The following is a 133,690-nucleotide window of genomic DNA, read 5'->3' as shown; positions in this document are numbered from 1 at the left end:
TTTCTTTTTTGTTTCATATTTTAGTCTTCATTTTATCACTGTAAATTTTATTTATTTTATTTTATTTTTCAACAGACTAGACTAGCTCAGCTGGAAGGCACCTACAACAATCACCTAGCCCAACCGCCAACCGCCTTATGATTTTATTATTTCATTTTTCTAAACCGTTATGTATTTCCTACAGGACGCCCCCCAGGGTCCCACTCCCCACTTTCTCCCACCGCTATGGGGGCCGGCGCACCCGGGCGCCCTGCGCGGCCCCGGCGGCCGCGGCCCACCTCCCCGGGCCCGGCCCAGGCCCTCGCGTTCGCCCCAAATTGAAATAATTTCGGGGTCTCGCCCGAGCCGGCGGACGCCATTACGGGGCGGCTCCGACACCGGGCTTTGCAAATGCTCCGTTACCCCTTTCAGTAAAAGACGGTTTTACCCTTTGTTCGGAATATTCATTAAAAAAAACCCAAACCAAACCGAGGGAGCTGGAGATTTTCACGTTCCAAACCAACCTGTCCCGCTCACCCATCCTGCCGCTCGGCACCCGGCGCCGATGCCAAAACTCGGAGGCGGCAAACGGCACGCGCCGGGGGGGCTGCGCCGGGTCCCAGACCCCCCCCACCCCGGGCTCGCTCCCGCCATTCCGCTCGCCGGCTCCCAGCCCTCATCCGACACCGGGACCACGGGATCTCGGGACGGCGAGGGCTCTCTCGTGGCGTCGCCGCCAACGCCGCGCAGGCGGTGCCGCTCGGCGATGGGGCTGCTCCGCGGGCGACGCCACCGGGCTCTGAGCTCCGGCGTTCCCTTTGGAGGAGAAATCCTGCGGGATTCGCTTCATGATGGCGCTGGGGAAAGGTCCGGGGGGGGTCCCAGCCCCCCCAGCCGAGCGAGCGGGGGTTTTCAGCCCTTTATCTGTTTTATTTCTGTTATTATTTGAGATCTCGCCACCTACGCCCCCTCGCTTCCACGTGCCATCGCGGCGCTCCCTCCTGCCAACGGTTGCTCCTTTGGGCCCGGATTTTACGAACGGCGGCGCGTTACGCCGAACTTGGCGCGTCACCGCGTCCCGCTGGCTGCATCCCGAGGGATTCGGCATCCCGAGGGATTCTGCTCGGAATCGGCGCGTGCGGGAGCTGCGCTGCTCGGGGAGGGACCGAGCGAGCTGCGGGGTGGGCCGGGGCGACGGGTGCCGTTTGGGAGGTTTAAACCCCCGAAGCTGATCAGGAGAAGAGGGTCGTGGTCTGGCCGTGGGGAAGCCCGTGGGGGCACAGAGCTCCCACCCCCCAGTAAAAGCCAGGAGACTTTGGGGGGTTTGATGGTCTCGCGACCCAGATTTTCACGTCGGAGGACGACGTCCAAACCGAGAGCCGTGCTGACCCACGGCTCCACAGACCCCTGCCACGCTCCTGGGCTGCCCCCAGCTCCGCTCGCCCCTTCCAGACCCTTCTCCTGCGGTAAAAACCCTTTTAAGCGTTAGAGACAACGGCAGAGTTATCGGAGGTGGGACTGCTTGAGACTCGGGGGCGAATTTCCGTTCCGAATTTCCATTCCAAATTTCATCCTATAGCCTAAAAAAAAAAAAAAAAAAAGTCATTTTGCTTTGTTGCTTCTCTAAGCCCAAAATATTAAAATCAGCAAACCCATTTGCATGATTAAAGCGCGCAGTGTTAGCCCTACGTCTCCTAAATAAATTTCAAAGGAATAACAAAAACCTCTTTAAAGCACGAGCCTCTTTCTGTCTGTTTTGCATGCGAGATTGTGTCAGAACTTCTTTGAATCTGGAAGTTTCTTTTCTCTCACACTCTCGAACATTTATCATCTCGAGGCTGCCTTAAAATCTGCAGCAAAATATCCCCATATTTTAAAAATCAACATCGGATGCCTAGAACTGCTCAAGGCTGAGGAATTTCATTAGCACTTGACACTTTAAAAAACAGTGTCAGGTCAGGACAAACACATTTCCTTTGCTGCGCAAGATAAAGTCGGCGGTTTTTTTTAGAAATGATGCATGAGAAATATGTCCCCAAACCGCGTTCTGAGGTAGAGCAATCGTACAACCCTCAAAGCGTGACGTTCCCCGCTCCCCTCCCTTGCCTTCCATCGAAGCATCTCAACGTGATGCTCCAAACGCTCCAGCACCGCCACGGCCACCCCCTTCCCATTTCACAGCGGAGGGAATTGGGCAACGCCGGCCCGCCCGGCCGCCTGCCGAACAGAGCGGAGCCGCTGGAGTTTCATCCCAGTTACAAACTGGTGAAAAACCTCCGGCCAGAGCCCTCCGTGGCGCCGGACCACCACGTCCAACCTCCTGGGGCTGCGGCATCGCGCCCTGGGGTGAACATCCCTGGGGGGGACACGGCCGGCACCGTCCCCTCGTCCCTCCTGGAGGGACCCCAGCTCGCGTCGGAGCATCCCCGCGCTGCAGAGGACAGGGGGAAGCGGTTCGAGTCGTTCGTATCGCCCCGAGACCTTTCGTTTAGTGGCCGCGGTCGCCAGCAGAGCTCAGGCTCAGGGCGGTGGTGTGGATTTTGGAAGTGTCCCCCCCCAACCCCCCGCGCCCCTCCAAGCTTTGTGGGAAATCCAGCCGCATCCACGGGGGACTGCGAGATGCTGCATGGTTGGAAAAGTCCCATTCTTCCCCGAGTGTTTAAGCAGGAGAGAAAATCCGAGCTCCGTGACTTGCCCAGGGCCTCCCCCAGCTTTGAGAGAGCGAAAAGCCTGCTAATGCTTCAGCCAAGAGAGCATCTTCCCTCCCTTCGGCCATGGACATTTTAAAAATGTTCTGTGATGGAGAAAGAAACATTTCTTAAGTACCATTTGATGTCTCGGAATGGCTCCAGGGCTAGAGAAAACATGTTTATTTACTACTGTGCTGATTTTAATGCGAAAGATTGGTTCAGCGACTAAAGGAAACAAAATAGGCAACATTTTACATAATGTCTGCAAAGTGTTCTTGGGCTGAGGAAAATATTTTCTTTCTTTCTCTCTCTTTCCTGCATTTTTTTTTTAATCTAGCATTTCAAATTGAAGAATGGCTTGAGGGCTGAAGAAATCACTTGATAAAATACCCAAATTTACATTCTTGCAGGAGAAAAGCTAACTTTTCTTTTTTTTCCTTTCATCTGAACAGTAGTTTAGTGAAGCAGAAGAAACAATCCTGCAGCATCCCCCGTCCGTTTAACCCTTCCTGGCTGCAGCTCTTCAATTTAACGTCAGCTGTTCACCGCAAGGCTTTAGGGATTTTGTCCCTTCTCCAAATTCCGGGCTCTAAGGACACTGAAGCTGGTTAAAATACACTTCGCGTCTTGCTCTCCAGGCCTATTTCTGCACGCCCGTGTGCGGGACCCGGCCTGGCTGGGTACCAGCCTCACCGCTCTCGGGGACCCCACGGCAAAGGACGGCCGCACCAGTCCGGGGTGAAACCGGGGAGCAGAGGACAAATTTCTTTTCTGCGGAGGCGTGACTTTCCAGCAAATTCGGTAATGAACAAGACCTGCAAGATCTTTCTGGTCTTCCTACCTCCGGCCACGCTTCGCAGCTGTGGGAATCACCACGTACGCCCAGCGGAGCGGCTCCGGGCTGGAAGAGGATGCTGGAAGAAATGCAGAAAATTAAGAAGTCTGCCTGAGAGAGTCCTTTTTCTGAAGCAATCCTTCAGAGGACTTTGCAAAGCAGATCAATTGTCATATCAGGATGAATTTTTGTAACTGGGACAGAAGCTTTCTTTGTAGGTAGAAACAGTATTATCTACCCAGTCCGACGTACGCAACCGGCATTTGCACTGTGCTGTGAGCTACAAGGCAATCTGGTAGGGAGGGAAAATTACCTGCTACCAGAAACCTTTACTTTGATGCTAATTTAGCGAACGCTTCGGTGTAATTGGTATTCATAGGAGAGAGGAGAGGACACAGCAGGTATATTACAGCCATATAAAGTTCATTGAGATTAACAAACCATCATGAATAGCAGCAAATGACAAAACAAAATGTATCAGAAACCCTCATTTATTTATGTACAGCAGAGGCATATGCCTTCTCCTCTCCCCATCGTACCGGCCAAGTGAATTTGCCGAACGATGAGTTTTGCTGCTTGTGCTCCCGCCTGCAAGAACGGAGACAATCTTTAACGTCCTTGTACAAAACTAAAACACTGTAAGTGAGGAAAGAGTTGGTTCCTTGGGGGATTTGTCGCCGTCGGTGTGGTGGAGCTGGGCGGTGCGGGAGGATGCACAGTCCTGGCCGTGTAGAGCAGTAACTACCTAGGTACACAGCCCTCGGCCACGAAGCTCGAAACGGGTCTGAAGGTAGGTATTACGTCTGCCTTTCCCTTTGGAAAATGGAGATAAAGAGGTTAAATGACAACCTCTGACCATCCCAGGAATTTATCTGCTGCCTCTGCCTCGTTAGTCTCTCGCTCCTCTGCTCCTTGACCGCTTCGTGGTGTCTTCATTTCACTTCCCACTCCGGAATTACACTCTGCTCCCATTAGGGAGCCTTGCTGGCGTGTATTTCACTGGGAAAGCTTTAACCCTGCTGCAGTAAATCTCTCCTGGGTCACGGGGGGTCTCATTCCAGCCCAGCAATGTTTTCATGTCAGCCCCGCAGAGATCCCCCGGGACGCCGAGGGCTCAGAATTGGCATTTTGACGGTGTCTGAGCTCTCTGAACCAGACCATGACCCTGGGAGATAACTGTCAGTGCAGGCCTCTTGTAACATTAGTAATTGCGATTGCCAGGCGCGATCGGCCGTGATGGGACGATGAACGGCGTAGTCGCCGCGCCTCGCTGTTACCCATCACGCCTGAGGAGGGACGGGGCTCTAACGCTGCGTTTTGGGGACAGGCCCCTGAAATCTTTGCTGAGCCAAAGCTGCAGGACCCAGGGAGACAATTTCTTGCCCAAGAAAGCCTTTCGTTTGTTGTCTTTGGTGGCTGTTCAGCTCAGTTATTTTTTTCTCCCCCGAGTATTCTCCTTTCCAGCTTTGAACGTGATGTGACAGCCCCAGCTATCCCAACCCTCCGTCTGCTCCAGCTCATGTAGTGCCGACCAGAAAATGGGAAAAGCCGCTAGCAGGCTCGGCCACCTCACTCCTCTGGGCAGGGCTTTCCCACATCAGCATCCCCAGTAACAGGATGAAGTCACTCATGGGATAAGATGCTGCTCGGAGTGAGCCCATGCGATGGAATCGGATGTTAGAGTTGTTATTTTTTATAAATAAAGTAAAGAAAGTTCTGAGTTCTTTGCATTAAGCATCTGCTCAAGGCTCAGGCATCACCCTACGCACCACAGCTGACACGGTGCAAACGGTGCTTATTTTTGACTATAGCCAGGCTTATTTCGTTTACATGAAAATGATTAGGAATAAGTTAAAACAAACAGAAATGAGAGTGTCTCCAAGGTGGCCGCGTTGTCCTAACTAAACTGGTACAAGGTTGTGTGTAAAAAAGGCTTTACTTGTTTGTAAATAGAGAAATCCTTCAGATCCTGCTGTGAGAATTGCTCCAGAAGCGCAAGGCACCGCTTGTTTCCAGCCGGGGCTCCCACGTGGTGAGAGTAGGACAATAACAAAAATAATAATTTATCGCTGACCTGCTTTAATTGTTATTTGTTACATAACGGTATGGTGACTGTGCAAACGGGAGAGGAGAAAACCCAGTCCCGGGAGGCATTTTCCCTCTGGCTGTTAATTCACGTGCAGGGACTAAACGCCCCGGCTCAGCCGAAGTTGCCGGGCTCTGATGCTGGAAGGCTCCTGACCACCCTAGACACGGACTGCAGACTTTTTTCAGAATTCCAGAAATTTTCAGAAATTTCCAGAAATACTTTCAACTTAAAGACTCAACCTGTCGGTGGATACCTCTTCAGAAATTGTATTTAACCTGAACTGGCACAATTCACAGGATTTTACAAGTCCTTCTCTGGCTGACTGCTTTCTCTTTAAGGCTTGACCAGGATTTCTGCTCCCAGATGCATCACCTTTCGCTTGGCTGTGTGAGAATACGACTCGTTAGCGCAGGAACTACTGTACCAAGCAACTTGGGCGACCGCGACGCTCCCATCGGAACCCGGTCCCGCTGCAGCGCGTTGCGGCTGAGGTCACCTGTTTGCTTGAAAGAGCTTGAAACTCGGGCACGGAGCGATCCTTTCTGGTTTAGCGGAGAGGGTGAAGCTGGGCTCTGTGTGCCCCTGGTAACGTGGAGGGGTGTCTGCAGCCAGCCCGGAGGTTTTGGGGACACCGAGCATCGCCCTGCGATGTATCTCAACCCAAAACTCCCTGCGGACTGTCTCAGGCTTCTCGCGTGGTAGAGCTCGTTTCTTTGATACAGCCATCGCTTTTTCAAAGCCTTTCTTGGATAATAATTTTAATGAATTTAAAGTTGACTGCTCAGTTGACTGCTGAGCAAATAAACGCTTCCCTCTCAGCCTCTCCCTACAGATTCCCTTACACCCCTCACCATTTTGGGACTTGGATGCACAGAAACACAAGCAAGGTGCCTTAAACCAAGCAGCTCAGGTCACCCTTGGAGGGGCAAATAACTCTGGCCAGCTGGAAAGGGGACGAGGTGGCCACATGTCTGCCCTGCGGGAGACGATGACGCCCTCAACGAGAGTGTGGAACTGCCTGAGATGAAGTCAGGCATTTAATTTTTCTAAGATAAGCATGTAAATTAGACTAGCATAATCAGTCTGTGTTTCCCCTTCCTTTCTGTAGAAGAACATTTTGGGTTGAAGTGTCTGTGCTGTGACTGATAGAGCAAGTCACTGTTGTCAGAGCCATGATTCACGAGTTGATGCCGCGGTGCTGGAGGTGGAAGCGGGTAACCTTGGCTCCCTGCTCCTCCCCTGCCAGGCACCCAGGATCCAGTGCCACCAGTGGGTGCTGCTGGGCAGCGGCTCTTTCACCACTGGAAATGGGCTAAAGCTAATACCGACACCCACTGAAGATTTTATCTGTTAACGTTAGCACGTGGCCAGCTAAACCAGCTTCGCTGGGCTCCTGTCTCCTCCAGTGACGGCCAGTGACGATGGGCCGGGCAGGGGGATGGAGCAGCCCCGCCGCCCTGCAGCTCTGGGCTTGGCCCAGGTGTCTCCTGAAATCCTGCTGCTGGACATGAGAGAGTCCGGAATTTTACTTGGAGCGACTGAGGCGATCTTCTGAATGCTTAAGCGATAACTTAATTCATGGTAAGAATTTTAATGTCTTACGACTGTGAAATTTCCTAAATATTGTACTGCGGGAATGTCCTGAGAAAACAGCGCCCGACTGCCAGCTCCTCTCCCACCTCCTCCGCCGGCTGAGCCCAGCCTCTCCCGCGAGAAGAGAGGATGGGAATTGGGAAGTGCTCAGCAAATTACCAGATCAAACATCTGCCTTTCAGCAGCGTGACACGTGGGGCAAGGAAATGCCGAGTGGGAAAACCACCCTGCATCGTGGGGAGCCTTTCACACCTGCATATTGATACAGGTAGAGGATGCTCTGCAGGGCCTGGCCGCGTGTAAATAACAATAACATGTGGCACAACCCCCCAGATACCCAGAAAAATGAGAGGAGCTCTTCCAGAGCTCCTTAGTGCTCTGGTTACTGCCGGGGCTGAACTCCTGCGAGGAAATCAGCTGAATACACGCAGGAGCCCCTGAAGCACCGTGGATGCGGCCAGGATGCGCGCTGCTCTCGGCAGAACAGAACTGATGGTCGCCTGTCAGTGCCGAACAAGGTTTTGCTCATTTTTTAAACTCGGGCTATTTTAGTATCTCTTTTGGCAGAAGTCAGGAGGGGAAAAAAAAGGAAAAGAAAAAGAATTTATTGCGCTTTGATGCCTCCCTCTCGTACCTCAGTGAAATACAAAGGAAAAATGTAAACTTCTTCGGGTGACCATCTCGCCTGTTAAAGTTATCTTTGAAAATATGTTTAGTTACAATCACACCAATTTCTCCCCTGGACAAATGTTCCATATAATTTGTTCTGCAGACCTGCTGGAGGATTTTAATATGGCAGCTACGGCAAAAAGCAGATCCTGCAGATGACCTCTCTTATAAGGTTAGTGCGTTGCACACAAAAGATTTCCAAAGTGACTCTTGGTGCTGAAGTCAAGCCAAAACTCTTAATATTTCCCACACAACCAGAGTGCGATCTTATCACAGGAGCCGCAGTCAGAGCCCGTGCATTGGCACAGCTCCTTTGCTATTGTTGAGAAAGAGTTGATTTGAGAAAATTTAGAGTAGTAACGATCCCTCCCAAAGCGTACTGTTACTCTTTGTTCTGCATCTGCCCTTGTGGCTCCACCGTTAAAAAACGGAGAGCACAACCCAAGAGAAGCCATCGCTTCAACTCCCTCAGGACACTGCTCTAAGCGCTGAGAAAGAGCTTCCCCAGCCAAAGATCTATTGGAAAGAAGACTTCAGCCTATTAATTCTCCAGGTTTCCCACCACGGTTTTGAGAGCTTTTGTTTCCCATTGTTCTAAGACAAATTTCTAATCCACTCTTCATTAGGAGCTCTGCAGCGATGCGACGGCCCGCCCTGCCCCCAGACTCATCCATCGTTGCAGGATGTCTCGTACCTGCTCCGAGGTGCTCCCCGCTCCCGGCCAGGCTGGGCTGGGCTCGCTGGCGCCAGGCAGAAGGAGGAACTGGAGCACCAGTTAATGCACACAAAAGCATGGGAAAAAACCTGCTGTGATTTACCCACACGGAGTTCAATAAACATTAGATCTGATGGCATTCATCGTTTTTTCATAGCATGCTCGATTACTGCTTCAGTTATTGCTCAAATGACATCATTCCTGGCAGAGGAATTGATTGATTTTTTAATGAATATTCATATGGCATTTCAGCCAGGAGTAGGCATTAATATTCTAAGAAAGAAGAATGAAACGTACATCCTAATTTAATGAATGATTGTAAATATGTATCTGATGGATAATGTGACGATGAGCATTTAAAAAGGCATCCATAGTCACCTCGGATGCTTTTCTTGGGAACAAAGGGGCAACCAGGATGCAGGCAGGGCGAACGGGGCGAGGGGAGAGCTGGGACCGGGCCACCCTGCCAGGGTGCTTCTGCCCAGCTGGTCACGACACAGGGTCGGGATTCCGCACCCAGCCCAGCCTGCACCTTAAACGCCCCCAAATAAATCATTTAATTATTAGTGTTAAATCGATAACGCTTCCTGACCCCAGGTGATACTGGGGCTGCGATGTGGGAAGCACTGGAAAACGCTGGTGAGAGCGCGCTGTGAAGCTCTCCACGAAGAGACAGGAGAAGAACAAGGGAGACAGGAGGGAGCACCCATCCCCTCCATGCCCGCTGGGTGCTGGGCACCTGTCCCGTCCCCCCGCCAGCAGCTGCCATCCCACCCCGGAGACCCCGGGGGCTTGTTCGAGCCGGCCCTGCGGCGGCAGGCAGGTAGAGCGCAGCTCTCCCCTCCGTGGAGCTCTGTCATGTTCAATACCCTTCACCATATTACGAATTCAAGGCTCGCGGTCCCCGAATGTACATACATTTGTCAGACACTCTTAAGATGTCTCCCTGTTCTGAGCACTGATCCTTTGTGAAAGCAACAGTTGTAGTGCTTAAACAGCGACAACGGGCTCAGTTCTCCCCCCGCCCTGCGCCGGTCCCAGCTCTGGAAAGCACTAAAACACGGACTTAGTGCGTCGCTGCTTAGAGCCTCTTAGACAGGCATTTAATTTAAATGTGTGTTCAGTCCCGTGGGGAGAGCACACACCTGAAGCATCTTCTGGAAGCAGGGCTTAAATCAGGGCATTGCCATTAAAGTCACCGAGGTGACAGGCATGAAAGGCTATTTATACCCAGCAGCTTTCTATTGTGCAAGGGAGAGAACAGGCCCTTCTGCTGACAAAGCAGAAATGCGCCTCATCCCCACATGAAAGGCAAAAAGTCATACCCTAAATTCACTGCAACCTTTGCAGACCTGCAGGCAGGACCACACCGAAATCTCCCCTGTATTGAGACCGAGGAGCAGGGACCCCAAGGGGTACAGAACTCGTTTTTCTTTCCCTCGCCAGTCAAATCAACCACTTGCTATTCCTCTTAGCAGCTGGCAGGGAAAAAAAAATACGTTTGCAGGCCAGCTCCTGAAACTCTGACTTAAGAGCCAAGGAAAACGGCTCTGTTCTCTCCAGCGCCCTGGAAGAGCAGCCCTGCAGCCAGGGCTGTTGCTTGCGCATCGAGATGCGTGGGACCGAGTTTGCCGATAAAAATATATACAAAGTTATGCTTGGTATGGAACAAGCAGGCAGTAGCTGCTGAAGACTTCCCAACATCCTGCTTTTGGCTCGCCTCCAAAATACCAAAACAAAACAAAATTCAGTTGGCATCTCTGCAGATTGAAGCAAGTTTTCTTTTTGCAGCAATTGCTGAACAAACGTTTCAATACTGTGCCACCGCCTCCGCCCCTGCTTTCTCCCCCGAATCATGTGCTGGAAGGATGTAAAAGATATTCAAGGTCACAGGCAGGCTGTGAACAAACCTGGCCATTGCCCATCTCTGTCCTCTCTGGCTTCGCTGCACCACGTCAACCAACACGGAGCGCAAGCCGAGGGCGACGGGTGCGTTTGCCCGGCGGGACCTGCAGCAGTGGGGTGGTTTCTCCAAAGGGGCCGGGCCGCAGGGGTCGGCCCCGCTCGCTTCTTATTACACCGGCGGTTTTTGGAACCCCTCCCCGGCACCTTGCACGCCTGGGCCCAATTCATCCCTTTGTGCTTGCCGTTCACATCGGAAAAGTAAAACCACCTTCCTCCTGGTGGTCCCATCCAGGCGCTGCCCTCAAAGGCAGCGGGGTCTTTCTGTGCAAGCCACGGCAGCAGCGCGGGAGCTACAAGGGCAGCAAAGTCAGCCTGGAAAAAACCCCACAGCAGTGGCCTGAAATGAGGGACTTCAGGATTTGGCCTCATATTTCTTGTACTACACACCGACACAAAGCAACGTACATCTTCTGTACGTACGCGCGTTGCAACTTGACCTTATGAGAATCGCTGTCAAATGTTTTATTTATTTCCCCAGGAACAGGCAGTTTTGTTTGAGAAGAACACAAGGTGAAATCCTGACCTCGCTGAAAGCACTGAGAGTTTGCCATTGACTCCAGCAGAACTAGAAGTTTATCCAGTGTTACAACCAGGTTTCAGGTCTTGGTTCTTGCTTCAGTTCTTTGTTGGTGCTTGACCCTTTAAAGGAAAGAGACCAAAAATCCTATAGCCCTTTCATGCATGCCCACCATTCCCAAAGAACGGGAAAAAGCAGCATCAGTCCCCTCCTGCCCTCTCTGGTAAGCAGTTACAGTCCTTGAAGCGTGAAATTTGCTTGCCCTTATTGTAGCACATCGCTATCATGTCGTTACTGATCATAAAAATTACCCTGTGTTTTCTCAAAACGAGGCACCGCATTCATCCCTTTCTGAAGGCGTTCACGGTGTGTGAATATAGGCATAATTTAAACAAACAATCTCTGTGGAAACCACCCCCCTGCTATTGCAAAGAGAAGTGCACTCCCCTGGCTTTGGACAGCCCAATTTCAGAAATACACGTATTTCTGCGATTCTGACCTGGCTAGCGCCGCAAAGCCCTACCGCCAGCTCCCTTCGGCACGGCTATAGCTACCTTGCAACCAAGCCTTCCCATGTACCCAGAGGAGCTCTCTTTGTAGAGCGTCTTAATCAGTACATAAAATGCTTTCAGTGAAATGCTGCCTTCTTCTGTTTATTTGTCACAACTGATGCTCTGGTGAACAGTAAATAGGAAATTTGTTGGCAAATCAGCACTACCAGCTTGGTTCATTAGGAAAAGCTGGAGTACAAGAGAACTGTGGGCAAGTCCCTGTCGTGACTCGTGCTGGACCCTCAGTCCTCGAAGCTCGGCAAGTTGTACAAATCCTGAAGGCACATAAATCGCTCCTAAACTCGACTTGGCAAAACCGAGACAGCATGTGTTTATGTAATTCTTAGCAATAAGGACTGGGTTATTAACAGGATGTGGGCTGATTAAATCAATGTATGCACAAGAAGAATCCACCATCGGTTTTGCTAAGAAAACGTCACGTTTAAAATTCAGTCCATTTTTGCCACGCACGCTGCTCCCCACTCGCCTGCCTCGCCCCCAGCCCCGCTGCATTGCACAACGCCAGGTTTCATGTTTGCCACCAGACAGTTTGCAGTCAGCCTCACATGGTAAAGAAGGAAGTAACAGTGCCTACATTGCACATAACTGCAAGCAAATGTGTTTCCAAGAAACTATTAAGCAGTGTTCATTTGAAGTTTAAAATAAAAAAAAAAAAAAAAAAAGAAAACCTTGGAAGAATTTTTCTTGGCTTGCAGCTTTTTATGAAATTTGGATTTTAAGTGAAATGTGTCCAAGCAACATCAGTAATGCAGCGAAGCCAGGCTGCACACAGCGACAGGGTGTCTCAAGCTCCGACAGATGAAGCAGGGACCCAAATCCTCCCCAGTGCCAGCCACCCACCGGTGTCGTCCCCCCCCCGCCCAGGCCATCGTCCCCTTCCAGCCAGGCTGGCAGGAAGGGGCAGCGACCTGCAGCCCCCAGAACGCAGCCCGGCACCTCAACGCGCTCCCACCCCGGGCAACGATTGGGAAGGGGCCGGTGGCCGCGTGGGCACACGTTCCCTTCTGCTGAGCCTGCAACGAGGCGGCACCGTCCATCCCGGGGACGTGCAGGCAGCTCCCGCCCGGGACCGCCGCCGCACTCTGCCAACGCCTGCCCCAGCCCAAACGCCTTTGCCCGGCCAAAGGCTGCTCCGTCATCGTCGTCGTCGTCGTCCCCCCCCAAGCCCTCTCCCCTGCCCGGGGTTGGCTTTGGCCCCAAATCGCAGACGGCATTCGGGTCAGCCCTGCGCTCCCCCGACGGGGCTGGCCGGGGGACCGGGGTCCCGTGGGTCCCCAGGCAGAGGGACGGTGGCAGGAGACTCGCCAGGACACGGCGGCTCTGTATGAAACGGCTCCTTTGTGCCGGGAGGGTACACAAAGCCGGGCGTAGCACACAGCGGCGATTGTTCCTTCGGAGGTTTGCGTGGACGAGGCCGCTGTCCCTCGGCAGCTTCAGACAGCCTGGACGTCGGAATAAATGAACGGGCATCATTGAAGTAACGCGTGAGGCTTTTCAAATATACATCGCTGCAATTTATTTTTTTAAATCATTGCTCATTTTTAGAGGCAGGGAGATAAGGCTCCTCTGAAAAAAAAAGCTCTTTGCCCATCTAAATTCTCCCCATTACTGAGCAAATGGTTTGCAACAACAAATTTATTCCGCAGCATCTCCTGTGCTCTTTTTTGTTTGAAAAAGCCACAAACAGATTGTGATTTTCTCTAACAGATTCACCATCTGGGAAATTTTTCATGCAACTCCTTTCCTCACTGGGAGCAAGTTACTCAGAGGGGAATTCCCAGCAGAGAGCAGACTCTGAAGGGATGGGTGGTTCATTTAATTAGCATGCATAATCTTGACATCCTTACTCAGGCAAAACTCTCACCAGGGCCAATGGGAGATTTTTTTTAATTTTTTTTTTTTTTTTTTAAAAGAACCAGCTAAGGACTTTGGTATTTGTCTCTTGGTGTTACAGACAGTGTTTTCCATGCAGGGGAAAGTTGGCTTCTGGATGTATTAGAGACTCTGATTTACTACAGTCTTGTGCATCCAAGGTCAGGATGCGGCCCTTCCAGCCTCCGTCACAAGGCTGAGCGCTGGCAGGAGGAGAGCTAGTGGCAGAGGAACAGCTCCCTTTCGCACACTTACCCCGTTGGGGAAACAGCACGCATTTTTGGAGCACGCTCTCTGCAGCCAGCGGAGTGTGGGCTGGAGGTCAGCGGGGGAAGAGGCTCTCCAAAACCCAACAAGCATCAGCTCGGAGAAGTGTTGTGTTTATACAGCCCTTGTGCAAGTTACGTGGTCTTTTTTTTTTTTTCCCCCAGTAGATTAATTTATCGCTCCAGAAAGATGCGGGAGATGCAGGGATGCTCCTTTCATCTACGGTACCTTAAAGCTACTCCTCTGGTAAATCAGCACGCAGACAAGCCTTGAAGCGCAGCACACACGCAGTCTTGATTTCAAGCCACCCGAGCTGAGAGCTCAGAGCAGACCCCGACAGCCCAGCTCTGCTCTCACCTAAGCACAGTTTTGATAGCTGCACAAGAAGATCTTACACTAAACAATTTTCACTGGCTCATTACCGGACAAAACTTCGCTTTGAACTGACATTTTCTGGGCACGATGACTGCTTTGAAGCAGGAAGACAAAATTAGTGCAGAGAGTTGGCAGGTGAAGAAATGAGAAGGTTTGGGTTTTTTTTTCTCCCCAGCAGCAGAGCTGTCCAGAAGCTATGGAAACCTTGTTTGGCTAAATAAAAACGCAGAAAGATAACAAGCCTTCATATTTTCCAGCAACGCCTTCACTGGAACAGCATGCTATCTGCGTGTGCTAGAGGCTCCAGAATAGCCAAAGCCGTTCCCGAAAATGCATGTGCCGTGTTATTTTCCACAACTAGTAGTAAATGCTGTCTCCTACCTCCCCAGGAGGGAAAGAAACAAAATCGGTGACTTATGAGAACCTGGGAAGAATGATAATGAGCCTTCAGCCAGGTAAAGCCCTTTTGGATAAGGGGTTGGTCTCTCCTCCAGTCTGCTCCCAGTGCCTTTTCGAGACTTACGCCTATAGATTGGGTCAGAACCTGCCCCCAGCTTGCTTTTATGGCAAACGGCAATCCTGATCCTAAAGCTGTACAGAGAGAAACAAAAGGCTCAGCTTTTGGAGCACACTCTGGGAGTCAGCTGAGTTTGCTGGCACGGCACGGCGCCTGCCTTTGAGGAACCCCGAGGCCGTTCCCCGGGCTGCGCCACCGGGTCATTCGGCTTCCCAGCCCGGGCCACTTACACTGGCACCCTGAGGTGCCCAGGGTAGAAGCTCACTCCGGGAACTGGGCAAACAAGTCCTTCCCTAGGAGACGGCAAAGGCTCAAGAGATGTATTCAAAAGTAACATTAATAAGAGAAAATGCACATTTATATTGTACATTCCTGAGCCTTTTACTGTCATTGAGTCCACTACTCCACAGCACTCGGCCGACTTTGCCATCTGCCATTGTGCTAATAGCACCAGCCACATTTCTGAGCGTTGCTTACGGTTTCCTATGTAATAGTGAAAGTGAAAATATATCCACCCTTGCCCAAATCATTCTCACTTTTGGAAACCTCCTTCCCCTTTCTTTCAAGTCCTCCACTGTGACTCTTCAGCCGTTAAGTTGGGATATCGGACAGGAACATCTCACACACACACGGGGATGCAGGCTGCTCTATCCACACAGATATTCCTCCACTTCACCTCCAGCTTTGTCCGCAACGGTCCTCTCCGTGCTGGTTCTCTGAAGCCTGCACCTCCACTGGCTCCAACCTCGCTAGTCACTGGAGAACAAGTCCTGTCCAGCATCTGTTTTGGGGTTTTATGCTGCTGCACATCACTGTAGTACTTTCCACGTAACAATAGGAAGTCCATCATAGAAGGAATATTCCTCTTCATTCCCATGGGAAGCATCACAACCGTGTCCTGAAACAATACAGCTCTGCACTGCAAGCTCAGCTCCGTGCAAGGAAAGGAGGAAAGACAGCACCTTCTCGTCATTAATTGACGCGCGCCTCGACGCGAAGTGACGGTTCCTTCCCGTCACTCAAACGCCCGTGGTGGGCACTTCAGCCTGCTTACTAGAGCCAAAGCCTAGGAGCTCAAAGGCTGTGCCGTACGCCCGGCTCTCCTCCTGAGTCATTGCTGAATGACCTTCGAGGCAGTAAAAAAAGGCGTTTTACTGAACCCTCAGCGATGCTTCTGAGGCGTAACCACAGAGGGCCTGATTCTCCTCCACCACGCGCTTACCCGGATTATTTGCACCAGTGCAAACAGAGGAAGAGGATCAAGGAGATCCCCGCATCAGAACGATACTAGCATCATAAGACAAAATTCTTCCTTTTTCTTCCCAAGCAATCAATCCATCAACATGTTAAAAAAATAAGTTTAATGTAGGTGGCATGTTTCATACAGAATTTAACAGGCACCCAAAACACCAGCTGGTGTCATGTTCTGAAGAGTTAACAAGGTGAAACTCCAGCACGTCAGTCTCATTCATACATTCACAGGGTAAACAACAGGCCAAGGCAGCTTTGCCACCGCACGTACCGTCATTGTTGGTCTTAAGTCTGCACAACGCAGCCGGAGCCTCTTTGTTGCCCAAATACCTGGAAAGCTCTGGAGTGAGCAGAACTCACGGGGGAAGTTCTCTGAAAAGGTTGACATGGGTCTGGGATGGACACACTCTCCCAAATCAGTATTTCCAGTATTTTTCCTGATTGTTCTTGAGGGTATTTTTAACCTAGTAAGTATAATAGCAATATTTAAAGGCCAAACATGGAAAGAAAGAAAAAAAAAAAAGACAGGGAACAAACCAGGTGCTCTCACTGTTCAGGATGGAATCGGCATGAAGGAATGCAGAGATGAAAATTTACTTACGGCCATCTATATCATAAGAAGGGAAAACTTAACTCATTTTGGAGCCTGATCCATCCCTCCCATCACCAATGAATTTGGATAGAGTAAAAAATCCAAAAGAATATGAATTTCCCCAGTGGGGCACAGTTTGCAAGTACCTGCTCAACATGAAATATTTCTGGCAAATATCATTATAAGCCACTTGTTTGACTCTTGAAAAGCAGGAAGTTCAGCTTCCTTTGTTTTCTTTCTTGTCTTCCATGAAGTTCTGTTCCCTCCCCCTTTATTAAAAATGCCAGTTTTTTCTATTAAACTAAATAGGGACCCACGCCAGCTTATTCTTTGCATATACTTAATACAACATTTATTCTGCCTCTTTCTCCCTTCCCTCAGTTTTGGCTTGGCTCCCCTCGAGCTTGTAAGAAACTTTTAGAATCTCAGCTCCTTGAGGAAAAAATATTTTGGCAAAGTAATCCTAAAAGCTTTAAAAAAAATTCTCAAATTTAAAACCACTGAATTTAAATTCTGAACCATTACCAAGATCTTACTTATTCTGCAATCTCCTGGGGATGTTGTGAGGTTTAATTAGCTCTAGCTGGAAAAGGCTTTGAAGAGGAAAGTGCCATAAAGGTGCCAAATAGTGCTCCACTTGTGTAGATCTAAAATGTTCAAATTATTACACCATAAAACAAATAGTTTGAAAATTAATTCCTCTTCCTTGCCAGCATGACTTCAAAGGGACCTCACTTCCCCCACTACGCTGGTAGGATTGCACCACCTGAGCACTGCAAGCCATCCAAGTGCTGGTAATGACCAAGAATGGGAGTATTTTGAACTTCATAGCACCTTTGAGGTCTCCTTCTCAATTATTTAATCTTGGGGTTGTCTATCTTTGCGTGCAATTGCAGACTTGAGATTCAGGGCATGCTGACAGCAGGTACTTGGCTACCTTTGTAAAAGAAGACTGGGGAATCACTGCCCACTGTCTTCTAAGCAACTTAGCCCCAAGGTCTCTCTCGAGGAACATTTGGGTATTTGGCAAACATTACTTTTTGGGGATTTGATAAGGACATGTACTTTTTCCTCAGTATGCACCATTGAATCTGGCTGCGGAGGGCTGATGGGAAGTCTGTGCAGTAAAGCAATGAACCGCTACACAGAAGCCCTTTTTTGTTCAATTGCCGCTGCAGGAGTGTCGTGGAGCAGATCTGGACTGCTTAAAGAACCACCGCCAAAGGGAGCAGCAAAAGTGGCTTTATTGAAGTATGATCTTGTAGAAGTGAGGCTTAACAAAGTTTGATGGCAAGGTTCAATCTATTACTTACTGCACAGAGGACAGAATAATGATTCAAAGTTACCAATGCAAAATTTTAATGCCCTGTGATACAAGGTTATGTGCAGGATCGGTCACTTACCAAAGATCTGCAGCTGGTAACGGGTCTCTCGCCCTCGAGGAGTAACCTTGAGAGGCATCCCAACTCAAGGGGAGATCACCGCTATGTAGCCAGCTGCTTCGCAAGAAGAGCTCAAAAAAAAAGCTCACGCAGGCTGTCATATTTATGAAATAAAGTGGTTGGCTCATAGTCAAATTACACGCGATGGAAAAGGTAAGTGTGAGACTCCCTGTACCCACAAGCTCCTTTGTTCCTTGACCAAATTAGTCTTGGAAGAACCACCTGCTATTCATGTGTTAATCGCATGATTGGTGTTCCGGTTTCCAAGCTCATATACATCAAAGCTCGCCGTGTCACCCTGCTCCTGCGTGGGTTTTCAAAGAACAGGTTGGAACTAGAGAAGTTCATGACCCAGTCACAGCCTAGACCTTTACCTCCTTCAGAGCCTGAACCAAACTACCACTGGCTTGGTCAAGCGGTCGAGTGTTTCTCTCGCAAAGAGCACCCACGAGCTGAAGCAGGCACGGGTGGGCAGCGCAGCAGCGCCTGTTTGTACCACAAATCGCCCTTTTACTCATCTTTATAAGGAGTACCGCAATACGGCCATTCCAAGGTGAAACAAGGCCCTACCATCAACCAGTCTCCACGCTGTGCCTCCTGCGAAACGTGACGGAGAGCTGCTCTCGGCTGTGCCTCGCCGGGGTCCCGGCTAGTCTCTCAGCTCACACCAGGGCTGTCTGCTGGCCATCTGTAATGTTTCCTGCAGAAATTCTTGAGCACAGCCATCCCAGGAGTCCCACAGTCTGTATGCCAGAGCTGCAATGCCCCAGGCTGACAGCTGTACTGGGGAGAAAAGCACTGGGCTGGGAATTACTGGGAATTCCCTCTGCCTACAGCGCAAGCTGTAGCTCGGACCTGCAGGACACTGAGGACCTGCAGTCCAGAGAGCGATCCCAGAACAAGGCTCTGGGGAGCTCTACAGTTAGGAGGAAACTTCCAGACACCAGTTTGTGACATATGCTGATACTACATCTTTCCTGCAGAAACAGCCTTTGGCTCTCACGGGGCTAATCTAAAGTTCACACCACCACGGCCCATTATTTATTCAGCTCTGCGTGTTCAGTCTGCATTATCTGCAACACTTGATAATGAGATAATTTCTGGGTTTGCTTTAGCTTTGAGCTTCAGACAGAAGCTTCTCTTATTTTGCATCCATAAGCCTACAAATCAAAGTATGTCAGCAAAAGACTGCAATACACACAAGCTGAAATATGAAGCATCCTTCCCTGTGTGCAAACTGGCTTTGTTCTCGACCACATTCATATCTCAGACTGAAGAGATCATAAAAAACCAGTCACGTATCTCCAGTCTTGCTTATTCCGTTATGATTGACTCCACTGATTTCACGGGGAGGAGGGGGAAGGGTCTCCATCATTTTTACCAACTTCTTTTTAAACAGTTCTTTAAAGAACACAAGAGCAATATTCCATTATAAGGAAAAACAAACAAACAAAAATAGAATAAAAATAAACCTTAGGCCAGCTTCTGGACTCCATAAATAAAGAGTTACTTGACTGACTGCGGAAGAACAGTCTGACATCTTAGATCAAGACCAGTACAACTGAGCTTAATGCTTAACTCCTTGAGCTGTCAAGTAAAGCTCTCCAGTGACCCCACTCTCACTGCTGCAAAGGTAGGAGAGAATGTTTTCTGTAATCACAGAGAACAATTATTGCCATTTCGGATTGCACTCTGTTTTCAATCTCTCCTAGGTCAGACAGTCTCATCTCACCATACTCTGTAAGACAGAGTACCTCTGTGAGAAAACTGGGACTAAGCAATTCAGGGAAAAGTAGAACCAAACATCAACATCTAAACACTACGGACCATTGCAATGGGTTCCCCTTAATCGCTGCAAAATGATAACATATTTGCCGTGACTGGGAATTTCAAGAGCACATGATACCAAACTCTGCTCCCATCACTCCAGTGGATTTGTTCCATTAGGGTAAGACTCAATTACTCAGCATTAACTGCCTGAAAAGCACAAAGCCATTCAAAGCTCTACAATTATGTTAAAGTGAACGGAACAGTACAGTGGGTCAAAAGCACATCTTGCAAAAATCTAAAAACAAAACAGGAAAAAAACCAAAACACCCCAAACCCCCTACACTCTGTAGAATTTGGCCCCATATCCTTAGCGGGGAATATGCAAAATGCAAACTACATAGAGAAAGGATAACACTGGTCAAGTGGGATACGTATTACATGCCTGAGACATTAAGGAACATTTTTAGAAAAAGGGTGAAGATGGATTAAGAGCGTAGGGTGCAAAGTTATCTGGCTTCTGTCCTCCAGATAAATCACTGCCTTTTTCATGTCCACAGGAATACAGGAACAGCAGAAAGGTAGGCTCCTATGGACTAGAAGAAACTTATATTAACTTGCGCTGTGCAAAGAAAAAACACCCAATCAAGCATTGCACTTTGATAATCAAAATGGCACCTCAACCTTCAAAAAAATACAAATTCCACGGACAAGTACGTTAATTTATCAATACAAAGTAGCACTGATAAATAAATTAATTTATATAAAAAAAGAAAAGAAGATATCGACACATTTTGGGGTAGAAGAAAAGTCACCTTCTCAGCCCACATGCGCTTGTTTTATTTACATATCCACAAATACCATGAAACACCATCCCAGCCCCCCCACTAGCAGCATGGTCACATGAATTCCATAGATGAGCAGTTCATTCATGAGGCTGAAGTCTACCCGCCTTCGCCCCAGTAAGAGGAGGATGATGGAGAGTTTGTACTGGAAACGCAGAAAGATCCGGATGCCAAGGTACTGAAGGCAAAACAAGATAGAGAGTGCCACCCAGAGGATGGAGGTAAACAGGCTGCAGCTGAAGTACAGCAGGAAACGGATGAATCCATACATCCATCGGGATTTGAGATAGATGTCGAAATTGTTGTACTTGGTACGCACCAAGTGAGTGGTCCTTACCGGGCCACAGGCCGAATGCAGGCAGGTCGTGTGGGGGCCGTGGAATGAACGGACCCGGCGGGGAATGGGGATTACAGGCATCAGGCACCCCACCGGTCACAGAGTCCCAGGGCAGGATTTACAGGGCACATATCAAATGTTATCCATTAACATGGAAGAGATCCAACAGCCTGGGAATGCTAACTCTTTGCTGAATTTCCAGGAAGGAAGAGACCTGCAGGAAGGCAGAGAAGGAAAACACATTTAAGTAGCCCCAGCAGGAAGAGGGGCAGCACGGCAGATATTCTCTGGCTTGGCGGTTACTCACAACTGCTTTGCAAATCTCAACTTCTTTGCTTATTGTTTACCAGGCAGACGTATAGAAATACAGTTCTGTTTCCATCATCACCAAGTCGGATTCCAAACAGCTCCCCAGTAGCACGCCATGTCAGCGCTAGTCGTAATCTGTTATAAGCTTTACAGTGTTAATGCAGGAAAGCTAGGAACTTTGTTCTGTAATTATCCTGGCTAATTCACAGATCCTTCTTAATCAAACAGCCATCCTGCAACAGTCCACCCATGCAAGTAGTAATATTAGTGTTATGTGCTTGCATCGGATCATACTTCTTTTTAAGGAAAAAACCCAAAAGTTCTCCAAGTACTTTCGCAAGTGAATTCTACAGCCCAGACTCAGTGGTGATTCTAGATTTCTGCTCATTTCAAAACTTGGCAAAGCTTCACCAAATAAACAAACTGAAAATAATGGAAGGTCTTGCAAGAACAATGAGGCAATCATGTTTTTCACACTCTACAGGATGTACCTCCCCTTGCTCGGCCGAGCCTTGCGGTCTCACTGTCATTGCATCCAATGGCAAGGCAGCCTTTCAAAGACATCTACTAGTTTATTTCTCCCTTCGGGACCCGCAGAGATAAGTGAAACATCTTGATCTTCTGGAGTGTTTAGGATTTATAATCTTAACATCCTTCCACACACCCATTGTTGTTGTGTGAGTGATGAGCAGTAGCCTGTTAGCTGCTCTCTGCTTCACCCCAGGCTTATGATGTGCCAAATTCCGGGAATTATGAAATGACAATGCACTCATCAGATAATGCTAGAGAACAACAGGGACTTCCCCAGCCTCCTCACCCACCCAAGCGTTCAGACCCAGGCATTCAAATCTGGGCAGATCTTTCCTTTGTTGAACCAGAAATCCTACTACTCTTAAAATTAAAACTGAAGTAATTTAAAAGTTACTTCAAGAATATTTTACTTTGTTACTAACAAAACTAATCACGGAGTAAATTATCAGGCTGCAGGAAACTGTACTTGGATATCAAAAACCTTCTCTGATGCAATGTGCATCACTGGGTAAGTCTCTTCACTGCTTCCTGCCTCAAATTACACGTAAATGGAAATTGCAGTTCTGATCTCTTCTGCTTGGCCCCAGGTTCCAATTCCTTCTTGCCGTTTGCAGGCAATCTGTTGGCTCCACATGAATCAAGGACTAATAAAAAGGAGCATGGGTTAACTTACGATTAAGGAATTTAGGAAATTGAGGTCTATTCTCAATTATCAAGGACAGCCTCATAATTTTAAGTGCCTCTTTGCCATAATTTCCTGTCTGTAGAAAGGAAATACTAAGCAGCTTGGAAGTGTGTTACAAGAATGTATTTTGCAAGACAAATGAACTGGTCAGATACTAAACCAACACTACTTAAAAAACAACATAGTTTTTTGCCTGGAGCACGCAACCAAACATGCTTCCCACATGCTGCATATCTACTGCTCAGTGTTCGTTTTCAGAGATATTTCTGAAGGACTAAGTTAGCAAGACAGGTTAAAATTCACATGCTCTGGATTCAGAGCATTCAATTTCCAAAAATGCAGCCTCTCCTTACAACCTCTTTCACCGGGACACAAAAGACAGCTTATCATTCTCCGGCAAACTCTTACATAGCTACTTAATCTGAGTCCCTGAGCAGCCACAGGGAAATTGGCACGCGTGCGCTATTAGAGCGCTCAGCAAGACCATGCCTGAGTGACAGAGCACAAACCTCGCCTGCATAAGCTGTAGTTTGTGGGGGCAAACTCAACACACCGGCTTAAAGTCTGAGCCCTGTTTTAGAAGGGGAGTTTCGATTCTGACAGAACCTTCAATAGATTAATCCAAGAGAACCACTCAAATGGCTCAGCTGCAAAGACCTACTCTCAGTGAACAGCAGCAGCTTGTTCTCATTTATTAAGTGTGCCCATCACATAAACAAATAGCCTTTGGTAGGTTCATGCTCTTTATATAAACTCAAATATCAACACCGGAACAGCCACGAGCAGAGGGACATTGTGAGAATAAAATAAACTTTCTGAAATATTACATTTTTAACGGTGCTGCCATCCACTCAGCAGAAGGTCGGTAATCCGCTGCCGTTTCTGGATGCCACTTAATTCTTGTAACAAAAAAGTGAAGTTTTCCTGTGGCACCTGGCCTTCTAGGAAGAGTGAAAGAAACTGCTAAGGTGCTTCATAGACTCACAACACTCTACATACGAGTTGATCTAAAAGATAAAATGAGAGAGTAAGTTTCAGTTTGCTTATTTTGTGTGTTAAGAAGCTCAGAATTACAAGGCCCCTCCCCAAGCATGAGTTTTTAATCCTGTAAAGATTCTAAAAAGAATCACACACTCAATAATACATGTATCACAGCTTACTGATACATGCTGGAAGGAATCAGCTAGCTTGTATTCAATGCCATACACAAGGACAGGAAAGAGAAAATCACAGACAAAGAACTTGTCAGTAACCTTCTCCTGTCACAGAGCCATCACCGTTCATCCAGGGCATACAAAACACAATGCAGAGAGCATGCACGGCCAATGTTTTCCGAACAGGATATGGAAGAGCAGGCTCCCAAACCTCTACGTTGGCACATGATGCCTAGAAACAGATTTGGACACCCGCTCCTCAAGATCATTTGTTTGGGCCTTTCTATTTTAAAGCACATTGCCGCGAGGCTGGAAAGCCGAGTCGGTCTCTTCTGGGTATCGACCTACAGCTCAAAGGATTTCAACCCTCAGGCCTTGGCAACTCGGTGTCAGCCATGCTGCCGTTACCCCAAGCATCACATTAATGATAGCCTCATCAGGAAGTTAAAAATCTGAATAACCATTCACTTTGGTGAGCTTTCACTCCCTCTTCTTTAAAAACAGGGCGTCTGATGGGAAAGCTACCGAAATAGAGTGCTACTTCTCTTCATCTATCACACATTCCAGGCAAGGTCTGCTGTTGCTCAGGGTACTCATAATTCGTGGAGGAGGAGGGATGACAGAAAAGACCGCAACGTTCACAGATGACAGGACCATCAGTCAGGACCAGCGGGACCAAAGCGTTCCAGAAGGAGCCAAACAAGGTTAGGGACAATGACAAATAAAGGTTAGTGCTGATAAATGAAAGCAGGGAGTACCGGAAGGAGGGGAAATTCGAACTCCTCCTACATCCTACCAGATCCTAAATTAAACCGCATCGTCTTGGGAAAGGAACTGAAGGCAGGAAGCTCAGCCCGGACCTCCCCGTGCCCTGAGAGCTCGACAGGCCAACCCAGACAACGCGGAGCCCCCGCCGACCGACCGACCGGGCGGGCGGGCAGGGACAGCCCCGCACGGCCACCGGGGCACGGCCGCCACTCGCCTCAGGGAACGCAGACCCCCGCCGGGGTTGCGGGGGACGGGGCGGCCGGGGGCAGGGACCCACGGGCCGGGCCCGCACCCACGGGCCGAGCAGCCACGCCACGGGCCGGGCCCGCACCCACGCCAGCCCCAGACCGGCAGGCGCGGCCCCGCGGCCGGTGACCGACCGCTCTCGCTCCCACCGGACCCCAGCGCACAAGAGGCCTGAGGCGGAGGCGACGGCCGCCGCCGCAGACGCGGCGAGGCCCGGGCCGCCGCCGCCTCCCAGCCCCGGGAGCGTCGCCCCGCACTCACCGTCCTGCCCATGGCTTCTCGCCGGGCGGCGGCCCCCGCCGCCGAGGCCAAACGCGCCGGGCCCGGGCTGATGGAAGGCCCGGGCCTACGGGCGAGCGCCGCAATGCGCATGTGCAGAGGGCAGCGGCGCCCCGGTTCCGGCCGGTGGCGGCGACGGCGACGACGGGCAGGGAGCGGCCGGGGAGGCGCGCGGCGATGGCGTCATCGCGCCGCGCCCGCCCCCCGGAAGCGGGAGGGCGCCGCGTTGCCCGGGCAACGGGGGCGGGGGGGGGGGGGCGACGACGAGGAGAGCGGCCTGAGGCCGGGGCCACCGGGCCTGCGGCGGAGACCGGGGGGGGGGTGGTCCCCACCGCCGGTGTGTGGGGTCAGGCAAGGTGGGGGGGTGGCAGATGGAGCCTGGAAGGTCGTTTCCGACGTAAACCGGACCGGCAGCCAACGCCGCTGAGGGGATGGTGGGGCCCGGCTGGCTTCGGCCCCACACGGAGGGGTTTCAGCTGCCCGGCCCCCCGTGGCCTTAGGGCTGGAGCCAGTCCTGAGGGTGCCGGGACAGCCCCGGTCACAGAATCGGCTGCAGAACGTAATCACCGTTGCCTGGAACAAGAGCGTGGCAAAGATTTCTCCGAGTCCCTCGTCGCTTGGAGCTTTTCTGACTCTGAGCGCGGTTTGGTGGCCTGGCGCGTACCGCCTGTGGGCTCAAGGGTCAGGTCCAGGCTTGCTGAGCGGCTGGGGCAGCGCCGGCAGTTAGGCTTTGGGAGTCCGTGTCCCGGGAGAGCCTGCGGAACTCCTGGCCCTGCTCCCGGAGCCTTTGCCCAGGCCCTTGCCCCGCTGAAGGAGCTCAAGCACTGCCAGAAAAGCAAGGCGGTAAATCGGCAAATGGAGGAGACCTGGTCTTCTGGAGAGGCCAGAAAGATCCAAAAAGCTCCTGAAAAACAAACAGGTGGAGGAAAATTCGAAAGCGTTATATAAAAATAAGGAAAAGAAACTTCCTCCCTGCTGTTTTTCCTTAGATTTAATTAGGAATTACTTTCCGTAATGGATAGAATACAGAACTTTTTCACTGGCTCCCTGCCCCGCTCGCCGTCTAGGCACTACCACGGTGGAAAAACATTAAATAATAATAACTCAAGCCATCTGCCAACACTAAGACCTGCCACGCCGCACAGGCAGTTGAGGCACCAGGCCAAATACCTCCCAGCGTCCCAGCTGTCTCACTGATGTTCACACTCGGTTTTGGTTCCTCCCCGTTCGCCTGCGGTAGTGCCTGCCCTGCAGAGCAGTTTTATTCTGCAAATACAATGAAGGGCCCGAGGTGCAGGACGTACATCGAGGGGAAATTATAGGCAAGGTAATAAGTGGCAGTGTACTCCTAGCAAATTGCCGTTTCTGTGTCTCCCACGTACCTTCTGGTGGGAGGGAGAAGGGGAGGTGCGAAGCCGATGCATTTTCCCAATAGCATGAAACTGGGAACATCTGTTCGGTGACTAAGGTAAGCAGGAGAGCCATGTTCCATTTATTTCCCTCTGCCATTGCCTGGGACTGGAGCCACAGCCCAGAGATGGGAATTTCAGCCCCAGCAACAAAATTATGAGGGTAGTTTGGCTTTCCAGCTTTGCCTTGGAGAATTACGGGGATGCTGCTGAATGCAAGTGCTGCAAAGGGAGGCTCCTGGCATCCTGCAGGAACTCCTCAGGGTGGGAAAGGAGGTCTGGAGGTCTTTCCTAGCCTCCAGAAAAACCCAGGCAGCTCCACTGAGCGACCCCACAACCTAAACACGTGTGTGCAAGGGTGCAACGCAGCAGCATCGGTGCCGAGACCGACCCTTTTAATTTCTTAGGTCAGGATGACAAAAAAGCAAGATGGCCCTATTCAGTTTTCTGCCTGAAATATTTTGACCCCTTTGCTGCTTAAATGGATGTGTATCTTCATAAAAAATAAACTGTCCTCGGGTCAGGCATGAATTGAAGCTTTGACATTCAAAGAGATAAGATCCTGAAGGAGTGCTTGTAGTTCAGCCCGAAGGGAACCCGCCCACAACACTCCGGCAGCGCTCGGGGTTGTATTTCTTTCCTGTGCTAATTTTACTAAAGACACAACTCATATTCCTGTTGATTGAACAGTTTTGTGGTGACAGCGTTGAAGATTTGTGATGAAACTTATCATCAGCCCAGAGAGCGGGCCATTAGTACTAGTCACAGCGGCCAGCTAGTGCTGATATATTTTATGGCACGCATTGAAGAAAAACATACACATTTATATGTCACTTGTTGCAATATAAATGCTAACTTGTACTTCTTTCAAAACTTTTAATGAATTGTATACATTTCACAAGATTTATAGCATGAACCGAATGGCTCAAAATATTACTTTAAACAGATTTGTCACTTTGGCAACAGAACAAAAAAAAATCTGGAAGATACTGTGTTTAGAAATAAATCATAAATATATGCATCTTAAAAGAGTTTATTTCGGTCATTAATAGTTGATGGGCCCCCCCAGTGCAGGATTTAAAGTTAAATTATGCAAAATCAGAAACAAACCTTATAATACTTAATCAAACATGCATAAAACTGTCAGGGCCAAATAAATTCTCTCAATTAACTTGCTTCAGATTGTGATTGCATTTACTAATTTAATCAACACTAGAATAATTTGGAGACTGGGTAATGATAAATTACTATGGTGCTGCACATGAAGGGCTGCTAAGGTAGTGTGCCGAGACAAGAATGCAAGAAATGCTTTCTAGGCTGAGGGCAAAAAAAAGTAACAGCTGAGTCGTCGCAATCATTTTGTAATGGAAACATCTTCTTATTCCCATTTGGGTGGGGGGGGGGGGATTTTTTTCCAGTAAAGACTTTAAATGCTCGTCATGGATAGACCTTGTCTGGTTGAATGACTTCAATGTTAGCCCACGGAGTCAATCTCATTTCAATCTGAGATGAGTGAAGAAGTCAAACCTAGGCAGGTGCTCCCTCCACATTTTTTACTCTTTTTGTGAATGTGATATTTTCTCTGAACAAGAGCAAGACTAGGAACTGTGACTTCCAGCCCTGCTTTCTGGCACCGATTCATACTTTGGCCTAGGTCAAGTCATTTAGCCTGGAGCTGGTGTAACAACCCTGTCACACTGAGATGTCCTTTAGCTCAATCCTTCTGCACTTTGAATGGATCTGCACTTACAGTAAAATGGGTCTGACCCCTGTCCAGAAAAAGCTTTCAAGGCCATTACTTGTGGAGAGCTAAACATCTCATTTTTGCAAGCGTAAGCAAGGTTTTATGGAGAGGTGCTCGTTTACAGGTTCCTGTGAAGGAGGCTGTAAGGTATTCAACCCTGTAAAATACCTGGACCTCTGGAAATCGGACCCTTATTTGGTCTTTAACCTTTCCACACTTGTTTTACAAAAAATAACAATGTCCATATAGCTGCTGTAGGAGTGAACTCATCACTGCAAAATTCTGCCTCTCTCTTTCTCTTTTTCTTTTTTTTTTTCTCTCTCTCTCTGCAAAACATACTTTCCAGGGGCTGACTGACCACTTTTGTCACCTTTTATTTGAAATGGGGATTGTGCTTTATAAATGTATAGCACCTAGCACTATTTGGTCACCAGTAGAAATCAGTAAATAAAAATCTGTGTGCTGAAAAGCATATCTGAAAGATAGCTAATAAGTTTCCTTTGGTGACTGAGAAACAACTACTTCCACAGTAATTCTATACAGATAGGCATAATTCTTAAGGTCTTAAAGACAATAAATGTGTTAACATGATATTTTTCAAACTAGCATTCACTGCTGCCTTCCAGTTGTATCCAAAACCACCGTTCAAAACCAATGGCGTCTTGTGCAAACTCCCTTGGGTTTTGCTGAGCCAGCCTGTAAAGCTGAAATATAACAAATTAAGGAATTAATTCTTTCCTTTTCCTTAAAGGAGATTTAGGGTCAAGTCTGGGCCTTAAATTTTAAGTGTAATCGATCCTCCCTGCAAACCTAAAGTGCAAAAGCTTGTGAAATAATTTTTCCTTATTACTTCTTTCCAGATCTCATCTCTTAGCTGAAATGTCAGCTTGAATAAGTTTGAAGAGATTTGCATGTGGTAAATAATAATGCAGTATATTAGACTAATCAAATAAAAATATATGTAGCAGAAAGTGGATCTAATTCCCACTAATTCTGCAGCACCGCAATACCTGTGTGCAGCCCCCAAGCAGTGCTCAGAGCCCCGGGAAATCAGCGGGGCTGCAAAGCGGCAGCCTCGGCTTTTGGTGTTATTTGGGGTTTCAGTAGCATTGGAAACCGAGGGATTGAGTGATGTACACGCATCACCACACCCCCAACTAAAATACACCCTGCAAACTGGAAAGCAGCAGTGCCAGGTACAAATGGAAATCCCAGCGCAGATGGTAACGTTGCAGAGCACAACGAGGGCAGGCTGCCCTGTCCCTGCAGGAATCCTAGCTCCTGTAATACTTTTATAGATAGATATTTTACAGGTGACTTGCAAAATATAAAACTAGACCAGTCTGCAGTTTCTAAAGAAATAAATGGTTCGTGCGAGGCACGGTGAGACAGTAATGTTTGATGTATTCAATATACGTGAGACATCAGCATGCTTTCTGGCATAATAATCTGCCCAGTGCTGCCGCCAGCCTTCGCTGCGCTCAAAAGCAGCCAAGGTTTGCTCGGTGGGGCTGGGGCAGCCTGCCTCCCCTCTGCTCCCTCCCCGCCGCATGAAACAGGACAGAAAGACCAGCACCAGTGTGGGTGGGATCCCAGTGAACCCACAAAAGGTTGATGTAGATAAAAAAATGTGTGTCATCCTATAGTGGGGACACTTCGCTGTTCGGATAACATAGCGAAAGACAGAGCCTCGCTAGCTCGGCTATCCCCCCCGCCTCTGGAGAACGGGAGGGTAGTTATTTAGAGATGCTGGAGTCATGGAAAGATTCCTGCTGACCTCCGGGGGCTGGAGCAGGAGCCAGCTGCACACATATGGTGGGTGAGAAACTGTCTCTAAAACAAATGAAAATAGAATTGGATGCTTTGCCAGGGACAGGACTCCTGCCAAAGCTTGTTGCTGCATCATGTTGGCTAGCCCCGATCTGGCTGATGTCAGAAACTGCCTATTATGCAGAAAACTCTCATGGAGAAGTGTCATTATTGCCTTCTGTTCATTTGTAGGCTAGGTCTAATGTAAGCACGAAGCATTAAAACAGACCCAATCCGTATCTGCCTTGTGAAGCTGGGGTTTGGCGGGCAGGAAGCTCAGGAAGCCTTCCAGCTCCTCTGGCTCTGCCAAGCGCTTCCCAGAGGGTAAGATCTCAGGGGAAAGTAACACCTTTTCTCTGGGAATCTTAGTTCCCTGATTTTTCCCATTCATTAATAATGTATCTCAAGTCGTATCATGGTAGGAGCAGACAGGTCCTCTTAAACTCATTGCGTAGATCCATCAGGTCTGCGCAGAGGAGGTCTGTCTGCTCTAAGGTCATTTTAGCAACAGCAAACTGTCCCCTGGGTCAGCAGCAGAGCCGGGGCATGTCTCGTCTCTAGCATTTCCAGTGCCCCCCCTCTCTAATTTCAGACCCAGGAGGGTGCTCAGCACCAAACCAGCACTTAGAGCAGAAAAGCTTTGGGGCAGGGAGTTTGCACGATGGCTCTGCACATAAATAGCAGCACCGGCAGCAGCTGAACGCAAACAACCGCCCTGGGAGCCCTGCACTGGGCAACACGGGAAGACTCAGACTGAGCTCTTCAGCGAGGAAATACAGACCCGGTCTCACTCCATTATTGCCCAACAATTTCCTGGAGAAAAAAAAAGACGACGAGGAAAAAGCACGAACACCACCAAGATATCCAGGCAGACTTGAACTTTTACTCCAGCCAGTTCTCCTTCCATCCCTTTTCCGATGCTTAAGCCTCAGTTATCCAACACCTGCATTCAGGGAAAGGGCAGGCGCTCGGGGAAGATGGAGAGTGACAGGAGAGAGCAGAGACAAACCTTCGCTCGGCAAAGGTGTATTTCCCTGAGCTCCCCCCTCGCCCCCGTCCCTCCGATGTGAATCAATGAAGCCATCTACTCTGGGCATCGGCTAAATGTCAAATTTAGAGACAGCATTCATTTTTCTGAGATCAATGGAAAGCAGAGTTTGCCTATATTTCTTAAACCTCATTACAGAGCATCAGTCAGTGCCCAAGCCCCCCACTCGCTGGGATTAGCTGTGATGGCACCGTTTTCAGCACTAGAGGGTTCACTGGGCCACGAATCCTCCAGTGCTTTCCGTTAGGGCGCACAAAACACAGCCACGGCGTTTTAAGGTAAATTACCGTAAGAGTTCTTTTTCCCCAATTATCATTCTTTTTTTTGAAACCAGCCTGGAAGAGCAGGTGAGTGACTCCCACAGCAAAACCCCAAGGGCAGCACCTCCCATCTCGGGAAGCACATTGCGAAGATCAGCCCCGGGTCCCCACGGTGTGTCACCCGTGGGCAGGGTACCGCGGGGGGTGTCCCACGGCGTGGCCGAGCCCCGGGCTGTGCCTGCGGCCACGTCCCGCGTGGCGGTGCTCCTGCCCCAGGGATGCGGCTGCTGCTGCTGCGCCGGCATCGGCGAGGCAGAAGCAGGGAGCTGGCGGGGGGATGTGGAAAAGCAATATCCGAAAATTCAAAGCTATGACTTCAGCGTGTTACGCAGCATGAAGCCTCTTCTCTACAGCTTTGCAAAGCCTCTCTGCAGAGAAGAGGTGTTAAGCAGACACGCTCCCCCTCTCCTTGCTCCCAGGGTGGTGGGTGTCCTGTCCCGTCCCTCCTGATGTACCAAAAATGCCAGATGGGAACGGGGTGCACACGGGAAGGACCCTCAGTGGGAACCTCCTGCATCGTCCGTGGCCCTGCAGGCCCCTGAGCCATCTCCGCCTCTGGCTCCTGGGGCATAAACCAAACTCTCCGATTTGCGTTGGGCAAACCTCACCCTTTGTCCCTTTTGCTAAGCTGAATTTTGCCCCTGCGTTCACAGGGGAATCGGCACTGGCTGCCCAAGGTGCCTGAGGAGGAGTTTGGCCTTAATATAGAAAAATGTTTTGCTGACAGTTGGAGAGAAATTTCTGGTACTTAATACATTTCAGGAGTCTTTTTGACATTGCTTATGCTTAGACTGTGTAGTGCAAAGAGGAAAATTACTTTCCAGCATCATAACAGCAGCAACACCCATATCAATAAAAATGATCAAGAAAAAAAGGAACAAAGGCTATATAAGACAAAACTACCTTTAAATATATCCACAGTGAATAGCAGTGTCTTTTCAAAGCCCCTGCGACCGGCTGGCAGGCGCGCCTGCAGCACCCTGCTCAGGGAGCACAGCAGGATGAATCGTGCTCCTTTCTCCCTAACTTTCCTGAATTTGTTGCTGGCAGATCAGCCTGTAACTTAATGGTGCAACGTTTTGCAAGCAAGAACATGGAGGAGACAAAAACCCAAAGCCCTCATCAATCACAGCCTGGCTCCTGGTACAATTAGCAAGTTCTATTATCTTAAGAATGACACTTGTAGCACAGAGCAAAGCGAGGCACACCTAATATTATAATACTGCATGTAAAAAAGGGAAGGCTTGAATTGCATTAGCATTGCATTAGATTCCCATGACTTTTTATATCAGCACTTGTGAGTTATTTATGAATTCATTTATTTACAAGGACAGCCCTTTCTGCATTCAGTTGCCATGGTTGCTTTAACGCCTGTATCCTATTAATTCTGGATGTTATGAAATAAATATAGATCAGACAATCATTGTGTGGTGGTGGGTTTTTTTATTATTCTTATTTTACAGTTTGATTCCCTGTGTCCTGGCCAGAAAGGCTTTAACACCAGGCATCTCTCTGGAGCATCCATCCACTGCCAGATGGCTGGGGAGGCGATGGTGGGGCAATTCACAGAGCTCTTCTCCCTGCCAGTCCTTTCTGCCACAGAAATACAGCCTGGGCTGGGGCGAAATGTGGCAGCTGATTCCTAGCACCGAGTCACCCGCTTTAGTTTAAGGCAGCAAGCGGAGAGCAGAGCTGGGAGCAAAAAGGGAATTTAGCAAGGCCAAGAGTCAGCGTGCCAGCCCGTCTGGGTAGCACAACGAGGCATCGGGCATCCTTCAGGAACTGCCGCGAAATCTTTCATGATGTGGATTAGGTATTCCTACCTTCACCCTGCAAATAGTCTGTTTGCAAAAACACATGGTTATCCAAGAGTGCCAAAGCAGGCACAGCCCTAGAGAGAACCTAGAGGGTTTCTCATGTCATCTCAGAGAGATCAGAGTGTGTTTGAGCAAACGAATCTCGCATGCCAGCTATTGCCCTGGCTCCTTTTTTTGAAGGAGATCAGTTTGGCTGCTCTGTTAGCTGAGAGACAGGGAGTGACTTAATTTTACAAGGGTGAGAGCTTTGAGGCTGCTGCCTGTTACAGCCAGGAACAACCGTCAGCCCCCCACTGAGTGGGAATGCCCCACGAGGCTCCGGGATTTGGCTGGCAGAGAAGGAGCTTGTGTTTTGCCCCTTGGAGAGGGCAAAGGTGCCATTCGGGGAGGAAGATGGTCCTGGAGCCAGGATCCCAAAGCCAACGTGCTGGCGGTGTTTTGTAATAGAATTCCACAAGAAAATTAAATCAATTACTGAGTCTAATAAAGCTCTCAAGGTTTTTAATTAAACTAAGTTTTAATTAAAGCAGCATGAGCCCATGCTCTTTTGATATTCTGCCTCAGACCCCAGAGGACTGCAACTCCTTTTTGTAATTTACATGGGCTGGATCAATCACTGGAGTCACGAAAACGTAAGAACTTTGTCAATTTTAGGGGATAAAATACTGTATGTCAGCCTGGAAAGTCCGGCAGCTCAGGGCTGGGAGAGGCGTATAGCTTAGGGTGACCTTTCCTGCCCTCGGCAGGGAGCAACGAGCATCAGCTCGAGCTGGTACCGTCCTGGGAAAAAAGTCCTCTCCCAAGCAAAACTCCTGCCGTCTAATCCAGGAGGCTGCTGTTAGCGGGACGTTAGAAGGGCTCAATAATTCCCCTGTGCCATGTCAGAGCTGGTACTTTTGCCTCCTACAAAACCATGGCCCCCTCTTCCCCCAGCAGTGCGTATGTGCCCCAGGCTGCTGCTCGATGCTGCTCTGCCGTGGGGCACCCAGCAGCACTGGTCCAGGCGACAAGCGGGAAAACTGCAGGCGAACCAGACCCACATCCTCCAACCTGGACATCTGGTAAGTGGCCCCAGAATGTTCTGCCTCTATTTTAGTCTTGTTTTGTACACAATATGCCCAAAACATACTTTATTTCTTAAGGAGATAAGGATCTTTATGTAACCCATTTTTCCTTAACGCTAAGTCCTTTGTCAGGATTAAAGAATCCTAAAACATCTGTACGGGCTTGGGCGGCAGATGTATAGAGAAAGCAGCCTAAAATAACACGGAATATTAACCTACTAAATGAGGTATTAAAAAAACAAAATAAAAGGACCCTCTTGCATTCTTAGTTACAGCCAATTCCTGACTCTGTCTACCACGATGCAGGCAGATGACAACAGTGTGCCCTCTGCAGGGATTTCCATCTGAATGGTCCAAGAATTTTTATCTGACACCAGAACTCACTTTGCCGGCGTCTCGGCCATGCCAGAGGAGCAGAGCTGCCCCAGCGAGGTGTGTTGGGTCCTTCCGAGCCGCCACGGGGCTGCTTCCATCCATCAGGAGAATCGGAGCAGCCGGCTCAAGGCACAGTGCGAAACGCCTCTGGACAGCAGCAACTTCATTTAAATTTATTCACTACTACTTAAAAATCAGTCCTTTGTATTAAGCAGATTGATGGACAGACACTTCTGATGGGTGGGAAGTTTGAGTGAACAGGAGGAAGGGAGAAACTCTTCTCTTGGCCCCATCATTGTGGAAACACAGCGCCCCGGCCCCCAGGTCGCCCTTGCCGGGCAGCTGGTGAGAGCCTCCCCCCCATCTGATTCCCAAACCATTTCCTCTCTTTTTAGTGGGAATAGCATCACTTTTCCCGCCCAGACCTGTGGCACCTTGCTCAGGGAGATCTCACAGATCTTCTGTTTGCACCCAGAAAAATAAGGAGCACGGGGAAGTTAACCCAAAGGTGCATTCGTCACCTCCGGATCTGCCTGTGCCCAGCCCACACGCTCCCGCGAGCACATTCCGCATAAAACCCCTCGGCTGGGCAAAGCGGCTGTTCTGTACCACCTCTCCCATCACCTCCCCGAAACGTGGCACTGCCGCACACCGGGGCTGCTGCGGAGACATCAACGAACACCAGCGCCCGCCCGGATTTCCCTCGATGACGGCAGCGTCCAGAAGAGGCGAGAGCTTTACTGGTCACCAGCTCCCGGGGCAGCCCATGATGGATTGCAGCTGAAGAATAATACATTTTAAAGTCTTCCAATTTTACAACCCATGGACAAGCTATAAAATGGAGCGGTTTCAGAGGGATGAGGCTTTTCCTATGGCAGTGTCTCAGCCTGAGTGCCCCGTCCTCACCTTGAAGTCTTTTGAATGAGGGCTGAGCAGCGGGAAGGCTGGCAGGCTCTGCGGGCAGGACCTTGGCAGCTGCTGCCTGCTGCAGAGGGTCGCACTGGAGTTTCTTCTGTGCACGTGTGTGTGAGAGAGATGTTTACATGAGTTTTCTAAAATCAGCAACGAAGAAAAAACATAGCAGGGACAAGACAAGAGCCTCCCGTGTTGCCAGGGAAAATACACCGAAGGTCTGAAAATAAGCTATAATAATGTCTGCAACACCTTGCAGGGCGGGAAGCGCTAAGTGCTGAGCAATATTAATTCAACTTGTTCAGCCTGGAAGTTAATGTGACCTGGCTGGGGCTGCTCAGGGCTTGGTCAGTCAGGTTTACGGTCTCGACTCCGGTGTATTGTGTTTCTTCCCCCTTCATTTTTGCAGATTACTGCAGGGAGCAACTCTTTTGACTAAACAATTTGTCCTTCCATTAAGAAGAGTTCATGAAAAGTGCATTTGCTTAAAGTAATCAGTGAAGAGGAGAGGCAGGAGCACCTCCACCCACAGTGTGTCTGCAGAGGGACCAAAAGGAAAGCTGCCTCCAGCTTTGCCCTGGCAGGGGCTGTCCCTGCAATACCGGGGCAATGGGAACCAGCATCCTCCTGCTGCTCCCCACCACCCCCGTGCACAGCCGGGCTCGGACCCTGGGGCCGAGGGGGCTGGCAGGGAGCCCCTCTCCAGCCTCACCCAGCGTTGCTGGCCCTCGAGGCACATCGGCAGTGTCCAAGGAAGGCTGGGAGCCGTGGTCTGCTCTCCAGTGAGTGCAGGTCAGGAACTGCCCCCAGCTAACCCCGCTCCTGACACCGTCGCTGCTAATCAGACAGCAATATGGGTGCTCGTTAGCTTTAACAGCTCGGCGCGGATGGATGGAGGCACGGGTGCGTGGATGGATGGCCGAGAGCACTCAGTGACTGCTTTCCCAATGTCTTTGCCAATACCCGTGATCAAACCTGCTGCGGTTGAAAGTCTCTAGAGTGGATCAGAAATAACCTGCGGTGCCTTGGCCAGTTAGAGCCCACCGTTAGCAGCCTCTCCTGTCCTCATCTCCCGGCCCATTTCCAGCGATCCATACAGGTTCCATCAGTCCTGGCCACAGCCAGCTCCCTCCCAGTCAGCCAGCTAAGGCCATTAGTGTGATTACTGGAGGTCGTGAAGTTCAAACCAAAATGTCAATTTTCATTTGGAAGAATGGTCCTGGTTTAGGAGCAAAGGGATTTTTTTTCTCTCTCAAAGAGACCCCGACTGTGAAATCATTGCTCCCCAAAGACTTGCAAATTTCTGGCCAGCGAAAGGTGCCAATAGCTGCTGGAGCCAATAAAAAGATTAACAAGGGTCACCGGTGCTTTCCTCTTTCCCCGCACTCAAAGGCTCTGGGGCCTATTTTGAAGATATTAACCATTGCCTTTACCTTCTGCACGTTCATCACCGGGTTTGGGGTCTTTATGGATTTATTGACAAGACACTGCCATTAATCTTACCCGCAGAATGCCAGCCTGGGAGTCACTTAGGTTACATCACCCCTTCAGACAGGAGCATTTAGCCAGACAAGTTTTAAAAGGAAGATTGAAATAAGACAAAGTAGCTGGTGGGTGAAACGGAGTGCTGCTCTGCAAGGCCCTGGGGCAGGGGGAGTGTCTGCCAAGCAGCCTCTGCGAGTTTGTGAAGGCAAAGACCTGGCCTTGGGGAGGCATCTGGGTTCTGCTCATTGATTCAGCCGGGTCAGGATGCCACCCCATGCTCCAGGGATAATGATCCACATCTGGGTCGGGATTCGGGAGGGCAGAGAGCCAGCGAAAAGACCCATGCTGACCCCACTGAAGGTGTCGCAGGCAGGGGTGGTATGGTGCGGTTATAGGAAATTTCAGATATCTCCATTCTGGAGGAACTCAAAATAGCTCCAAAAGACCTTGCTCACATTGGGCTGCTGCTGGGAATCCTGGCTGGGCTGCTGGCACCGCGGGGTGGCACATGGCAAGGTGGGGTGGCACATGCCAAAGCTAGGTGGGCTTCTGCCCACCTAGGAGGTGTCATGCTTTTAAAGTGGTTTTTTTCTTCTATGTCATTGTATTAAATAATTAAGTCTGTTCCATCTTTACCTACTGACAATGTGGCACTTAATTAAGTGGTTTAATTAGAAGCTGGCAGCTTTAATTAAGTTTAGGACTGTAGAGGTGACTGGGAGCCTCCAGCTGAGTCGCAGAGCCTTTCCCTGGGGGGTCACGGGAGCCGCTGGCGACAGAGAAACCTTTGCTCCCTTGTCCATCGTCCTTAGCCGCACCAGGGAGAGAACCACCATCCCGCTGTGTCCCCCCACCATCTCCTTGCTGCTGAGGGTGCGGGTGGTTTGGGCACCCTTTGCTCGGACATTTAGGAAAGCAGAGGTCTTCACTGGGACCATGGAGTAGGAAGCAGATGCGAGGGGTATGGCCAGGGAGATGGGTGGGCTCAGCAGGAGGTGGGTGTTGGGACCCACAGGCTCTGCCCACTGGGTGCCCACGTCTCCTCACGGTGGCTAAACCTGCTGAACACCCAGGATGGGTGGCTGTGAGCAGGACGGGTATTGCAGGGTGAAGGGTGCAGTGGGCTTAGGAACAGCATCTGCAATTCTAGACCACGCACGGGGTTGTCTAAAAGATGTATTGCTTTTTAATAATGTAAATATGTAAATATTACTGAGGTGCCATTAATCCTCATTGCCTCAACATGATACCACTCTTAAGAACAAATGTAATAAGATATTACTAATATGCAAAGTAATAGTACATTAACCTGACTAACACCAATAAATTGCAGAGCTTAGCGCAAAGCCAGAAGTTGCTCCCGGGGCAGCCTGCGCCCTGCTCACCTTGGGGCCGCCGCCAGCAGCACCCCAGGCTCTGCAGCACAGAGGAACCCTGGCTTGCCCTGGAGAACCCCTTGCCCTGGGGAAAGCAAGCAGCTGGGGGGCAGCAAGGATGCCCTGGGAGAGGAGGTGGGTAGGAGCAGGCTGGGCTAGGCAGACCCTGCTCCTAGCATCCTTATTTTGGAGCAAGAGCCCTTAGCCGCTGAGGCTCCTTTTTCAAAGCCTCACATGTTTTTCTGAGGGATTTCTTGATCCCTCCCATAACAGATTTGTTTTAAATCCTGTTGCAAGTGTGTATTAGGAGGGAGAGACTTGTTGGTCCCAGAAGCATGGAAGTTAACCCAGGCTTTGTGCCAGCTTTCCTGGCTGGCATTGCTAAGAGGTGGCCAAGCCTTCACCACATCAGTTATTGGATTTTTCTCCCAAGAAGCTGTGTCTCTATTCACAGACCCAAAGTCCAGCTCTGTTAAAAGCTTCAAGCCCCCCAGCTCTCCCTGCCTGCCTTTGGTGGTGTATTTCCTCTTGAAATACAAGCACATACAGGGATTATAACCCGGAATGAGTGTCCTGATTTACATTTGCCAGGCTGCGAGTGCAGGCTATTGCCACCTCTCCTCAGACCTAGCTTCAAGCTGTGCGAATGGCAAGTGGGAACTGGGGGAAGAACACACGTCAGACCAAAAGGAGCAGGGGAAGCCATAAAGTCTGAATTTAGGGCTTGAAAGGAAATTATTCTGTGCAAATGGCTGCTTCAGTTCAAATCAGCCCTGCCTTGTAAATCCTGCTCATCCTTCTCACGAGGGAAACCCGGTGAAGTAACCAATATTTCAGCAGCACACAGACTTCTGGAGACCTTCACCTCTCAGCGTCCTCTGAGCCCTGCACCTGGGCGTGGGACTGGAGAGCAATTCAGGCACGAACACGGCCATAGTTTATGCAAAAATTAACCTGTTGCCCTTACTTCGGTCAAAGTAATTCCATTTAATTTGGTAATCTGGGCCCTTTATCATTAATGAGTCCTTGGGGGGTGGGGGTCAGAGCATCTCTTTTGGCTGAAGAGAGCAGCAGAGATTATTGTTAATATTCAGGCTGTTCGATAGAGCAGAAAGACCCTTCGCTATTGACAGCACTGCTGATTTTCACCTCATTGGTGAACGGAAATTGCCAAATTAATCTCTCATTAGATCTGAAATTAATCCTCAATTTCATGATTAATGAACCTCAGAACCACACATTTACCTGGGTAGAGTGTATTGAGAAATTGTATACAGCAGATGTCTGCAAATAATCAAGATTGTCTCTAAGAAAAGGAGTAAAAAGTAAATATTCTCAGTTCTTCTCTGTAAAAGAATTAAGTGGCACACAGTAAAATTGTCAGGCAATAGGCTGATTTCCACCCCCCCCCAAGAGCATTAATGAACTGTGGAACTCACTGCTGGAGGATGTTGTGTAAGTTATCACGATGAAGAAGCTAGAAAAAGACTATGAAAATCTGTGCATTATATGTCCATCTACTGCTTTCAACTCAGGAGGTCTCTAGTCAGTGGATTGCTGAAGGCTGGAGGGGCAGCAATGAACAGCAGCGGAATTGCCCTTTTTTCGAACTCTTCCCCTATGCATTTGCTGCTGCCTCATTAGAGATGGCTCCTGGGCCAGAGGGACCACCGTGGATGCTCGTGTGCGTCTGACCCACAGGACAGGTTGCAATACCTTGCAGGGATATCAATTAAAGCACTCCAAGCTCATGTAGATAAGGCTTTAGGCCAACCAAAAGAGCTCCAGTTCCTTTGCCTGAGCTGTTTCTGTCTCTGTCTCTCACCAGTGCACTCCTTGCGTGCTCTGCCAAAGCTCCTCTTTCTCCTCTTGCTCAGCTAATTGGAGCAGCCGGTTGGAGCTCACTGTGTACAAACTGCATTTCCCTTTCCAGAATTTGAACATTCCCTTTCCTTCCAGGGTTTCTTTTATGCATCATCATTTTAGGAGGCCCTATTGTACTGGAAATCTGTTTGCCACATGTTAGCTGGAACTCATCTGCTAAGATCCTTGGTTAAATATTCATGGAGAGGTAGCTATTAACTAGGGGCGAGAACTCAGGTTACACAGCGGAGATGAGAAAGGTGTGCTGGCAGAGAAGACTGACTCAATATCAAGTTAAAAACCCTTGTGGAAATGACTTACCCTACATAAGGCCTGGGCATGGAGAGGTAGGGAAAAATCCTGATCACATTGTGCTGCTGAAGTATATTAATTACCTCAATGTGATCAGTAAAGTGGTGTATTGGGCAGCCTGGAGCCCCTAAAGCACACATCTGGCAGCAGGTGAAGTCCTGCATGAGCTTGTGGCCATTAAAGAAGCAAGAGGGAACTGCCAAACTGGTTGAGCTTTTAACGGGGGGACGAAAAATGAAGTGTCCTTGCACGGCACGTGTCCATGCCCACGCTCACAGGGCAAGGAGATGGGTCGAATAATGAATAGCATCAAACCTGCTATGGGGCCCCAAAAGAGCGACGGTTGGGGACAGGACAGTGCCCTGTGCCTTTGCAGGAGGTGGCCGGGGACAGACCACCCAGCGGGCTCCTCTCCACCACCTCCTCCCTGGCTATTAACTCCCACAACCCGGAGGCAGGAACAATAAGGGCAAAAGGACAAGAGAGCAGAAGTCAGTCTGGGGTGTCGGGTAACCGGTTACCTGAGCTCTGCCTAAAGGTAACTTCCACATGAATAGCCCACAAGCGTTCATCCGAACACCGACATGCGAAGCTGGTGAATTATGCAGGGCAGCGGGCCATGCTGAGCAGATGGCATCGCTGCTGTAACGTGAGCAGCCACACTACACAAAATGCAAAGCCCAGCAATTAACCTTTTCGAAGGTTTCCTCTTGTCTTGGGGATTAAGCCTCCTCCAACCCCCCTGCGCTCCACTCCTACCCAAGAGAAAAGAGTAATCCCCCAAATAAATAAGGGAAATAGACTTCGATACCTCCAGCAGCCCTGTGAGATTGTCACACGGGCTCCCAGCCCTCCACCCAAATACCAGCAGGTCTGAAGAGAGCGCAGGAGGAGCAAGAACGCTGTGCTGCCTGCAGCACTTGCCCTTCCCGGCTGCGGCAGCCTCTGGTTTGGTACTGGCCCCAGGATTGCTCCCCATTCCCACACTTCCCTGCATCTCAGGCACGTGCAGCTCCTACCAAATCAGCGAGTCCTGGGACTGCTTTTGTGCAGCTGGCGTCTGTGTAATTCCGTGTGTCTATCTGCCCAAGCAAACGGATCTCCCTGGGTAAAGCAGGGCTTGCCCTGGCTCACGCCCAGCAGTGCCTGCAGGGCAGCTGCTGGCTGCGGTGGCATGGTCTGGGGGGCAGTGGGGTCCACAGCGCTGCTCTCTCACACCGAGAGTCGTTTTCTGTCTCCCTCATACCTGCTGGCTGGGGACAGCAGGGTCACCAGACTGACTGATAGCAGGATCAGCACAGAGCCGGTGCAGCTGTAGACTGCTCACGCAAGCAATGCAACATCATGGCTTGGGAGCTTATCGCTGCCCTGAGCCCGTGCCACCCTGTTCTTTTTCTTTTTCTCTCCAGAGGATGCCTGGAATCTGTTTGGGGTTCAGTGTTTATTTACATCCCCAAGCTTCAGCATTTTATTCTCTCCAGAGTGTGTCCTCCTGGAGCCTGGGCCAGAGTTGATTTACGAGACGAAAATAAAAGGGAAATAAATCATTTTTTAAATGAAGAGAGCAAATTGATCTTTTCCTCTTAGAGTGAAAAAGATCCCACTATTCCCAATTAAAAAGGTCTATGGCCATGATTACTGGCTTAGGAGGGTGGGCAAAAGAGAAGGGGCCAGGGAAAGAGCAGTCCTCCACACTACTGTGCAGGTGAGGGGTTTTGTTCATGTTCTCCCCCGGTCCCAGAGTTACATTCACCTCACTGGAATGGGCAACACAGTTAGAAACCTTTGAGCCTTCAGCCTGCTCTCAGAAAACAGGCAGCGTGGATTTCATCCTTTGAAAAGCAACGCCAAAGAGGGTTTGGGTGGGCTAAAAACTGGAGCACATTCCCTTTCACTCTCCCTGTGCTCCAACTTGGCAGCAGCTTGGTGACCACACAGTGTGGCGAGGAAGGAAAACATGAACATGGGCAATGATTTACTATTTAGAGGAAAAAAATATGTATCACATGCCAGGCGTTCACCTTGGTGTATGACAAAGGCTATTATTTTAACTATGATACTTAATCCTCTTCATAATTAAACTGATTAATTCACAACAATGGAGTCTATATTGCCTAATACTTTTAATTAACAAAGTGTTGTACATATACTGGCAAAGCATTACTGGCATGCTTCCTATGCAATACACTTAATTCTGTGATAAATTAGTAGTATAAATGACTAAGATACATTGCACCCTGGAAGAGACTGTCAAGAGAGAAGGACTTCAGACTCTTGGTCACTGGTTGGACCATCACGGAGCAGAAGAGATGCCAGATCCTCTCCTTGTTTACTGTGCTGCTCTGCAATCAGGACAGTGTCTGTCCTGCTGGGGACATTGGTGCCTTTGCAAATGGTAATTCTGCTCCAGACCTCAGAGAAAGTCAAGCCAGTTTCTCCATTACTTTCCAGGGATCCTGCCTAGAGAAATGCCAGGATGACATTTCTTTACCTCAGCGCATCCCTAAAAGGTGAATACTTGGTACAACTTGACCTGGAGGCTTTGCTTGTTTTCTGGCTGGCATCCTAATCTGATCCATGTATGAGGATTTTGCCTGCACCAGTTTTTAAGATCTGGACTGCTGCTGCTAAACAGGGTGCTCTTCATTCAGGATCTGCTTCAGAGGAGCACTGCAAGGTACAAAAACAAGCCTGTGAAATCAGTGCACCAAAGCCAGAGAGGGATGAAATTTAGTTTTACAGTTAGCACAAAGTTTAATGCAAAACAATCACTTAGCTCCTTAAGGTACCTGGGGAAGACTACAGGAGGGTAAACTTTGTGTGCAAGTACAGCAGTGCTGACAGCTATAGCACCTCCAGAAAGAGCTGACTACAGAGCCAGTTCCCCTCCTGCTAGTCCCAGTGTACATCAGTGACATCAGTAGACATCAGTGTCTCAAGCTTGGGGTCAACCGTCAATGCAGAGAGACCCCAGGAAGGAAAAGAGTGGGATTACCAGGGGAAGAAAGTACCCAAAATGGAACCAGCCACCAGAGCAGCAAGGACTTGGCCCTTGGGGCATGCTGGACTTCAGGGATACATCTCTGGCAGTGGTTGTCCCTATAAAAAGTCAATTTAGATCCTCTGGAGGAGTTTTCTCTGGGTGGGCATGCTGGACCATCTGTCATGTCCACGTGGCCCTCACAGAGCAGAGCAGCCCGTGCCTGCGCACGTGTCTTGCTGCCGAGCTGTGAGGTTAGAGGTGACAGATGTTTTTATGAATGGTCATTAGGTCTGAGAAGGAAACTGTGTCTTGTAAAGTAAGGATATGAAGGTTAATGGAAGGATTCTATGTTTTCCCAGGTTTCTTACAAATTAGTTAAGAGACAAATACCCTGGGGCCACATGCAAAGCAAAATTCATTCCTGCAACTTTTATTGGATCACAGTTGAAGAACCTCACGGTCAGAGGTCATCAGTGTTACTTTAAGACACAATCACTGGGGTCAAGCTAATTAGCACCAGGGGATCACATTGCAGGCTTTTCCCTTTTCTCTTTGTTTCTGAGTCCTCTCTGACCCCTGATCAGAGCCTCCCAGTCACCACTTGTCTGCAGTTATCTGGCTGACAGACCCCTGGCTTAGCTCAAACACTCAACTGAAGAAACCTCCAGGTTTCTTCCTCTTTCAGTTCAATTTGCAACCAGACAGGAGACAACCTATGGCAAACACAGCCATATCCCTCTCTCCAAATGGTGCGAGCTATGCCTGTAGCTCAGCACAACAGGAGGAGAAAGGGACGTGGAGAGCTGGCAAGGAAATAAGATCCCCCCCCAAATCAGAGTTTCAGCGTGGCATGCCATTTTTTCATGGCAGTCCTCATACACACTTGTATCCAAAAATTATCTGCATGGAGTTGACATTAAAGGATTGTTCTGTTGAACGTTTAGAGATCAAGAAACTAGGACCTCAGTGTTATGGCACATCGCCTTGTGTTTTTTCTGGCCGTGCTCACTCCCTTGTGAGGACACCAGACGGGCCACTCAACCCCTCTCTGCCATCTGATGGGGCTGATGTTGGTCACCTACCCAGGACAGCAGAGCCACAGGGACCAGGCTTCCATGGGCATTAGGGAGGTGGCTGGAAGACAACGGGAATACGCTCTCACTCATCTGTCGCATTTGTTTTGTGATTGTTTTATTATGGGCTCTTGCATACTGCTCCTGTTTGCTGGAGAGACATACCCGTAACTGGTAATGGTGGTAAGAGCCCTACAGCAGCCACAGCTGAAGGGTTTTTAGCAACTTCCAAATGTATGCAAAGGCTGGATTCCTTGCCTGTTTTCCCTGGGATGGCCCTGCAGAGGCCGTGGCCTTGCTACGCAGAGATGTTGTTTGCGCACCAGCCCAGGGCCAAGCATGTCTCCCTCCTGTCCCTGGGCAATGTGGGCCAGCACCACTTCTCCTTTGACTGGCAGATCTGAGCCCGTTGTGCTTGGTCAGCACATCACAATGATGAGTTTCATGCAAAAGCTGAGCGTAGCCCCAGTCTCATAAATTTGTTATGCATTACATCCAATTAATGTAAATTATTACAGTGACTAAATAATGGCTCTGCCATCAGCTAAGGGAATAATCATAAGTGAGCCTGCAACTTCCCAAGGTCCAACTGAATTAACCCTTTCCCCTGACTCCACTGGACCTGGTGTGAGAGCTGGATACTAGCCCTACTCCTTTGACTGCAGGAGCCGAGTCTGCCTGATCCAATGCTCTCATCACCATCCGTGGAGGTCTGGGCAACACCAGAGCAAGTACAGTAACTGCAGCTGCCTACTGACAAACACAGCATCTGTCCTTCCAGTCACCAGCTAAGAGACACCCTTCTCCTTGCATCTCTTGCTGGGCTCCACTGCCTCAACAGCAGACGCTTTGAGAGGAAGGCATGATCCCAAACTGCTAGAGCTCAACTCAACAGCAAGGTCAGAAGAGTGACCACATATTCGTTAACTCAGGGAAGGATGTGGATGGAGCAGTGGAATAAGAGAAATAGACTGTGCTAGGGTACCTGCCCAGAGAGGTCAGCATTTCACCCGATTGAGGGCCGTGCTCAGGAGCACAGGGATATGTCCTTTATTTCCCACTCTCCAAGGCACAGAACCAGTCCGAGCTGGCCACCCATCTCCCAGGGAAGCACAGCCAGAAGGTATTGACCACCAATTCACACACCTGCCTCCCTCCAGTGTGCAAAACATGCCCTGCCCCTGTGGACCTAGAACTCAGGGTGGGTACAAAGCATCGCCTGGCAGGGTAAACACGAAGATGTAGTCTTGTTTCTGAGGCAGATTTAATGCGTGCTTTTGGGGGCCTGTGGTCAGAGTGCCCCAGGCAGGGAGCGTATGCTCATCATAAATGCCTCCAACTGCCTGTGCTGCTGAGACCTGGAGGGACCCTGGTGTGTTTTTCAAGGCAGAAGTGATCATCAATGTTTGCAATAATTCCTGGGCTCAGATTAAATGGAATAGATTAAATGGAATAAAGGCACAAGTTCAGAGCAATAAATAAATAGTCCTCTCCCTGCCTCAACGTGCTCCTCATGGATTCATTCGCAAGCTTTCCTGCATCTTCCTCCTTGGCTTGCTTGTGCCCAGCTCCTCGTGGTACCCATTTTACCTTGGCAAAGCAGTCCACAAATCATAGTGACACACCAATCAAGAGATCCGGAAATTTTTACACCACTCTGCCTCTTGAAAGATGAGTCACCTTCTGCACCACGTTCCTGGGCATCCAGATAAATCTGTCACAAACTTCTCCTTCCCTCAAGGAGCAAAATTCTTTTCCTTTTTCAGTAGAGCTGTATTTCCTCTTTTTAAGCTCCTCTTTCTTGCCCCAACACACATTCACACCCCTCAGCCACCTCAGTATATTTCTCCCTTTGTTCCTGTTTCACTGACAACTTCATCCTAATAGTCTCCTCAAAGGAATGATGAATGCATAAGCTGCATATTGATCACTGCAGTGATTGATTACTAGATCTCTTTGACAGATGAGCCTACTAAGGTAGTTGCCAATATGGAGGTATGGATGGCAGGGCCCCCTTGTACAACAGTCTAATGGTATCTGACCTGATAGGGCAGAAAGGCAACTCCCTCATTTCAGCAGGAAGAAAGGCCTCTTTATACTCTTTATAAAATAATTCATAGGAAACTTAAAACACTCAGACACAGAGAGATTGCAAATGGGGAAATATGATGGATTATGGGTTGAAAGGAGCCGACTTCTGGAAGCTAAATTGATCCCCAGGAAAATGTTTTTGTCTGCTGTGAAAAATGGGCAATATCTCAGCAGCTCTGGAGGGCTATAATCTGGAAAATAATTTGCTTTTGATTTCCTTTAGTTTCATGCAGGGTTTTTTTTGTTTTTTTTTTTTTAAGTTGGTTCCTTGCAGGCTTTGCTGCTCAGCTGGGAGAATCAGTGATGAAACAGGCAAGGGATTAGCCATGCCGACAAATACGAGCTGATCCTTACTTATGGTTATAAAGCCCTCACCCCACCCATTGTCACTTATTCCACAGGAGATGTTACATCCCCTGCAAGAAGTACTCTGCCAACCAAAAAAAAGAAGAGTCAAGCACATAACTGAACATACTGTATATGTGAGAAGTTAGAGAATCTCCAGCCATGATCCTGCAGAGACCTGCAATCAACTGGCGCATGTAAATGTTACACAAGTGCTCATTTTCTAAATGTTTCCTGATTGTCTGTGTACCTCACTAACAGTTAAGAAGATAGTGCACAAGGATTGCTCAGTCTCCTTACTCAGTCCTTGCTCAGGGGGAAAACCTCTGCATGGGATCCTGTGAAATGGGAGTAACACTTGTGTGGAGCACTACTAGCAACAGCCACGCAGGGAGAGGATCCATCCCATCAGCAGGGAGGGGTGCTGGGGTCTGTGCTTCACCTGCTGAGCAGTTCCACTGCAGACCTCTGGCCCCTTCCCAGAATTACAGAAGCGCAGGGCAAAACAAAGAGCAAACTGACTTTTTCTAACCTCCTCCAACTCAACGTACTTAATGACTGTTAAAACAGTCATGGTGCGTAGCTCCTCAGCAAGGCAGTTACAGCACCATCCCCCTTTGTGGACAGGGAATCATAGAATCAGGATTCTGATCCGAAAGTTTTTTATTTACTGCTTCTGCACTCTAGTCACAAGGGTGTCCTGCCTCCCTGGCTTAGGGGCTGGTGAAAGAGAGAACATGGGGTCGGTCAGTAAAACACATTTAGAAGCTTCCCTTCAGAAGAGGAGTTTCTTTTGCTCTCATTTTTTAATGAGCTTCCCGCTTCTACTGCTAATAACAAGAAATGTTGTTCTGGCAACAACTAGAAGTTTTCTCTGACTTCAAAGCCCTAAGAATAAAATTTATAGAGACATAGTTACAGCCTCCCAGTGCCTGGAAATTCCTTGGCAGTAGGCTTTTGCTCCAGAGAAATATTGAATCAATGGTGTGCTAACAGCTCAGGAGCCTATTACAATAACATGCATACCTTGAGTCCAGACAATCAATAACTCAGCAGGATGCAGCTACCAGAAAACAACAACGAATTAGTTAGATTTCCATAGACTATACATTTGGTGAGTAATAATCTGTAAGTAGAAATGAACCGAGCCTGGAGAGGCCACTAAGCCAAATGGAGATCTTTTATTCATGTCTTCAACTACCGCATTCACTGAGTAGGATGTTTGTGGAGGGCTTCAGTGCTCTAAATATACATGTGCATATTTGACTTTACACATATTCCTACTGAGCTCAGTTATTTTATTATTAACAGGACTTCTGTTTGCAGAGGTTTTTCAGTATAAGCCAGTATAGAGGTCCAGTAGCGAAAGACTGACAGGCTTAAATTTAACGTATCTTAGTATTTGCACATTCCTACTTTGAGGTACAGCCGAGGATGCCCTCTGCCTATCAGTAAATACAGTCCAGAGGTCAAATCTTTCTCAGTTTACATATTACTGCTGCTGACTTATATTCTTAGAAGTCAGCCAGAATTGACCTCTGGCTGTGTAAAGCACTTTGAGTGTAAGAGCTCTCAGAACAGCAGAACCACAAATCACCAGGTCTAAGTACTACAAACAGTTTTGAGGCTACTTCCATGGTATCTATACAGCCAAACTGCTGTTTCATTGGAGACATCCAAGTTTGTTTTTCTCCCTCTAGAATAAAGAGCATTTTCACTTCTTTTTAATTATAGATACCTACCAAAACTTGATTAGCTCTTTATTGCTAGAGCTTCTATTAACTAAAGATAAGTGTTAAAGAAAAGCTTGCAAAAGCACAGGTGACACACACACACCCCAGAAGAATTCATTCTGGCCACAGTTGTGGCTGTCCTGCTCCTCACAGATTTGTGTCTCAGCGCCAATCTTACCTTTTGCCCAACACCTATATAGAAGGGCAGGGGGCACAAATTGTGATCTAAATTACACTTGGCTAAATTCAAAACAGCTCAACTTAATTCACCTAAGTGTGAAATTAGATCAGAAAGTAGCCCTAGAGCATCAGAATTTTAAATGCTTCTCACACTCATTTGGTAGGCAGTTTCTGAGGAGCCAGATTTCACAAGCTAGTAGCTGATTTTATCTGCTCAGGTATTAAAGTTGTCTATTCTTGACAGATTTTAAGGAGGCTTTTTCTGAATACAAGGTTTTATTTAACAGTAATTCTTTCTTTAGAGCAAACTTGAGCCACGTCTACTCAGATACCTATAGCTCAGAGCTTCTATAGGATATTTCTATAAACTAACATAACTTACACCTGCCAGCAGTATCTAGGGTACTCATTTGTGCTCCTTTAAAACAAATACCATTCCTGAAATCTTCTAAGACTGTACCTTCTGGTAGAACCAGCCCCTGCAGCTTCACTAAGACACAATTTGGTTTATTCAGTATCTGTTCAGAAAGGAAAGAAAAGGCTATACAAGCCTCCACAGAAGAAAAGGCTACCCTTCCTTGTGGGTCTCAAAGGGCTTTTCCTAGCCCACCAGCCTCCAGTAGAAGGCTGGCTGGGAAGTGGTGCCCGGAGGCATTTACACAGCTGTGGGCTGTGAAGAGAGCCCCGAGTCTCTGCCCAGCAGGCAGCATGGTTCTGCTTGGTAGGAAGAGGTTTAGTAAGCAGGTCTAATAAACCGCTTTCTACAGAATTAATTAAGACTTTTGCTAGCTAGCTAGAAAATGACTTTGCATCTGAATGTTGTTGTGCCTGCTCTGATTTGTATTGCCAGCTGAAACACAAATACCAAATAGGACGTGTTAGAGAGATATATTAGCTTATTGCTATTAGTAAAGTCTAAATGCCTACTGCCAGCTCTCTGGAGAAAGGACGTCTGCATTAGAAGTGGCCTTCTTCAACAGGAGAGATCATTCATAGCTTATGATATTAGTCATAAAAGCTTTTAATTACATAGTCCTCATTCTGACTGGATCTAGTGAGCAGCTACATCTGCAGATGACACCAACCAGTGTACTGAACAAGTGTATACTTGCCTGTGTATTTATTTTGATTTCATGTTCATTACCTAATGATTTTTCATTTATAAGAAACACAAATTTCTGAAAGAAATAAGAATCCCTATATTGACCCAAAACTTCTGGAGATTTTGCACCCATCCCTGCACCACACTGATCCGAGCTGAGAACAGGCAGGAAGGAAGGATTCTCTTAAATGAAGATACTAAATATAAGGCTGTGCCTATCATAAGAACAGACATTAAGTTGCTCCAAGAACATATGTACCTATGGGGTGTTGGGGAGGGTCCAAAATTGTGAATTCCATTTCCAAGAGACATTTTCATATGTATGTGGGGAAACATTCAGCAGTGTCAGGAAGTGATCTATGTCTATTGCCGTCAGCAGCGTCGGCACAGTCCAGGCACAAGCACTGCAGTGAACTTACACACTCATGCACGTGGAACTATTTTTCATGGAATTGATGAATTCTGCAGTGACGTTCATAGCAGTAGGACACATTATTGCTGCAATATATGACTATCAGTAACACCTACAAGCCTTTAATATTCTGCAGCTGAACTGTGGAAACAGAAGAAAGTTGCTTGTAAATGCCTAATTCACAGTTTAACTGGGTTGTCTGTCAAAATAACTCTCAGATGTGAAACTTCAAGTAGGAAGCCTAAACACCAGAAAAATGCAAGGAACTTCTTGATGAGCATTAAAAGCATTTTAGAGAAGGAAAAAGCTAGCAGAATACTTTTCTGCTTTCATCCTCATCACTGAGAGTTTCAATTAGCTCTGTCCGTACAGCTATGTAATCACAGGCTTTCCTGCAGTCTTAGCAACTCCATTATCTGAATAGTAAATACAATAGTTTTAAGCAACAGGGCTTCGTGGGCAGAATATGGCAAAATGGATTCTGCCCTTCATTTTCTCACTATAGGACATGTTTCTTGCTTATTTCTATTTCACAGTTCATTTGTTTTGATGGGAGTGCTGGTTAACTGCTCTGTGCTTCAGGATTTGCAGCTGCACTCACTGTTTCTATCCTTACCTCTACAGATAAAGTTGCTCTCCATCAGAGTGCCCAGTGACTCACGGGTACAGATGCAGGCCCCCAAATCTACCCCTCTGAGCAAGCATGCAAGCTAGTTGGTGGCAGGGGAATCACGGACTTTGAGCAGGAATGGACAGAGGGGTTGCAATGCAAAAAACATACTAAAAAAAAATGAGCCTTTTGTGTTATATGAAGGTATTGTCCATTCCCGCCTTGCTCCAGCTGCAAGCCTGTTGCAGGATCAAGGTGATTCGTAGCCTATGAGTTCATCAGACTTTGCCTGTCTCTTCCTATATGTTTGTCCTGCACCTAGCACCATGCTGTCATCATGCAAACAACAAGTAATAGCTGCAGAAGCAGCACAAAGCAAGCGGTCAACAGCTTAAGGGAGCTCCCCTCTCCAGAAACGCAGCAATCCAGCAAGACACATCTTAGTTTGCATTCCTATCATTTGAATTGCCTGATAGTTCATTGCATGAAACATTGTCCAAGGGTTTGGCAGGAAGTTGTGCTTAACGGCAGACTCTCATAGGAGGCACTTGATTATATTAGACAGATAATTATTGATCCAGCTATAGTTTATCCTTGCTGCCTAATTTCAATAAACAGCAGCTTGGGGGAATTAGCAAGGGATTCTGTTCCCCCTCCCCCTGCTTCTTCAGGATTTGTCAGAAACAAGATGATTTATGTGTATTCCAGTAAGATTCTCGTTTGTTGGCAGGCTGCAGGGATTGTTTGGGGTTGGAAGTACTAAGCTTTTATATTTAAATGCTTCCATGCGAGTATTCATGGTTCTCACTGCCTTGCATTGTAATATCTGAATAATAACTGTGACTTATGCAAACCAGTTTTCAGCTGTTCACTGTGATCAATTTTTCATTTTAAGCAACTCCCTGCCATCCCAGAAAAAAAAAAAAAATCTGATAGGCAAGAAGAGCGAGATCCAAGGAAGGTAGTAATACTCTTCCCTTTTTAAATAATGCACAACTCATTTCTGGAGCACTTTCAAATGTGTTGCTTTCTATTAAGCGCAGATAATATTCTGAAGATCTTCCCCCCTCCTTTCAGGTGAGGCTTTTGGAATAATAAAGCATAGGAACGCAGGTCTGCCTGGTGCAGCGCGGACCAAGGCCTGGCTGGGCAAATGCCCATGAAGCACAGGCAGGACTGCAAAAGCTCTATGTTTGGCATAAAGGCAACAGGGAGAATTATTTCCCGGTGCTGTGTGCCAATAGAGCAGGTACTCTGCCTCATTCGAGAGGCACCTGTGTTTTTGCCAGTGACCAGCATTTCTAGAACTAGCAATGCATGAAAAGCACTGCACAAACACAACGTATCACAGCAGGCGCTTCTAAAAGCAGCTGAGGGAAGGGACCATCTCTCTTTCAGGAAGCTGGTTTGGCCTAAAGGGCAATGGTTGCTGTTGAACTGAGGAAGGATTAGGAAAATATTTGCTGCCTGAGAATATTCAAGTAGACCAAGTCTATTAGTGAGGAAAGGCTCTCCTGCTAGCAAGTAATGCTTAACTAGATAACTTCACTTGATTAATGTGAGCATCCCAGACAATTTCACCTGAACACGAGCCTGTGGTCATTCTCCCAGGTTGATTTCACTAGTGTGCAATGGATGTCTCTAAATTTCACTCACAGGATGATAAATAACTTCAGTTCCTTCAGGGAACACTTCAGTGTCTTTTCTCTTTTTTAATGAAAACCTCCCACTTGGGAAGTGAAAGAAAATTCTTATTACTTGTAGTTAGATCTCTGCACCAATGCTTCTAAACAAGTTTAAAAAACATTTTGGTTTTATTTCTACTTCCTGCCTCATTTGGGAGCCCAAGTTGCTGGAAGACTTCTAGGAATGTAGTTCTGTCTTACTAGTACAATTTGGAAGCTTGCTGTGTAATAAACACTTAGTTAAGCATCAGACTGATGCATTATGACACGATTCACAGATGAGTGCTTAAAAATACTCTGCTCACTTCCAAGCCTGGGCTTCCCAATGGGAACCAGATTACTGCTTGTGGTTTTCTCAAGGCCAGTTAGATTGATGCTCTGTTATTTCGCCTTATGCCCAAGAGTCATAGTAGCCAAAAATCTTTCCTTAGCTACCAGATACAAAGGTCACATAGAAAATGACTTTCATGTGCATCCATGAAAATTCCCTGAATCAGCAATATCCATGTATTCCCAGCCTGAGATGTTTCATTTAGCTCCCTGCAGTTAGGAGGGCCCTGGACTTCTTGCAGGCATCAGCAAGGAGTCCTTCTGTCCAGCAAAATACAAGATAGACAGATTCTACACACGGCATACAAGATTTCATACTGTCACTTGATTAGTTACTTTCAAGAAAGGTTTCAGGACAACCCTTTTACTGCATTAACCTTTAAAACCTGAAAACAAAACAAAACAACCCCAACCCTTTTCCCATCTTAATTTCAAGGGCTCCTCACTCCTGCCTGAGTCATAGCCCTCATTATAAATTGTAAATTTTTTTCTATAAAAGGGTGAGAGAATGATCTGTTGTAGATGGGAATCCCAAAATAAGCTGTAAAGCTGGCCCATTACCTCTGAACTTCTACAAAATGATGAAAGCCCTTTTCCAGAAGCTCTTGCAGTGGTTGAGCGAGAGAACTACCTTCTGACAGGCACCTGGCCCTGTTTTAAAGACTTCAGTGGCAAGTATCTCCACAGCCCACGGGAAGTGAGCCCAGCAGTGAATCACTAGCACAGCACTGCCCGAGAAAATGTAACAGGTTCAGTTAAGAATTACTGGAGTGAGACAGTTTCCAGAGAATATTGAGGCTCTTTTAGAAGAGATCCTGTATTATTTTTCACTCTTTTACAGTACAAGGGTCTAAGATCTCCTTTGCTGAATATTTAGTGAACAGCATCTGCAGCATCTTAATTACAGTAGCTGTTCTCATCTTAATCTCTTGCTTCAGAATAAGGTTAAGTGTAATCTGTCCTAGATTCTTATACAGATGGTTCATTTCTTAAATACTTGAGAAGAGTTTAGTCGATCTTTAATTCCTTAATCTGGGAACCAAGACCAACCAACCTGATTCTGAGCGATATTTTACCAGATTTAACAAGAAAAATGTAATACACACACCCCTCAACAGGGGTTGATTTCTTTTCAATTTTTTTGGTTTTTTTTCATTCCAATGAAAGTTGCTGGAGGTGAGAAGATCCACACATGACTCTCCCTCCCATTAACCCCAAGAAGTACACAGCATTATGGATAAAGAGCATCTGAGTGGCAGGAGAAGCTAGCAAATACCTTTTTCTTTAGCTGAAATATAGCAGTTCCTAAACAGTTCAATAAAACATTCAGCAGCTGTTTTTTTTATCTATAGCCAGATTGCTGGCATTGCCAAAAAATACAAATCCTGATTGGACATAGATTTCCTTTCTGCAAGAAAACTGCGCCTAACCAATTATGATTCTGGCAAGGAACAAACTAAGACACAGTTTTCAGTTGGATTCATATTGAAACATAGTGTGATTACAGCTGTGAAAATTGCTGATACAAAATTTTAAAACAAAATTTTGTTTTGTAATTGTTTATCTGAGTCTTGAACCAAACTTCTTGACCTTTATATGCAGCTACAAACAAAAAAGGGCAGATTTTTTACTCAGACTAAGGGAATAAAAACCACAAGGGTTTTGACTACACTTTTTCTTGTCTGGTTCAATTTCCCTTTATGAGCTGAGTTTCTCTCTATTCTCAGTGTTGTACCAAGGGAACCCCAGCTGATATGAGAGCACAGTTACGCTAGCTGCTCTACACTCCTAGTGAGAAGTGATGTGAGCCCCCAAAAGCAGCCAGAGGAAGCGGTTTCAACCGCAGTTGTCAAATGAGAAATCAAGCCCCAACATCCTGTGGCAGAGTCAGCCCAGGGCCCTGCATCTCTGGAGTCACAGCCCATGGCCATTCTTTTCACAGGAAATAACTGTGTGTTCACTTCTTTAAGCTAATAATCACTTCACCATTTTAATTCCCCAGCTCTTGGCTTGTGCTTATGATTTCAAGCTTTGCATTCAGTAAGACCCTAAAGGAAGCTCAAGAAATGAGCTCCCCAATACAGTCACTTCTCTTTGTGAACTCTTCCAGAAGCGGCTCTGCGTATGTTGACCTTTGGCAAGCTTCCAGGGAGGGCATTTTCACACCTTTTCTAGCAATCCTGGTAGCTCCACATAAGAATAATTGACATGTTTTATTTCCCCTCAAAAAACCTGAGTTTGTTATGTGGGCATTTTAAAAACTAACCATGATGCTCCTAATATTGCTCTGTGTTAAAAGGAGCTGGCACCACAGAGCCCTTGAGATGTTCCTATTAAATGCAATGGTCATGAGTTTCTGCAGTACGCTAAAGTGGCACGTGGCAAAGGCATGCTGGCTCCTGCAGTCACGGCCAGGTCTCCTACCCATCAGCGGGAGGTTACTGCACAGGCTTTTCAGACAAAACTTGTGGCAGAGATGACAATGAGCTGGTCCGATTGGACAGAAGTCATTCCATCATGAAGAGAGCCTAGAAGGGCCCAGATGAACCCCTTGTAGTCCAGCAGCAGTCCAGACCCTGGCCCAAGTGACACTGTTCAGTGCACACTGAGTCAGTGCAGTTGCCACTGCAGTTACCCGCTTCCTCCAGCTCTTCTTTTCTGGGTGTTTCCCAGTCCGCAGCAGACTGGGAAAGCTTCCCCACACTCTGTGTCTCTATGCGTGGGAGAGCGAGTGGCCAAAGCCATACTAGAGCTGCATTGACCCCATCCTGCGCTTTTGAGCACCATCCACAAATCGCGTGTGTTGCTGAACGACCCTGACCACCGTTACCCCGGTTCGAGAAAGACTACCTACACGCTTTATGTAAATACTACCTCAGTCGTTACAAACACACTCGAGGACGGGGGATATTATTGAGAGGGGTTCATTCTGGGGATACAAACACCTGCCAGCGCGCAGCAGCAGATCCAGAGATCTCTTTGTTGCCCCCCTTCCCCGGACCGGAGACACACTGGGGGGGGGCCCTGAGGAGCTCCTCACTGCGCCGCACCCGGAGGATACCTGCGCCAGCCCTGACAATGCCCCCGGAAACCTCAAAGCCACATGTATGAACGCATTGATCTCCAAATTAACAGTAGTCTCTGTTATCTATCTCTCCTCGATAAATCAGCGGCTCCTCAGGCCGAAATCTCCTCACGGGCCTGACAGGACCCCTCCTGCGCCGTGCCTCCCTGCGCAGGCTCTTTGTCACAGCCCCTTCCCCCCAGCACACGCTCAACTTCCCCAACTTCCTAATGGGCCTCTTGGCAAGCAGCAATTTTTCTCTGAGATTATAAATTTCAGCTGTTGCCCTGATACAGCAGATGTTGGTCTTCCAGCTCTCCTCGATTGGTCCCCGGTGACAGGAACCGATCGATTTTTCGCCTCGGACTGCGTGGACGGATTAACACAGTGATAAATGGCTAAGGATTGATTTGCACTTAATTGACAATTTGGTGAACCTGTTCTAAAACCCCGAGGTTTGGCCCCGGCAGCGAGCACGCCGGCGTAATATACGGCCCGATCGATGAGGCCTGGCCTGGCCTCGCCCCGCCGCCCGGCCTGAGGCGGGCCGACAGGGGGCAGCAGAGCCTGCGGGACGGCGGGCGCGCGGGGCGGCCGTTGGAACCGTTAAAACCGTTGAGGCGCGTCCCCTCAGCGCGGGCGGTGGACCCCGCTGAGGGAGGCGGCGGCGGCGGCTGCGCCCTTCCTCATCACACGTTTCTTTCTCCCTTTTATTCCTGCCCGCCCCCCCTTCCAGGCCCATCGGCTGGAGCGCAGAACCTCTGCCTCAGGAGGGATGGTGCCGAGGGGCAACCTGCTGCGATGCCCGAGCGCTTTCTGAGGGATTTTTGTGGGAACTGGGGCGGGGGACAGAGTTGCAGGCAGCCTGCCAGCCGCCACCGCTGGGGACTGGCCTTCAGCACACCGATTCCTGGCACGGTGATAGCAGGGACCATGCCACGCTCCCAGGTGTGCCCCAGCGACGGAGAGAAAGCCCCCAGGCCTGGACCCTCCATTTCCACACCACATCCACCTGCCCCATCGGGTCCCAAGCCCTCCTGATCTCTATCAGCCTCCTGTGCTGCCTGTCCCTCCGCTCTCCATGCTCCATGGCCCAGCTCTTCAACAAGCCCCATTTTTTTGTGCTGCCTTCGTTACTGCTGAATAATCTTGCCCCACCAGACTTAGTGGCGGAGTTTCCCTTGCCCAGCTGCTCAGGGAATGGTTCCAAACTCATTACCCCCGGCTTACCTGCCACTTTATGTTTATCTTAAATGTAACATAACCCCCCCCAAGGCTCAGTTACCTGTGACTACAGGGCTTTATGGACAAAGCAGGGAATTGGATTGCTGGTAGCAGTGAAAGTAAAGGCCAAGAAGGAAGTTAATTAACAAAAACTATAACCTCCATTTGCCTTTTCTGTCATCTTTTGTTCTTTCCTGCTGTTGTGCCAAATCCCAGAGCTTTTACCCAAGTAACAGCCCCACTACATAGTCTGCATTGAGAGATGATAAAAGCTCTGTGCAATTCACGGCAGCGGAGCAACATTATCCTCCAGTATTTATCTATTATTTATCAGCAAGTACTTGAAGAATTGACAAGAGAAGCAGTACGAAGTCAACCAGTTGAACAACTTGACTCAGTCCCATCTCGTGTGTAAGAATTTTCTGAAGGGCTGTATAACTGTGGGGCTGTGAGCATGACCCAGTCATTCCCTAAACATAAAGGATGTCTGAATTTGAATTTTGTCCAATAGCTTTTCAATTCCAACCAACCTGGGCTTCGGCAACAGCATCCAGAACCACCTCTGGATTTCAGTCTCTAGGTTACAACCACAGCTGCTAAGTCTAGTAAAATAAATTGCAAACAAAGCTAAATCCTTCATCTTGAAGAATTACCTTAAGCTTCACACCTTTTCCCGCTCACCCCAGCCCCATCTCCCCGCTGTGAATTTGGCAGAAATTCTGCAACAAGCTTCGGCTTCCAAAACAAATGCAGGACCCCAGACTTCATGACAGCCTGATTGAGCAGAGCAGATCCTGCATTCCCATAACCATGTGCGCACGCTCTGCCATTGCAGAGCTCCTCTGAGTAACTGAGGCTCTGGAACTAACTACACAGACTGCAGCAGGCGTCCCCCCCACAATGGGCTCTGACACCGCAAGGCAGCCCGTCCTCTGGGGCAATTGGGCTTTGTGGAACACACAGAAATGAGGCGGCGGTAAGGCTCTGATTGAGGGCAGCGAGTTTAATTTACATCTGCCTGCTGCATGCCTGACTTGCAAAGCTGGGCTGCTCACCAACTTTGGGACTGAACTGTTGTTATTGCTTTCTCCTTTGCTGCGTGTCCTGGATTTGAAACTGCCCAGAGTACTAGCCACCAGCCACATGCTTTGCATTTATTTTGAAGCAGTGAAGGGACATTTCGCTAGCACAAAAATTGTAAGGTAAGGAGAGATGAAGGCTTCCCAGATTTTTGTGTGTTCCTCTTAAAAGCCCATCTCAAATACAAAACAATAACCTTTGTTTTTTCAAACTGCAGAACTTGTCTTCAGCTCTGCTTCAACTAAGGATGCCCAGTAGTACTGAAAAAATTAGGCCCACCTTCCCTCTAAGGCAGCCTTCTGGGCTATTTTGTTACACTGGTTATATAATGGAATGGAGATAGAGAGGCAATTAATTATGTGGGATAAAGAAAAGTATTTTAATGTCACCTGTAGCTTTGTGGCATCTCTGTATTGATTGCACCGAAGGGAAAATAGTAGATTACACCCCAAGTCAGAATGCACCGTCGATACATTTAATTGTAAATGAAAAGACAAGTTTACTAGTTAATCAAGAACTGTATCAAAAGAAGGCTAAAATTACATGAGAGAAAAACTTAAAATTTCTCTGGCCCCAGAATGACCTCTACTCCTGCCTGAAGCTTGCTTTTTATATTCAGCATAGCCAGATCTGTGTTCTTTGTCTAGAGAAATGGGAGTGTAGCCCGTAGTGCCAGTAAGCAAAGTGGCTCTGTATTCATTTATTATGCCAACGGCTTATAACTCTTTAGCACAGAGAGGGTTTAAATAATCATATGTTCAATAATTTTATTTCCTTATGCAAGAATCAGTGGGTTATCTAAAAGGATTGCGCTGCTGAAACCGCTAGAATGAAATAGCATCTTCTGACAGTTTCAGCATGGTAAAAGTTGGTGAGTGCTGAGCATTAGGGTTTTAATTATTGGACACACGCAAATCATTTATTAGACATTGATTTGCTTAAGAATGTTCTGGTAGCATGAAAATAGCTGGTAATTAACCTACGATTAGATAGATTTACCTGCCTTAGCAAAGCAGGGGAATCTCTGAAGGCTTACATTTATCAACCATTTCTCACTGTTAATCCTAAAAACAAGTCAAAAGCTCATATGGCCTTGCTGGGGACATGAAAATATTCATTTGAAAAGTCATAAAAAACTTGTCAGAATTCTCACTGTCCAGAAGAGCCAAGAGCAAAGATTCCAGGTTCATAACATTTAGGACTGTGTCTGTGATTTTATTAGATTCCTAAGCTGTATCTGAAGGAGCAGCTAATTGGATATTAGGTGTTCATTAGTTGTTCAGAAAAGCAATATTGGTAGAAAATAGCTGAATCCTAGGAACAGCAGGAGATGTTTGTTTGATAGAGTTTTGTATAATATACCACGTTCAAAATTCTACAGCAGTCCCGAGCCCAGCAACTGCTGATATCCAGTATTTCTGGGGAAAATCCAGTTTATCAAATGTGTGAACTCAGGGAAAGAGAAGACATAGTAAACATCAAGCAGTATCTTTATTCACCCAGAACTGGAATGTGTTTTCCATTAGATGGTTACAACTGGTACCTATTTCAGCTACAGCTTTCCCTGTGGTAAAGTTCACTGTTCTCTTAGACAGTGTTTCATTGTTCTGGATGGGAATATTTGGGGGAAATTTGAGCGGAGTGACAACAGTGCCCTTTGTGCGTTCACTTTCTGAAGTTGGAGTTGTGAGGTGGCAGCCTCTAAATTTGTGCATTCAAATCATCCTGGAAGAATTATTATTTCCATTTCCATAAGAGTGTTCAGCCAAGGATTTCAGATCACCTACTAGCCACAGATGAATTAAACTTTCACCTAGCAAGTACAGAAATATTATTATCCATCATTTCAGAAAAGGGAGGTTTTGAGGCAGTGGACAGCTAGGAAACAGGACCCAAACTTTCTAGCTCCCTGTCCTCTGCTTCATTCCCAAGATCACCCTTCTAGGAAGGAGGTTCAAAATTAAGCATTTTGGGTAAAATCCCAGGCTCACTGAAAACAAGGACCAGACACCTGCTGGCTCTAGTGAGGTCAGTGTTTCATCCTGTAGCTTGGTTCAGAGGCTTGAAAACTTGTCAGCTTACAAGTTATTGTATTTACTGCACTCTTACAATGGAGCTTTTAAAGAGACTTTCCTCTAAAAACAAACAAGAAGGAACGGAAATGAACCACTTCATAATCAGACAAGTCAGTGCAGCAAATGAGACTGGCTGACTTGAATTTCTCATTCGGATGCTATTCAATGCCACTGTTATTTCTGAGCATGATGGTGTAGCCAAGTCTGGAAATGGAGGGATTTGGAAAACAACAGGAAGAAATTCCATATCCCCTACTTGTCCTGTGAAATGTTACAAGAGACCCAGGGATAATTATTACAGGGCTGTACCGATTGTAATCTGGGTCTGCACTAGGTGACAAAGGGTTAAGCCTGAGTTATTTTGAACAATAGATTTCACTTTATTTTCCTGTGTTTCCTACTTTGCAGACTTACATTCTGAGGCTTTACTACTTAATCCCCACTGTAGTAATAAAATTTTTTAATCCTGTGTTTAAAATATGAGATTTACTTGTCAAAATCTGGATATACAGCAGGAATTATAATCGCTGTTCAGCAAAAGCAATTCCCTTCAAGTTCAGGCTGGTGTTTGGAAGAGTTTGTCAGGTCCTTTGTGTTAGCGCTGGAGGTATGCGGCTTGCAGAGGTCAGAGGAGCTTTCCCTTGGCACTGGGAACACAATCAGTTCACAAGAATTTCATAGGTACCAGCTCAGGTTTCCCATTTTTCCCTTGTGTTTTGGGGGTTTTTTGTGTTTTTTTTTTAATCCACCCATTCTTTCTGTGGTGTTAACAGTAACATCAGCTCCCTCAGCCAGCACCTGCCAGGCAATTAATGGGTAAAGTCTTTGGCCAGAACCGAAACGTAGAGCAGGTTTGCCATGTCAGCATCTCACAGCCAAGGTTGGGCAGCACTCAGCTAAAGCCTTTTGCACAAGACTTCAGTCAGGGAGTTTTAGGTAGTGGTGTGAAGCATGATGTACAGAAGATACCAGGAGAGCCCTGCAAGACTTTGCAGAGGTCATTTACCTGCACCAAACACACTAAGCAGACACAGGATGGCCAAACCTCCTCAGCATGGGCATTGCTTCAATGGGTCAAGGCTAAACTTTAATTCAGGAGAAGTATACATGCTGACAAGGAACAGATGTGGGATCTAGTACAGATTAACATCCAATTGACAGTCCTGCCTTTCTGGGAGGGTGAATTCCAGGCTGGAGGATAGACATGACCTGGCCACTTTAATAGTAAATTTGAAATATATTCCTCACGAACAAAATTTATTTTCTTCGCCCAATATTTATTCAGAGCAGATCTGGAATGTGCCACCCACACCTACCAATCTTTTGTTACAGTAATATGACAGAAAAGATTAAAGTCCTTTATGTTTCAGTGTGGTAAAATTAATGCCAATATCCCTGAGCTGTTTAGTGAATTCTTAAACAGCTCTAAGTTCTCATACATGTATCTGTATCTAGTATACAGATATTGGCATAATTGTTTCCAACAAATGCATCTCCAGGAAAAGGTTAAGTGCCAGTTTATCAGCAGTTATGTCTGATTTTCTTATGTTTGATTGGGTTTGAGACCAATAAGCTGGGAATGTTGTGTTTGTCACAATGTCACCTTTCCCAATGTTGATCTCCCAGCTGAGGGGAAAAAAAAAAGTCACTCCTTGGATTCCCCCCCCCCCTTTAAACACAAAACCTGCCACTTTGGTAACTGCACCATTTCCTTTGCATTTTTTTGCAGCTCATCTCACCTTATTGATTAAAAAATTTGATGCTTGGAAAGGAAAAGGAACATACTACAGTGAGCTAGCCTGCATTTGTGGCAGGGGAGGCTAGTTATTCTGGGATTAGTCTTCACAAAATAGCTGGTTATTTCAGCATTGCTTTCAGATTATTTCTAAATTAGCTACTGTTTCCACAGAACAGCCCTTTGTCTTGCTCAATGGCAAAACCATTTTTGTTTTCTGGCTAAAAGAAGGTTTAAAGCTAGATGAGGAAGAAAAAGCTAGGAATAGCAATTATTTTTTCTTAATGGAAAAATATAAGCAACTATCAACTAAATCATCCTTCATGCTAGACATGACAGACTTAAGCACTTTGAAATGATTTGTTTTTAAATGATATTATGATTTCATGGTTGAAACAGCAATACTTTTTGCTTCACCAGACCCTGTGTATCAACCCATTCCTTACCCAGCAGACACACCATTAAGTAGCAACTGGGGACACTTATTACTAACAATGGAGATAAAATTACATGATTTCATTTGTATAATGCCCAGGTGTCTCTGCCATGCCAGGTCATGTGTACTACACAGGGCTGGCTTTACCCAGGAGACAGTGCTGCCCTGCCTTCTTTTTCCTGAGAACTGCCCTGGTGGCATCTTTCTGGTCAGGCAATGGGGGCACAGTCTCTGGCTGTCCCACCCAAATCACACCTGCATCCAGCCCTGGCTTTCTCCCAGTTGGTTAAGCCACTGCTTCATCCAGGCAAAAAACTTCAAGGAACACATCAAAAAACCTTTAAAATATAACCAGCCCTCAGCTGAAAATCATCTCACTCAGTTATCCTGACTTGAAAACCCGTGCCACAGAACCAGCTGTGGGTTCCAGCTCCAGCAGCTTGATAAAAATGAAGATATTCTCCCTGCCTCATTGGACCCAGCACGAACTCCCTTCCCAGCATATCCAGATGCACCTTTGTCCAAATACTGTGACCTAAACTGTAACAAATGTAACCAACCTTTCCATCAAGAAAGGCTTAATTTATTGTGAGCAAAGAACAACAAATCATAGGCTTTCAGATTTATGGCCCCCAGGATCTGAATTGACCATACAGCAAAGCAGCCTTTCCAGCACTCTATTCATTTCTTTAATAAAGTTGAAAATGTAAAATATGCATGCATGCAGAGCCATCTGATCTGAATTTTATGTAAAGTGCACAATAAGTTTATGGATTGTAGTAACATATGACTCCTTGTAATTTCATTATGTAAAAAGTTACAGCTGGGATCTCTTAGGCCCTTATTTAAAAATTTATGAATTAAATAATAGAATGTATGCAAGACTGAGATTGGAGAACAACATTTTCCAATAGGCAGAATTGATGGGGAAGTGTTTTCAGTATTTTATGAGGCTGTAACAATCTCTTTGCTGCCCAATTAGGAGTGAGAAACTAATAGTTAACAAGGAAAAAAAAAACCAAAGGAAAACAGAAATCTGTCAAGATGGGGAGAAAACAAAACTTAGTGCAAATTTAGGACCCTGAAACAAACCTGCCCTGAACCTCAGATAGTTCTAGGGTCAGATCTGGGTGCGAACTTTAAGACTCAACATCTGTCACCCTAATGACAGCAGGAGAACAGGTTCATTCTTTCATTGGACTCTGTTACTAGCATGGCACCAAAGCCTCAGGGCAGGCACCAGAGCCCTGTCTAACCACTAATAAAAGAAGCAGCACCAGAGTGCTGAAAACCAATGAAGAGTCCACCGATGAAGTGCAAGGACTTACTTGGTGGGCTTAGCCGCATGCAGCAGTGAACACAGCACAAATATCAGAGGAGTGCAGAGAAGGCAGTGAGAATCATCATCTGTGCTAAACTGTAGCTGTAAACCTCCCCATCCTTTGGCTCTCCCTCCAATCCCTGTCCCTGAATCCACAGATGAACAGATGATGCTAATTCATAATCTTGGAAAGTCACCATATGAGCTCTTCCATGGCCCTTCCCAGAGGAAGTTTAATGACACTAGCAGGCACATCCAGCCATCTCCATGCAAACTGCACTGTTTGTGGGATCCCCTGAGACTGGTGGTGGTACCCAATAGCCACAGGTGGACCCTGTGGCTCCAATCTGTGAATTCAGAGCACCTAATGGTTACTACAGCAGCTGTATGCATATACTATGGATAAGCTTTTGCTCTGTCTTGCCAGACTAAAAAATAAATGTGTTCATGCCCTGGATCTGTTCCTCACCCACCACCCCTCCAAAAGTCTTATGTTTAATTTCATTAAGCAGCTGTCACAAGTTTCTTTGTAAAATAGTGTGGTCACAGTGGCAGTATAACCAAGGAAGGAAAAGCATCAAGTAAATTTTGGTTTTATGATGGTATGCATGGGGCATTTTGTGTCCTGAGTTAAACAAACTCTAACCTGTTTGGGCAATACCTTTTGGTCAATAGAAATGTCATTATTTAGACTATCACAATCAATAAATTGGATTTTGCTTTTGCAAGTGAAAGGGCTGTTATTTTTCATACAGTTTGTCAATAGGCTCTAGGTTATGAGATATATGAAAGATATTCTACGCGGGCCAGAGAGTTATGAGCTCTCAGGCAGATGAATTATTTAAGTTCTTTTCACTTCTATAAAAAATAAATACAGAGATGGCCAAAATGGATGCCATAAATTGTGGTTTTGATGTAGGATTTCCATCTTTTCTTGTCTGTTCTAAAAAGCCTGGGTTCTTTGTACTGAAAATCCTTTTACCATTTGCATCCATGCAGGAAAAGACATTATTATATACACTGAAATAGTGTCCCATGAACTGGACTTACAGGTGAAGACTTTCTACACATGAGAATTGAGAAGCAGAAGTGCGCAGTTCTGGCTGGAAGCTGGAGGGAAAGATATAGTCTTCCCAGGTTGAAGCCTTTTCTTGTCCAGTAAAGGTGGCTTGCAAACCAACATGCTGCTCTCTACAGACAAGCAAAAAGCACCATCTCCTAAAAAAGAGCTCTGGCAGCCATCCTTCAGGACATCGCACTGGATGATCAGGAGCACTGCTGCTTCCCAGGATATTTCTGACCCCTGATGTGTAGTCCCAGGAATGGCTTCAGCTCACCAACACCAGGCTGGCCCAAGCTGTTGGGTCACCTAGGGAACTGCAGTGGCTGAAGACATTTCATTCTCTCCCCCTTGCTTTCTCCAGAAAGACTCACAGCTCCAGTCCCCAGTGTATGACAGCCAAGGAGAAGGCAAAAGGGCAGAATTTACCTTCCATTTTTTTCCTGACAGCTCCCCCTGTCATTCCTGCCTCTCTGCCACAGTCTGGAGATTACCTGTCCCCATGATCTATTGTAAAGAAACCTTAGCAAAGGAAACTAATTCATTGCAAATAGAAATTAGTTATTTGAGAATACAATAAAACTTGTTTAATCTGGACAGAGAGCTCTTATGTTCCCATGGTTTGAAACCTGTCTTCCAGCCTGCCCCTTCTCTTTGGCTTCAGTAATTCTCGTTAGCCCTCACAAACCAGTTCAGCAGAGTTTTCTGCCCTACCACTCCACTCTGACATGATCCATTATTTAATATTAATGTGCTCCATATACCCCATCAGCACGTTCAATATATTTCTTTCATTTACAAGTGTGCTCAGAAGAGCCAGGGCAGAGAATGGGGCCTCTGTTGCCAGATGCTGCAGGGATGTTTAAGCAGAAGGGGAGTTGTTACGTCCAATCTCATGTATTAGGATATTGCTTCCTTTTCCCCACCAGCATGCGCTTGAAGCACTCTAAGACAGCCTGCACTGCCCTTGCCATTTCCTTACCCAATCCACTCTAGTTAAATACCTTTTTCATAAGGAGTTTTAAATTATAAGTCTAAATGAGGCCAATAAATTATACTTCATAAAATCCTGTGCACATCATTTTCTCGCAGAAAAGGCTCCAAAGAAATATCTTCCATGCCACCACCTATGTTCCCATCCCTTTGCAATATAACATTTATTCTAATATTAAAATGGCAGCTGCTCTATAAATTGTGAATCATTAGCACTCTTCATTGATTTTTTCCTTGCAGCCTGCAACCCTGGGCAGCAACTGCGTGTGAATATCAGTCTATTGGATTGAGATTCATATCCTATTTGAGGGTCAAAGACCGAGACCTCATGAGCTTGAACTTCTATCAGCCTAAAGCTGATCAATACTTGGAGATATATTTGATCCTGGCTGCTAGCACAGATTAAGTGGCCATAAATACAATCAAAAACGTGAGGCTGCTGGGATAAGTGGCTGGGGAATGGGAGCACAACCACACACATGCCAGTTCCAGGGGGTTTTCTGGGAGCAGGGACAAGTCTGCAGGTTCTTTCTCAGCCCAGGGCTGGGTCCTGCGCTTTTGGGGAGGGGGCTGGAGGCTCAGCTTAGCATGCAGCACCGCTGATGGAGGAAGAAAGGAGGATTTGTAACTTCAGGGACCTCAGAGACAAGATGCCACTTTGTTTTCCAAGATTGGTGTTCAGGCTTGGACATGAGATCCCTTCAAGTTCCCCTGCAGTCTGCACCCAGGGTATCCCAGGAGGTGAGGGGGACTGCTTCTGGCATGTACCAGAGCTAGCTGCACAACCACCACTGCACTCAGCTTGGCTTAGGCACCACGGGTGGGCACACTGTGAGGATTAATTGGAAAACATCAAACAGATAAAATAAGTTCCTTTTTTTTCTGTCTTTCCTCTCACCCTCCTCCTCCATCTCCAAGTAAAACTTTATATATATGATTAAAATGACCTATTAAAGAGGAGAGACTCATTCCATTTGAGTATATTAATAGTGATCCTGTGCTGGCTGAGGAAAAAAAAAATCCATAATCATAAACCTTATTAAAGAACAATATCCTTCGAGGGCTTTTTGTTTTCCCCTTTAGACAACGCGAAGCTTTGAAAAATAGACGTAGAAACAGAAAGAAATAGAGACATTGTGTTGCACTGCTACAGAGACCACGGCACTCAGGGAAATTACCTTCCTATTTTTAGGCATGTTTACAACATGCCTATTTGCAGTATTACCTTTGATCCTAAACTCTAATTTAAATTATTCTTTTAAATGCTTGGTAGATCCAGAGTGGAAATAATTACACATGGCATGAAGTCAATGGGACTCTTTGAAAAAGCAAGGGACTAGCTCTGCATAAAGTGGTTGTAAGAGGAGATGTAGGATGTAACGTGTCTGGACCAGCAAAGGACATAATCCATCCCTCACCATGTGCAGGGAGGGACCCGTTGCACAGGCAAAACCACACCGGGGTTGGGGCATCTGCAGGGTGCAGCCTCCTACCCCAGGATCTCTTCAGCTGACTTTAGGAGAGAAGCCACTGTCTAGCTACAGTCAAATGCAAGCTGGTGTTTATATTTACATGGCTTCATGTCCTTGTGGTGTCCTTGTGGGAAGAGACTTCATTATCATAAAGAATATGTTTTTATTCCACTACATAAGTACTACTTATTATAGTCTCATATATTTTCTGACACAACCAAGGGGTCTTTATTGTTGTACATCAAGGTCACTGACAAGTAATATATTCAATCTATTAAGTTATTAGGGAGATAAATAATTTGGATGCAAGCTGAACTCTGAACTTTTACCTTTTCCCCTGACAGACGGGTAGTTTCTTGGCGTTCATACTAATCTCGCCTGTGGTTGAATAGTAATTCCATTAGGGTTATGACTGCAGCTGTACATATGCAATGACCTCAAATACAATTTCTTTATGGAGATGGGCAATAGGAATATTAAAATTTTAAGCCAAAGAGGATGTAATGTAACTTTACATTATTTATTGTAGACACAAATCCTTTATAATATTAAAGGATAAAGAATTAATAAAAGAAAGATCCCATAAACAATCCATAAAGTCAAATGTAGTTCTTGATTTAATGCAATTGCTTTTTGTGTCTTCTGGTTACAGACTTGCACCTCATTAAAAAATCTAGTCAAGAATCAAGAGCATCCTCACGAACTTGATGGTCCCTGGGTGTTTTTGGAAGTAGCTTTTCAACCCTCTGGTTCTGCTCCTATCCAGAGATATCCAGTCCTCAGCATGTTTGTGACTAATGTTAATCCAGAGGTTATTACAGGTAATTAGTCCCTGAAACTGGGAACTCTGCACCTGCTAAGCAAGGTATCACTCTGCAGGACCTCAGAGCAGGCCCACGCGAGCCAGCTCTTTGCACTGTCAGGAGATCTTGGGGTAGGCTTTAACCTGGCACTGCCACAGGGAGGATCTCTAGTATTTGGGAGTTGTGGGGTTTTCCCCTACCCTAATATTCTACCAAATAGTTTTCATTCCTGATAAACTTAGCTGCAGAATGTGCCGCATTCTGGGAAAGGAAACATTTGGAGCATCATCCCTGAACACTGTAGCAAGGAGGCTGCTTCCACATCAACACAAGACACACTCTCCAGGATGGAGGGAGAAGACAGTCACCCTCCCAGTGCACCCCAACTCATCCATGGGTATCGCAAACAGCAGATGAGAATACAAGGTGCCAGATGCCCTCACCTAGAAAAACCACAGAGCCAAAATTGGCACCACAAAGTAAACCCATGCCAAGTCGAGTCCACCACGGTGCTGAGCTGCCGGGATGGGGTTGGCGAGGCCAGGCGCAGGCAGCCGGTGCCAGGGGAACACAGGGCACAGCTGGGCAGCCCCGGGGGGAGCTGAGGGTCGCAGGAGCTGCAGGGCACACGGCTGCTGTGGGAGAAGTCATCCTGCCCTGGCTCAGTCCCTGCTGCTCTGCCACATGCCTTGCGCTGACACAGCAGCGCCCAGCCAGATTCTGGGCCAGGCCGTGAATACCAGTTGCACTCTACAGTTTTAAACTGGGATTTCAGTCTCTCTAGGGTACAAACACTCTCATCAGTCTAACATCTTTCTCTGGGCTGATGTCATATTGCACGAGACTGCGATCCTGGGATCAAGAATGTTAACTATGCCAAAATCACATCATATATTTAATAGGTGTTGACAACCAATGTGTTAAAGCTGTTTTCTTGTCAATTCTCTTTTTAATTTAGACTTATGATGTCAAGAGAATGTTTTCAGCAAGGTTTACATCGGTAGTCTAAATAATTAACTAAACTTTGGAATGAGCTTTTCTCTAATGAGAACAGAATGAAAGTGGGGAAAAAAGCAGTAAGACTTTCCTACCATGACTATTAATTTTCCTATCGCAAATACCAGTATATTCAAATATCTCCTTATTTTAACTAATAGAATACTTAGTTTAATGAAAAAAGGGATTTGAATAATGAAAGTTACCTCATTAAATTCTAAACCTCCAGATGCTGTCAGTAGCTGTCACCTTTTGCTGGAAATCCCCAAAATCCTATTGCAAAAATGATTAAGGAAAAATTTTACACCCATGTTTCTAAGAAAGCAAGCTTGCCACTCCTTACATTACTACAGGAATTTTCATCTGCCTCACTTTTTGGAGGAGAAAGCAGAAACGTTTACCTGCCTGAAAGGTGCAGAGCAACCCAACTGTCAAACAGCAGCATTACAATTTTATCCCCAGATTTTCTTCAAGCCCCAATCTACTTGGTGCAAAAGCACACATGTATCTGAGCCATGGCCTGCAGGACCACAAGGCAGGTGAAAATTCCGCATTCTCTCCTTCATGACCCCAGGATGCTCATGGGAACATAGGTCAGCATAGCAATCAGGCTGGTCAGTTTTACACCTTCTGAAATGCCCTCCTCTATCAGGGAATTTGGGAATGGGGTAAAGCATCTTCAGCACTATTCAGAAGGAGTTTTGGGTGCAGCTGAGGGGTCAGGCAGACCACTGGTGAGGAAGAAGGCCTTCCAACTGTGAGCATGGACAGTAAGACACATACTCCTCTTTCAGGATATCTTCACAGCACTTCAACATGGCTGCTAAAGGAAATTTCTAGGTATAAGAACAGCAGGTGGTTTTACTTGGACCTGAACACCTCTGTGGGACTTCCAACAAGGGGAAAGCCAGGGAAAAGGAGCAGGTTGGTTTGGTTTTTTTCATGTGGGGCTCACACCCTGGGCATGGCCCAACCAGCAGACACCAGATGGTGGTGTGTAGGAGTGGGTCTGTCACCCCACACCAGATCAGAGCCCTCCACAGCCTTGCCACACAGGCACAAACCAGCAAAACCGCAGATCTGAGAAACTCCAGAGCCAGCAAAGATCCCAGCTGCAGACTCATTCACATAATCCTTAGCATCATTACTAGATAGTCACATGCTGATAGGATTCATGTACTTGGTGCTGTAATACGTGACAAGAAAATAGCTATGATTATTACTTTTTAATCTGTATTTATTTGGCATTGGAGTTTAGTTTTTACATATGAGAAAGAGACTGTTCTAATTACCTCCTGGGCTTTTTAGAACTATCACTGTTAACTCACCTCTTATTTCTCTCTCCCAAGAACTAGCTGTGCTGATCCTGCCTCTAATTGTCAAGGGTGATGTTTTATTCCTACTGCTGAATACAGAAGTCAAACCCATCTGTGGTGTAATGCTACTGCAGTCAGAGTTCAAGCACTTCTTTTCACATTCTCCATTCTTGCTTCTTTTTTTTCCTCCTCCCTCATTTATCATCCCCTGCCCACACTCTTTCAGCACTCCTCAGTGTCTTCTTCTGACTAGGAAATTGCTCAGGGGCTCAAAGCAAGTTGCTCCCCAGGCACCTTCAACCCCCCTCCACCCTCCAGCTGTCCCTGGAGAACCTGGGCACAAAACGACCCTCCCAGTGTCCAGCTCAGACTTGCACAAGGCCTCTCTCAGCCCCAGGGAAGTGGGAGAGCTGCTTATAGACAATGTTTGTGAATGTTTTGGGCCAATAAATTAGCTTGATTCAAATTCAAGGTTTTTATCCGTTTTACCTTTTTTTTTTTGGCAGTGCCTGTTAGACATTTGGGCCGATCCAACTCTGCTGCTCCATTACAAACACTAGCTTTTCTATTGCAATAAACGATGATCAAAACTCACTTAACATTACATTACCACTTTCAAATCAAATGTCCCACGTGCACTATTAATTTAGATTTAATCAGAACTATTGCTGATGAAATAATCACCCATTGATTATGAGGGACATTTACTGAAAGTGAATCATACCTGGTATATCACATGGCTGTTAATCCTCCTCTGGCATGCTTTAAATAGTTAACTGGTGGTTACTGAACTTGCAAAAGGAGTCATTAAGTAGACCGCAGTGAAGCTGTTCTGCTCAGGAGGGCCAGTGGGCTTATTCTTGAGAGTGGACACAAAGTCAAGCAGAGCTAAGAGCTTCGGAACTCTCCCACAGCAGCTGATCCCTTACCCAAATCTGCTGTTCAATAAAGCCATATCGCATCAGTGATGGATGGGTCTGTCAGGTGGACACAGGCCCTAAAGAACACCACTGAATTCTGTGGACTAGCTGTCTGGATACTCTCCGTGACATAGGGATAGTCATAGGCCCTTTCAAATGAGCAGTCCTGCCCAAAGAACGGGTCTCCTCCAGCTGGGGTGGGCTGGGTTATTGCTGCAGCATGCTGGGGAGCGCAAGCTCTCATTCTGTTAAGGAGGGAGGGACACATGAGGGTTTAGCCTTACTGTTGCAAATTAAAAGAATGACATGGATTTGTGGCCTATCATCTTTGACAGCCTTCTTTAAACTGCTTATTTTAAAACAGGATAAACAGAGGATTAATAACCTTGCAGTGCACAGAGAGCCTGGTTCCTCCCAGGGCAAAGGGAACAGGGAAGCCTCCGCAGCATCCCTTCCCACCAGCTGGGTGAGGATCTCGCCCACCTCCTGCTCCTGCCCTGCACCCTAGAAACTGTGTCCCCAAAAGTAAGCTGTCCCCCTCAGTCCACATAAAAATAGTCTGTTGGCTCAGGATATGATCCCGATTCAGTTATAGGAATAAGGTAATACTGAAACTTGACTTTCCTCCACACTGCTTGAATTATGGGGGGGGAGGGAGAGGTCTGTGTGGTAAATCTGCATATTTTCTTAATCATCAAAATAAAATCATTTCAAGGTCAAGTCATGTTTCAACACTAAGGAACAGAGTCTTTGCTCTTCCCACCCCCCATTCAAGTTAGATAGAAATGCACACTCAGAGCATACTGGCAAATTAAATCTGTTGAAACATACAGTTTCCCCCAACTAAACACAAACACACACATATTTACTAGTGAGTAGCTACACTGAACAGCTTGGGGGGGTGGTGTATTTCATCCAAGTCCCCATGTCACTCAGTCATTTCAGGGCAGATTTTCCATCCAGCACTGCTAGACAGCCCCACAGAGCCTGCGGGGTGGAAGGGTAAGTGAGTAGGGAAGAGCAAGAAGGTCTCTTTCACACTTCTGCAAGACCTTGCTGACTTGAAAATGCCACATTTTCAGCAAAGCAGCAGCACATCTAATAAATCACATCTGTACACTGCTTTATTCAAAGGCACTGACAGTTTAGGATTGACGACACCCAGGGCAACCTAGTGTCAAGCACTCCTAATGAAAACTATCCCATTTTGCTCCAGTAGTAGCAGCTGCCAACAGACATAATCTACTGGCATATGGAGAAGGCCATGCTAATCCCTGCAAGGTCATTAACAAGAGGGTGAAAATTACATGCAAAGCACCAGCTGTGGCATCCCCTGCTCCCTCACACTTGATGTAGCAGGGGCAACAGAGGTGAAAAATGCAAGTACATCTCAGCAGGCCAAGCATCTCTATTGAGAGCACAGCTTCCCCCACCCCTTTCCCCAAACCAAGGTTCAGTCCTGTTGAAATTCTTCCTGTGCAGAAGAACAGAAAGCCTTTCACAAGTGTCACCTGCTTTCACAGTCAGAAATGACTCAAGGGGAGATTAGCTTCAAGTCAGCAGTGCTGCAGGACAGCTAGAGCAGACAAGCTAACAAGGTCTTGGCCCACCTTGTTATGTGGGCTGTGCTCTGTCACTGCAGGAGGCAGGTAACCACATCCCATCTTTCCTGACAGCCTGTCATCACCGGCACTATTGCCCTTTGTGGAACAGAAGTGGGGCTTTCCCTCATCAGACACAAAGAGCATCTTTACACCCTTCTTTCCAAGCATTTTTCTTTAAACCGCACTGACAAGCCCGAGCCTTAATTTTTAACATCCAACCCTTATTTCCAAGGTCCCTGCTGGCCCACCCTCCTCAGATCAGGGACCTCATCTTCTGCGTCCATGCAGTGTCTTGCACTTGTATTGATGCTTGACAGGTAAGAGGTACTAAAACCCACAAAAGTCCATTTGTGTCCTAGCTGACGGGGACACCAGGCAGACATCTGAACTCCAGCTTTGCAGTGCTCCTTTGGACTGGGTCTTTGCTGAGTGCATTACCAGGTACAGACTTTCTGCTACGCTGCCAGGTTCGCAGAGCACAGAGGTCCAAATGCCCTCACAGCAGTGAGGAGCAGCACTGTATGGGGCTAAGGGGAAAACTAAGTCTCCAACCCACCTTCCCTGCAACCCTTAATCTGCAAATAAGGACCCTATCCCTTCAGGCTCACCTCAGATTTATATGCTTTAACATCTGCATGCACATACGAGCTCTGCTTCCATAATCCCAAACTCACTTCCGAAGAATATTCTACCCTCATATTTGCATGGGAACTCAGAATCTGTTTTTGTCTTTTCATTAAATCATGCAAACAGTTTTATAGGCAATAAATCAAAAAGTCTGTTAGAACCCTCCAGCAACGACTACCTAAAACAAATCTTTTTCAATTTAAATCCCAGCCTGCATAACGATCAATCCCATAAACCCCATGATTGTTAACATTACTTTGGGTAATGTTTAAAAACATTAATTTCAAAAAATGTAATAGGAAAAAAGCTCTTTAAATTGGCAAAAAGATAAATGGTCTCCAGCAGCATGACCTTTTTCCATACCACGTTGACATTGAATCATTTTAAAGTTATTTACATTTTCATTCTTCCTTGGAAAAATGTTGACAAGGCTTTCACGGGCTGTAATGGATACTCAGCAACATCTATGGAAAGTGTAACTGCATCAAGAGCCCTTCCTCAATTCCTCTTCACCGCTTCATACCAAACAGCTTTAATTAATGGAGGAGAGATTATTTCAGAGCAAGCCTTCTCATTAGCGCAACTAGCTGGTCCGTGGGAAGCGACACAGCTCCCCAAAACACAGCTAATGCAACCTGCAGTATGTTGGTGGTTTTTTTTTAAACCACCAGCATCTTTCTGCCTCGAGCATATGTGCCTTCAACCCTGCTTTTCAAAGATGAATTTGACCTCCAGGCTCATAATTGCCATCAGGCTGCAAGTTGCTCTGTGACAGCTGAAAAATACCCGAGATAAGTCTTGGCTTTACTTTCCAATCTGTAACTGGAGCATCCACCCACTGCCAGCTCACTGGTGAGAGGCAGTATCATAGCATACCCACATAACCTATGGAGCCCAACACATATAGCGTACATGCTTTATATAACGCACTTGTAGGCACATTCAGAGCTTTAGCCATATAGCTGATAGAGCTCTCAGTAGAGAAACCTTCCAAAGACACTTGCACACGAGGGTGATGGGGCACACGTAACACCCAACACAGAGCGTGGAGCAGTACCTGATAACTGCGGCTCTGCCCTAAGAAGTGCTGGTGGAGAGAGACCTATTACTTTACAAAGTCATTCCCTGGGGTAGGCTAAAGTTTGACACCTTCCCTGCACTAACCCACAGCAGGAGCAGGGACGGTCTTACAGAAAGATAAAGAGGACTCGGGTTTTCCCTTCCTCCATCCTCTACTGAGCATTTGAGTCTTTCTGCCAAGACTAGCAGAAAGCAAAACTTCTGCTATAATGGAAGCAGGATGTGACTCCCCAGTGACTCCTGTCCCTGCAGGCGCAGCAAGCTGGGGGTGATGGGCCGGACTCCATCCTGGCTTGTGAGCCTTCAACAGACTTCCATCATATTCCCGCTGCCAGTCCCACCCCAGGTACCCCAGTCCTCTCGGAACAGCAGAGAAAGCACAACCATATCAAGGCTCCATGCACTGCAACTCGATCTCTGCTTGGCTTGATATAATATTAATGACAAGTAATGTGTCAACTTAGAGGCATAAAAGCGATCATATTCCAGCTGTGCTATGCCCAAAGGAGAAATACAGGCTCGCCTCGACTCCAGGGCCATGCTAGGGCCTGAAAACCCTGCAAATGCACGAGAGCGCAGCGGTGCCTTGCACCCGCAGCTCTCCCGCCGTCCTGCGGCACCAAGCGCGCCGGTGCTGTAAGGAGAGGTGCAGACCGCTCCGGCGGAGCAGGGGGACCTCACCCAGCCCTGCACCTCTCCTCCAAGCACAGAGGGGCTTCCCACCCCCAGGGCAGGCATTGGGGCACAAGGACATGTCTTAGGGCTGCACACCACAGCCGGGTCTGATACCAGGCACCAGCCTGCAAAAATCCGATCCGAGCACTCAGTTATTTCAGTGACAGGTCCTGCGAATGCTGCTTATTGTGGGGTGGCTCCCACTGCCTCATGCTGCACTTGGTCTGAACAGTTAAACTTGCACATAGGACATAACCCACTGCGCTATATATTGAAGTGGGAAAGAAATATCCCACCTGATCAAAGCACATCCAATTAGTGTTCTTCTAAGTTAATGAGATGCTTCGACTAACACAAGGGAATTTATTTCTGGAAATGATTATTTTCCTGTTGGCAAATCTAGTGATCAAAAGCAGCACAAATCTGTGTTTCAATGGATCTGGGCTACAGCTATATCTCCAGACTGACTCGGTGTGGTTCCACTGCCCCTGTTGCTGCGGCATGTCTAACATCAGCATCCCACAATTAGCATGCAACATATTAATCCGTGCGAATAAATGAGCCTGGTCCTCTAGTCCAGAAAAACACTTGGGGGACCAATTCTTTATTTCTGAGTGTATGATTAGTACAAATTAAAACCAGAATAAGTTTTAATTTTGCTACATCAGGCAGGTTCAGCAAAACACACTTATCCCCCAGAGCCAAGTCCCAATAAGAGCATAACAAGGGGATGTTTCAACTAGAATGATTAGGTTAGTACAGGAAAATTAATTTTGAAGTTCATGGCAGCCTCCTGTCAGAAACAGGCCACAGTGAGGAGGGTTTGTTCAGAAAATGAAAATGAAAAGGCTGTGCTAACTACTGCTGGTGGCAAGGAACAGAAGCAGGATCTGGCTCTGCTCTCTCAATTGCTCTCATAAAAACCCCATTTAATATGAAGCCAATTCAACATGATAAACTCAACAACCAGAGCCCAGTTCCCAAACATGAAGGTCTGCTGTCCAAATCCTCCCTCATTTAGCTAAAGGCTCCCCGCAGCCATCGGAGCAATTGCTGCGAGAGGTGGGGTGTGGGGCTGCGCGCTGACCAACACGAGCAGGGTACCGAGGACCACGCTGGATGTTTACCTTGACTTTCCAAAGAGCATAGTTACAACAAATATCTTTCAAAAACCACTACCACCACACACCTTCTGCCAACCTGGGTCTGCTCAGCAGACACAGTCTTGCTCTGCTCCACCATCCTCAGACGAGGCACTGCCTGCGCTGTGGGACCTCCACCCCCCTGCATGTGAGAAAGCAATGGTTCTGGTGCAGCAGTACACAGTGGTTAGCCCTTCCTTAGCCAGAAGGTAATCACCATCCCGCCTCTTCTGCACACACAGACGCAGCTTGGTTTGTCCTTCATTTGCCCAGACCCTCCCATCCCCAGCACACAGAGACCCCCCCAGAGACAAGGCAGCAGACCCAGGGCAGGACTGCCTCCAGGAGCAGGCAAGCAGGAGTTTCAGTATAACAGTCTCCAGAAATTTTTCTGCCTTTCAAATTATAATTCACATTTGAGAAAACAAAACAAATCCTAGTCCAAGTTGCAGCAGACAGAAGGAAAAGCAGCCACAGCTCCACATCGTGCAGGCTCACAAAAGGAACGAGCACATAACTCCAACCCCTCAAATGCAGGCTGTTTTAAAGTAAAAGCTTGTTGTACATCATGCTGAGATCATCTGAGGTTTGTTTTGGGGTTTCTTTTGTTGAGAAAAGAGTCACACATTGGGAACCAACCTACCTATTGATATAAAGACATACTGCTTAATCTATGGCCCACACAAATGCCAGAACACATCCTGGGGAAACAGCAAGCACCATGATCTGGAGAGATCAGCCCCACAACCCATGGATTTGCAACAGTCTCTCCCAAACTCAGCCCCACAGCCCACAAAACTGACCCTCGGCACAGGAGAAAGGCTCAATCCCAGGTCCCAAAGGGTCAATACAGAGTGACCCCATGATGCTTGAGAGAAGCCAGGAATCAGCAAGGACACAGCCCTGGAAGAGAGGCAGCCAGGAACCATTAAATAACTCCCCTCTGGCTCACCTGCAGAGCCCAGGTGGGACTTGTTGAGGCTGCTCCCTCTTTACAGGCAGGTTTGAGTAAATCAGTGCTTCAAGTGGAAATAAACCTTCCACCCCAAGCCCTGCCCAGCCCTGTGTGGGGTGTCTGTGTGGGAGTGAGCCCCTGTCTGTGCGGGAGTGAGCCCCTGTCTGTGCGGGGACACAGCCCTAGGGCCCCTGTTTCACTTTGCTGCTTTGCATTTCTGTTAAATTCCCCCTGATTTACACCACTAAAAGAGAGAGGAGCCTGGCGTCGCACCCCCCGTGCCTGCCGTTAATAAGTATTCTGATGTGCTATTTCCATAGATTGAGAATAACATCCTCCCTTGGAAAAACAGAAGTGATTCCTGAATTAATTTAGATTTCCCGCTGCCTTGTTAGACCAGCTGGATATGGCACGCTTCATCTTCTCTGCAAACAGTGCTGCGGTCCCTCTGGGACACTCAGCACTTTATAAACCTGTCAAGCCCTTAAAGCCGGTGACCATGAGGCTTCACAACAAAACGCGTTGAGGTTTATGGCCACACACACACCAGCCAGCCCTGGAGAGGAGAACCAGCATGGATGGTTTTGGAAGTGAGGGGATGTTGTTTTGTTCTACGGTTTCATTCAAAAGCAAGGGAAAAAAAAAAAAATGCACTGCATGATTTATTTTAAAGCATCCAAGCTGCCGCAAACTGCGATGCTTTGAGAGCATATGTATATACATGGGAAACAGGAGATTGTCTCCAACATCATTTGCATTTGTCCCTTCCCTCCCTCATGCAGTGAATGTTTTTAAAAGGTCTTATCCTGGAGATGGCTAGAATACCTGCAACTTCTGCAGAAATCAGACACTTCTGGGTGCGGAGCACCTGATCAAGCTGGTTTTCATTTACAAAACATATTGTTCTGCCAGTTCCCCCCCGCCCAGCACCTCCAACACTGATTTATTTTCTCTACTCTTCCAAAAAGCTTCAGAAGATTTTTATTCTTTTTTTACACAAACAACATTGATCCAGCATCTCTGTGACCTGCCTTAGGACGAGGGCTCCCCGCAGACCCTCGGCACGCAGCTCCCAGCAGAGCGGCACAGGCAATGCACGACCAACGTGCTCTTGCATCCCCTGGGCTTCTCCTTCTGTTTAGGGCGATGCCCATCCCCGGAGCACGAGGCGAGATGGTTTTGGGCTCGGAACGGCAGGTTGGTCCCTGCGAGCCGCGCTCAGCTGGCCGACGCTGGCTGGCTCCCAGCTGGAGGGGGCTACCAGCTCCCGGCCGCTCCGCTGTCCTCCCACATGGCAGTTTGCTCAGCCTAACAAGTCAGCATCTGATGAAGTCTCTGCCGTTTGGGTCCCTCAGGGATTATAATATGACTGCAGCAGGTCCCAGCTATTCTCTGCAGCCTAGCATGTTGTTGCTTCATTAAACGCCAAATTGTTACATTAATTCTAACTGCCCTGTAGAGATGTAGCTGTCAGGAATGATTTACTCGCCTCCAGCTGACTCCGAGACTTTTTACAGGCTCCGGCGTAGGAGCTGGAAGAGGCCAGTGCCCGAGTGGGAGTGGGATGCAGGACGTGTGTCCAGCCAGATACTGGCAGCAAGTGGCTCTGCCCTCCCCAGAGAGACAGAGACGCTCTTCAGACCACAGCGGAAAAATAACTGGGGAGATAAAAAAAAATAGAAAAGGTATGGAGTTTGGTTTTGTCTGAACTGGGGGCTGCCGGTGACCAAAGTTGCCTGTGAAAATGCAGCATCTTTTCTGGAATATTTAGAGAGTCCAAATCTCTGGGATCTCTCCTTCACCCTCGAAGGCAGCTCTGCCTGCGCTGTTGGAGGAGGGTCCGGGTCATATATAAGTGTCAAAAAACACCTCTGGTGAGTCAGGACTGAGCCAGTTGTTAGCTTTCCTCTGTTTTCCCTGGGTTCAGGACAAGGATCTCAGTGCTTCGCACACAGCAAGGCGGTCAGAAGAAGGGGAAGGGATCCAGGTCCCCTCCATTCGGACACTCCTCCCTCGGGAGCATCGCTGTTCCCAAAGCAGCAGCGAGGGTGCGTTGGCAGGTGCCGGTCCCGGCAGCATCACTGCCGACTGCCTGGCCCCAGAGCCCCCGGGACTACACCAGGTCTCCTTTATTCATTTGTTAGAAATTACCTGTGTCTTCAGTCCAAGTGGAAAGAAGTCAAAACGTCTTGATAGCCAATATGCGGTTTCTGCTTATAAACCAGAAAAGACCATTTGAATAGCATCTTCTGTCAGAGGATCACAGTCTGTGGTTTCTGTAGGCAGTACACACACTTTCCTGACACTCCACTCACACACTCACATATATATATATATGTATATATGTATATGTGTGTGTGTATCCAGCAAGAGAAATAATGTGCAGAAGCAGGCTGTGTTCTAACATGGACAAGTTCGTTTAAGCCCAGAAGTCTCGCATGCTGACTATTAAATTATTTTTCATCCCCAGATTGCAAAATGCTGAGCACAAAAGCAGTGCTTTTGCATTCTAAATCAACATTTTCCCCAGCTTCTGTTCCCTATCCACTACACCCATGTGCCAACAAACACACCTGCACGTGTGGTTTAGTGCAAAGTGCACTTCCACCTAGATGCGTAATAAAGATGTCAGGAAGAAGAAAAAAAATCTAATTTAAACACCTTTGCTTTTTTTTCCAGCATATTTTTGCTAGCTTGGTTTTCTTGTCAGGTTTTAACAAAGTCATTTGCTGCTTTTAAATGTTATTTCAGTGTATAAATCGTACAGGTCTCTGCTTTCCTGCCTTGTTCCCATGGACCTTGGTGGGGGCTGGGGGAGGCAAGGCGGGATGCGCAGGGCGGTGAGAACGCCTTTGCTCGGATGCTCTGACACATCTGGGAGAAGGCACCGGCGGGGCCCCCGAGGGTGACCTGGCCCCAGCCACCTTCCCTGCTCCCCGTGGGTGAGGGCTTTCACCTGGCCCGCATCCCCAAAGGGGCACTAACGTCCCCAAAGTGACACTAAGGTCCCCAAGCCCTGCGTCCCGGGGAAGCGAGCTGTCCCCAGACCAGCCCCAGGACCCCAGACGGGGACACCCCCGCTTTCACCGCCTCATTCCCCTGGATCAGGCTGGATAAAACCCTCTTGCTCTGTTTGTCTCAGCTCGCACCAGCTCCTCAAGCGGTAGCTCCCGTAGGAGCTGTGCGAGCGGAGCCGGGTGGATTAGCCGCCCTCCCGGCACATGGTTCCCGCTGGCCTCGCTGCTCCCAGCCGGGCTCCCCGGCGTTGGGTTACTGCCCGCTGCGAGCGCCGGCAGCCTCGGCCGCTGCAATAAAGAGGTTCCATTGCAGAGCTGACACCCCCGCAGAAATTGCAGAAAACATTTAACGGTAAGGCGGTGTCTGTCCCTCCTAGCACGAGGGGTTCGCTTTCATTGGCTTCATACAAGAAATCAGAACAAGAAAAAAATAAGTTACTTCTACTGTTTGACACAAAATGTAATCATTTCCTGCGTCTGTAGGGAACGCAAGTTTAGGCACAACTGCTTCTAAAAGACAAATAGGCTGTTTGGAAAAAAAGATTCATACTTTAGATTTTCCTCACTGAGAGCACAAAAAATTTCCTGCCTCCCGTGTCGAGCACTCACGCAAATCAGCGGAGGTTGTAAAGCTCACCTGCAAATTGAGCAATGCAAAACCCCTCTTCCTAATTCTGTTTGGGTTTTACAAGCTGTCAGTCAGTTGGATAGTGTTAGTTTTATTTGCTTCTTTCAAATTGGTTTTCTTTTTAACGGGAAGAAAGCATTTATATTAATGGAATCCCTGAGCCTCAGCCCTTAAAGGAGAGGCTGAAATGCAACCCCTGAATTTTATATCAGGACGTTCAGGGAGCTCTTCTCCATGTTCAGACGAGCACGAGCACCGGCAACTTTCAGCCCGTTCTGCCTTTCAAAGCAAAGCACAAAGGCAGAGGAGGAAATCTGCATTTCTTCCTTTCTTAAATTCAGCTATCCACTGGGAATTCCCAGAGTGAGAGGAACAACAGCACCACTTATTTACTGGGAGGGAAATGATGAAAAAAAGATCTGTAAAATACGTGTTCAATTAGTACAGTTTCTAGACAGTGGTTTTATAACAGCAGCATTATCCTAAAATCAGCTACATTTCTGTCTTTCTGTTCTTATTTCTTCCTTTTTAGGAAATAAGTCTTTTAAGTATTTTTTAGTCTTTTATAGGAAAATATTATTTATACTTGAACTGCCCAAATATTTTGGTGCAAAACACTTACCCAGATTTGGTGGGGGTGTTTCCAGATCATAGGGCAAGAGAGCAGAAACCACAGAATTCTTGAAAACACAAACTCTTGTTTTCTGTTTTGTAATGTGCTTTTTTGCACGTTACAGAATACACAAAAGTGAAGTTTTATAATCTGCTTTTTAAAATCCCAGAATTTTCTATTACTCCATAAGTTTCATGGTCCTTGCAATATACCTATGGACTAGCAGCAACAGCTGTCTTTTTATTACTCAGTTCTGGAGAAGGAAGAAAAAGCAGCTCCAGACTTTTGCTGCTGAGCCCAGCTCTGGGCTCAAACTCGAGAGCTCAGACCTGAATGAGGCAAATTTCTGCCTCGGTTGCGGGAGCCACAGCTTCAGCCATCTGAAAAATCCCCCAGGAACAGACACGTGGGCAAATTTACACTTGTCACCCCTGGGTCCAGACTGGCTTGGTGGTTTTTTAAAGCAAAAACCCCGTGGTGTCACACAGTGGGGCTTCTCCTTTCCCTGCCGTACTTCTTGGACTGGGTCTCCTGAAAAAAAAAAGAGTTAATTTCTCTGCTGAGTGAATATTACAGTGCTAAGGCAGCATGCAGGTACCCGTTTTGCTTTGGGCAGGCTTCTGATAGCTCACTGAGAGCAGAAACTGGACGTGTTTCTTCTCCTCAGGTGCAATGCCTGTGTAACAGGAGGGGGAAACCCTGTAAAGATGCTTACACAGAGCTGGTGGTTAACAAGGATTTTGCAAATCTAAATCTTTCTGTAAATACTGTCAATACCTGCTCGCTTCTGGAGACATCCCACCCTCGCCGAGCAAAGGCCCAGGAAGCGCCGGCCGGCCGCGTGTTATGGCAAGAACACATCCCCCCGCAGCTGCAAAACAGTGAGGGCGATTAGAGCAAGAGACCAGAGACAACGGCACGTCAGCCCTGTTCCAGCAGTGGCGATGTGTCCTTTAGAAAAGGGAAGGAATAAAAGCCTGGACTTTTCCAGGTGTCTTCACCTGACATCTGGTGAGTCCCTGGGGCAACGTGCCGGGGTGCTGGCAACCTCCCGGGGCCAGCACTGCTCTTGCCGTGGGGTCCCCAGCAAAGCGCAGGACGGCGTGTGCCAGAGCATCGCCCGCGGGGCCGGGGCCAGAGATGGCTGCACCCCCGACCCCGCGTCGCCTCCCTGCCCAAGTGTGCTGCTGGTCTCAAATCCACACGCTCTCAAAGATGCTTGATACACGGAAGACCCCGGTACAAATATTCCCCGGCTTCCCAGGGGAGTGAGAGGCTGGAGGCCCATGTGCTTTAAAAAGTGTCTCCCATCCGATTCTTAAATCAGAGACTTCAGCAAAGTGCTTCGCTGTGCTCTGAGGAGCGTGACCACGGACATTTGTATATGAAGATATACGTATCCTCATGTGTGCGTGGCCTCTCGTGGTGTACACACACACGGGCTGCCTATGTTCGGTCAAGCTTCATTCCTTAGGGTTTTTTTTTTCCTTTTCTTTCTGATTTCTCTTTGAAATATCCCAATATCTGACTTTCAGGGTTTCATGTGCACGGCATTCTGTCCACAGAGAGACAGTATTAGACTCTGCTATTTTCTCGTGCTTTATCAGCACAGATTTCTGCTTACACCTTTGCAAGGAATGCTGAAAAATAACCGTGACCTGTCAAAAAGAGCTTGACCACGATCAAAGCCTGTGCATGCATAGAGCACTACTGTTCGGATCTCCCAGAGATCGCCAGCCTCCAAAACTGCCATTTTTTAATTTCTGCTTACCAAAGCATTTTTGCTTCAGTGGGTTTGCTCCTTTATTTAAAGAGGAGAGTGTATTTCAACACTCTGTTGAGACATGGCATCGAGTTTTGGGGGCTTTTCCTTCTAGTTTCAGGTATTGTATTTACCTCTATTGATGCTTATGATGTGAATTTAGCAGAAGACTATTTAAAGTTTAGCTGACAAATTTATTTGTAATCTTGAAGTATTTGATCATCAGAGAGAGAGCGAGAATATAAATAAAAGACACTGGACATTCACATAATCTACAGTTAATTCAGTAATTTTTACAGAGAACAATATACATATTGTCTTGCCTTTCCTCACAATCAGCTCGCACTATATCTGTGGAAATACACAAATGCCTGGAACAGAGAAATGTCACCAGGAAAGCATGTGCTCACTCCGACACGCTCCCAGCGGTGCCTGGAGAATGGCTTGAACTAAACCAGCTGAACTCCCCTGCTGAGAGACAACCCTATCCCCCCGCAAGGTATTTGGCAACAAGACATCAGGGTGATTTCTGGGACATTTTGCAGTAAAACTGTTGCAAAGGAATTTGAAAGAAAAGCGTAAGATTCACAACCCAGAGCCACTAGTGTTCCTGGGTCAAGAAAAATCACCTCTTGACCTCGTGATAAAAGTGTAGTTATTTGGTAATAAATACATCTATTCACGGTTTAATGCTTATATGGAAGAATAAAACTAGCAATCTACAAATTAAAAAGATGAGAGGCAGAATTAACATATGATTTTCATTTTACAAAGGAGAAGGGTTGTTGATAAATGATTGGCATATTAAAGAGCATTTCATTTTAGAAAAGTTAATGTAAATTCAAAATAAAACAAAACATACCGCATCGGTGCACTTTTTAAAAAAATCTGCTGGAAAAACAGAGAAGTTTTCTACCATGGGTTTCTGAAGTGATTCACTATTAACATTTCTCCTATAGAAATATAGACATTGTCACACCTTTTACCGTGGATGAGGACTTTATTTTCTCTTAAAAAGGTTTCGGTGTGGATGGGTGATGAAGCAAGTCCTTGCTTTGGAGAATGCACTGACAACAGAAAGCAAAATACCTTATATCAAATTTGTAAAGCACAAGTCTTGGTGTTTAGTAAAGACACAATAATCAGTTTCGTTTGGACGCTCCGTATGCTAATCGCTGCGGTGCGACTGCCTTTGCCCACCGTCCTCTGCTAACCGGCCGCTGGGTCGCCCTCCGAAAGAAAGCACGTCCACTCCCTCCATGTCATCACGCTTTCCTGCCCCGCTCGGCAGTCACAGTTTGTCCCTCCGTCATTTCCAAAAGTAGATGACGTTTAACAGCACCGAGTCCTTTCCCTTTCCACTGCACGGTGGCGGACCCTGTATCAAAATTGAGCGTGGTCAACTTCATCCAGCCAAGAGGCTGGGCTGGCAGGGAAATCCGGGTATCCCCCGCTGCTGCCAGTAGAGAGGTCGGAGCTGGGTCCGTTCCCGGCCAGGACCCTCATGGACTGGGGCACCCCTTGTCCGCTTTGTCCCATGATGCCCAAGCTGTTGTCTGGGTAAACCAAGCTGGAGATTAAAGGCTGGTGGCCTGGCAGTGCTTGCAAGGAAGCTGGTGACTGGGGTATCCCGTAGGGGCTGTTGGATCGCAGGTCGTGGTACTGGTCCTGAGCTGGGATGCCGCTGTGATCCAGAGCAAAGCTCCCGTTGGTCCCAGCCTGTCTCCCCAGAGCAGGGGACGCTTCATTGAGATTGCTGTAAATCCCATTGGAATGGCTCATTTCAGACATAGAGGGCTCATCTGAAAGGGAAGCGGACTGGTTTTACTGGGAGAGCAATGGTCATGGCTGGCGGCGGCTGCACAGCTGGCAGTGGTCACACGGGAACCTCTGCAAGCTCTGGGTATAAATAGATTAGATGGATGGGAGCGGAGCAGCCACGCATTTGCCACTTGTAATTCCTTACTATTCCCGTTCTTGTTGATGGATCTTCATCGACGGCCACAGGATTTTATTTTTTTTTCTGAGTACAAACATCTAATATATTTTGGATTTTAAAATTATGCATGAAAAGTGCATATTAAAATCTAAGACTGTGATTTTAAAATAGTCCTTTAAAAGGGAATGGGAGTTCAATGTCTTTCCACCTTTTGTTCTGCATTTCTATTTGGCTTTGAGGTTTATCTTAAATTTTGATATCATTTTTAGGAGCTACCTGAACACTCACTGATGCACGAATACCTCTCCATTGATCAGAAAAAAAGATACCAAAACTCAGCACTATTTGTCTGCTCAGGAACAGGCTAATGAAATGTATTTGTATGATTTAAAAACAGTTCTGAAAAATGAGCAATATTTTTTAAGTTACCGGCAAAAATTGTTTTCATTTGTTAGGGGCTTTATGGACAGTGAGAGCTGCGCTGTTGCCTAGGATACAAACCTGTTTGTGGCATCGAGTTATCAACAATTGTTCAACATTTTTTAGTTATTATTTATAGTATATTCATATTTAATGATGCTGATGCACAGTGTGTATAAACAGACTTGAAAATCAAATAGCTTTTAGGAACACGGGAGAGAAGCTGAGACGCAAAGCTGTGTGTGTATACACATACACACATTATAGACGTATGTCTGTGTAAATATGTACACACAATTTTGCATTTCAGCTTCTCTCCTGTATTCTTAAAAACAATACATGCACATGCGCTTTTGGGCACAGACCAGCTAACGTCGGCACAGACCACTTGGCCCTGGGGCAGCTCTGGGCTGGAGTTGGGGCCGTGCAGAATGTGCCCCCACGCAGCCCTGCAGGTACCACCGCCCCCCGCACTCAGCACAGGGCCCTATCCTGCTCCTGCAGTGGGTGCCCTGCGTCCGGAGAGTGCGGGATGGGGCTACACAGGGCAAGATCCCTGGGTTTATCAACAGAAATCTCTGCTCCAAAAATGGGACCCTCTGATGCAGAAACCTCCGAACATGCAGCGATCGCCCTGTTACAGCACAGGGGAGAGGCAACAACTCCCACAGAACTGGGAATGGAGTCCTGACTAGGAACTACACAAATAAAACCATCCCTAAAGAGGACGGGAAAAAAAATTCTACATACTTTTCCCACAGAAACATTCAGTGATTCTGGACTCTCTGGTTTGGGGTTTTTTTTTGTATTTCCAAGAGTCCTTTGAAAAGGCTGCAGATAAGCAGCGGCTCTAACATCCACAGCGCCTGCCGGGGAGCTCTCCCTGCTCTCCCGGCACATTTTTGGACCTGGCCCAGCCCCGTCGGAGCACAAGCAGAGTTTCCCCTCCAGTTCCTCAGCCTCGGCTGCCCCTCGCTGCCGCGGCTCCGGCTCCCCCCGCCCTGCAGCTCTGCCAGAACCGGGCAGCCGGGGCCGCACCGCGGTAAATCCCTCAGCTCTGCATCTCTCCCTCCTTGGGCACTTGTTTTCGCTCATTATATTATGGCTGAAAATGAATACGGTAGCACCGAGGGGGTGTAAGCAGCCTAGACACGGACAGCAGCTTTGCGGGGAAGGGGGGGCAAGGGGGGGGGGCACAGACCGCACCCGGCAAAGCCCCGGCTGGGAACGGGGGAACCGACCTGTGAAGGAGACCTCGGCATCGCTGTCGGGTCCCTCCTCCTGGATGCTGTCCTTGTCGGACTTGGAGGTCCCCCGGGATCGTTTCATGTTCCTGAAGTACTGACCCCACCGCTGCCTCCCCGCGTCCTTCTTCAGCCTTTTCTCCTTGGCCCTGCGGTTCTGGAACCAGACCTGCAAGCAGGGCAAGCCGGGGAGCTCCCTCTCTGCCGGGACGGCTCCTTCCCCGCCGCCTCCCACCCCACGGCCCGGGCAGACCCGGTGGGGGGGGTGTGTGGGGTGAGGGTCGCCCCTTCTCACCTGCACCACCCGCATGTCCAGCCCCGTCTCCGAGGAAAGCTGCTCCCGGACGTGCCGCGCCGGTTTGGGCGAGTTGTTGTAAGCGTTTTTGAGGGTCTCCAGCTGCTTGGCCGTGATGGTGGTGCGGGGCCTTTTGGCCGTGGACTCAGCCTCTGCCGACACGGTGCGAGTTAGAGGCGAAGTCACCACGGAGTAGCCCCGGGGACGTGGGAACCCCGTCCTCCCTCCAGCCACCCCCCGAGGACAGATGCTCCCGGCACCCGCATGAGCGTGTCCCGGGGTGGGTGGGGGGGGGCAGGAGGGTCCCGGGCCGCCTCCCTCCTGCCCTCGGGGGGGCGGTGGGAGGGACGGGGCAAGAGGTACCTCTCTGCTTGGCCGTCTCGTAGTCTGCCTTGCAGACCAGCCTGCTGTCCTCCATGAGGTAGAACTCGTCGCCGGTGGCCAGCTGCCGTTTGCAGACGATGCAGGCGAAGCAGTGCAGGTGGTAAACGAAGTCCTGGGCCCGGCGCACCACCTGGGTCGGGGGGATGCCCTGCTGGCAGGCGGCACACTTCGTCCCGAAGCGCCTGAGCGGGGGGGGACAAGCGGCGGCCGCTGAGCGCGGCGGGGGGGGGGGGGACGGACGGACGGACGGACACGGGACGGGACGGGACGGGGAGGGGGGTCCGGGTGTCGCTCCCCGGCCCGGCCCGCCGCTGTCCGCGGTGCTGAACCCGCCGCTGTCCGCGGTGCTGAACCCGCCGCTTGTCCGCGGTGCCGAACCCGCCCGCCCCCGCCGCTGTCCGCGGTGCTGATCCCCACGCGTGACCATCCGCGCCGCTGCTCGCCGTGCTGACACCCCCCACACACCCCCACACACACACACACGTCCCCCCCGTCGCGGCTTCTCCCCGGCCCCGTCCCGTCCCGTCCCGTCCCGTCCCCACGCACTTGAAGAAGTCCTCTTTGCAGTAGACGCCGTCCCCGCGGCTGAAGCACTTCTCGGCCAGCTGCGTCTGGCAGTCGGAGCATTTCAGGCACTTGCTGTGCCAGTGCCGGTCCAGGACCTTGAGGATGAACCTGTCCACGATGTGCTGGTTGCAGCCGGCGCACAGCGGGATCTCTGCGGGGAGGCAGCCCCCCGTCAGCCGCCGCCCCGACGGCCCCGCTGCCTCCCGAGACCGGACCGGATCGCCGCCTCCGGGGTTGCTGCCGCCCGACGGCGGACCCGGGGGTGGCCCGGGAAACGGCACCCAAAAAAATGAGTATTCGTTCAAATTCGTTGGCTCGGCGCCGTGTGAGCCTCTCCCCGCGGAGGGCAGCGAACCCCCGGGCCGCGCACACAGGGAGAAGAGCCGCGGACACCGAGGAAAACGAGAAGGGAAGCGATGGGAACGGAATTAACCCCCGGACCGAGCCGCCGGCAAAGTTGCAACGCAATTATTCCCGGCTCTTTTTCCGTTTCCTACACTTCCAAAATTCACCTGCAAATAACGGCGGGGTAGGCCGGGCGGGGTGGGGAAAGAAACCGCCAAAAATTACGAGAATTGCACTGGGAATGAAAATATGGCAGGCTTGTCCCGTCGCCCTGCAGATACCGACAGAAATGATATAGTAAGAGATGATATAAGGATACAGACAGAGAGAAATAGAGATATAAAAATAAACAGATACAGTAGAGAACGAAAACGTACAGATACATAGACATAAATATATAGATATCAGTAGATAGGTATAGATATAGATAGGTAGGTAAAAATGTGGATACAGAGGTACATAAATACAGATATATCGGTGTAGATACAGACGGAGAGATATATAGACACGGCTGTATAGATACAGATAGAAGCAGACATAAGAGTATGTATACGTAAAGATAACTATATATAGATACGTAGAGATGTATCGTTGTGCGTAGGGGTAGAGACGGAGATGATATCGTTACAGGTATTAATCGTCTCCTCAACAGCGTCCAAAGAAATAACTTCAATAACGGCAGCGCTAAAGGCAGCGGCCCCAGCCCCGGGCTGCCCGGGGAGGACTGGGCTCCGGCACCGGCACCGGGCACCATAACACGGCCCGGCCCGGCCACGGTAACACGGCCCGGCCCGGCCCGGTCCCGGCCCGCTGCTCTTACGCTGCATGACGACTCCGCGGGCCGCGGCAGCTCCGCTCCCTCAGACGGGCCGCGGGCACTGGCCCATCTTCCGCGGGTCGCCGGCGCAGCCTCCGCCGCCCCCCCCGCCCCAGCCCCCCGGCCCCCGCCGCCGCAAGCGCCCCCCGTTCCGTTGCTGCCGAGGCCGGGCCGGGGTGCGGAACCTCCGCGCTCCCCCCCGCCGGCCCTTCCCAGCCCCCCCAAACCACGGAGGAGTTGCCCCCCCCCCCCCCCCCCCCGCCCGCTGCCACCACCACCACCACCACCCCCCCCCCCGGCGCCGGGGGTTTAATTCTCTAAAGCGGGTTATTTTTAGCTGCCGGCCGTCCCCGCCGGTGCCGGTCTGAAGCGCCGGGCAGGGCATCGCGGCGCGTTGTATTAAATCCCCCCGCCCTCTCCGGGGCCGGGCGGGGGGACTGCACCGGGGTGCGGGGGGGGGGGGGCAGGGGGGGGGGGGGCAACACCAGCCGTTGCCCCGAGCTCGTTGTGAGCCGCAAACCCCGGGATTTGCCCCCGGCCCGGGCAAAGCACCGCGCGGCTCGACCCCTCCGGCGGCACGAACCCCCCCCTCCCGTCCCGGTCCCGGTCCCGGTCCCGGTCCTGGTCCTGCCCCGGCCCTCCGCCACGGTAAGCCCCGGTGAGCCCCGCTGCTCCCTTCTCGCTACCTCCCCGGGCCCCGACGGAGCCCGGCCGGGGACGGACGGCGGGGCCGTAAACGAGCGTCTCGTCCTCCGGGCAACCGGCGTTTTCGCCTCGTTCTTTCTACCGGGGCTTCGCTTTCGGCCGTGTCGTCTCCTCCCCCCGATAGCAAAAGCATCTCCCGATCGCCGGGTCAAACGCGCAACTACCGCGGCTGCGATGTCGGCACCGCGGAGAGCCACGGAAAAAGACAAACCGGGCGCCGAGCCCGGGGTGGGACCGGGGGCACCGGCCCGACGGCGGGGGGGGCTGCCGGGCTGCCCGGTCCGCGGGGTCGGTCCCGCTCCCGGCGGGGCCCCCGTCTCGGTTCTTCGTTGTTTTGTTTTCAAGTCCCCGTCGGCCGCGGTCGATGCTGGCGAGAACCGGGACGGTCCCGCACCGGGACGGGACCCGCTGCCCCGGACCCGGCTCTGCTACCCCCCGGTGAGACCCCCCGGCGCCCCGGACACGCCAGGGGAGCGCGGCCCGGTTCTCCCCGCCCCGACAGCGCTGGCTCCGTTCGTTAAACCGGAGAGGGGGAAAAAAACCCCAAAAAACAACCAACCAAAACCAAAAAACATTTAGGAGAGGAAATAAGGGGAGTGTTTTTAAAGGGGGAAAAGCCGGGCGGGCTGCCCGCCGTCGGAGGTGGGGGGGAACCGGCAGGGCAGAAACTCCCCGTTTCGTCCCTGCCCTCGCTGCGCGGGGAGCGGCCGGACCCCGCGGCAGGAGCCGCCGCTCCGCGGTGCGGGACAGAGCTCCCGCCGGGGCTGGGGCCGGGGACGACGACGACGACCCCGGGGCAGCCGCCGCGTTTCCCCCCGGAGCGGTCGGGGAGTCCCGGTCCAGACGGGACGGGACCCAAAGGGACGCCTGGAGCGGCCGGCCGGGGGGCAGCGGGGCGGTCTCCCGTGTCGGGGACGAGGCAGGAGAGAACGAGAGGGAGCGTGGACCGGGACGGACCCCCCCCCCCGCTGCCGTCGGGCCGCCCGCCCTCCCCTGCAGCCTGCCCCGACGGCGCCCCGGGGAGCGCGGAACCGGGACGGGCTGGGACACGGCCGGGCCGGCTCCCGCTGGCCTCCCCGCTCCGGCCGGGGCTCCTAAAGCCGCCTCCTTTGCTTCCGCGGGGAGACGCGGAATTTTGCTCTCCCACCCCTCACCTGGGCTCCGCGGGAAGGGGCAGAGCTCCGCTGCTTTCTCCGAACCGGCTCGGACCCGTTCCAGCAACATCGCGGCCTCCGCGGACGCGCCGGGACGAGCCGCTGTCCGAGGTGCGCGGGTGACTGCGGAGGAGTGGCGGAGAGGCGCGGAGGGGAGCGCAGGGAGCGGTGCGGGGACTGGCCGCCTCCCGGGGCGGAGCGGGGGGGGCGGGCCGGGGGCGGCACCGCACCGTCGGGCCGGGCCGCAGCTGGGCCGCGGTTCACCGCGGGGGTCTTTAGCATCACAAAAGCGGGAGGGGAGGGGGCTCTGCCCACCCTCGTGTCCTCCCTCGCCACGTCCCACGCGTGGCCGGGGCCGCCGCGTGGGCTCAGGCTGCAGCCGCCGCTTCTCGGGTGCGGGGCGGCCCCGGGGTCCCCGCAGAACCCCCGACGGCGGCACGGCCGGGGGTCGAGGGATTCGCCGTCGGGGGGAGAATTCCCTCGGGACCGGCCGGTCCCCACCCGCCCCCACGCCCGGATTTCGTTTGTCACCCCCCCCCCCCCGTGATCAGGGTCTCCCCCGACACCGCCCGTGGGGAGCGGAGCGGGAGGGGGGAGGGGGCTCTTCCCCCTCCACTAATTAGTTAATGAGCGCGGAGAGGTAAAGGGTGAAGACTCACGTCTGACCCATGGCAATCGGCGTCCTGCGAGGTTAATGGCGCTAATTGAGGACCGGGCGGACACGGACGTGTGCGCGCGCGTGTGTGCGTTTGCACGCTCGTGTGGGTGTGCGGGAGCACGCGTGGGCACACAGGGGTGCAAGGGTGCGCACACGCGGGGCCGCGTGTGTAGCGGGTGCGCGTGCACGGGCGTGCGCTCGTTTGTATGCTCTTTGCGTGCGCCCGCGCTTGTACGTGCAAGAGGGAGCGTGTTCCAGCCAGTGTAACCCTGCGGGTGCGCACGTCGGGGTGTGCGGGTTTCCGTGTGTGCGGGCGTGCACGCAGGTGGCTGTGCCTGTGTCCGTACCTGCGTGCTTGTGCTCCGTTCCGTGGGTGCTTGTGCGTCTGCGTGCGCGGAGGTGTTGGGGTGTGGGCACGTGTCTGCGTGCTTGTGCATGTCTGTGCGCCGGGGTGGACAGCCCCGTGCGTGTGTGTTCAACGCTTGTCCCAGGCAGCCGGAGCTGATAATTGTGGTTGTTACTGTGAGCCCGTTAATCCCCCGAATCCCTTTACCTCCTGCTCGCGGGGGATTACAAATTAATAAAAGCAGCTTAGGGGCGGGAGCCTCCAAACACACATATGTTCCTGCCGGACAGCAGCATAGGGACTTTCGCCCGCCTGTGGGGGCAGCCGGGGAGCGGGCCCAGCGCCAAGCCCCCCAGGGCCCCGACCTGGTGACGCACCCGCATTGGCCCCGCACTGCTGCTGAGCACCCTTGGGTGCCAGGCTGCCTTCCTGCCTGCTCTCTTCCTCCGGGTCCTGCACAGCACGGGGCTGCAGGAGCCAATGGCTGGGTCAGGATTGTCCCCTCTGATGGTTCATCTGGCCAGGGGACAGGTCCCAGCCTGGGGGACAGCTCAGACCCGTACGATTGGAAAAGAATGCAGGGAGACATTTGGGGGACCAGGATCTGGGGTCCCCAAATAAGGTACCTAGAAACGCCAGGCTGGAGTACAGCTGGGGTACAGGTAGAGCACTGGTGGAGCATCACCAGTACCGTGCTGCAGTAATGCCAGGTACCACGGTGAGCATTGGCTGCGCTGGGGCACCTCGACCCTCCCCAGGGCCCTGAACAGCTCTTGGGGGGAGGAGGCAGGCGATGACCCACATGGTCTCTTTTAAGCTCAGTTTTATAAGTGGATTTTTAGTCTGATCCTTTAAAGAAGCAGTTTAAGAAAAAGTGTGTGTGTGGCTGTTCCCCAGTACATGTGGCATGGGGCAGGGTCGTGGCAGCTGTGGCTCTGCAGGGTGGAGGACAGCGGCCGATGTCCCGCTCAGGACCGTCGACGGCACGTGCCAGCCCTGCACAGCCTCATGTTTTCAGTCCCATGGGTCGCTTGCAAGGTGGCACCATCTCAGCAGCTTTGGATGATCTCTGCCCGTTCTTGTGCCCTCCTGCTCAGGCTGTAGCAGGCTTCAGACCCTGCACCTGTTTAAAACAAGGCAGCAGGTGTATTCACTTTGGGTGGGAAGGACAGGTCACATCTACTTCTGCCCCAGCAGGGACAATGTCTGCATTTGCCCTCAAGACCTTTAGGCGATGAGCCCATACATCAGGTTCCTGGGAGAACATCACTGTTTTCCAGGCAAGGTCACAGGCCGGCAAGGAAACGCACGTTTGTCTGGAGAAGCGAGTTGCAGTGCTAAATTTCAAAGAACCTTATTTTACAGGTTTAGAAATCTTATTGATTTCTAAAAATATCTTGTAGGACTTCTGCAGATAGATAATCAACATTTTTAGCAAGTCAACCGTCCCACCTCAGTGGCACTGCGGTCGCCAGCAGAAGCTGCAGAAAGATTCAGAAGCCCCCAGTGGAGGTTAGCACCATCTCGCCAAAGAAGAGATGGTCAGGTTTAAGAGAAAGGAAGATTTGTGTATGTGTGTATATAGAGAGATAATGTGCAAATAATTGGTCAGAAACTGACAATTTTTCCATCACTCCTGCAAACACTCACTAACATTTTATAAAGTTATGGGATAACAGTGAAAGAAATGGAGTAAAAGTTTACCTGTTCCTGGTACTTTTCAAAATTAAGTACCTACATAAAGTGACCAATGTGGTCTGAAACGGACATGTATGCAAGATAGCCTTGCAATACAGTTTAGCTAAAAAGAACTTGAAAATACAGGTAAAAAGCCAAAATGCACCACTTTGCCCAAATGTTTGCAATTTATTTTAAACAAGCATATTAGTTTACAATTTAGTACAAAACAGTCACTTTTCCTTCCTAGAGAGGTATGAGACTGAGTAAAAAAACCAAACCAACCAAAACATAATAGACTTGAAATGTCAAGTTATTGAATTAAAATAAATAAAACATTTAAATTACTGAAATGGTACATTCACTATTTTTAACACCTCATATGCAATGCACAGACCTAGACAATACACCTTGGACCTCTTGCTAAGATGGTAGTTCCCATCCAGTTCTGAGCAGGAACAGCAGGATGGATACACTGCTGGAAATTAAAAATCAAGAGTTTTCAGGAATAACTTCATTAGCTTTCTTTAGCACTTGCAGCTTCCTTTCTCTTCTGGCACATTCCACAGTACTCCTTTTATTTTCTAGGCAGGTTTAATATTTCCTCTTTAAAAACATCCAAAGAGCAAAGAAGCCTCCATGAATTACAAAGGGCCAAGAAATCCTTCTCAGAAATGACTGCCGCTAGTCCACAAATGAAAGTGGCATTGAAGAAACTTCTGTGGTACAACACAATACACAAAGAAAACCTCCAGGACTGAGGAGGTGGTGGTTTGAGGCAGTTTTGAAAAGGAAACACTTTCTTGTAACTCACCCACTGATAATGCACCATGGCAAAACAATATCACACATTCACCAGCAGACATAATACAACTTTACAGTCAGAGTACATAAAAGGATGTAATTTGTCATTACAAAGACAGAAAATAAGAACAAGTAAACCAAGATTTACACAACTGAATTCAAAGTCAAGAAAACTTTTCCAGGTGAGGTCACTACCAGCAGTTAAAGTGAAAGCCTTGGCCAGTTAACTGGCAACAGAGTTAGAGCACCAACACGGGTAATCAACATCCTAATTTCATGCTTTTACACTGTTAAGAAAAATAAAAGAACACAGGAGGTTTGAGTATCGTTTGGTTTTGTCATGTTTCCAGCAGGGTCACAGCAACATGAAAGTTAATGGTGTGTAGCAAAAAACCCCCTTATTCCAAAACCACATTTGCTGCTGTTTTAATGGCAAAATCATCCCTACAAACCTTCAAAGCCTTTCGTTTCCATATGCAGATGAAAATAAGCAGAATGAGTCAACGCTAACAAACTCAGATCTATATATTTGGTAGAGTTCTAAACAACAGCAGTAATGACCAATTTTCAACTTCAAAATTTGCAACAATACTGACAGCAGGAAATTCAATAGTCCCACAGAAACTGGCCAAACTTTTCAGATCCGATACTTGCTATGCTGCGGTTCTGGGTTTTTTTGGTGTTTGGGTGGGTTTTTTTGAGAAGCTAAATGTCCTTGCTTCTCAGCTGATATCAAGGTCTCCCCAGATTAGGTCACTTGTATTTCCAATTTTCAAAACTAAATTTGTAAACTCTGGGCTTTCTTCTTAACAAGACTCTTCCTGGGACCTCTCACTGGATTCCAGCACAAAGCAAGTGGCACCAATGAGCCAGCCTGGACAACCTTCCGCCACTGGTTCACCATCTTTCTAGTTACTCACGAGTTGTTTTAATATTCAAGCCCAGGTGCTATAAAGGTAATTATAGGGACTTTTATAAATTCCTAAAGAAGAGGGAGACCCACGATGGCTCCTCGAGCCAGAACTCCTGAACAGTGAGGGTCCTTAAAAAGCACAGACTGACTTAACATCACAGACTTAATGTCAAAATTAGAGAAAATTTTTCAGGTTAGACCATAGGCAGAAGCAGCTGCCCACAGGTGCTCCCAGCAGCTCTCAGCTCCGCGGAGGCAGCATATGGCAGAAGGCAGGAGCTGGCACCCAGCTTCGCCGAGAGAGCGTGGAGTCAAGTTTCTCACGTTGGAGCAAGAGCCATCGGGTGCATACAATGAACAGTGAAGATGGTTTAAGAAAGCCTGAAAATGCGCCTCTTTCTGTATGTCACACCAACAGTGCCATGTGAATGGAGATTTTTTTTTTCCTCTGACACGTTTACAATAACCACAGAAGGTTATTACTTTGTGTATGTTATTCTGATAAACTTAAGGAACAAGGGACAATAAATCTTTGAAGCCCAATTTTGCTATTCCAATTGGAAGCTGTAGAAGCTCGTGTCAGAAACGTTCAGTTTTGTGAACAAACAAGATCTGATTACAAAAAAATATCCCTGTTGAGTTTTTGTGCTTTTAGACCATTCTTGTTGCTAGGCTTTAAAACTTTTTATCCTAGAGCTTATGATGGAAATAGGAGGACGACACATTAACAGTGTAAATACAATGAATTGGCCAGGGACTATTTATTTCTTCTCATGTAGCAGAAGAGCTAGCAAACATTCAATTAAATTAAAAGTTGCAAATGTAGAATTGAAAGGAAAAGCCTTTTTATATAACATAATTAATCTGTAGAACTCACTGCCACAAGAAAACATTGAGGCCAAAACCTATTAGGATTAACTAAAGATTAGGTAATGGATAACTAGAACATGCTCAATTACATTGGATAGGATTATAAACTTCACTATCCAGGACGTGAATTATCCCCCACAGTTAGGATCAGAAAGGAACTCCTATTCCACATGGTAATTTTATAATTGTTTTCATGGTTTCTTCTAATTGCTGCCAGCCAGGACCCCAGGCAACCAGACAGACCTGTAAAGGCAACTGCCATATTCCCAATCACTGCCACATCCCTGAATGGAGCAGCTCTCAGAGTTAACCATTAGTTAAACCCTTCTTGACCCAAACAGAAGAGCACTCCAGCAGAAGGGCAAGAGAAATGGGCTGTTCTTTTAAGTACTGTACAGACAACTTTACAGCTAGCAGGTGATACTCTCTGTGAACTCAGAATTGGAAATACCAGGTGAAGTGTTTACCCCACCTTACAAGGAGAAAACTACTAAATTGTAATGGAGTTATTCAACATCATAAGAAACTTAGTATTTCCAGATCTGTAAATTTGTTCTGGCATGCTGATGCAAATCTCACTGTCCTTCACTGAAAACACTGTTTCCCTTTATTAGAGTTCATCAGAATTGGCTTCCATCTGGATAACACAATAATTACTCAGCTACTTTTCTGGTTCATAAATGAGCGAGGCGAGTTATCTAACGCTCCGTTAACACATCCAATAGAGGAGCAAGCAATGCACTGGGTCCAAGGCTGTCCCTGCTTACATCTAAACTCAATTAAAATGGATCACAGCATTAGCAAGTGGAATCAGGCTGTTTACTGAGATACAAACTGCCCCAAAACTCTCACCCTAGCAGAAACACACACATCCTTGGCTGGAACGCACACGAGAATGGAAGACTTATTTGAACGTGTAATGCTTTCTACTTTAAATATGCAGTGTAAATAATATTTCAGAAAGTCACATAGGTTTAGAATGGATTTAATCAGAATAGAACTCTTGTTTCCTGAAAAAAAAAAATAAAAAAAAAAATCAGAATTCTTGCTTCTCCAAATGAAGCAGCCAAGGTAACAGCATAACTGTTCAGTACTCTGGTAGGCAAAATCAGCTCTGGATAAATTAAAAAAAACACCTGACTTGAAGTACACAAAACAATATCCAATTTCCTTCTAAAACCAGGCACAGTTGATTGCATAATGCAATGTTTACTCTGAAAATGAGTAAAGGATGTAGGTGGTAAGTCATGGAAAAATCTTAACTGAAAAATGCAATGCTTCCTTCAGTGGACATTTTATGATAGCACTGTGTGCCTCAGTTAAAGATTAGGGTTCTTACAGCGAGCTCCATATATTAAGCTATAACACTTGTGAAATGACTTGGGGAGAAAGGGTTTTGAAACATGGAATACTGTATATAAAATCCCTGATCATAAATATTAAAGCTGTATCTGGTACTGAACAGCCACGTACAATGAAAACTTTGTTTCCGATTTAAACTTCTATACAGATGAACGATAATACTTCACTCTCCACCGTTTAGATCTCATTCGGAAAAAAAAATACATTATCATTAAAAATAAGGATGATGCTACATACAGTATGACACACAGACTCATGTCTATGTTTGAAAATCCAATCCCTAAGAAAGACACGGCCTGCTTCGTCTCTTTAAGGTTAGCTGATCCAATTGCACTTTTACCACTATCTTTGACAGGTCCATGGTTTGCTATTAGCTTATCTAACACCTTAGATTCTGAATCGAGTATGTTTTCTTTATCCTGGATCTTATTTTCTCTGTTTCCACTTGGTTTCTTCAGTAGGCTTTTGTCTTTCAACTCCCTTGTATCTCCCTGTTCAGTTTCGCTGGAGTCAGTCTGGCTTTCAGTGTATTTATATAGAATATTTTCAGTGTTATAGTGGCACTTCATGAATTGTAGAACTTGGGCTTCATTCCAGCTGTGTAATCCTTTAATTTCTTCATGACATGCAGGACAAATGTCTGGAGTTGGCCACTGAACTTTGGGAAATTTTGGATCTTCAGTCAAATCACCTAATTGGGAGGAGAAAAAACGTAAAACTATCAGAATTGAATGAACTAGGGAAGCTGGACCATCAGACATTTCACTGGAAACCACAGAGAATATTTTCCACTCATAAATACTGAGGCTGGCAAAAAAAGCACAGCCCATTAACGTTTGTATTAAACTGAAAACAATCATGAAAAAAATTGGAAATTCATAGGTTTCCTTACGGATGCATCAATTATGTTCCAAAGTGTTGCTTCCTCTTTCAAAACACAAACACTAAATAGTAAATATTTTCCTTTTCTCTCAGTAAAAGCTGTAGCATTCAAATTCTAATACAAGATACTACAATTGCTATGCTTTTAGAAGGCATGAAAACACCACCATCTGGGCCTTTCAGGGGTTAACTTGAATTATGGTTCAAAACAAACTGCTCTTTTGCACTCAATACTCTTTAATCCTGAAGCTTGGTTTGCAGCAAACATTTTCAAGGCCAAAAACTTGCAGATATTTTTATGTTTCTATATTGTGAACCATTCTACCCTAAGCTTGCTTTTTCATAGCTTGCATTGTTACTGTAGCAAACTATTTTCAGTACTTTAAAAACTATTATCATAATTAAGATGTATTTTTCAGCTTGCTTTTTAGCATTTAAACATATAATGCTGTCTTGAACTAGATCCAATTTTAACATTTTAGTTGCTCATAGCTCTGGCCACCTTTCTGTCTTGATGGCAGAGCTGAACACTGTAGCTAGTGTTGCACTTTGTTCTAAAAAAAATATTTTTAAAATGTGGATGGAGATAATTTTTAGAACAAAAACCTGTACCTGGTAAAAAAGCTGATTTATTTATCTGATTGTTATTAGTACACTAACACTTAAAATATTTTAGAAATAAATATAGATTCTTATTTTATTGTTATTTTTATAATTTTTAAAGGCAGGAAACTTCCACATGATTTTGAGCAAAATATTGTTTAGGGATTCAGAGAAGGCTTAAAATATTTGTCTCTTTGATATCTGCAAGTATGAGAGCAAGTCTGCATTTCAGATATCTTTAAATAAGGATTACTCAGTAATCAAATTGTTTCAGTAGAGAAAGTAGAAACAAAACGTCTTATGATAAGATTACAAACGGAACACTTGCTGTACTTCATGTTTTCCTGCCAAAAAGAAGAACGCTATAAATTCTGCACATTCTAAAGCAACAGGAAAGAATTAAATAGGGCAGAGCCATATACAACAACCTCATGACCTGCACTTGAAGGCTGTGCCAAGGTGTTTTCATTGACCAGTCAAACATCATTTCTCACTGAAAGCTATATATATTACCAGAAATACAGATGCAGCTTTTAGGAATTAAAATAAGTCACTGTCCCAAAGAGAAATTTTAGTAAACTTAAAAAGCATAATTTAATATTATTAGTTATTCCAGTACGTTTATACTTCTTACTAAAAGGGTATTTTAGCCAGCTGTTGCATCATCTAAATCAATATCCATGCGAGTTTTCCAATAACTTAATGTTCTAAATAAGTGTATTGCTCCACTACTTAGCAACTTCAAGTTAACATGATGACTTTTCTTCTGTATTCAACCTGGCAATAGTAACAAACATTAGGGGATGTTTTTATTTAATACCTCATCATTTACTTTTCTCCTTGGAGAAAGGAGACAAACTGTTTATGCTCACAAGAGTATTTAATACTTCATAAATCTTGGGAATTCAGCATAACCATAATATAAACACAATATAGCATATTTAAATTGTAACTAACGCTACATTACACAGATCCATAACAGCAGACAGGGATTAAGTGTAAAGAGAAACCAATTTTCTTTAGTGCTTTAGTTACTTGATATTCCCATAACAGAACGGATTAAATACAACCAGTATCTTAATGGTACTTTTAGTCTAACTGAAAACATAGCAATCTAGCAGGGGAACAGATTTTCTTCATAGAGTAATTTTATTTTATTCAGTTGCTGATCTGCTAATAGTTTAGGCTCTTTTATCCTGAGAAAGTCTCCTCTTCAATGATCATCATTTTCTATACAGCATCTCTCCAGAACAAAACGAAGACAGGTTATAACACCTATTTAAACTGTTACAGAAAGAAATTTAATTATTTTTTAGCCACTGGTAAGTAGCTGAACTGAATGCTCCTTTTTGAAAAGGCTTGATTTGTACTCCAGAAATATCCTCTCATCAAGCAACAGGTAAAATCTCAGAAGAAACAGTATCTTTGAGAATGATGTTTTTTCATTATATATGATAAGAGATAACTATGTTACTGGAGGATAGCATATCTCAAGTATATATTTCTCACTCATGCAAAGTTTAGCATGTTGGTCTTAAGAGTTATAGTTGATTGGGATGCTCTAGGTTTTGCTCTATACACAAGTACCCTTTCTTGTACACCAATGTAAATGTGGAGTTAGTCTTTTGAAGTCAGTATTTAATAAAGGAAAGTCAAGCTGGAACAACTGTTAACTGTTGCTTCTAAACTCTCGTTACAGAGCCTCATTTGCACATCCCTTTGTTCAAATACAAACCACATTGTATTAAATGCCACAGCCTTGGCTTTCAGACACAGCTACCTCTGGTGGGTTTTCCTAAGCAAGGTCTTCCATACCTGCGAGCCTGTTATTCACTACATTGTGTTTCTCCCAGAGCCAGAGAACAGCCTTGTCTAAGGTTTTAACGGAATCCATGGACTCTTTAGCCATTTCTTCAAAATGCTGAGCACAAGCCTTGCATCCAAAAAAGTGGTGAATGTATCTCCGCATGATCTGAAGTACTATTTGGGGATTGTCTTCAAGACCTAGGAAGACAGACGATAGATGCATTCAGCATCATCTGGACAAACATCAGCACTTTAATGTACATAAAAGTGAACTGTGGGAAAAGGAAAGGAAATGTTGCTACCTTCCTGTCCCATGCAAATTTATACCTCCACTTTAGAGATAAGAAACTAGCCACTTTTGTAATTTAAAGATATCCATAACACATGTGCCATCATACAGAACCTATACCTCAGTAAGTCACAAAGATATTAGAGGGATTAAAAGCTTCACACAGTTCTTAGAAGAAATACCCCTTCCCCACAAAATACACATAAGATATTGTCACTAAGTGGTTGAGGTGAGACATTTAGAAACCAAATTATTTGGCAATAAATAATGTAGAGTTTAAACTGTTCTCAAACAGTATGTTTCAAAACATACTGTTTTGAAAGGTTATCTGGGATATCAGACACAACTACAAGGGGATTCTTTCAAACACACTAAGGTTCAAAAAATGCTAGGTGAGCCCTAGTGTTATTAAAAATGCAAAGTAGCTATTTATACCAGTACATACTAACACATTTAGTCTACGCAATTGTGTTCAAAGTTACCCTGAACAACACATTAAAATAAGAGTTAAAGGTCAAGTGTTCTTTACACTGAAATTTCTCCTTTCAAAGAATATCTTACAAGTTGAGAGGTGGAACAAACTTAGCTAAACGAAAATCGGACGTTAAAACTTTTTCAGAAGCCCATTATCAGAGTACGTTTTGAAATTGTTAACATGTGCGAAGTCCACGCTGTCTATACTTCCCACAATTCTTCTGGAAGTAGAGCCTTTCTCCAATAACTTGCCCAATAACTAAATGAATATTTATGTTATGTATTCACCATTACATTTATGCTCAGGCACTAAAGTTATGGTGACCTTGCTACTGAAAAACCAAGGGTCAAAACCCCTCTGGTAAGTATTTCACAAGGTGCCTGTGATATCTGTTTGTTACTCCGTAACTCTGAGGTATTACAGAATACCAGAATCTCATTACAGTTATTAATTCCACAGCTTTTTTGGCAGGCACTGAATGCACACACATAACAGCTACTTAGCGACTTTTGAACTTTCGAGAGTAACTCAGGAATTCCTCCTAAAATAAATACAAAACACATTATTCTTTCTATAACATTCACACTTGTACACTAAAGATAATGCAAAAGAATTATTATTTTATTGAGAAGGAAGCTAAGGTCTTTAGAGATTGAGAACTTTGCCCTGGGCCTTTATTGTGACAGCAGGTAGTCCCTACATCTATAAGTGGCTTGAAAACCTGATATAATTTGTTGAAATCCTAATGGTTTCATTTCAGTCTCCCAGATTTTCTGATTCATGCTTAATTGACCTTGTAAATTATGCCAAAATGTATTTACAAATGTACTATACATTATCACGAACACACACTTGTCAAACGAAACATTTTATGATGCAGATTGATCAAATTACCAATGCCTGCAGTTGAACACCTCTATCAAGAGTAATTTACAATGCAGGTTTTGTAGGTTCTGTAGTAAAGGGTTACGGTGCTTTGTTCACAGTCCTATTCCATAGTGAGTAACAAACAGTTTGGTAGCACATATGCCCTCCGTACATGTGTTGGTTTTTGGAAAAAAAAAAATCCTCAACAAAACCTATTCAAAACTATCAGAGTACTTATCTGTTATGTATAAGAAATGCATTTAGACTGTCATAAACACCTTTATTTAGAACAACAACACTACATTCTTAAACACGGCCACAAAAAAGTCTTTAAAGCCAAAAAGAAATCATAAAAAGCAAACAATCTCTACTCAGACATTCAATATCTGTGATTGAATAGGCATGTATAAATAAAAGCTATGAGATTAAAGCAGATTAAATTACCGTATTAAAAGAAAGGCTGAAAAATAATTTTGGAAAGTTGAAATGAATTTCAGGCAAAACAGTTTTACCCTGTATACTAAAATATATATTTAGAAAAAAACAACAACAAATACAACAAAAGTAACTACTAGCAAATAATCTCTTTATGGAGGAACAGAGATTCATACACAAATTTAATTATATCTGCTCTCCTGTGTAATGTTATGCTCTTGAAAATTCATTTTGTGGTGAGGTCTTTCAAATTCAGCAACAGATTAAAAAGAATCCAGATAATTTTTTTATAAAATCCACAAGCCTGTCTTATTCATGCCAATAGATCCTATTACCTAAAAACACATTTCATATAATTAAGCGTGCTCAGGACTAGATTTCTATAATGATTTTATACATCCTCGGATGCGAGCAGTTCTGTTCAGAGTTCCTTTGGATTCCCTTATGCTGATCCCATTGCAGGCTCAAATTACACCGTTCAACAATAAAACGTGTCAAATATAAACCAATACAAACATTATATCAAGAAAGCCATAGCAAGTTCACACTGACTGCCAGACTCTGCAAGCAGAGGAAACTATCAAGAAAAATACAGCTGCTTTAAAAAGAAAACAAACAATTGCAAAATGGCTCATTTTGTTTGTTTTTCTTTTATCAGCCCAGAGATGAATCTTCTATTAACATCTGCCATGTATCATCGTGTAATCCTCCTTTTCTCTTTCCTCCCAAACTACTGCAATTCAGGGTAACCCTAATCTTTAAAATGGACAAGAACCATAAAACCCTACCTGTGGTGGGAAGGATTAGGGAGTACATCATGCTTTTTAGTAGATGGGATTTAAACAAGCAATAAGGAGAGGAAAACCTCCCAAGACATAATCCGACAGTCTCAGACTGACCCAATTCTTTCGCCATAAGAAGTGATCATCACATATCTGTCCCGATTTAAATCGATGGTTAAGTGTGCCAAAGAGTTTTCAGGTTCTACAATGTATTTTTAACTTCAGACTAACTGGACCTCACTCTTGAAACATGGGAGCAATTTAAGACGCAATTTTGTATAGTTAAATATTAAGAACATTTTTACATTTAATTAGAACACCTTTTGGCAATTGGGACAAAAGGGGAAATCTAACTTATCCATGATCCTGTTGAACAGCTAATTTATCATCCAGTACAAAAAAACCCAAACTCACCAGGCAGAGCACAGTACTAAATTAAAGGGATTCAACCTACTGTCCCATGAATAACAAACAAAACAAGACAAAATGAAGAGAGAAACAAAAAAATCAACAACAGGATGATTAGCTACTCCAAAAAACCCCCTATTCTGCAGGAGATTCCATATTTAGAATTGAGAGATTTTCACTGTGATTGCAAGTAATGCTGGACAAACGCATGTATCCGTACTTCGAAATAATAAAATTATTTTTTTAAAAAACATACAATCAGCAACTGACAAATTGCATATTTCTGAGTTTTATGATCGAGTAACAGTCCAATAGCATTCTTATATTCCTTCGAAGAGACATTAAAAAGGCTTTAAATGAAAACTAAATAGAAGTATAACCAAACAAAGCACTGTCCTGGCAAGAATAAAAACATATGAGGGCCAATATTTTACCATTAGTAATTCTATTTCCATTGTGTGAGGAAAATAGATTATATATCCACCACGTTTCTTAAATGGGAATCATCACCAGAATATTAACACTCTGCTTCACAAGATGCTGCAAGTCTAAAAATCAGCAATTTTACAGAGTGCTTGCAAAGTAGTATATCACTGCACAGATTAATGGACACTAGGTACATTCAGCTGAAAAACAACCCCAAACAGTCACAGCATTCAGTATTTAAGAAATAATATTACAGAAGGATTGGCTAATGGTTGTACATCTTTTATAGCTACTAAACTGCATGGTTAAATCTCATTCTTCTCAAATTAAATTAGCAGTGTAACCTTAGGTAACCTGAACAATGTTCATCCCTTTTCAGGTAGTTCAAAATGTCTTTGTTTGAAATTCTCTCCTTTTTCTGCTTTATTGCTCACATCTTTAGGGCCACATACTTTATTTACCACATTTCTAAGCAAGGACAAACTGACACGCTTTCTTTCAAAGCCTTCCCACTGCAGTAAAGCTATGCTCTGACCTCTGCTGGTGCAAACCTGAAAGCTAAGCCTTGAAAGCCAATGTCCTCCACCAATGTGTTGTTAGTTGAGTATTTACACGCAAAAAAAAAAATATTTGTTCTAATCCATTACTTATTCTACTGTGTAGCAGAACTACTGTACATATTTGTCTCATCCTTCAAGTGTCTCGCATAACTGCTGCTTACCTGTATTTATCAAAGCTTTTGGTCGCAGTGCAGCTTGAACAGTTAGGGTATGAAACAGCTTCCAAAGGGAACAGGTATAACCTCTCAGCTCTGGTCTGCTGCCCTGACATCCGACCCACTGAACTTTCTTAGTGAGAAATATCCCAGAAATCTGAGCGGGGAGGGGGAAAAAAAAAAGTAGTATTTAAGATATACACATCTCCGGGACTTCACTACTGAACATAACAGCAGGCACAGCTGATTCTACCTTGAAATTGAGGTGATCCAAGGATAAAGAATAGTAAATGACTCTCTCTGCACTTCTGCTAATGAGTTCATGCTTAAGGCAAACAAATTTTAAACTTATAACAATCCTTAAGTCTGAGATACTCTGATGCACCATTGTAAAACTCATCACTGGCAAACATATTACATGATATACAAGGTACAGTCACTGGTGTCAAACCTACTAAAACGCACATCACAAATGTCTAATTAGTCTGACAGAATACTTTAAGTAGCTTAACTTGTAAAGTTTTTTTTAAACACAGTGTGAACACAACACACACACAAATATTACTGTAAACTCTGACAGAGCTACAGTTTCCCTGGGCACATTAAAAATTCCATATTACTCAGCAAGGTTTACATAACTTACAGTGATAAAGTCTTAACAGGCTAAGATATAGAATTCATCATTATTCCTTAAAACAAAACCACTACTTATTCATTACGCCTAAAATCCAGTGCAAAATTTTAGTTTCTCAGACTTCTCTCTCTGCTTCCTAAAACACACAGGAGGTTTCCATATTTCAGATAGCAATCCCATTTCACAGGAAGAAAGACTCATATTAACTTCTGTACAAATATAGCCCTGTGACTGGGCTTTGCATTACCAAAGTGAGATGGGATTCCTAGCAAGGCCTTTATTGTGCCGGGAAATTAAAGAGTGTTTGGGGAAACTCTTTGGGAATAATATGCAATTCAGTGGGTAAATTTCCCATCACTTAAACTCTGACCTTTAAGAGAATCCTGCTGACAGCAGGCACAGCAAGCAAAGGCAACTCAAAAATATCCGCTGGGAACCTTGCATCATTTGAAGCTGACATTAGGGAACATGTATATGTTAGCGATCGCTTGCTCATTATAAAACTGAGACAGGATTGTGTATTTCAATTCTCTCATTTCAATTCCTTCATGTGGATTTTTTTTTCTGGTAATGATTTCACTTTATTTTCATTTTAACCTTCTTATAACTCCATTATGACTGAGGGACCATCAGTAAGTGATGTCTTAGATTTATATAGAATCTTATCCTTTACTAATGCTGTATTTTATGCTGGAAACTAGCAACAGCTTACCCGCATTTTGTTGTTGACCAGATCTAGGATAGCATCATAAGGGATTTTGTCTAATGGAAGGCTCACCAGCCACTCTTGCAAGGTCTCTAACAACTTTACCACAGGCTGTCGGCCAGGAAAAAGCTGTGGGAAAAAAAAAAAAAAAAAAAGAAAGAAGAAAATACCCATATTTTACCACATTTTAAAGCACAAATCTCATTAGCAGCAAGACACTTTTATCTTTACCTAAAGGCGTTTTACCTGTCTTTAAAATGCTTCAGATTTTCTTTTGTTATGAGCAAATTAATTACTTGTTCTGCTTTCAATAAAAAGCCATCTCACACTGATTTTTGCTTACAAAATTTAACAAGTTGCATGCACAAAATATTAACCAGTAGAATGAAGCTACCCAACAGCAGGCAGAAACGCTACAGAACAACTTTTGACAGATTATGTAGAACTTTGCATTAAGGTAATTCAGCTCAGTGTATAGCTCAGAACGGAGCATAAGACCTAAGTGAATCAGAGAGGATGAAATCCTTCTCACTCTTAGAAGATAATCACAAAAATGAGTTCTTATAAAATATTTGTTCAGATTTCTGTAAATGTAGATGATATTGGTTATCTAGAAGAGCATTTTCCTTTTCATATGTGTAACAGTGATTGCCAAAGTGATCTGGAAATAGTGACTTCCTTAACTTGCAACTTAAAGAAGTCAGTCTGGCAGATGAGTGTGAGGAACCGTAAATCAGAGGTAATGCCATTATTTTACACTAGAAATGGAATCTTACTTTAGTGATGGTTGTAATTACTATAGAATTAAGTAGGGTATGCATACCATCCTCTAAGTACCCTTCCAGAAGGAGCAGTATTTCAACAGATGGGGAAATAAAGTCCCTGTATCTGCTACATTAAATACAGAAAGCACTTTATGACAGAACATGCTATACATATGCCAGTCATTCTGCAGCCATTGTCCAACTATCGATAATATCTCTAATTCATAGACGACTCACTTGATACCATGCAAATCTAATGGGCAGGAACTGCCTTTTGCTAATTGTCTGTATTGTGTCTAACAAGGGGCCATGTGCATTGTTTGGGTTCAAAGACAAGTCTTAAACAGTCTAAAAAACCAGCACACCTCTGAACTACTGACTGCATACTATAATTACATCTATTCCTGTAGGAGCCCCAGAATATCACCCATTACTTTCTAAATGACAATAGTATCTCAGGTAGGTAACAGTCTCATCAAGGATTCAAAAAACAATGGACTTTGCACTGATAGCCAAAAAACCTAATTCTGCAACAATGAAAATCCCCCAGGTAAGGAACCAGAGACCTCTGTGACTTAAGATTTATCACCATCAATGCTGTTACACAGGAGGATAGTATAAAAAAATTTCCTAACCGAAACACCTGAGAATCATGAAAGTGTTACACAACAAGAGAATGCGAATAAAGGACAGCAGTCCCCACTTGTACAATGGCAGTCTGGAGATGAGCATGCAACTAAAAGAGAGCATTCCCCATTTATGCGCTAATAGCCAGGGAAGCAAATGACATCAGCTGGCCAGGAGCCATCAGGAAGAACAGAGGATGTTTTAGGGATAATATGATGGCAAGATTACCACCACACTTTCTTAAAGAAATGAGGCCAGCTAGAGATTTCTGACCTCTGATGGCCGTGGGGGGGCAAGAAACTGTCTGTCTGATTTTCAGATAAATCCAGATATTTGGAAATAGTTCATATAGGCCTTATTATTCCCTTAAACAGATACTGATTCACTTTCTTTAAAATAAAACAAAGTATTAGCTGCTCAATAAGTAAATACAAAGAGATATTGGTCATTTCAGTAGGCTGACATTATGAAGTTAATTATTTCAATTTTTTTTCAAGTCATATCACATTGTATTACATATATAGTCCCTTCACTCAAATGTAGTATGTAAGCATCTTTATTTTTTAAATACTCAATTATATTCAATACTACCATTATTTTGAAATATTCAGTTAAATTCAATACCTCAATTATATTCAAATATTAGACAGAAGTTACCAATATCTATAAACATAACACCATTTGTCAAGCATGCACTAGAGAAATCCAAAAGTCAAGAAGGCAAAACAAAGGGTTCTTTAATCCCACTCAGTTACAATAGCTACTTATCCTGAAAATCTGATAAATGGACTATATTCACAGTGTTTGTTCAATATGTTGCAGACTACTTAAGCTTTATTTAATTTCTAGCCCTCTGAGATTAAATTAAATGCATTTCAACCCTCTAAGTATGTCAGAACGACATACAGTAACTCAAAAATAACATATAAAGAAACCCACAAAACTATTTTTTAAGCTACTGAGGAAGCATATACTTAAACATTCTGAAAGACATTTTGAGAGACTTATGTCACATAATAAATTTTATGTTAGAGTCACTTTATTCTTACAAATAATCAAAGACTAGAAGTGTATACCTTGGCAGAGACGGTAACAAAATCCTTGAAGGTCTTCAGCTCAGCTCCCTCAAGTGTCTTGTGCGTAGCAAGCTCTACCCTAAGCAGGTAATGCAATCCCGATTCAAGGTCAGCCATGTACAGCTTAGATCTGAAACACACATATATAATGTTATAAAGCGGCAGGTTTCTTTCGCTCATTTTCTCACCAGTCATGAAGGTAAAATTGATATATAGTAGGTGTCATTAAAACCTCAACATTTGCCACTCCACAGTGATTGCAGTATAACCTACACCACTATGGGAAGACACAGCAGTTACTTCAGGTGCTCGGTATGGTGAGTGTCAAGTTCAGTGAGTTTCACTGTGTTCTCTTCAAAGAGTAATTTTGTGTCATTTTCTTCAGAGTTTAGACAAATGAAGCATAACCACATACAAGAATTTCCCTTATATTTGACTAAACTTTTTGCCTCCCAGCCAGCTTTACCTTGTAATGAAATTATAACCCTGACATTGACAGCAAGGAAATAGCTAGGGTAAAGAAATTATAGCTTCTCTTCAGGATTGACCACAAACAGAAAAATAACACGCTACGAAAAAAGGGAGACTTCAGTTGAACAAAAGTAGACCATACACAGAGCAGGAGTGCAAACAAGACTGAAAAAGGTCAACGTTGGAAAGGACTGAATCTAGAAATCCTCTCCCAAATGCACTAGTTTTACTCTAAGTTGTTTGCATACAAGTTTAACAGTCAATTTTAATCACACCAGCATTTAAGACAGAATTAGCTACCTTATCACAGGTACAAGTAAAACACGTAAAGCAAATCAAAGAGTTTAAGAGTTCCTTCTCATAACCAAATATCCTCCTAACAACAAAAACCACTTTACAAAGTACAAATACATCAAGTAAAACACCCTGTCTTTCAATGCTTTCAGAGTACAAGCTCTAGACAGTATGATACAGAGCAATGTAACCAAACAAACAGAAGTTCACATTGTTAACAGAGTTAAACACTTGTAAGAGTTCAGTAACATTATTATTTCTAGAAACAAATACAATTAAAAGAACAATCATTCAAGAAACTGGCTGGTCCCACCTCTTAAATAACATGCAGGAAATAACATATTAAAATACAGAATAATCTATATTCTTAACAACTCAAACTACAGACTTACTCTGAATTTATCTCCTTAATTAATAACATACTTGCTTATATTTAAACGAACTGCAAAATTCTGCTTCAAGTTTCTTAGATAGAGACACATCCAAGTGAATGCATGAGGTTCCCCAAAGAATCCTATTTAGAAGATACTTGGACTTGAGATTCACATCAACAAGATTTTGTCTTGCTGGAAAGCAGCTCAATTTAACTAAGTTGTTTTGACAACAGAATGTTTCATATAAAATATTTTATAATAGTCATGAAAAGAAGATGACACTAATAGTGTCCATGAAAGGAAAATAAGTACAAAATGAAAGCACTCAGTCCTACATCTTTTCCATCTAAAGATGCTGAGGGATTATCTCTCTGCAAAGCCTTTGCGTCCTTCTCTCAAACAGACAAAGAGGGAAAGAGGGTGAAGATAAACCTTACCGGATTTGGTATGATAAACATCTTTTACAGTGACTATAGTATTTTCTATTATACTTGCATTTAACAAGCACTCTTTAGAGGGCACTGATCACTATTATAGACACACAGAATTCTTGTTTTCTACAGAAATGTTATAGCTTGTTTTTTTACTATTTATTTTTTCAGGGACACCGATTACTTGCTGAAGTTTTCCAACAATTCAAATCAGTGATCTATATACTTCAGGTAATGGGTGAGAAGTCCTTGGTGTTTTTAAGTCAATTAAGCATTTAACAATACTTTTGGAGAAAAACATAAGAAGTGCAGATGTTTGCTGCTAAAAACCAAATACTGAAAGCCCCCAACAATTTCACCTCTGAATTGTTTCAAACACTGCTTATTGTTTCATAAAGAAGTTGTAACCTTGATGCTAGAATTGAACTAATTCACAAGTGTTACCTGAATATACTGGGAAATGGATGAAGTTGAAGCAACAGCTGAAAGCTTTGCTCTCAGTTTTGATGCCATAATTTCTCCCATATTAAGCATGAACGCCTTTAATTTTACCCAGCAGAAGAATGCAGATCATTCAGTAGTGACCAACCTATTCAATTCAATGTGCATCACCTGGGATGGAATGAAGTACAATTTTGAACTGCCCTAGGGTTTTATAATAAATTACAGCACAGCTTTCCACATGGCAAGAAAAAACTGCAAGCAAATTTTAATAAACAAGCATTGATCTGAAAATTGAGGTTATCACTTACTTATCGAACTCTTTCCACACCTTGATTTCTGTACTCTCCTCTTTGCTTTCTTGAACAGGTAGCTGAAGTGGCAAAAGAAGTTTTTTTCTTACACCTGGCAGCGACTTTAAATACGAAGAAAAGAAAGACCGTAGAGGCTTCAAACTGCATATAAATGGACAAAGTAAAGATTACTTTTAATCTCAGACTAAGTGACTATCCAAAGCAAATTAGTATATTTATAAATAAAAATATTCACTTTGTTTTATGTTTTTCAGTCCTAGTGCAACATGTTATGTTTTGATACAAAGTGAAATTAAATAATGTTCAGTTTAGGAATAGTAATAATAATAATTTGGATTAGAGGTTTGAAATTCCATCCAAAATTAGAAACGTAATTTTCATAAAAATGTCAGTTCACCTTACACAGGCAATGCTCACATGGAACAAGTATTTTGACTCAGAAGAAAGTTTAAGAACTTTGATGCTTCATTAATTTTTTTCACTTCTATTCCAAAGTTTTTTCTTTTCAGAAGTATCACAGTAATAGGTTAAAGCTATAAAGAGGCAACAGTAGTATGCAAAAGTAATATTAGGTCTTTTATTAAAAATACAGGTAACAATATTAAATGGTTCATTAACAATCAGCTCATTGCTCTCAGCATATCAAATTCCAAACAACAAACATTGGCCTAGAACTTTTATTTCCAGTTAGAAACACTACTTCAAAACATCTACTTCACAAGTGAGTTTTGTCAGCAGTATAAACTTGTTATTGTAGTCAAACAACACAAAGGTTATAATTAGCCACCACACCATTTTGGCTAGTCTTCCCTACCAAACGATGAAGTCTAACTTCCACTGGCATAACCCACATCTTGCGTTTCACAAGCATTCAAAGAGTAAACTGTATAACAAGACCACTAGATTAGTTAATAATTGCTAGAGAGCATTCAAGACAGGCAATTTTCAAACACAAAGAAATGGAACACAACTTCAGTCAGTACAATGTATTGATTACATGCCAGGACACAATGTCATTATATACATGCAAAAGGTTATAATAACTTACTTTGTATGAAAGGAAGCTGTGGAAATTGTTTTTATAGCTTAACTGAACCTCCCCATATTCCTCAGAGAGATAACTACTTACATGTTAATTAATGCATGGGACCCATTTGGATGGATCAGATAGCATGAAGGGACTGAGGTAATACCAAGTTTCTCAAGAAAAGGCTTATCAAAATTCAACGCTCTCTTTACAATGATATTTTCATACTGGATCAAGTCTAAGATAACCTGGGTAATGAAAAGATGACATGAATTATACATTGTTCAAGGAATATCCAATCTTGTAGGACAAGACATATAAATAGGTGAAGTGCATCATCCTTTAAGGGTATCATTAAGCTGTTCACCAAGGAAGTACATCTATGAGTATTCTGTGGACACTAACAACTTCAGTTAAAGAAGATTTACTCTTCTCTGGAAATTATTACTCCTATCTTCCATTTTTTTTTCTTGATCTATCCTGATCTTTTCCCTTTGAAGTCTAACATCTGAAGAAAACATTAGAATGAATGATAAAATATCCTCATAAATCTCAAAATAGCCCAGAGGATATTCCACAGGCACCAAGAGGTTTATGTTTCATGTTATATATGTAATAGTCTAAAGGCAAATTTTCAGGTAGCGAAGAAACACTGGTCCCACCACTTTACAGCATTCTGATGTCAAAGTCTATGACTTAGAAGAAAAGAATTAAGGGCTCAACAGGAGTTAAGGCTTTGCCTGGCAAGCCCTGCCAAATCAAGCTGTGTAGTCTGTGGTGTCACAGCACCCAGCTGTCTGTTCAGCCCTTTTTGTTTACCAAGCCCACAGCAGAGACTCCATATAGGGATAGGTGCTTATATCTCAAGAGTTCCAGTTCACAGACCAGCATCTTAGCTCAAACCAATCTTCATCTGCTGTTTAAACCTGATGCTGGGGTTTTGCACTAGAGCAGCTGGGAATAGGCACGATTTTTTTTGCAAAGTGTAAATTACAGCAAAGGATAGAGGAAGCAGAAGAGGGTGGTAACATCAGGATGCCTCAAAGATTTGCCAGGACTCAACTATCAGGTACAGCCAAAGCTGCACCTACAAATACAGTGATAAATATGATATGGTTCTAAGTAATGAAAATTTGTCCTTTAAACAAAAAAGCTTAAATACACATTGCTTCCCTTTTTAAATCCTTCAAGATCCCACTGCTAAAGGCATCCTCTTTTGCCATTCTAATGGCCACACCCCTCACATCCTTCCATTAGTCTATGCTCTTATACTACCATTTCAAGTATTCCATTCTTCCCTAGAAAACCTTCCATGTGTCCGACTCTTCTTACATTTCTACTTTTCTATATCTTTTTCCTGTTGTTAGTTTCCCAGTTTCCACTATACTTTTCCATTTCATGTGTAAATTATCTTTGCCACGTTTTCCCTCTCTTTCAAATTTGTAATTTGAGACCCTTCCTTTCATCAGTGACAGACACATGGCCTCCCTTTCTTCAGCTGTTGTGACTTCTATTAGGTTTGTCCATATTGTCTTATACTGTAAACTTGAAAACAATGTTATTTTCTGTTTCACTGAACTATTCTATAAAGCTAAAATGCTACATAACATCAGCAAATATTTTTTCTTCTGAAAGCAGACTCCACTTTCTGTTAATCAGATGACACTCAGTCTTTCCCTATAACAACAGGTAATAAAGCAAGTGTGATAAAAAGCTGAAGAACTTTATAATCATCACATTTCTTCTCTTCAGTAATGCCCACTTGTAGCGATACAGCAGCTTCCAGAACACAAATGTCTGGAAGCAGCCTGCTTCTCAAAGTGATTCTCACTTTTGGCAGCACACTCTCCTCCACTTATGCAACTGGGCCATCCCAGCATCAAATCTAATTAGAAACATTTCACAGACAATAGATGTTTCTACACAGATTATGCCTAGATAATTATGCAATTTATTTTCTTTAGTTATCCTAGATCTTCGCAGGAAGAGAAAAGTAACAGTTGTCTAAGCTAACAGCAGGCTCATTAGGTGGTGAAATGATGCCAAATCAAATATTTTACTTGGGGAGTGGGGGAAGCAAAAAACCAAAGACTTCTACTTCCTCAGTGCCTCAGAGCTGTGAAAATAATTTTATGTTATCATCTTAATTTAGAATGTAATTTCTTAAATCCTATATGTGAAGAAAGAGAACCAGAGAATTTTGATTATTATAAACAGCTGAGATCACAAAAGCTGCCCAGAAGAATGAATATTATGAACAGTTCTCTAGCTGTAACAAAACAATAACATAATCTGACAATATTTTTGTTGTGGTCTTCCACATCTTGAAAGAAAAAAGAATTGTGCTAGCAATGACATTGATAAATTAATCTTCCACTAAAACGTGAATGGAAGAAGTTAACATGACATCACATTCATCTGTTAAGCATGTTCCTCTGTGTGACTAAATACAACAGCCCTATTATAATGCTTTGACTTTGTGAAATCTCAAATATGCATGACCTGCCCTTTATGACCCTTTAATTCAGTCTTATAATCAGAAATTTTCTTGCTTGGCTAAATAACATAAAATTCTTCTGTGTTATGATAACATTCATTCATATTCATTATGTCATTCATAAGTCATACATTACCTCTCGTCCAACATAGGAGTTATTACTTTCAAACACAATGGCAGTATACTGATGGCTGTTCTTGTCAAAAAGAGAAGTAATATCACTGGACCTTTTAAGAAAAGAAAAGCTATTTAACATAGGTAGAATACAATACACCCACTGTTATGGATGGTATTTCCTTTTACAGTCTCATAGCAGAACTGATAATAAGAAAAAAAGCTTACTTCATCTTTAATGGGACCTTCTACATTTTATTTAATTAACATAGTAAGCATACACCAGCTGTATTTTAAACAAGGAACTTACGAAACTGGATCCAATGGTGGGCAAGCAGGCGGTCTCAGCTCTTGGGAATGGTTCTGTAAGAAGTCAATCATCATCTGACGAACTGTTTGCAGCTCTCTATCTGCTCCTGCTGAGTACAGGTTACAAAAAACCCACACCACTTCAGAAAACTGGGAAAAAATTATTCACATGCAGGTTTTCATACATTCTCATGTTTTTCTGTGTCAGGTTTTTGTTTTAAATTTGGACTTAAAAACAAGAATACTATTTGGCTGAAGAACGGGGACTAAGGATTTGTTGTAGGATTTCATTTTAATGTTGAGATGAGATCATTTTTAAAAGCTATCATCATTCCACCCCAAAATTAATAAAACCTGAAGACTTTTCCAAATCTAACCATCTGTCTGCCTTGCTGGTTTCCTCTTCAAACAATGCTTCATTTTAAATCTGTGCTCACTTTCACAATAGTTGGTGTGGGCAACTTCAGTAGCTTTTTTGCAATAAAGATATTCATCATGCATTAAAAACTGCAAAGGTGTACCATTCTTACCAAATGGGCCAGGTGAGGTTACAAAGCCATGTAACAATACCAGGAAATAACTGAAGTGTGAGAATATTTTATTTGCTTTAAAAGAAATAAATTAAAAAGCAGAAGCTCTCACAAATGCCAAAAAGTAACAGGTACAACTATGGTCTACTTCTACATTAAGGGTTAATGGTGCAGGTGGTCTCTCTTCTGACCTCTGGCCTTTTAAATGTTAATCCATTGAAAAAGACAACATTACTTTTGTTCCCAGACAAACCACCTCAAGCTGTGATCCCTTCAGACACACAGGATAAGCCTGTTTTCAGTTAGTCAACATCTGAATAGCGGTCCTCCCAGTGAGATTCAGGATGCCTGGAAAGTGGCTGACAGATCAAAAAGCACCAGAATCAGGATTGAGCAAATTGGATCTCATGCTGATGAGGTGTGTGGTGGAAAAAAGGAATTTTAAAAAAATTATCTAGCCATTTGTGAAAACTACATTTCAAAAAAATGAGGAATGTGAGCCCTTAGTTCTTGAACAAATGTTTTGCTGTCTAAAATTCTGCCTGACATTCCATTTCCAAGCAGTCCTTGTAATATCATATCTTAAAGAGCTATTTAGTGTCCATCCCATCTCTAGCTGTCTAAACTAATTGACAGGCAAAGAGATTTTGCTTATTGTGTGACACATCCCTGGCTGATAGGATAACTGCTTTGGGGACTTCTTACAGTAGGATATTCTTACCTTTGTAATTTTCACCAGTAGTAAACTGCTTTGTAAATGCTTTGAAGTACTATGTGGGAGAAAAAAAAGTATTATTGCTTTGAAAATAACTCACTGTGTAAGATGAAGCTCAGTTCAGAAACAAAAATGTCTTTCAAGAGTTTTTACTTTTTACAGCTCTAATTACAAAACATTTTTATCTATCTGTTCAGCAGACAGTTTCCCCTTTTAGCCTATGAGTTCCAAAGGCCTGCTTCTCAGCTATACGAAACTCTGATATACAATAAAGCCAACTTTTAGAGGAAAAATACCACAATGCTTAATTCAATACTGTATATTGATCCATTACCAAATCGGTACTACCAACTACACATATACTTAGAACACTATTCACATTTTCTCAACTCCCTCCAGTGGTTAAACAGGATATATAATGGAGCTTGACTGCCTTCTGCTATAAAAAATAAAATAGAAAAGATTTAGTGTCTAATAAAGAGTGCATACCAATTTACACCCAAAACTTTAAGGAGTAAAAAAAAAAAAAAATTTTTTTTTAAAAAACTGTTCTTTCTATCAGGGTAGAACATCACAAATTCTACAGTGAAATGTCTCCTGTTCCCTCTCCTGTCATAACAAACACAGTTTATTCAATACTCTCCATCCATCACATTCTGCTTACACTTACAGTTAATAATGTGATTATACAGATTGGCAATGACAGAGAAGTTAAAAATTGCAATTGCACTTAGACCTGAAGATGAACTATGGTAGATAATTTTGGCAAACACAAGATCCCTTTTAACAGTCAGTTTAAGCAAATTATGAAATTAATTAGAAAAATAGTAAAGGATCAATCAAGGGTGAATATTTAATTGGAGCCCTGGTCATGAAATTAGCTGATTTCATGATGCAATTACCTGTACTTTTACATACCAAAACTAAAACCACTATTAATAATCACAAACATTTGAATTGAAAAATACTTATACAAATTGTTATTATCAAACAAATATTTCACAATGAGGTGTTACATAAATGTAACTATATAGTACTTATTCTAGAATGGTATCTTCAATAAGAATTTTTCAGATTCAGAACTGAGGACTAAATTACTACCACAAGTAACTACATCAGCTATTGCATCCAGCAAGAAGAACTCAAATTAATCTTTTATCAACCCTGCAGCTTTATCACAAAGAGCAAAGAGAAAGTCTAGCTAAAGAACAACTAGTTACACATAACACACTGCACAAGCAAGTTTGTTACGGTTTTAGTTACTATAAAGCATGCATCATCTACCTAAGGCAATATACTATGCCACTTACCCTAAAAGTTGGGTAATAGTGAATACCATATTCTTTGCACGTCTCATAGTTCTCTTCTTCCCCACAATCCAGCACACCAACTCTAATTGCAGATTCCCAGTCTGAAAACAAAGGTATCTTTCAATTTTCAGCAGACGTGATCACGGATCTCAGCTGATGGATTACCCTGCTTCCCATAGAAATCAACAACAGAGCTCCGATAGATTCCAATGGCATAAAAATCAAGCCCTCAGTCGATTCTCATTTGCTATTCACTTCTATCCTCAAGTGTAATACAATCTACTGATTTTTAAAATAACTGTGTTTCTTAGCTGCATCAGTATTTTCAATACACTTAAATAAGAAGAATCCCAACACACAATGTAGCACTTCCAGGGCCGAAGACATTTTACTGAATACAGAAAGATGAAATAGGAGCCAACCCAACACTTGCAAGATACTGGATTGTATTCCCTAGCTTTTCTCATTAGCTAAGCTCATAAAATAAACCATGCAGAGTATATATAACTGAGTAAAATTAATCCAGAAGTTACTCATCCACATGGCTGTCAATTATAAAACCATAAATTTGACGCATCTTGCATTATAGTTGTTTAACAAGGACTCACTATTTACCAAACTTACAATTTTCTCAGAGGCCTCCAGAATTGCACACAAGCCAAGGCTCACATATTGTCTACTGAGAGCCGTCTTTACCTTTTAGTACCGTTCAGGAATACATTAGATGCACCTCAAAAAATATCTGAGTTTTAACCAGAGTGCTAAAGAGTTGAATTTGAACATTACCATAAGTTTCCTTTATAAATGTTTCATAGCAATAACCACGAGAGGTCAAGTATAAATATGCTTATATAACTTCAATAAAAGCTTTCAATTCATTTATAGCTTTTTCCTACTCATTTTGCTAAGAACTTATATTTTTGAGCCATGCTCTGCTGCAGCAATCACTTTAAGGAAGAACCGCTCCAAGAGACTCCTTAGTTACTTTTTAAAGCTAAGCTAAATCAAAACAGCTGTGGGCAGAATTTGAAGGTACACCACAATTCCCAAGTATCAATAAAATTTAAAAAGCACTAAAATTAAACTTGCTTTTATAGCAAAGAGCATGAAAGCTTCATCAAGTTCAAGATCTGACTGACAGTTGCATGCCTAGCTGCTTTTGAAATATAGCTTGACCTTTATTTGTCTTTGGAGGAGGATGGGGCAGCTGATGGAGAATTTCAGTTGTGCTGAACATGCCAACAGCTGAACAGGCACCAGGAGTAACTACAAGCATGCTAGAGCAGATGGGCATGTATTCACAGGAGCACAAAAGATACAACAGTCTATTTCATCAAATAAAATGCACAGTAATAAAAAAAGTTTGGCTTCTGGGTATCTATCTCATTCAACTTTCACCACTCCTCCTTTTTCCACCTGTTTTGATCCTCCTTCATACAATGAATAGAAGCGCTATGAACCCAATGCAAATAGCCTACTCGCAACAATGCAAACCCATCTCTAGCTAAATACTTGGGTTAAAGAGCACCAGCTGGGATGTGCGCTGCTTAGCATTTGCTTCTGCTTAAAAAGGAGGTTTTCCTTTTTAAAGGATGCAGAAGTTGCTGGAGTGCACAGACTAGACTGTGTAAGTTGACAGCGGCACTGTAGCCTGGATTGTTCTTTTTAATTGCTGATGAATTTGAAATTAGTATTATTTTTGATATCCTAGCTCACAAACTATATGAAAGGGGTAGATGAGTGATATCATATTAACCAACACTATTTCTGTTTATGCTAAACAAGTTCCAATGAATGTATTGGACAAACTGGAAATCCAGCAGGTTGGTCAAACCTCCCACTCAAGAAATACTACAGAATACCAGTGCATTATGAGGAAGATACTTTCTTTGCCTAAACCTTGTGTATTCCCTCCAGCAGGTAGATGCAATGCCATGTGGTGTTTTCCATTATGATGTTTCAGTCAGGGAGATAAAAGATGCATCACAAGGAACCTCTCCCTGCGTGCTACTTAAGAGTTACATATTTTAACGCATAGGCCGCTTCCTGAATAACGACAGGGTTTCTGCAGCTCCCCACCAAATGTGTTTAAAAGAACAATTTCTAGAAGCAAATCATTATTGCTAGATTTGGAACAATTGCTAGATTTGGGACAGCTGTTCCAAACCCAGAGCAGTGGATTGCTTCTGCATATAAACCAAGGGTTGTTATATATGGAATTTCCATGGGGTTTACTTCTACACAGAAAACTATTGCACATAATTCCAGCCCACAGGCATTTTGGTGGATAGATTCAATCATCTTTTGAGACAGAAAAAGTACAATTAACTATAATGGCCACTTTGGATACTACTGTAATAAAACTAAATGTGTGATTAGGAATGCAGCAGCGAGGACTCTAAGCTTAAAGCCTGTTCTGAGACGAGAGGAGGTATCAAACTCAAAACGTAAATTACACAAAAGCAAGCACTGCTCCTATTTTTCAGGAGGATTATGTTCTGCTATGACGTTTGCAATGATAATATTGCCAAGATTTAACAAATGAGAAATGAAATAAAGATTAAGTATATTAGCCCAGGCCTTTTATGGACAAAGTAGCTGCACCAATTTAACTGGACTGTACCAAATTAGCAAATACAACCACACAGTGATTTAGGAGTTCTCTAATGCAGATGAGTCTGCATCCTCAAAGATAACTGTAATATCCTAGCAGATTAGTACATATTTTTGAAAAATAAATGTTGAGACAGCCTAAGTGGGCAAAACATTTTGGGTTTGTTTTTTTTTTTTGGATGAAGCTACCAACGACAAGTGTGACTGTTCTCAGTCTCCGACTAAAATCCATTCATTCCAACTTTAAAATAGAAACATTTTGCTGACAAATAACACCAGAAGCCAATTGCATTTGCTGGTAGTGCCAATGTCCACAAACATAAAAAATCCACTTTTTAAATGAATGTCTTCATAAAAACTCAATGGATTGAAGAGTAGATAGGCCTTTAACTGGTTATAGTAATACAAGTGCATAACATAGTTTGCAGTTATCATGACTCCAGGTGAGAAAGAAAATATATATTTGAAGAAGTCATTACAAGTTACAAGAAATATTGCCTACAAAGGTATCATGCTGCTGTAATAATATATATGCACGTCCCTGTCTTATTCTAACAAAAGCTCTGGTCAGTTCAGGCTCTTCACGATCTTAACTGCAGTGTTCAAACACCTTGTTCTTACTTTTCCTCAAAAAAAGAAGAAAATCTAATACTATTTTAGCCAGAGTCAAATCAAATTAAAAGGTGAAAATGTTACACAAACTTATGCAAAGAAAACAGAAAAAAATTAGTGCTTTTATAAACAAAAACCCATGCAAGTAAGGAGCATTTGAAATATTCTGAAACCATTACTGCTCTGTGTTTCTCCGTTTTTCATTTTCTGCTCATCAGTCAGCAATCCTCAGCGTGTGACGCATTCATCAGGACCTATTTTTGGGTAGGCCTCCATTTCTGTGTATCCAAAACCACGTGTACCTAATACTGCACCTGCATTTCATGTTAATCGCTAACACTTTTCACATACAAGGCTGCCAGAGAAAAGCCAGAGCTCTTCACTCCCTCTCAAACTGAAACCATACGAATACATTAGAACTGCTGTCTCCATTCTGAAAACGTCTCTTGGGACAAATGCTAAATTAAGAGTGGTTTAAAAGCCTTTAACACCACTATATTAAGCATAACATTTCCTACAAACTCGGTCTTCTCACCACCAGAGGTATTTCATTTAACCCATACCTGAGGAGCCTGTTTGTTTCCTTTCCTTAGATCTACAAATAAGAGCAAAACACTTCAGTGCCTGCCAGAAAAATCGAGCAGACTGAGACACAGCAAGGCAGGCCTCCCTCAGTATAAATCGTGGAGGCCACCACTTTTTAAGTCACTATTTGATAAATCTGAAGATCTGACTCTCGCTTAGCTTGATTTTTGTATTATTTCCTGGCGGTCCTTTTCCCCCTTCTAGTCCATTCATGCTATATTGAATTTGCAAGGTATAAATCAAACACATGCACGGCCCCTCCAGTACCACAATATTTATTTTTCGTTTATCCTCTCATATAGGCTAGTCCCTTTACAAAACATTCAGAAGATAAAGATCTTGCCTCAAAGAGTTTAGCCTAAACATACCTCCTGTGCCTCAGCGCATCCACTTGCACGCTGCAAGGCACAGAGACGCTCGCATGTAAATCCGCTCGGCGTGCGTGAGAGGCGGCGGTGATGTTTTATCCCTGGATTCCTACGAAACCTTTAATTTGGAGGCTTGCTACCAACACCTACGCCTCGCTTCGTCCTGCCTGCCCTTCTGGCAGCGTGGCGAGGGCCGTGCCCGCCACCAGAGAAGCAAGAAGAGGGGCGGCCCGCGCTCGCCAAGGCACCACGGCGCAGCCCAAGCGCGCCCACGGCTTCGCCGCCGAAGCCCACGGGTGACACGGCCGGCCGAGGCCCTGCTGCCACCCACGCGTGCCGAGGCCCCCGCCGCAGCCCAGCTGCCCCACTGGTGACCACGTGCGACGAGGCAGGACGAGGCACCGCTGCAGCCCACACGGGTGTCCCGGTCCCAGCACCGACACCGGGGAAACGACGGCCGCGGCCCGGGGAACCGAGGGCGGCCGCGGGGGCGGAGGGGCCGCCGGGCAGCGCGTCAAGGCCCGCGGCAGCCCGGCCTCAGGCCGGGCGGAGCTGTGGAGAACCGGGCGGCGGCGGTGACCGCTCCCCTGTTGCGGGGAGCGGGGCCCGGGGCCCGGTCGGAGCCCACCGCGGAAGGGGGGGCGGCGGCGGCGTTGGCGGCGCCTCACCTTTGACGTCCCCCGCCAGGGCCCGCCAGGTGGGGGCGAAGGCGATGCAGTGGCCGCAGGACGAGCTGTAGAACTGCACCACCCAGGCGGCCGAGGAGTTGAGCAGCGCCCGCCGCACCGAGCCGGCCGCCAACACGGTCAGCGGGTCCTCCCCCGCCCGGTACAACCGAGCCGCCGCCGCCGCCGCCAGCAGCAGCAGCGGGGCCAGCAGCGCCAGCGGCCCGCCGCCGCCCGCCGCCGCCGCCATGTTGGGACGCCAGCGGCGCGCAGCGAGGGGCGGGGCGGGGCCGCGCCATAGCAACGCGCCGGCCTTGGCGACGCGGCCTAGTGCCGGGGCGGCGGCCGCTGGGACCCGGCTCCCGTCCCCGGCTCCTTCCCGCCTCGGCGTCCCGGTGCTTTGGCTGCCTGAGGGGAAGGCCCGGCCCTTGTTTCCCTGTGAGGGGAGCGGGGGGTTGCCCCCACACCCCGTTCAAAGAAAGCGAGGCGGCGCTGCCCGCTGCTCCCAACGCCACACCGGCCGTGGAGGGTGACACGGGGCTTTCCCCGGGTGGGGACCCACCTGTTGGCAGCCGCCCCCCCCCCCGCCCTCCACGAACCGCCGCCATGTCCTTACCCCCCCTTAGCCCAGGAGGTGTGAGGCGAGAGAGGCGGGGTCGCTCCCTCTTTCCCCCTTCACCGCCCAAGTGTGTTACCAAGCCCTGGTGACAAGGACATACCACAAATAAAGCCTTTGCCGCTGTGTTTAGAGCCACGTTTTCCTCGGGGGGTGGGACACTGTCTTAAGGAAAAAAGTAAAACTAATGAGGTTAAAACAACAGAGACGGCTCGGTGGACAATTTTATGGGGCAATCTGCTATGGAAACAGAAATTTCAACTTCACGAAGCTTCTCGCTGGGAAGAGATCAAAATAGTGCAAGTCTTTGGGTCAAGAAGTGTTTGATCCCGAAGTACATCACTCAGCGGGAGAGAGCCGTTTCTCCTCAAAACTGAAGATACGATGAAAGGCTGCACGTAGGACGCTGCGAGCTCTGAAGAGGATGTTAGAAACTCTGTCCTTTTAGTAAATTTGGATTGGTTGTGCACTAGTAGTGGATTTTAGCACCTTTTGTAGCTGTAGCCACAGTATGAAAGTCTCCTTTCATTTGTAAGTACAGGCTCAAGAATTTTCATAACAGAGGCAGAAACCCAATGTGAAAACGTCCCCAGAGGATGACTTCAGAGGAGTTTAAAACTCAGATCATGAAAGACTGAGGTCCTCAAAAAGATAATTCTTGCTTCTGCTACTCACAAACACTTCTTTTAATCCTTCAAGAGCAAGTAGGAAACAAGTGGGTCCAAATTCTTACTTCAGGCCCACTGGTGTAAATTCAGAGGTTAGAATCTAGTTTTATCAGTTTTTTTCTGGCCAGTAATGCACAGGCAGTACAAGGGTGGGAATCTTACATACAGTAAAAATCCTCTCTTCTGAGAACCGAGTAACAGATTCTGCCACCTTTGCCATTATTTTCCCCTGATCCTCTCTTTTCTTGACTGTTAATATCTGAAGTGGTTCTGTCACATATCTTTTGCATCCATATCCACAGCTATCAGTTTTGTGGTTGCTTGTATCACATTCTATCTGAGGGAGTTTCAGTCTCTATTTTTCCGGGGTACTGTAAGCAACAAAATTAGACGGTTACAATAGCAGAGTCCAACTGCTTCAAAGATTTGAGAAAATCTTGTGGCAGCTGCTAATTAGGATTTTAAAAATCTGCAGTGCCCAAGATATTTTAAAGTGCATTTTATTCAAAAGAATTGTTAAACGTATGAAGATGAAAGAGATGGATTACAGGAAAATTAAATGTAGGGTTTAACTGAGAAATAATCATTTTCTATGAAAGATAATGACTCCTCTTGAGGCTAGTATCAAGATTTATTGACCCAGGAGGTTAATATTGATCAAAACCAAGGCAAACAAAATATTAGACCTTGAAGGAGAGTAATCTTGATATTGAAGTCTTGCCACTGACTGAGCAGGTCAATATATCTGGGTGCCAGAATCTAAGGTTTTGAACACAGAATGGTGGGGGATATTAAATATGTCTGACATGTTCTGTGTATACACTTTTTATTCTCATCAGCAGTAGTTACTTTACAGCTATGTCCTTCTGTATATAGCATCTTGCAAGGGTTCACTCGCAAACCTAATTGCAAATATAATGGTTATCTTCCTCAGGTGTAACATATAGCATAACATAAGGCACCAGTCTGAATAAAATGAGTCCTTCAACTATTCATTCACTATCACTATTCGTAAGTGATATTTTTAATAGCGTTCATTCCCAACACAAGAAACCTGCTGCTGCTGCAAAACCATGGTGACAATAAACTGAAAAACTGTAGTGCTTCAATATATAGATTTATCATTGTATCCAACAATTTGTCTATAACTCCAGGAAAAAAAAAAAAATTGAGTTAAATTCTACTATAAACTGACAACGAGAAAACATTAATCTTGGAACGAATAACTTATTTGGATTAATTAATCAATGAGGATCAAAGTCAGAGACTTAAGAAAACATACCACTAGGGACATGAAAATAGTTTATAGGATAAGATCAACAGTTAATGCACTTGGGGCAGAAGTTGCCTTTTTGTTTCTGTTCATATGGCAACTAGCAGGACAGGGCTTTTTAACATCCCAGGAGCTGTCTGCACAACTACTCCCATTCGCTAATGAGAACAGCAGTGTGTCCAGTATAATCTGCAACTCTAATCGATTTCTGTAAAAGAAATAAAAATGAGATACAGGGGGTTTATTTTGTTTATTCAGAAAACAAACAATTCAGTATGAAAACAGTTAAGCCATCAATATTTAAAAATAGAACATAAAATGTATTTCTATTTTTCCAACCAAAACCAGATTGTAAATATTGTTATTTAAAATATAAGTTTATATATAGTTTATAGTTGATTGTCCTGCTTTTCATTTTATTTGAAAGACACCCCAAATGAATGGGATTTGAATAAATCAGATCTACGTACATTCCATTATTCAGTAATGAACAGTTTCTGAATGCCAGTAAGAAATATTTGCACAGTATTTATTTTAAAAAAACTAAAAAAATAATTATCATTGGTCTTCTCAATGCAAAATAGGTGGTACCACAGCAATATACACAGTGAACAATTACCATGCTCAGGGAACGCTTCTATTTCCTTGTTAAAAAAAAATCTTGATTTTTTTTTCCAATTTTGCCAATACAAAAGAGTAGTATTATTGACTTGCTCTCTTTTGCCAATTAAAGTACATCCTCAGCACCCTATGTTTAGATGTTGTAAGAATGCAAAGGGCTTGTGGTTAGGTTATTTATCATGCAAGTCACATGCACATATTTAGTTTTCAGAAATTGGAGTTACTGATAGAAAAGTATCCCATTTAAAGTGCATTACATCAGTATTTGTCTCATTTACATACAGTTGTAGACATTACAACTGAATGTCTGACTCTCGATCCTGCTAGGGCACAATCATTCCATATGCCACATCTCTGAAGCCATCCCCAGGCTACTTTTAAGCAGTTCCACAGCATATTAAAAAAATGTAAAAAAATAAAAAAATAAAAAAATGGTGCACAGTCACCTTTAACTTTGCTATACCCATCAGGAAAGGTTTCAGACTTGTTCCAGACAGGGGAGTTTATTCCAAACTACAGAGGTCCACAGCAATTCAATTTCTAGATTTAATTCTGTCTGCACATTTACATTCTTAAGAGAGTCACCTATGATTTTCTGGACGTTATTTTCAAAATATGAGTCACTTATCATTCACAACCTGAACATGATAACATAACAGAGAATAAAATAATTTACACATAGAATGATTTTGAACCCTGTTTGTATTGACTTGTATACAATTTTAAAACATGTTGTGCTCTTAAAAATGCATAAGTGAATAAAGTGCTATCTTGACCAAAAAAACCCCAACAGACAAGAATAAAATTTCCACCCTTTAGATTCTGTGTGACATCAGTCTGAACCGACCATTGATCTTAATGAGCATTCCCAAAGCACAAAACACAAGGAGAATATTTTGTGTAATATTTTTCTATCTGATTAAGTCTCTGCTTACATCCTTTCATTGTAAACACAAACATACAAATTAGGCCAAGGCCACAGTGTTATTGGATACAAGTTCAGAATTAAAATTCTTAAATCATGCATTTCTTGCCTAAAAAAAAAAAAAAAAAAAAAAAAAATCAGAGCTTAAAATTCCTCCATTAGGGCCTTTTAGGGAAAACTTTTAATCACAGGCTTTTCTCAGATAAATCCTATTAAGAACTCTGATTGTATCAAGGATCAAGCTATCAAATATGTCTTCAGTCATTTTCATCTTCACAGTTAATTCATCATCATCATAGTTAGTCCACCAAGATTCTTCTTTGCGGAGCTCCTGAATCTGAAATATAACATGGATATGCATGTTTACTTCAAGAATAAGAGCATGGTTAGTTCTGAAAGGTACTAAGACACTGTACCTAATCCAACAACTTTATATATGCATTGTTAATTTATTTAAACCACTTGCAAGAGCTGGAAATACTGGATTATTATTGCAAGTATACTGAAAAGGAAGGCAGTAACTTGAAGTTCTGAAGTTATTTTAAGTAAACATGATTCTCACAAAAGAATGAGAATTTCTAGTTTAAACCTAGAGAAAGTAAACAAATGTCCATTTGGAAGTCTGCTTACCAGCATAAGGTCCACTCTGTCTCTCTTACAGTTTCCATACTTGGTCATATTAAGGAATTTCCTTTTCATTTCTAAGTCATTTTTTTCCAGGTTCATTATTTTAATAATTTCACCCTGAACAAACATCTACAAAATAAGAAAGGCCAAAAAGAATTCTTCTCATAGGAACTCTGTCACTGTGAAGGTTGCAAATGAGTGACAGGTGCTAGTATGAAGATCCAGCTTTACAACTAGAAACATTCCAAATTTTAGGGAACTGATCTAGAAGCTGTTGATCCATACTGTTGCTGATCCAACAAATATTTACAACACGTTTTAAACTTAAGATTACTTTAGAGGTTACACCCAAGATAGTAATGACCAGGGAGATTTAGAAGCCCAATTCCCATTGCTCTACAGAACTCCATACACTTGGAATATTTAGACTAATCAGCTCAGTCTATGTTTATTCAAACATTTCGGAGCAATGCTATTTTCTTCTCTAATCACCTCAGTTACACTGCCATAATCCTTCCAAATTTCACATTTTTGTCTTTTTGCCATCACAATATCTGCTCTCTTCACTGACTCTTGTTATTGTACACTTTCCATTTCCAGAATGTACCTTGACCTCACTGACATCTGTTCTCCTGCAAAGACGCCTGGAACAGCAAGATCCCAAATTTTCTTTCATCCATGGAAATGTATTTGGATTTGCAGTCACTTGATATTCTGCACGTAGCAACTCACGGGTCAAATCAAATATAACCTGTAACAACAAAGCCACAGTACCAACACAAACAGAATCTCTCACCGATACGCTTTCAAAAGTTTTTTTTAGCACTTCTGAAGGATGTTAGGCTGGTGACAGTAGAGGTTTGCATGTCAGTGCAGGAACACCTGCATACCTGATGTTCCTATAGCTGATATCATGATGACCATTGCCTAGAGAGCATGTAAACCTGTACAGCAGAAGATACTGGACAGTCGTGTGTGAACACTAAGTACAGAAGTCTTATACAAAAGGCCCCGTGGGATCCTTTAATCCCCCGGTGTAGAGAGAGGTCCACAAAACTCAATAGTTTCGGGATGCTGAGGAACATGAAGATCTCTCCAAACTCAGCAGGACGGCCAAGGCAGGAGACTTGGATTCTTTAGACTGCAGCTTTCCAAGAAGCTTGGCTTTTTCTGGACAGACCCAAACCAGACACTGGGCTAGGCGTCCAGGGTCTTATGATTGAAGAGCTCTAGGAAAAGTCTTGTATCACAGCAAGGACCTCTATTCTAGTAGAATTATTTTGCAGTAGATTACCAGCAGCGGTATTTTGCAATACCTCTTTCAGTGTTTCTTTAGCTATATTTAATGTTAGCAGTTAGAATAATATTTAGTACTAGCTAATATGAGTCAGCCTACAGAACACTAGAAAAGTGTAATAACAGTTAGCACTTTACAAATACCTGATTATACATCCTCTTGCTTTCTGTTTCCAAATCATTCCCTGGGAGATTGTTACATTCAAAGTGCTTTGGCACATTGATTCTCCTGAAATTTGAATACATGTTTTCTGGGGTCCATAATTCTTCTACAGCATATGCAGACAATTTCTTAACATATGAACTGTTATGTGGTATCACAAGAGAAACTTCCACACTTTTCTTCCAAGGAGCTGAGTGCCACTGATCTGATTTGTACAAGTATTGCTTTTGTGTTTGTCCCACCAGCATCTGCTGGTCAGAATTAGGCTGATCAAAGTCTTCAGAGCTTCCAAAAACACCAGCATCAAGGATTTCTATAAGGAACTTCAGTAGAGAGAAAAAGAAAAGCCAGGTGACATACTACATGTTTTTCCACATTCTTTTGAGTTATTAGCAGGTAATATTGAGATTATTAGCAGCTGAGTAGGGTTACACTTAAAACCATCTTCTTGCTCATGGGCTCAAAGACAGACTTACTGATATCTCATAAAAAATAGTTAACTATATTTGGCAGAATTCAGAGTTAGAAAGAATTCTGAATTTGGAGTTCTATGAAAGTTTTTGACATTTTGAAACATATTTGTTCTAAACCAGGACTGCTCTCCCCAATCCCCCAAAGCAAAACTTTTCTTTTTTTAAACTTGCTGGGGTAGTACTTCATGATGGACTCTTTCAGAAGTAAAAACTAGATACTGTGGGATTGGAAGCAGCAGGCATCAAAAGCTTCCATTTCATTTGGGGTTCCAGTCTCCCAGGAGGCTGAAAGAAAAGTGAGAGTCCAGCAGCTCTGAGAGTCTTGACTTTACTAGAAGCTGCCTGCAGAGCTAAGACAGAATTAGAAAGCTGAAGGTCTCACAGCCAGGAGCTACAAAGGAGTCAGGCAAATGAGCTGACAGGTGTCCAGGTTTGCCCTGAAATTAATAAAAAAATTGAAGTTTGTGCAGATTTATCAGTTTTGACTAACTGACAAATTCCAACAAAAAAGTTCCATTTGCTTTGTTTGGACTAGCTGTAGTCATTATCCCCATGCTCTGCTCATCCTTGTCCCCCTAAACACATGCTATCCACTGGCTGCAGGATAATTCCTTAAATGAGAAATGGGTCAGATTAAGTGAGCAATCTGTTTCCAAATGTTGACATGATATCATTTTTATGGGTGATGAAAAACAACTGGACAACACAAATGCTTGCCTGTGTAGACCCAATTTCAGGTCCAACACTTTAGACAAAAACTTTCTCACTGTACTTACTGGCAAAGTGGTTGGAGAAGTCTCTGAAGATGAATGAAATATCTTGTCTGCTTTTGATCCATGTTTTCTTTTTATCTTCTTATATTCTTTAACTGCATCATCTACAAATTTAGTTACAATTCTTTCTGCTACTGTGTGACAACCATGAAGGCTAAGCATATCAAAATCACACAGTAAAACATCAGAAACCTTTGCTGATTGTTCAGATAAGATAGCAACTGAATTTTCTTTGAGTAGAAACAGTTTCTGATTGTCTTCTTGGCCTTTGCCATTATTCATCATGTCTTTTTCAAAGGCAATTTTATATTTGTGTTGAGCTGTTTCAGAAAATGCAATTAAAGTATCAAACAGAAGTTTTTTACTGAGTTCACTTGCAATATCATCAGCAAGTTTATTTCTTTTCTGATCCTCTACCACGCAACAAATATTTCTGCTTGTGTTTACCTCATCTGTGTTACCAGTCTGACTTTTCATTGGAAGCACATCTGCAAGTATCCTTTGTTTTATTTGTGTCAGTCCTGGTTTTTCTTTATCTAATCCCAAGCATATTAAGTTATTTTGACAGAGGAATTCATTACACTCACACCAGTCAGAATGCAGAAGCTTTTGCCCTTTTCCAGACAGTGAGGCCCTGTGTAACCTAGACCGGTTTTCTTTCACTTCTGATCCTCCTGCACTGTTTTTGTCTTCCGATTTCTGCTTTGTAAGCCCTCCTCCCTGCTTATCATCTTCAGAGTATTTGTAGTCTCCTTTGAAGGATTCATCATCATAGGAGTCAGAGTCTTCATCCCCAGTGTAATTGGAACCATTTTCATGAGTCCCCAACAGGTGTGAAATCTCATCAGGTCTGACAAAGATACCACACTGCTGAGCACACTCAAAATACTTCACCCCTTTGTAAGTTCCAGCATTATCACCTTGAGCTTTGTCAAGTGCAACACCAGCCCAATGGCCACTATCAAAATAAGTCCGTCCTTTGAACATTAGGGTTCCAGGTTGGGTCTGTTTTACTAACACTCTGTCCCCAATTTCAAATGATAATAATGGGTCATCACTGTCCTCCTCAGCTTTGGGCAGTGTTAAGTATGGTTTGCATTGTTTCATCGTGAAGTCAGGACTTTTACTGGCCTGACCAGAAGAAATGGGATTTGACACATGCAGAAACTCCAAATGCTGCAAAGGTGTCTCATGTTCTCCTTGTTGGTATTCTAATAAGCCCTCCTTTGCACTGGAAATATCTTTAACTAAAGGTTGTTCTGAGACACTACCATCCTCAGTTGAAACAGCATCAGTTGTCTCTTGATTGAGCAGGGGAAATTCTTCAGGCACAGAGTTATCAGGTAATGGGGGTAATGCATCCATTTTCAGTGATACATCTTCATCCATACACTGTCTAGTCTCTGAGACTGTCATTTGTTCTGGTGGAGATGGGAAATCATCCATACTGAATGTAGAATCATCATTTTTCATTGCATCTGCACCTAAAGGGGGAGGAGGAAGATCTTCACTTGGAAATGACAAATCCTTTTTATTAGAGGATGGCAAGTCAGCACTTCCATAGGACAGTACTTCATCAACAGGAGACAGTATTTCTGACAAGGTATCCTCATCGGTTGGAGGGAGACCCTCATCACTAATAAAAATCGTATCATCTTCACCTTTGGAAGAGCAGTTCTCAGCTTGAAACAATTGCTTTTTTGAGGAGACAGAAGAAAACGGTCCCCTCCTTGCTTCCTTTATGGCTTGCCTTTCAGTTGTTGAGTTATTTTGATTTCCTGTGGCCACCCTTTGCAAAGGCTCAGATGAATTGGTTTCTGTATGGACTTCCTCAGAAATTCCTGGCATGGATGTGGACAGAAATACGATCTCACTGAGTTTGTTGGATGTGAGTCTCTTGTTTAAAAACTGTGCATGATTCTTTTTGACTCCTGAAACTGAGAAGTTTCTTGCAGTTAGGCATGCTAATAGTTTGTTATTTGTAGTATCTTTGTCAGGTGGAAAAGAGACAGTGTTCCCAAGTTGGTCAGTAGCCAAATCTAGATATTTCAAAGAACCTGTCAGCGGAAACCCCATTAGGTCTCTATTTTGATCCACAAATAAACTGTTAACTCCACCATCCTTTTTCACTCTGCTAGTTGTAGAACTAGGTTTCTGCTGTTCATAGATCTTAGGTAAGTAAATATCATTCCTGCATGAAGAACTGGCAACTGCATCTTTACCCTGCTTTGTGATCTCCTGAGAACAGGTTTTGTTTCTACTGTGGTTTTCTGAGCCATCCAGATGTGACTTATCCATTCCCTTGGCAGGGTTATCAGATTGGGAGGAATCTGCCGACTTTGTTTTGAATACATTTGCTTTGTCTGATGGAACGAAAGCAAGCAAATTATCAGTGCAGCCATGATCTGAAACATCTCCAGGGTATTTCTGGTAGTGTGATGAAGTCTCACTGCTGTCATCTTTGGGCACTTCATGTTCATCGTGTTTGTCACTAGGTAATGTTTCCTTTCCATTACTTATTGCTATTAGCATCTCTTTTGAAACATTAGGAAATGCATCACCATTGTCATAGACAAACTCTTCTGGGATATTGACATCTGTGTCCTCTCCATTTTTCAGCTCTAATTCAGAGTCTGAAATGGAGCTTTCCAAGATGTCAATCCAAAATGCAGACACTTTCTGAAATTCTGGAAGTGAAGAGTCTGATTTGGCACTGTCACATCTCAGAGAGAATTTGTTTGACTTGGATGATGATTCAGTGGAAGTTAATCCTTCAGAAAATACTTTAAAATTTAGTTCTTCATCAAAAGCTTCATGAGAAATATGGTCCATATGCTTCAAACACTGACTACCATCCACCTGATGAATCTCATAAGGGACAGGCACTTCCACTTCTTTAACTGGAACATTTAAAAAAAAATAATCAACATTTCAGAAAAAAATATTTTATAGAAGAGGTTGCTGACAGGTAACTTAAAATTCAAATCCAGTAATCCTCAGCTGTAAATTGCATTCAGAAGACAGTAGCATTAAATGCACAGTCAAGATTGGGA

The 133,690-nt window shown here is 45.4% G+C and overlaps 4 protein-coding genes across 7 annotated transcripts; all 4 read right to left on the bottom strand.

Annotated features, from left to right (window-relative positions):
* Positions 1-20,523: 20,523 nt before the first annotated feature.
* TMEM250 (transmembrane protein 250) lies at positions 20,524-25,009 on the bottom strand. Its single transcript, XM_049832890.1, has 3 exons — positions 24,844-25,009; positions 23,242-23,421; positions 20,524-21,103 (listed from the first exon to the last, which is right to left on the bottom strand). Exon 3 carries the CDS (start codon positions 20,968-20,970, stop codon positions 20,551-20,553), a length of 420 nt encoding a protein of 139 aa, XP_049688847.1. The 5' UTR covers positions 20,971-21,103; positions 23,242-23,421; positions 24,844-25,009; the 3' UTR covers positions 20,524-20,550.
* A 58,718-nt stretch (positions 25,010-83,727) lies between these two features.
* LHX3 (LIM homeobox 3) lies at positions 83,728-91,730 on the bottom strand. Of its 4 annotated transcripts, none has more exons than XM_049832381.1 (6): positions 91,408-91,730; positions 88,366-88,537; positions 87,799-88,001; positions 87,436-87,587; positions 87,138-87,309; positions 83,728-85,339 (listed from the first exon to the last, which is right to left on the bottom strand). In XM_049832381.1, the coding sequence occupies exons 1-6, from the start codon at positions 91,475-91,477 to the stop codon at positions 84,921-84,923; spliced, it is 1,188 nt and encodes a 395-aa protein (XP_049688338.1). In that variant the 5' UTR covers positions 91,478-91,730; the 3' UTR covers positions 83,728-84,920. The 4 variants fall into 4 exon arrangements, with proteins under 4 accessions (XP_049688338.1, XP_049688335.1, XP_049688336.1 ...); XM_049832378.1 differs by lacking the exon at positions 91,408-91,730 and adding an exon at positions 90,235-90,741 and having other exon boundaries at positions 87,799-87,967; XM_049832379.1 differs by lacking the exon at positions 91,408-91,730 and adding an exon at positions 90,235-90,741 and having other exon boundaries at positions 87,799-87,949.
* Positions 91,731-94,269: 2,539 nt separating this feature from the next.
* Positions 94,270-123,456, bottom strand: QSOX2 (quiescin sulfhydryl oxidase 2). Its single transcript, XM_049832377.1, has 12 exons — positions 123,206-123,456; positions 118,360-118,460; positions 117,056-117,104; positions 115,806-115,911; positions 115,518-115,608; positions 112,987-113,132; positions 111,855-111,998; positions 109,533-109,662; positions 107,072-107,194; positions 105,732-105,882; positions 101,338-101,526; positions 94,270-98,728 (listed from the first exon to the last, which is right to left on the bottom strand). The coding sequence occupies exons 1-12, from the start codon at positions 123,450-123,452 to the stop codon at positions 98,178-98,180; spliced, it is 2,028 nt and encodes a 675-aa protein (XP_049688334.1). The 5' UTR covers positions 123,453-123,456; the 3' UTR covers positions 94,270-98,177.
* A 3,556-nt stretch (positions 123,457-127,012) lies between these two features.
* LOC126052265 (centrosome-associated protein 350-like) lies at positions 127,013-129,625 on the bottom strand. The gene is made up of 4 exons (XM_049832689.1): positions 129,373-129,625; positions 128,540-128,683; positions 127,936-128,061; positions 127,013-127,642 (listed from the first exon to the last, which is right to left on the bottom strand). The coding sequence occupies exons 1-4, from the start codon at positions 129,472-129,474 to the stop codon at positions 127,487-127,489; spliced, it is 528 nt and encodes a 175-aa protein (XP_049688646.1). The 5' UTR covers positions 129,475-129,625; the 3' UTR covers positions 127,013-127,486.
* Positions 129,626-133,690: the final 4,065 nt, after the last annotated feature.

The sequence above is a fragment of the Accipiter gentilis genome, chromosome 29, assembly GCF_929443795.1.
Source record: "Accipiter gentilis chromosome 29, bAccGen1.1, whole genome shotgun sequence".
NCBI classification, from domain to species: Eukaryota; Metazoa; Chordata; class Aves; order Accipitriformes; family Accipitridae; genus Astur; species Astur gentilis.
This window is presented reverse-complemented; position numbering and strand designations above follow the sequence as displayed.

Excerpts from the sequence above, each read along its gene's own strand:
- LOC126052265 (XM_049832689.1), bottom strand. The coding sequence starts at position 129,474 with ATGTATTCAAATTTCAGGAGAATCAATGTGCCAAAGCACTTTGAATGT. Across the intron at positions 128,684-129,372 it reads GCAAGAGGATGTATAATCAG|GTTATATTTGATTTGACCCG; the intron begins GTATTTGTAAAG and ends TTGTTGTTACAG. Across the intron at positions 128,062-128,539 it reads CAGATGTCAGTGAGGTCAAG|ATGTTTGTTCAGGGTGAAAT; the intron begins GTACATTCTGGA and ends CTTATTTTGTAG.
- QSOX2 (XM_049832377.1), bottom strand. The coding sequence starts at position 123,452 with ATGGCGGCGGCGGCGGGCGGCGGCGGGCCGCTGGCGCTGCTGGCCCCG. Across the intron at positions 113,133-115,517 it reads ACTCCTATGTTGGACGAGAG|GTTATCTTAGACTTGATCCA; the intron begins GTAATGTATGAC and ends TTCATTACCCAG. Across the intron at positions 111,999-112,986 it reads TCCCATGCATTAATTAACAT|TTTGAAGCCTCTACGGTCTT; the intron begins GTAAGTAGTTAT and ends ATTTATATGCAG.
- TMEM250 (XM_049832890.1), bottom strand. The coding sequence starts at position 20,970 with ATGCCTGTAATCCCCATTCCCCGCCGGGTCCGTTCATTCCACGGCCCC.
- LHX3 (XM_049832378.1), bottom strand. The coding sequence starts at position 90,386 with ATGCTTTTGCTATCGGGGGGAGGAGACGACACGGCCGAAAGCGAAGCC. Across the intron at positions 87,588-87,798 it reads CGAGACGGCCAAGCAGAGAG|AGGCTGAGTCCACGGCCAAA; the intron begins GTACCTCTTGCC and ends CCGTGTCGGCAG. Across the intron at positions 87,310-87,435 it reads TGGACATGCGGGTGGTGCAG|GTCTGGTTCCAGAACCGCAG; the intron begins GTGAGAAGGGGC and ends CCCTGCTTGCAG.